The sequence below is a fragment of the Notechis scutatus genome, chromosome 1 (assembly GCF_049901735.1).
Source record: "Notechis scutatus isolate UNSWTSFEM ecotype Mainland chromosome 1, rNotScu1.2, whole genome shotgun sequence".
In the NCBI taxonomy this organism is placed as follows: domain Eukaryota; kingdom Metazoa; phylum Chordata; class Lepidosauria; order Squamata; family Elapidae; genus Notechis; species Notechis scutatus.
This window is the reverse complement of record NC_142009.1, coordinates 49,208,774-49,311,755: the sequence shown is the minus strand read 5'-3', so window position 1 is coordinate 49,311,755 and position 102,982 is coordinate 49,208,774. Positions and strand designations below refer to the sequence as shown.

The 102,982-nt window shown below is 37.9% G+C and overlaps 2 protein-coding genes across 2 annotated transcripts; one reads left to right on the top strand and one right to left on the bottom strand.

Moving 5' to 3' along the window:
• Positions 1-27,170: 27,170 nt before the first annotated feature.
• DTL (denticleless E3 ubiquitin protein ligase adapter) lies at positions 27,171-59,155 on the bottom strand. The gene is made up of 15 exons (XM_087963561.1): positions 58,851-59,155; positions 57,432-57,557; positions 55,679-55,777; positions 55,407-55,468; positions 53,818-53,938; positions 52,530-52,595; positions 52,145-52,257; positions 48,050-48,123; positions 46,262-46,365; positions 44,309-44,413; positions 38,499-38,611; positions 36,099-36,188; positions 35,333-35,468; positions 30,300-31,123; positions 27,171-28,120 (listed from the first exon to the last, which is right to left on the bottom strand). Exons 1-15 carry the CDS (start codon positions 58,894-58,896, stop codon positions 28,055-28,057), a joined length of 2,145 nt encoding a protein of 714 aa, XP_087819687.1. The 5' UTR covers positions 58,897-59,155; the 3' UTR covers positions 27,171-28,054.
• An 83-nt stretch (positions 59,156-59,238) lies between these two features.
• INTS7 (integrator complex subunit 7) lies at positions 59,239-102,509 on the top strand. Its single transcript, XM_026683005.2, has 20 exons — positions 59,239-59,488; positions 61,532-61,661; positions 61,973-62,119; positions 62,389-62,526; positions 63,300-63,346; positions 66,042-66,241; positions 67,297-67,419; positions 72,710-72,827; positions 74,297-74,431; positions 75,252-75,349; positions 77,824-78,063; positions 80,014-80,151; positions 82,165-82,371; positions 85,473-85,667; positions 89,407-89,510; positions 91,566-91,634; positions 93,158-93,290; positions 94,476-94,574; positions 99,844-100,023; positions 100,656-102,509. The coding sequence occupies exons 1-20, from the start codon at positions 59,398-59,400 to the stop codon at positions 100,956-100,958; spliced, it is 2,895 nt and encodes a 964-aa protein (XP_026538790.1). The 5' UTR covers positions 59,239-59,397; the 3' UTR covers positions 100,959-102,509.
• The last annotated feature ends 473 nt before the right edge of the window (positions 102,510-102,982 follow it).

Here is a 102,982-nt window from a genome sequence, read left to right as displayed (position 1 = left end):
GGCAGTTATGGCGTCTAGCATAACTTGTGCTGACCCTATAGTATCTCCATAGATACTTTTGTATCTCAAAATGTTTGACAATTATATCAAGTCATGGATGGCAGCTTTTTTTTTTATCAGTGGGGCTGTATTTCTTCCTATGAGACCACACTTTTTTTTCTGGGTCCAGGACTTTATGGAGAGTTCTCAGGACATGCAATGAGGAAAACCAGTGTGATTCTTAAAGGATCTCAGAGTTTGTAATGAATGTTCTATTTAACTTACTTAATTTAATTTTTACCCATCCTGTTAATCCAGACTTGCCCCACCGTACATTAGGGATAATAATTGGGGGTTACTTTTTTTTCTTGACAGGTGATGTTTGGAAGAAGGCAAACAAAGCTGTGGGATCCCTCAATCTGTTTCCTTAACTTGTGAATTTAAAAAAACAAAATTCAAAATGGGAAAGGAAGTACTGCAAAGGTCCATGTTGTCCTCTTTAATTTCTATAGGGAATATATTAGAAGAATGGCAGATAGGAAGAAATAATTGGAATCAAAACACTAACTGAGATATGCAGATGTTATTACTTTGTTAAAGTAGGGAAAATAAGAGCTCACTGTGGAAGTAAAAATAGGAAGTGAGAAATCTGGGTTATTATTAAATATTGTGAAGACTAAGGTGATATAAACTTGCATGCTTGGTAAACTCATAGCTGATGTGGATGTAACTGGTAGGTAGCTTAGTTTTCTAAGACTGAAGAATAGAGAGAGTCAGAAATAAAGAAAATATTAATTCCAGCAAGAAAGACAGATCATGAAGAATAAGAACATTTCACAGCCTACAAAGATTGTAATATTTAAAACGATGGTCTTTCCAGAAGTAATGCACAATGTGAAAATGGGACACTGACAAGGAAATGAAAAAAGATAGTTGTGTACTAATTATGACTGTAGAAGTTGTTAAGACTAACAAGGATTGCAAGAAGAACCCATAAGTACTAGAACAAATAAAAGCAGATTGCTCCTTGAGGCAAAGATCAGCAAACATACCTTGGACATGTGATACGAGCAGGTAATGGCCTAGAAAAAATATTATGCTTGGCAAGACTGAGGAAAGCAGAAGATAGGAATGGATAAGCCAGATAAACAGAATCAAAGAAATTGCTAGTATGTCTTTAGAAAAACACAGTTGTTTTTTTTACAGAGACGAAGTAAGCTTATGTCCACACAATCACCATGCACTAAACTCGGTGGCCTCTAACTATTATATTTCTATAGTTGTTTAATAAGATTAATTAGTGGAAAAAGTTGAGGTTGTCATTATATTTCACTCTAACTTACCTCATAGGACTGTTGTAAAGATAAAGGAGATAGATAAAAGGAAATAATGATGTATGCTGCTTTGGCTCCTGGCGAAAAGTTAATATATGTAAATATAGCATTCCTGACTTCAGTCTTAATAAGAGTAACAACTAATACTTAATAATTTAAAAGTAATGTATATATATGTCCTTCTCTTGGGTTCTAGTTTGAAAAGTTGTAAGCTAGGGCTATGGTTTTAAAAAGATTTTAAAAATAGTAGCTTATCAATTACTTAACTCCACTTTTTGTTCTGGATGTGGTGTTTTTTTATTTGCATGCTTTGTGGTACTATAGATAATTACAATCTCCAATGACAACTCTGTATGTTTAATATATTACAGATATTGGAATATTGTTTTTTCACAGTGTTTTACCATTCTTTAGAAAGGCTTTTAAAATTCTGTCTATGATATTTTAATTCTTCATTGGTTAATATGCAGTTACAATAAGGGTTTGCACATAGCCAAGGAACAACTATCATAACAATTTCCTTTCTTCAGTCTTCCAAATCTTATTTCCTAGCCAAAAGGGCCATGTGCAGCTACAATCTAATGCTATTTAAATAAGTGTTCTCTCTCACTGATTTATTTATAAAATTCCATTTGCAATACTGAACAAGATATTCAAGTACTTGCTGAATGTATTTTCTTGCAGATTAAATAACTTGAAGGCTTAATGGATATTTAACTGTTCATAACAGATTGACATGGTCTCAGCTCACATTTAAAAAGTAAAATGTATGAAGAACAGTTGCAGGAATGGGATATGTCTAGTTTAATGAAAAGAAACACTAGAGGTAGTGTGATAGCAGTGTTCCAATATCTAAGGGGCTGCCACAGAGAAGAGTGGGTCAACCTATTCTTCAAAACAATTTTCCTGACAGAACAATTAATCAGTGGAATGGCTTGCCTCCAGAAGTTATGGATGCTCCAACACTGGAAGTTTTTAAGAAGAGATTGGACAACCATTTCTCTAAAATGGTATAGGGTTTTCTGCTTGACCAGGGGGTTGGACTAGAAGAGCTTCAAGGTTCCTTCTAACTCTAATATTCTGTTAGAAACGTCCTAGGTTGGATTTTAAAAAAATATTGTGGCCAAGATTTCTGAAGGAAACCAACAAGAATGGTAATTGCTTTAAAAATGTTTTCTCCTTTGGCTTCAGCTTTCTAGCTGTTTGTTTGTTGAATTTAGCATAACTCAAATTTTAAAAGAACTGCATCTCTGTTTTCAGTCAAATTTGACAGACTATTAAAATTGCTTTTGTCTGAACTGATTAATTAACATATATTTCAGATCAAAAAAGTTACACTGAAATAGAATAAGCTCTGCTGCAACATGAACAGGATTCACTGACTGAAAAATAAACACACACACACACACACACACATACATAAAGCATTCCTACCTCACTTTTTCACTGAAAATGGCTGCTAGAAAGGCTTATAAGATTTGTTATTGTAGATTCTGTCAAAAGCCTACAAAGATTAGTAATCTTTGACAGATTAGTCAAAGACAGGCTAGATCCTGCCATGATATAAAAATAGAAGATAGAAAAAAATGAATAACTGGTTAGTTCTTAGGTTAAGCATTCTTATGAGTTAAATGCACAATTTGATTGATTAATTGATCGATTCTTTACCTTTCCTTTAGATCTATATAGCATTTCATTCTCCAGTTTTCCCCAGTGAGGTAGCCTGGATGAGAGGCATTGAATAGTCAAAGGTCAACCAGTGAACTTGAATGAATGAGACTAGAAAGAAAAGTCTGATCTTGGTCCAATGCCTGAAGCACTATATCACTTGGTTTCTTCCTTCTCTGAAAGAGCCAAATATATCTAAACATTGTAGATCTCCTTAATTGAATTTTGCTGTAATTAACAACTTGATAATCATTTTTGGTGGAAGGGAAGAGTAAAAATCCAATTAATAAATCATCATCATTTCTGTTAATGCCACCCAGTTCTCCACAAAACTAAACCTTTTGTTTCAAAAACAGAGTTTAAGAAATCTAATTCCAATCTTGTCAGGCTTCATCCAGACCCTTAATCAAACTCAAAAGACAGAGGTTCAAGAGACCACTCTTTTATAAAATAGTTTTATTACAGATATTGAGGAAAAAAAGCATAATTAAATAACATAACAATTATCAGCAGTAAGCTAGATAGATATCCTCAAGGTCATCTCTTAAGACTCTTTTGTCCTCTGCCAAAACAGATTGAGAGTTGGTTGATTATGGGAGAAATGACGGACATCCGTACATTATTTTTCTAACAGATTTGTCTCATCTCAGAATCTTTAGCTTTGCATTTTTCTCCTAGCTCTATGTCCTTCAAAAATGTGACAAGTCTGTAATCAAAGGGCATTAATGTCTGCAGTTTTTATAAAATCTCATGTTTACAGTACAAATTTTAAAAACCAACGTTGCTTCATTGATGCTAATCCAAACGCTGCTGCTTCCTTGTTTTTAATTAATAAAGCATTCACTTAACTGGAGAGAAATCTCACCTGTTACAACCAGTCAGTGTTTATAGAAACGAGGCTGGTTTGTTTTGAGATGTATTAGGACATTTTGTTCCAGGTCCAGCGTGTTGAAGCTCTGTTGAAGACTGATTGCCTTTCATTGTGTCTCCCAGCTTCACTTCTCATTTTAAACAAGAGACCACAGTGTTATCACTGGGACTCTGTTCAAAACAGAGAAGCAAAGTGTATTTTTAAAAAAATCTACAAACGGACAATGCTATTTTTATTTGATGTTCCAACCCATAGAGTCTCAATTTTTTAAAAAATTCTGACATAGATCTTGTTCAATGTGTGTAAAAACGTAATCAGGTTTACTTTTATCTATCATGCTTTTTTCAATATTTGCTTTCTTATTCCTTATTTGCATTAATTTGCACTCATGTAACCTTTTTGAGCAACTGAAATATGCTGTACATTTTGAATTCCAGATACCTAGGCTTAAAGTAGTTTAACCTAATGTCATACCAGAATTTAATACCATAATTAATGAACAAAACAGTTAAATAAATGATACATACATTCCATTCATTCATTATGGCTGTTTGGTTTTTGTTTTGTTTTTTGCAAAGAGCTAATTTGCATAGCTCTTGGACACAGATATTATAATAGACTTATATAAATATGTGAAAATCCTGGAGTGTCTCTAAGAAGTCATGGAGCTGAGGACAGGATCATGTGTGGAGAAAGTTTTGACCTCAGTTATCAAGAATTTCTAATCTCTACATGCTCTTGGGCAGGAAGATAAAAAAAAACTGTCTTGATTTTTTTTTAATGATTAATGAAGCATACAGGTCAATGTGATACACAAATAAAAATAGATTTTTTTTTTAATATTTAGAACTTACTTGGTACAAAATGAACAACAGATTCTGAAAGTGAACAACTGGCTTCAAAGATAATGTTGTCAAAAAAGAGTTTGTGTTCTGACAGTGTTATCTTAGAGAAGAATTCTTGGGGGAAAACACAGGATATATGTTAATAAACACTGGGAAGGAAATGGTTCATAGGTGCTTTGATAGTTTCATTAGGAGGGTATTAAATTACTAAAAAGGAGTCAGTGGTAAAAGCCCAACACCAATTATTTTATTTATTTATTCAATTTCTACACCGCCCATGTCACTTAAATGACTCTGAGCGGTTTACAATTAAAACACACACACACACACACACACACACACACACACAAATAAAATGGAGTTAAGAACAAAGTCAAAATTAAAATATTACAGATTTAAAAATGTGGACGGAGTGCCCTCCAATCATCAACTATCCCATGATCACATATCATGTTTTACCCTCAAGCCAATTGGCAGAGATAGGTTTTAACTCTTCATATCTTGGAGTAAGATGTTCTAAAAAGCAGGGGCAACGGGAAAGAAGGCTCTCTTCTTGGATCCTGCCAGTTTAAATTCTTTAATCAATGGGATCTGTAACATACCCTCCATAAGTGGGTCGGGTAGATGTAATTGGGAAGAGATGGTTCCTCAGGTAACTTGGTCCCCTGCCCTAAAGAGTTTTAAAGCTAATATCCAACAACTTGAATTGGACTTAGTACCAAATACAGCTTGCATAGTAGAGGTGTTACATGCAAACTCTTAAGAAGTACCCAGAATGCTCATGCCATTACATTCTGTACCACTTATGGCTTCTGGATACTTTTTAAGGGTAGCCCTATGTAGAGCCCATTGCAGTAGTCCATACAGAAGATGAACAGTGCAAAGAGTGAGTGACTGAAAGAAGGGCTTCTTGATCCAGGAAAGGGCATAACTGGCACACAACATGAAGTTGAGCAAAGGATCTCTTAGCCATACCTGCCACTTCCTCCTTGAGCAAGAGTTGTGAATCTGAGAAAATACTCAGATTGTGCACTAGGTCTGTTTGGGGCAGTGCAACCTCATCCAGGACCAATAGTCAAGGACTGGGTCCTAAGAAGCAAAACACAAAGGGGGAAGTAAGATATCACTGTGGAGATTCAGAGTTTTGTAAATCTCTATAAAAGAGATATCCACAGGTGGTTCTACTCAAAACCTCTGATATTTCTACCTGAACGTTGTGTTCTTCCCACAGAGAGTATGGGAAGCAAAGAGGGAAAACTAGAAATTCAAACTGGAGAAGACAAATCCAATATAACAGGCATCACTGAAGCTTAATGGATAATACTCTGATTGGAACATAGGATTGGGATCCTACAATTTGTTCAAAAGGAAAGATCAAATAGAAAGGATGGAAGTGTTACACTATACATAAAGAAAAAAACACTTGTACAAACATAAAGGAATCAGACCATAGAAATCTTTCTGAAAAAAATTTCAATATGAACAAAAGGAGAAAAAAATAAATTACTGTTAAACATTGTTATGGGAGCTTAGAATAGGCATCAATGAAGGCAGAAGATAGAGATGAAGTATTACTATATTGGAATATTAGTCTTTCAAATAACAAATCACCTAGGTCATATTTGGAAGATGGACAGCTACAATATACTGTACAAATCAAATCAATCAATAAATAAATATTGGCTATCAAACAGCAAAAATGCTAATAAAATCTTACAGTTGCTTTGTATAGATGATCTGAAGTCTTATGGAAAACCAGACATCAAAATTCAGTCACTGAAAAATACTGTAAAGATTTTAGAACAGATATAGCAAAGGAATTTGTCCTAGAGAAGGGTGCTACAGTAGCAATAAAGCAGGATAAAATCATCAAACTGTAATGGGATTGAAATGCCAAATGACCAAACCATCAGGAACCAACAGGATACAGTTGGATAACATCAAGCATGGACAAGTTAAAAAAATAGTAAACAATACGTCCAAAGAATGAGAAAAGTGCTGAAGACAAAACTGAACAGCAGAAACATCATCAATGCCACCAACAACTGGGCCATACCTGCTGCAATGATTAACTGAACACGAGATGAACTGGACAGTTTGGGCCAAAAAACAAGAAAACTGATGACTATTCAGTATGTATTACATCCCTGTACCAATATTGATAGATTATACCAACCTCACAGAAATGAAGGCAGAAATTCACTGTAGGTCCAACTGTCAAAGGAGAAAAGTGTGCATTGCCTGATTACATAAAATATAGCAAAGAACAAGCACTGATGCAATTAAAAATTTGATTACTTAATGTACCTGTAATGTTCATTGTACATGTAAATGTACAGGAAACAAAAAATAAACATCAAAATGATTTAATAAAAACATGAATGCTGGCAAAGAAAATTATGACATGGTCAATTTCTACAAACAACTGGGAGATAAAGATTAAAGCTTACAATAGTTTACAACTGAAATATAGATAGATTAACTTAACAGAGTTGGAAGGGACCTTGTAGGTCATCTAGTCCAATCCCCCACCCAAGCAGGAGACCCTACACCATTTCTGACAAATGGCAGTCCAATCTCTTCTTGAAGGTCTCCAGTGATGAAGCTCCCACAGTTTCTGAGGGCAAAGTGTTCCACTGGTTGATTGTTCTCACTGTCAGAAAATTTCTCCTTATTTCCAGGTTAAATCTCTCCTTCTTCAGTTTCCATCCATTATTCCTTGTCTGTCCTTTGGATGCCTTGGAAAATAGCTTGACCCCTTCCTCTCTGTGGCAGCCCCTCAAATATAGGAACACTGCTGTCATGTCTCCCCTGGTCCTTCTCTTCACTAGACTAGCCAAGCCCAGTTCCTGTAACCATTCGTCATATGTTTTAGTTTCCAGTCCCTTAATCATTCTGGCTGTTCTTCTCTGCGCTCTTTAGAGTCTCAACATCTTTTTTATAGTGTGATGACCAAAACTGGATGCAGTTCTCTAGGTATGGTCTTACTAAGGCTTTATAGAGTGGTATTAGTACCTCCCTTGATCTTGATTGTATCCCTCTGTTAATGCAATTTAGGATTGCATTAGCTTTTTTGGCTGCTGCTGCACATTGCTGGCTCATATTTAGCTGGTTGTCCAGTAAGACTCCAAGATCCCTCTCATAGTTACTGTTATTAAGCCTGGTTTCACCCAATCTGTATGTGTTAATTATATGTTTAATATATGTGTTAATTTTTAATTAAACATTAAAAAGAGAAATTTGAAGATTTTATTTTGGCTGCAAAAGAGCAAAGTATCTGAACTAATGTAATCAAGGCCAGAATTCAAAAATTATCAAATGATTCAAAAGTTTAAATTTTCCTGAACCTGCATCTGCATACTTGAAGTATAACATTAAACATTATTGAATTTTAACTTATAGATGACACTAAGCAGAATGAAGTAATACTCTATAACTTTATAAGGTGTATATGTAGACTGCCTTTTTTACATTTTTATGGCATTCAGAGGCCTCTATTTAGTCTATAGTTCCAATAATTAAGGTTTTTATAGAGATGTTTTAGTGTTCTATTGTTATAGTATTGTGTTAATCTTTGAATTATTTTATTCCATAAAATTAATATAATTTTCTTGTTTGCATTTTATGTTTTATCTTGAAGTAAAAATTAGATTAATCATAGATTATCTCTGTTTAGAAAAGTATTTGTTGAATAAAGTATGCAAGATTCAATATATAAAACTATTAAATGAGCCCACTTCTTTTTTCCTTTAAATGGCACTTTCAAAGTTCATGAACATCAGTGTGCCTAATTAGCTGTTTTGTGTTTTTTGTGAAACAGGTTTTAAACTTCAGATATATTCAGCGTAAACACACCTTCTGCTAAAGATGAGTAATCCTTTGCTACCTCCTAATATAATTTGGTGAATTGGTGTGTAAAAACAACAAGGAACTAAATAAAGTGGGAGAGAGGCAAGCATATGTAGAGATTTGCTTCAAGTATTGTCTACTTGCCATCCCCTAAGAGATTTTTCACCTGAGATTGAAACGTGGATAATCTACAAGGAAGTCAATATTCTTTCAGAGCAATGGTGCCTCTCCAGAGTACAATGAGTTGAGCTGACAACTGTGCCTGCAATACTGCAGGTGTGTCCACAGGGAGGAAGGGAGTTAAAAAGCTAAGATGGAGACCACAACAATATGATTGAAATCCTGTTCGTTTTTGTATTGTGACCTTGCCTGTTGGAAGAAAAACTCAAATCCCCCCCCCTGCTCCAAGCCTTTTACTGGCTGCTTCATACAGTATATTAAGTTTGGATAGTGTTTACATGTTTTAATAAAATAATATAGTGGTTTTAGTGAACCATATATTAATTATATTGATATGATTTCCATAGTAGACTGAATTGAGAAAAAAAGCTAACCACAGATTAAAATCAACCAATTTTGCTGGGTTATATGAGTATAAGCACATAGTCATCTCTTGATCTTTGCCTTAATAAAAGGATTTTTGAAGGAATACTTATACTTCAGAGAATTTCTGTCATTCTTACACACTTTTCAGATAAAAGCCTTGATTACACATCACATATTTACTAACGCAATTAAAGATTATGGCATAGGATAGAAATTTAAAGAGAGAAGTTTATAGCACAATTTGATACAGCCATCTACAAATATCCACAGACTTTATTGAACACACCAAAGTCATAATAGTTAATGTGTAATCAGTTGTCTATAAGCTGAGAAGATGCCAAATAAATTACTTGATCTGTTTTCCTCCATGCAGAAATATCCATTAGTTTGCTCAGTCTAGTCCAGAGGATTTGCGATGCCTGATTGTCTATAAACCTCTTATGGTTCAAATTATTATGTATATAATAATGGATCGCTACATATTCAGCCAAATGTTCTGACCGGATTTGGTATTTTTGTCCACCTATTGAGTCCTTCCCAGGACCTGGGATAGGTGGATGTGGATGTTTGATGGTGTTTCAGATATTGTCTCAGGATATAAACTGTTCAAAGTAAAGCTGCCTTTTGCAATTGACTGGGGGTGAATTTGTCAATGCCGATGGTGTTCAAGTGGTGCTCCAATTGCTTCAGTAGCGAACCAGGTGGCCCACTATTCCTTCAGCTTCTTTGCAGAGGAGGTACTTGTTATCTGTCACTGTCTTCTCAATTCTGGCTTATTGCATTATTATTAATTTTTGTTCTAAGCCATCTAGAGTAGCTCCACAGCAAGATAAGAAGCAAATAAATTTAATAAATAAATGCTGGGAATCTTGGTTAATTTGATTGAAAGGTACAAATATAATATATGCCACAATTTGTTTTTATGCATACTGGGCTCTTTTCCGTTGAAAATATAAACATTTATTTTCTCATAAGATTTTATTTTTCAGTTTTGCAATCTCTTTAAGAAATAATATTGTTTCACCTTTCTTAATTCAGGGTTCTCCAATATGACTATTGACTTCCAAGAATTGATGGGACCATCCAAAGAATTGATGTTATTATTTGTAATACTATTATGGTAGTATTTATTTATCTTGTTTTTATATAATAAATGTTTGGGGTTGATGAACAATTTGAAATCCCATGAAGGAGTTAATGAGCTGAAGAGTTTGGGGACTGTTGCCTTAATTATTTAAGTAGCTTATAAACTTAAACAGGCTTGGGAGACTTTCGGTCTTGGGCTTTATTAGGTCTTTAAGGACTTTCCATTCAGCCATAAAGAAGTTGATGGAGACTATTCCGTGAATTTGCTCACCCGAAGTCACCAGCTAGAGATACTGGAAAGACTTTAGAGCAGTGGTCACCACTGTGGCGGGCCGGGGACCACTTGTGGTTCGCAAGAAAATGTTGGTGGTCCTCAGAGAAATGTCCCCCCCAAAACACTCCCCTCAAAGCAATTAATCCAGGCTGCATGAGAACACAAGGCTGCACCACCCACATTGCCTGTCTACCTGCTGGCCCCCACCCTTCAGCCAAGCACAAACCTTACCTTGAGTAGAGCCACACGAGGTGGAACTGGAAGGTAAGACCAATGGCGGGGGAGGGAAATCTGCCCCAGGGTGGCTTGCTGACATTGGTGAGAAAGTCGGTCCCATATTCCAGAGCTGTAGTAGTCACAAGACTGACCCTTTGGTCATCCTGGAGCAGCCCTTCCAGTCCATGGCAGGCTGGTGCATCCGGATGAAGGAGCAACTGCTCCGGGATGACTAAAGGGCCAGTCCTGTGACTACTGCAGCTCTGGAATATGGGACCAACTTTCCCACCAACGTCAGCAAGCCACTATCAGTCAAAATCCATATTAGTGGTCCATGGGATTTAAAATTATGAGTTTGATGGTCCCTGAGGTCCAAAAGGTTGGTGACCCCTGCTTTAGAGGAGACTCTCTTTTCTACACATCTTAACTCAGCACTTTACTTCACCCATATCTTTCCCATTTGGGCAAGGTTTCAATAACAAGGTTTCAATAACTACATTACAGAAAGCTATGGTCTGCTTAACTATACTTTGTGGAATAAATTGCAATTGTCTTATTTGCCAATATGCAAAAATGTAACAATTTCTTTATCATACGAGCTGGATTTATATAGTACCGTATTCTAAGGTAGCCAAACAAAACACACCATGGCATTGCTTTTATCTATAAACCTAGACCAAGCATGGACAGGAGGATATCTATTGTTTAATTATGTTATACTGAATAAACTAAATTAAGTTGGTTAGCATAATACAATAAGGTATAAAATAGGATTTACAAATGAAAATGGACAGGTGACACAATATGCTAAGCCAATAGGAAACAATTCACATTATGGCTAAACATGAATCCAATGGGTATTATACAGGTGAAACTCGAAAAATAAGAATATCATGCAAAAGTTCATTTATTTCAGTAATGCAACTTAAAAGGTGAAACTAATATATGAGATAGACTCATTACATGCAAAGCAAGATAGTTCAAGCCGTGGTTTGTCATAATTGTGATGATTATGGCTTACAGCTCATGAAAAAACCCAATCCACAATCTCAGAAAATTAGAATATTACATGCAATCAATAAAACAAGGATTGTACATAGAACAATATCGGACCTCTGAAAAGTATAAGCATGCATATGTACTTAGTACTTGGTTTGGGGCCCTTTTGCAACAATTACTGCCTCAATGCGGTGTGGCATGGAAGCTATCAGCCTGTGGCACTGCTGAGGTGTTATGGAAGACCAGGATGCTTCAATAGCGGCCTTCAGCTCTTCTGCATTGTTCAGTCTCATGTCTCTCATCTTTCTCTTGGCAATGCCCCATGGATTCTCTATGGGGTTCAGGTCAGGCGAGTTTGCTGGCCAATCAAACACAGTAATCCCATGGCCATTGAACCAGGTTTTGGTGCTTTTGGCAGTGTGGGCAGGTGCCAAGTCCTGCTGGAAAATGAAGTCAGCATCCCCATAAAGCTTGTCTGTGGAAGGAAGCATGAAGTGCTCCAAAATCTCCTGGTAGACGGCTGTGTTGAACCTGGACTTAATGAAGCACAGTGGACCAACACCAGCAGATGACATGGCTCCCCAAATCAATACAGACTCTGGAAACTTCACACTGGACTTCAAGCATCTTGCAGTGTGTGCCTCTCCATTTTTCCTCCAGACTCTGGGTCCTTGGTTTCCAAATGAGATGCAAAAGTTGCTCTCATCAGAAAAGAGGACTTTGGACTACTGAGCAACAGACCTGTTTTTCTTTAGCCCAGGTAAGACGCTTCTGAAGTTGTTTGTTGTTCAGGAGTGGCTTGACAAGAGGAATACAACGTTTGAAGCCCATGTCCAGGATCCGTCTGTGTGTGGTGGCTCTTGATGCACTGACTCCAGCCTCAGTCCACTCCTTGTGAAAGTCCCCAACACTTTTGAATGGCCTTTTCCTGACAATCCTCTCCAGGCTGTAGTCATCCTGCTGCTGCACCTTTTTCTTCCACCTTTTTCCCTTCCACATAACTTTCTATTAATGTGCTTTGATACAGCACTTTGGGAACATCCAAATATTAATACAAATACAAATACTAATACAAATATGTAATATTACACTAATAACTAGAGCATATAAAACATTTGCTAGACCAATACTCAAATACAGCTCATCAGTCTGGAACCCACATCACGTATCTGATATTAACACAGTTGAGAAAGTCCAGAAATATTTCACAAGAAGAGTTCTCCATTCCTCTACTCGTTGCAGAATACCTTATGCCACAAGACTCGAAATTCTAGACCTAGAAAACCTAGAACTACACTGCCTTCGGTCCGATCTAAGTATAGTATACATTGCAATGTCCTACCTGTCAATGAATACTTCAGCTTCAACCATAACTGTTAAGCTTGGATTCCCCAACGGGTGTCAAGGAAAACTAACTAAACAGAACGTGCAGCGAAGTCAGATAGGAAGACAGGTAAATGTGTGAGATAAGTTTTCTAGTTAACACGCAGTAAAAATACAGATACGCTTGTGCTATCAAAAATATAGTTTATTCCATTTAAGAATTATAGCATAGTCAAATAAACGGTCCATTAGTCATATATCAATTTCAGTCAAGTCTTGTCGGGGATACTCTATTTGCGAAGTACGTGTTGAATAGCCAATGTCAGTACACTTACAATAAATCAGTCCAATCTTTATCTTCTCTCCGTTGAGAAAATCAACACTCCTTTTTCTCTCCCCGTTCCAGTAAGAACGCAGTCATCAATCCATCCAGTAATTAAGGATCTTCAAGCCAGAGAGCGAGCTGCAATTGCCTCTCTTCTTATATAGTGCTTTTACAACCACACCCTTAATTACATTCTTGCTGTTAAAGTTACACACACTTTAACTAACAAACCATGATACCATATTTATTATTTTTACCCAAAACAGTTAGGGTAAACAATGTTATCCCTAACAATAACAATACAAGAACAAACAATAGATACAAACTCAAGGTTAATCGCACCAAACTTGATTGCAGGAAATACAACTTCAGCAACAGAGTAGTCAATGTCTGGAATACCCTACCTGACTCTGGTTTCTTCCCCAAACCCCAAAAACTTTAACCTTAGACTGTCCACTATTGACCTCACCCCTTTCCTAAGAGGTCTGTAGGGGCGTGCATAAGCGCACCAACGCGCCTACTGTCCCTGTCCTATTGTTTCTTTTATTTTTTATTTTTCTTATATATATTCATAACTATGTTTTTACTTATACCTATTATCTTGTAAGCAATTGACAAAAATAAAATAAATAAATAAATAAATAAACTTCTTTTGCAATTACCTTTTGAGGCTTTCCTTCCTTATGGAGGGTGTCAATGATGGTTTTCTGCACAACTGTCAGGTCAGCAGTCTTTCCTATGATTGTGATTCCTACTGAACCAGACTGAAGAGACCATTTAAAGGCTCAGGAACCCTTTGCAGGTATTATGGCTTAATTAGCTGATTAGAGTGGGAGACTTTGAGCCTAGAATATTGAACCTTTTCACAATATTCTAATTTTCTGAGATTGTGGATTTGGGGTTTTCATGAGCTGTAAGCCATAATCATCTCAATTATGACAAATCACGGTTTGAACTATCTTGCTTTGCATGTAATGAGTCTATCTCATATATATTAGGTTCACTTTTAAGTTGCATTACTGAAATAAATGAACTTTTGCACGATATTCTAATTTTTCGAGTTTCACCTGTATGAGTGAAGAAATGAGATTACAATCATACCTCATGCTAAAACAGTTTGATTAGTAAGATCTTCCTTAGTAAGATCTATGAATGCAGCCATTGTGAGGAAACAGTTCTAGAAACAATATTTCTAATATTTGTATAATTCTCATGAATATATATTCTCTCAGTGCAAATACCTAATTTTTGTTTGTCTTGACACCTGGGGAAGAATTCTGGAGAACTCAAAAATCTACATATGTATTTTCTCTATATATATATGTTATAAACTGATCGTCTATTTACAGCAATTCCTTCTTAAACTGCTGGGCTGCAGAGCAGCTTTGTAAATAAGCAAGCAAATTGTCTTTGCTAGTCTTTGCTATGATATGCTTTGGATATCATAACATCCCACTGCTCAGAGATCCTGATCAAACCTCAGTTTGGCCCTTGGGATGATTCAGGATGTTCAAGTATTTTGTCCCCTTTTTTTACTGTCCTTGTTCTTTCTACACCATTTGGGCCACATCTAGAGTTCGTTGTGATATTTGAGATGAGTCATCAAAACTGCAATTGACAGTTCACACAACATTCTACAGGGCTGCAACATTCTAGAGTGGTTAAGGCCAGGATTTTTTTTCCTTCTGAGTATTTTTGCAGGGAGCTTACATTATGTTTTTTTTTAAAGATGTTAATTGCATTCTTTTTCTGTGTATTTCCCTCACAGAATCATGTCATTAAATTATGACATTTGAACTTTGAGGCAGCTCTAGAAGAAATAAAACAGATATAGCTGGGTGGTCTTTATGACTGCACCCAGCCATAAACTTAAAACTATATCATATATTCATATATTGTGGTAGAATGGCTGGGATTTATAGAATCCAGGGTCCCCATATATCTGAAGGGCACAGGGTTAGAAAAAGCTTGATTATAACAATGTATGAACCTAGCCATAATTTAGAGTTAGAAACAGTTTGCAAGTAGATTAAAAGGCAGACAAATGGATTTAAGTTGGCTGGTAGACAGAATTTGGAATTCCCATGTGCAGTATAGATCAGGTATGTTATTTGATTGATGACGTCCAGCTGCAGGAAATCCAGTACTATTTCATTACCATAGGGAACTTGATCTAAGGTACACTGTTTCAAGAAATATTTACAAACTTCAGGAAGCATTCATCAATGAAAAATATCTGTTAAGGGTTTTTAAGAAGCTCCTGAGAGAAGTTTTAGTTTTTGAGATAGAGCTTTTATATTTAAATTTTTTTCAGTAAGTTACCCAGATGACCATGGTTGGCATCTAACAAGCACAGTAAAATGGCAAAAATTAGAAATCAATTGGCTTGAAATAAATGTCTAAACCTAGGCTTTATTTGTAAATAAATGTTTGTGATTCATGCAGCACAAAATAAAATATTAAAACAATGCCAGTTAAAGAAGCATTCAGAGGAAAAAGAGAGTGGAGGGAGATTCAAAGAAGGAAAATCCCATCCCAAAATGACCAAATGGAATTGGTTAGTGAGCTAATAAAAATATGAACTACCAAGCTGTCTAATAGGCCACTCGATCCGCACATAACAAATATGCTACCTCCCCGCATTTGTAATTTAATAGCCAGGAACAATGTGGGATCTAATCAGTTGTCAGTCATCTAATGGACTAGTTTTGTCACATATAAAGAAATGTAATTCAAACTGGAAACAAAAATAATCCATCATTGCCCACAAGAGCTTTTAAAATCCTGAATTGGATAGACAGTATAGAATTATTTATTGTATACCACATTCCACTGTTCACAGTTATTATTTTCAGTATTGATTACTAACCATTAAAGAGAAAAATCCTTTCCATTGGTAACTGGCATCTATTCAAAATTTTAATTTGCTCTAAACTGATTAAAGAGACAACCCTGAAAATGAGATACCACCAGTTTCATACAGAAAATAAGATAATCTAGATGCTGAAAAAGAGTTTTATTCTAAGTCCAATGTGTTTGAAAAAAAATCTTTTTACAGGGACACACTTATTCCCAAGGGATACAATACGTCTGAAACAATATTATAGGGAATGTGCTGTTGAAATTTTTTTAAATAAAATCTACTGGGTTTGGAATTAACTCTGTGCTCATATTGAGTATTCTATGGTCATTGTTCCAGGAAGGAGAAGGCAAATGGAAAGAATTATTTTAAAAACTGCAAAAATGCCAGCTGTTTTTCTCTTGTGCCTGGCATCAACCTGTTTATCAAAAGAAGTTATGCTGAAGATGTCTCCACAACATCCAGAGGAAGTCAACCACAACAGCTGAACTGGAGATGTGGTTATCATGTCCCTCTCCCCAGCATACACAAGAAGCAACATCACTGTAATATCCTTTTGTACAAAATAGTCTTTCAACATAGTTCCTTTTTCAGAGCATAGTAAATTTTAAGTGAGCATAATATAAGGACAATAATAAATAGCTGCATGCCTAGCATCTTGTCATTTCACTTAAGATCTCCATAGAAAAAAAGAACTGCTAGCTTGGCAATGGTGCACTATATTTCAGCGTCATACTTAATTGCCCTCTTAGACACAATGGATATATTTGCTACTGTTGTGTCAATATGCAGCACACAACCACTACATAATCCCAATTAATTGACACCACACACTATCTGCAGCTTTTGCACATTATAGGCTTCACTGTAAGATCATAAAATCCACTACAGATCTACTAGGCTGATTTGTGTCAGTCCCATTAGATAGAATACAGTAGGAAATCAACACTATAGATTAAAATTACTTTTACACTGAGATTGGCTATAATAGCATAATGTTGGAATCTCAGATTATGGTATACTTCCTCCCCTTACACCTTTGGGGAGATAGCTCAGCTGCTTTTGAATATTATATTATCTGATTGTTTTGGGCTTTAAAAGGCTTCAGCACCTTTTGCCTAATCAACAACTTCTGCATATCTTTGTCAAGGTAGTCTCCCTTCTTTTCAATTCTTAATGATTAAGGCTGCAACAACTGGGTTTTTCATTTTCCCAATGTATCTTTGCTATCATATATCAGTTTATCATCCTAGAATGCAGTTTTAGTAATGTTGCATTAAAAACTTGAGTAGTGGGTATGTGATTAAAGCTATCTTGTTGTCTAAGCCAAATGACTACCATCCTGGGTTCCTGGAAATTGAGACGTACTCTGTATTTATGTTACATGGCCCTCCACTTCTGGAAACTCCAAATGGTAGCAATTTTTAATTACATTCATATGATATGGTAAATCAAAACATTGGTTAAAATCTATGTACAATGTGAGCTACAAAGATGGAGCGTGCTTGTTTTTGTGAGTTTAATCCAGCATGTTCTTACAAACACAATCTTAAATAGAAATAATTTCTTCTCCATCACAGAACTTCCACATATTCTTTAAAAAAATTCACTTGCTCCTTCATGACAATCATCTAATACTAATGGGAAGATATCCTCTACAAGCACAAAATTAACAGAGCTGAAGCACACTGATATGATGTTTAAACATTCTAATTTCACAAATTGTACAAATTCTAGGAAAAACACATGTCCTTTTGGACTGACAGAAATTCAAAGACAGAAAGGGCATGAAACATGGCCACTAAGCAACTGAGAAATCTTCTGACAGTCACCAATTTCTATTGAGCAGTTGTTTAAAATGTTTAGGGTCTATTTAAAAAAAAAAGTATTTCTGGGTTTGTTATATTCCAGTACGTTTGCTACAGAAAGAGGAGTAGAAATCATTTTTGGCCAAGGTGCATATTCTTCTAATAAAAGCAGAACTGGAGAGGTTACACAACTTTCGCTCACCACATAGAATATGGTTGCCTGGCAACAAAAAGGAAGTGTATTGGAAAGCAAGACAGGCCTTAGATAAAGGAAAGCCTCCTTATGTGGGGAGGGCTGAGTTTCCCTGACTAAAGTATGTATTTCCTGCAATTGCAGATGAAATGTTTTACAGTCTGCCTACAATGCCCTACGGGCTATTTCTGGCAACACTTCATGAAAAGTTCATTTGAGACAAGACAAATATATGGGCCATCCTTCCAACACGATCAAAATGTCATGCAAGGATGGTCTCATCCCTATCTTCATTTTGTTCTAATTCTGGGAAGCTTGAATAGAGTGAAAAATTGTGACTCATTTAGACTCACCTCATGTAGAAAGGTTTGTGATCAAGGACAAAAGCAATTAACAGGATTTAGAAGAAAGAAAGCCGGTTCTGCCAATGTGCTGAGCCTTTTCCGGGAAAGCCAAGTCCTTGCTATCTGTAGCTGCAAAGCCCAGACTACTCATCTCCCAAATGATATTTCACAGCCATAAATGCAATTTATTGCCAGTGAGATAGGGTTTTGTTGATCTTGCAGAGGCTATTGATCATAAGATGCTAGCTTTATAGTATATAGGGCTTGGTAGGTATTTATGGGCTGATTATTTCTAATACTGTCATCAGAATCTTTTGGGAATAGCTTTCCCATGCTTATAGGTTGAGTCCATACGGTGACTATGGGAATGGAGCAAGAATCTGCTGTATTTGCATGCCAATGTGATATATATATTGTTTAATAATATAATAAATAAAAATGAAAACAGTATTTGTCACAAACTTTTTGAAACTATTATATACAAAAATTAATAGTTAAAAATATGGCTGTCAATACTGTTATTTGGATTTTTATCCGGGTGAAAAATGTTAATATATTTGGCAATATTTCTTCCTGGTCCTAATTTTAAAATAGGTCACATAATTAACCTACAAAAATTCATAATGCAATATGACCAAAATTTAAGGTCAGTACCATTACATAGACATTTTTGAGAGATGTGAATATTTTGAAATTTATTGTACAATTTATTTGATGGCAACAGATTTAATCTAGCTTTAGAAAAAGCTGAAGAGTAAAGTAATTGTACTTTATTTTAAATATCAGAGTGAACAGCAGCCATCAAACTATAATTTAAAAATTGCTAACTAATGAGAAAGATATTGGTTTGATCCAGTATTGCTCTTCTGAAATTCTTCTGGATAGCAATTATAAATTTAAGATTGTTTGTCAGTGTTTTAAATGCAAGTCAAGCCTTAAAATTTGAGATCATGTATTTATTTTTATCCTGCATTTATTATATTAATAACAAAGGTGGTCAACATATTCCTTTCTCCTATTTTCCCTACAACAACCCTGTGAGGTAGATTGGGCAGAGTGTGAGTAATTGGCCCAAAGTCATCTCAGCCAGGCTTTCATGTCTAAAGAGAGATTAGAACTCAGTCTCTGGTTTCTAAGCCAGCACCTTATTTACACCAAATGTTTGTTTCCAAAGCAAATAAAAAAAATACTGCTTTGAAAATAATATGGAAAAGTACTTTGGAACCTGAAGGAGTATTAACATAGAAGCAGTTAACAACTCTTTAAAGCAGCTTGTCTTTTCCCAGAATCGTACATGTAACAACCATGTGATCCTGGTAAAAGAATTTTAAAGAATGGCAGATATGTGCATGCCCTCGTGCACTACTATTGTTCTGTTCTGTTTTTTTTTTAAACAAGAGACATGACTTTGGCATAGATAAGGAAACAATGCTTTATTTATGGATGGACAAAAAGGACCCCCGAGTTGGTATCACTTGTAGCTATTTCTACATTGATAAAAATTAGGAATACATGGCACAAAAAAAGTTCATTTATTTCTCCTTCATACTCACCCAACATTAATTTTTAGAGAAGCTTGGCTAGAAATAATTTAAACGGAAATATCATGCATTTTACCATAGTGGGTAAGATTGTCATAAGAAATTAATAGGCCTCCTCGGACTGTTGGCCAGGGGAGCTATTGCTGACATATCCTGTGCTTCTTTACATCATTCAATAACCTTGAAATAAGGAAGGTATACCTTGAAGAAAGGACAATCTACTGTCTTAGCTTTGAATTGAAAATAAACAAAATATTAGGCAATTGATGGATCAGAGGAGAACATATAAGCATGACTGTAACTGTGAAGCTGTTATTTCAAATTAATCTGTATTGAAAAGAATAAGATGCATCAGACCACATTGCCAGCTCAGTTCCTTTCTGCAAGGATCTAAAATAGAGCCTGTAAATAACACTCACACTTGCATAGCTTGCCTTGTAAGAAGGTCTTGCCTGGCTGGTGGGACAACATTCCTGACATGAAAGAACTTACACACAATGTTATATCCGTGGAGGAACTTGGTGTCAGGGTTTAGTTTCTTTTAGCATTTATCACATGCAATATTTGTCTTGATGCGAGCACAAACTTCATCTCATCTTCTATTCAGAATTCTGTCTTGTTTTGGGATGAAAAGGAAGCTACTATCAGAATCCTAATCCTGATTTTCAAGATATTTTTTACATCAAGAGTGTTAAGGAAAGCTATATTAGAGTCTGAATTTCCATAGCTTGTGGGAAACATTCCAAGTATTTTGCACATGCTCAGAGGTATTTATTATGAATGTTTAATTTCATAGGATTGAGGCCTGATAAAAATCTAAGCTCTGGGAAAGAGATTAATAAATAATAAACATTTTCTGTTTTGTCTGTCACAATCTTGTCCTCTACAAATTGTACCTCCCTCCTACCCACCCCCAAAAATATAGTCAAAAAAGAGATTCAACAGCTTATCTCTCTCTTCTACTTTATTTCCCAAATGCAGAAAACCCATTGTTCATTCTTGGAAACTTTTTTGAAGCCTCCCTTGGAAAATTCCTCTTCTGGAAACACCACCCAAGTTCAGCATAGACTAGCCAGAAGAGTTACACTTCCATTGAAATCAGTGATATCAAAAGTTCAGAATACAGATTGCTAAAATAAACCCTGATGCTATAATATACAAGGTCTTTAGATAACCAGAGCGATTAAACTGACTGGGGAGAGACAATAATCCCAGAGTGAAGATATGCTTCAAGGACCATTGTTTTATCTCCATAAGCTTCCATGAAAGAAATCAAGCAGCAGGTAAAGGGAAGTGCTCCATTGAGACCTAGATAAGTTTCTGGCAGTTGAGATATGCCAGCTGTTCTAACCAAGGCTTCCTAGACTGTAACCATGCAGACGCTTAGTTTAAAAACAAGACTTATTTTATTGCAACGCCGGGAATTTTTTTCATTCCCAGCCAGAATTAATCTCAAACAGTCCCTTGAGATAAGCACCCACCTTTCTTTTCTGTGAAGTGCTACCAATAACAGAAGTATCAAATGAACTAGAAAAAAAAAGAAACAAACCGTAAAGTACAAAGACCTTCAAGAATGAATCTGAACTGAACGTACTTTGCTTCCTGCAAAGGTTTCATCATCTTTGCCGGTCCTTTATACCTGATGGGAGGGGCAATCACCTCCCAGCTTTACTCCCGAGTTGCCCCTTTTTGTTTCAGCTGCTCTCACCTTCTAGCAGTTCTGCACACGTGCACTGGGAACAGGCTCCCCTTGTCCCTCTGTGTCGTTGCTGCCAGACTCCGGAGGCTCCACAGGCAGCACCCCACTCCCAGATGGTCCTGGTCCCATCTCTGCATCAAACGCAGGACTCTCATCTGAGTCCTCTCCAGGCTCCCTGACTGGTCCGTTCTTCTCCACTGTCTGATTCCGCTGCCATCTGCCAGCGAACCACATCAGCTTTCCTCAGTCTATTGACTTATACATGTACTGGATTGTATCCTAATTCTAGCCTGGCAGAAAATTATGGGAACTGATATGTATTATATTTGAAAGGCTAGGGAGTGCTGGAACAGACAATACTGAAAGGCATTGATAAAATTGATGTAAGGGAGGTGCCTATGTGTTTAGTTCCTGTAAACTCTAAAGAAGAGACTGGGCAACTATGGGCACGTTTCTACATTACATTCTGCATTTGCTCTGGCAAATTAATGTTGACTGGAATTGATCTAGAAAAATAGAAAACTGACGGCAGAACAAGACTCACTGCTCCAAGTCTGCCCTTCAAGGTTTTATTTTTTATTACATTTTAATTATGATTATTTTATATTTTATTTTTTGTTGATTATAGACGTGTATTTATTCCAAACATGTTTACATCCAGTTACTGATGATTGACCCATTACCTCCCCTGGAAGTTGGTTTTAAGCTAACAAAGTATGAGGGCAAATATTTTCCATCCCTATGTTGCAGCGTTTTATTTATTACTAGTTATTTATCAGGTTGGTAAGAGAATTCTAGATAATATATGCAAATAAATGAAGCCAACTTGATGGCACAATCAGTTTAGATATTTCATGAAATTTTGATGCAATGTTGCCATTCTCTTTGCTCTTCTTGGGACATAATTTTTGTTTTAAGGACAGTATCATTTTGTAAAAAATGTCTTTATCTCTCATGTCTCTAACTTCAACATACCTATTATTCTGTTCCCTTTCAAAATAACCAACATTATTATGTGAAGCACAGAAAATGAGTTTAAGGAATAAAGATATATGACAAGGAAGAAATATAGCTATAACCAACACCTGTCATACATTTCCATGCTTACAAATCATTTTTGTTTTCTCTAGATCCATAAACTTAATTCACTTTATCAATTGCTTCTTTCAACTTACCTTTTTTGATGAGCTTATCAATTTCATTCAGTAAGTGTCCTATTTTATTGATGTTTCTTCATGCATTTGTTTTGTGATTCACTCCCAACGTATCTCTTACAAATCACTTATACATAGCCATTTGCACTGTTAACAGTTATTCCTTACAAAAGACTCTATACTATCAACCATATTTATCAAATATGAGACACTTTTGATACATTAATTTTCTGTTTCTAATTCTCAATGTCATATTCACTGAAAATCATTCAGATTCTCAGCCATGGTATTATCTGCTTAAAGATATATATTTTATACATCATCTGGACAAAAAGCATATATATATATATATATGTCTCACCTGTGCCAACGAGGTGAGAAGTCCAAATTTCCAAATGAATATAAACAAGCAAACAAGTCCAGTAATGACAGGGTTAAATTCCTTGAGCCAGGAAAGTTCTTGGCAGTCTCACACAAGCTGTCTACCAAGTCCGATAATAAAGCAAGAACATAAATCACAAGCTATCGCCACACATAGAATCTTTCGAAGCTTCTCTCACAAATTAACACGTTGTCCCGAACAAGTTCTCAGAGCGAACACACCCACTTTTATTCTCTGTGGGGTGTGTCAGTCTCAGTCTCTGATTCATCCTTTCCTTCTACGTTGCAACTTACACTTTTGCCTGTGCCGTTGCCTCGCATCAAGCCAGCATTCCTCAGCTTGATCCTCAGTCAGAGGCTCTGATATGCTCTCCTGATTATCTGCCGACACCTGAGGCACAATCAGGGAGGAAGGTCCTGCCGAGGAGGAAAGTCCTGGGGAGGAAGGCAATTCCAAATCCTCTAACAAAGCAGGCTCAAACCTCAGAGCCAAATCCTCCCCTTCCTCACTGTCTAAGTCTTCGTTCTCTAGCAAAGCAGGCTCAAACCTCAGAGCCAAATCCTCCTCTTCCTCTTCGACCTCTGACAAAGCAGGCTCAAACCTCCGAGTCACAACATATATATATATATTCATGTCCCAAATTAACATTACTGCAAGCATTCCTGGTACATTTATAAATAAACTAAACCAAGAGGCCATCACAATCCATATGCTGTATTATTCTCTGTTCAGTACTGAGCTATTCATTAAGCATTATATTTACCTTCCTGCATACTTTACTTGTATCATATTCCATTCTTTTTATATTCAGCAACCAACCAACTCCATGTTCATGCAAAACATTCCCAAATTAAGTTCTATTAAAGTTATAGTGAATTTTCTGACAGACACACAATTAAAATACTTATATACTTTTTTTCATATGGTCAGCACATCCCTTATCTGACCCAAAATTTTACTTCCCTCCTTTCACTCGCCTCTCATACCCTTCCTATCAGAATTCTGAGAAACAACTTTTAGCAAACTAATTCCCCTGCTCTTATATCATTTGTACTATTTTCCCTTTATATAAAATAATAACGGTATTTATCCAATAGCACACATAAAGATGTCACACCCAGCCACTTCCTATAGGTAGACAAATGAATATGTCTAGGAGAATGCCAGGCAAATATAAGGTTGAATCAAATGCTTACAGGGTTTTTAATGACAGTAGAAATATATCCTACTTTCTTCTTAAACTTAATGACATAAGCCTTATAGCAGGGCCCTTAAAAATTGCCAGAAACAATATCACACAGAAAATGTGAGAAAAAACTCAGTTGAGTTTTTACCTGATTACCTTGTAGGTGCAGTAGAGTACCAATGTCAATCAATGTTTAATCTAAAGTACTTAAGCAATTTAATTGAATAATTACTCCTGGAGTAATATTAGAGAAATAAAAAACAAATATAACAAAACCCGTGCACAAATGCAGTTGAATAAGGGATTGTATAGTCTAGCACACTCCTGTCAAGCCAAACATTCAACAAAGGTAGATGAACTTCTGTCTCATTTTCCTAATGTTTATTAGGTGTATGAGAAACTTTGTTTCATGTGCAAAAGAAATATCAGCATTTGGGACAGATTGTATCTTCTTTCTATGAACATAGATACTTAGCTAAACTTTTATAGTGACACACAGAAATCAAATGAATAGAATGGCATAGAATAGAATAGCAGAGCATAGAACAGAATAACAGAATTGGAAGGGATCTTGGAGGTCTTCTAGTCCAACCCCCTGCTCAGGCAAGAAACCCTATACCATGGGTGTCAAACTCAATTACATCATGTGACATATTGCAAGTTTTTGCCTTTGCAGAGCTGGGGTGGGCGTGGCCTGCGTGTGATGCATTGAGCCTGTGGGCCATCAGTTTGACACCCCTGCCCTATACCATCTCAGACAAATGGTTGCCCAATGTCTTCTTAAAAACTTCCAGTGTTGGAGCGTTTACAACTTCTGGAGGTAAGTTCCACTGATTAATTGTTCTAACTATCAGGAAATTTCTCCTTAGTTCTAGGTTGGTTCTCTCCTTGATTAGTTTCCATCCATTGCTTCTTGTCCTGCGTTCAGGTGCTTTGGAGAATAGCTTGACTCCCTCTTCTTTGTGGCAACCCCTGGGATATTGGAACACTGTTATCATGTCACCCTTAATCCTTCTTTTCATTAAACTAGACATACCCAATTCCAGCAACTGTTCTTCATATAGTTTAACATCCAGTCCCCTAATCATCTTTGTTGCTCTTCTCTGCACAATAGGAACAGCCTGCAGAGCTCTAAGTTGCAAAATGCATCTTGCAGCAACACAGAAATGAATTTCAGAAGGATGACTGGTGTTAAGATCACTTGTAACAAATATCAGTTCGCTGCTGCCCAAGTGAATCTGAAGAAAGCAGAAGTAGTATATTCATTAGAATAGAATATCTGTATTGTCATTGCATTCTACAAATACAATGAAATTTGAAAGCTACTCCAGCAGTGTCCCAAACACCACATCACAATCACACTAGAGTATTTAAAATTTAAAATAATTAAATAATAATCAAAAACCTAGTCTAAAACCTATCTAAAACATATAGTAAGTTAGATAGTTTAAAAATGCCACTATATACATAGGGCTAAATCACATATGCATTGTTTGATTCAAGACAATTATTGCCTTGGAAAAGAAACTGTTTCTCAGTCTATTAGTCCTCATTTTAAGACACCTATAACGCCTCCCTGATGGTAACAGTTCAAAATATGAATATCCAGGATGAGAACGGTCTGTGGAGATTTTTAGTGCTCTAGAGAGGAGTCTGATCTTCGCAATCTCTTCCAAAGAAGAGAGCAACCGATGATTTTTTGTGCTGTTTATAACTCTCTGGAGCATCTTCTTATCCACTACAGAGCATCCAGCATACCACACCGTTACACAGTATGCCAAAATGCTCTCGATGGTAGAACGGTAAAAAGTAACCAGCAACTTCTCACCCAGACCATTCTTTTTCAGCAGCCTCAGAAAGTGCAGGCGCTGTTGGGCCTTCTTTGCAGTGGCCATAGTGTGGACCGACCAAGTAAGGTTGTCGGAAATATGAGTTCCTAGAAATTTAAAACTATGAACTCTTTCCACACAGACTCCATTGATATATAGTGGGAGAGGCTCTGCTTTGCATCGTCTGAAGTCTATAATCAATTCTTTGGTCTTTTTGATGTTCAGGGTGAGGTTATGACTCTTGCACCACAAGACCAGCCTGAGAACCTCTGACCTATAAGCCATCTCGTCTTCTCCTGATATGAGTCCCACCAACGTGGTGTCGTCTGCAAAATTTATTATAGAGTTAGTGGGACAAGAGGGAGTGCAGTCCTAGGTGTAGAGTGAATACAAAAGGGGGCTCAGCACACAGCCCTGTGGAGAGCCAGTGCTGAGAGCAAGAGTGGAGGAAAAATAGCTGCCAATCCTAACAGTTTGGGGTCTGTTAGTAGGAAAGTCCTTTATCCAACAGCAGATGTGAGAGGAGAGGCCCATTTCTAGCAACTTAATTAGCTTAAATAGGTAAAATTAGCTTAAATAGGTAAATACATACCAAATACTGAGAAGGAACGATTATTGAAAACATCAAAATATGCTAATCAGAAATAATTGTGGCAATTATGCAAGAGCAAAGAACGAATGAATACAGAATCTCAGCACATCCATGCAGATGATTAATATGGACATGATCTGAATTAGCAGTCACTAGTCAGTCCATATAGGAAGATATTTAAAACAAATGAGTTAAAAGATACAATTACTTTCTATAGTGAGCCAATGACTGAGTGACCTTGGGAGTTGTTGATTTATTTATTTATTTGACTTGTTTGCCACCCATCTCACCTTTGTAAGAGATTCTAGGAGGCTTACAAAGAAAAAAAAAGTTCCCCTTTTTTCACCAGGATTATACATTTATTTAGCTATAATACAGCTGATTACTTCATATGTCAAGGAAATACTGAAGAGAAATGCTACATTATCACTTGATATGAAATTACACTTTTTTCTAGACAGTTTTAATAACTTATATATTCCTACTGTGATCTACATGGCAACATATGTCAATTTTAGCAACTTCAGTATGCTATGAAAAGGAAAATGCTCAATACAAAACAATCATGGAGCCAAAAATTTAGCTTTCACCACTTCAAGTGTCAGATTTCCTGCAGGAGTGAGCAGTATGTTTTTGTCCCTCCTGTTTATTATCTGCTCGATTGCAAAAGAAGAAAAAGAGCTGCAATGTTAAGAAAAGTGTACTTTATAAGAAAATATTTTACACCAATACACCAATGGGAAACTGTGAAGCATAAAATAAAGGCATTTCCTTTAGTATCAGGCAGATCAAGTAAAGCATTCTTGAATGGATGATTTGTTTTGCATTATGTGTTAATTTAACAATTGAAAGTACATTCAAATAGGTAAAAGTATACTCAAAAAACATTTTGAAAAAATATTTTCTGCAATTTACCATAAAAAAATAATCTTAAATCAAAGGGATTGGCTGTTTCATTCATTGAACCTGTTTCTCCATTTAATTAGTGTCCTAACGAATTAAATGCAAGACAGTAAATAGAAAAAAAATAAACACAGGAAACATTAGTTTTAATTAAAATGCATGGGAATCTTTTTTGTGAATAAAACTACATCCATCTGGGTTAATAAAAAGCATGTTTCATCATTAAGGTACACTCAAAGCATAGTTCTTTAGTTTTTTTGCGACTTTCGCTCGAAGTACGAACAAATCTTCCTCATTGTTATTGTAGTTATAATCTGTAAGATTAAAACAAACAAAAAATCTAGTCAAATATAATTATCAGCATAAAAGGTTTCATCTTTACAGTTTTGTCCTTTCCAAAGTCATTCTAATCAATTTCTCTACATTAGCAGCTAACTAATTATCATACATGATTTCTTATGTAGCCAGAAGTTAATCAGCAGTCGTGTCTAATAGGGTACTCTAAATCAATCTAAGAAGGCTTACACCAGGGGTGTCAAACTCAATTTTATTGAGGGCCAGATCAGCTCGCAGACCCACCCAGCCAGAAGGAGGCAAAGCAGCCAACTAGAAAGGCCGAGTAGAAGTGGTAAAAGCATGCCCATTCTCAGCAGGCAAAAGGCGGCCACTGCGAGCGGGGAAAGCACGATCCACATCGGCGCTATGGCCACCCAAGCCCAGCCGGGATCACATGCCTTCCCCCCACATCTCTGCTTGGCCTGGGTAACCAGGGCTCTGATGGGAATCTTGCTTTCCCCACTCTCGGTGGCCTTTTTTTGCCTCCTGGGCCTGGGCCTGAGCTGCTGGTAGCCTCGGTGCACAGGGTTTGTAAGTGGAACGCGTCTTTCTAGCTAGTCGCTTTGCCTCTTTTGGGCTGGGTGGGTCTGCCGAGTAGTGGCAGAGTCGCCACCCAGGAGCTGCCAGGAGTAGAGACCCCCAGTGATGCACCTCCTTCAGCGGGACTGCTCAGCAAGGAAAGCTGAGCCCCGCCCTGCCCTGCAAGCAGCAGCTCCAGAGTGCTTTTGGGGTGCTGCCTGACAGACGCAGTTCCTTCAGACGGAGCCCCCCAGGCTGTGGTCCCTTCCCTGGACTGAAGGCAACCTTCTGTCTTGCAGGCTCCCCCCCTTCCCCCCACTGCATCTCCATTGCAAGCTGAGGATTTCAGCCAAATTCCCTGCTTGGCCAGCATTCCTGGAAGGCGCAGCTCATAGCACCAGGCCTGCCCAGCACGAAGGAGGCAAAGTAGCCAGCTAGAAAGGCTGAGTAGAAGTGGTAAAGCACACCCAGGTCCAGCAGGCAAAAAATGGCCACCGTGAGGGGGAAAGCCAGATCCCAATCGGAGCCCTGGTTACCCAGGCTCAGCAGAGATGGAGGGAGGCATGCGATCCCGGCTGGGCTTGGGCGGCCACAGAGCCAATGCGGATCGAGCTTTCCCCACTCGCAGTGGCCGCCTTTTGCCTGGTGAGAATGGGCATGCTTTTACCATTTTGACTCAGCCTTTCTAGCTGGCTGCTTTGCCTCCTTCGGGCTGGGCAGACCTGGTGCTCCAGGTGGTGATGGCAGTGACCTAATGGACCTGCCTGGCTTATGCAACAGATTTCACTATAGAAGCCAACTTCCTATTTAGTGCAGGAATTAAAGCAACACAGTTTATGTGTTGTTTGTTTGTACACATCTAGTAACAAGATGTGAAAGTGGTAAACAGTATCACTATCAGATCTATCCATTATCAAAAAGAGACAGACAGAAACCAATCCTCTTGGACAAAAGAAATAATCATCTAGCAAAACATTCAATCACATAGCATACTTTTCTGCTTGGAGTGGGGGCAGGATTTAAAAACCCAACAATAGTACATTTATGAAATCTTTACTAGCCTTACACCTTGAAAAATAAAAAACATCATCTCTATACCATTAAAGATTTATGCTATACAGCCTTGCCATTAGTTTTAGAACGTAGAACAAAAGACAGCAAGTATAAAATTCATCCAAACTCTGTAGATAAAGATTAGAAACTCCATATTTCTACATGCACAAACATGTGCTGTATAAAAAAACTGACCTGCAGAGCTAATTGAGCTATGTAGGAGGCAGAAGTTCTGTTTATACTTTAATTCTGTCTTGGAAACTGAGAAACTTAATTTCTGACAATTGAATATCCCTACTTCATAAGTCAGCATTAAAGATTCTTCAAACTATTTATGTGCTCCCAAGCATGGGCTACTTCCCCATCTTTGCTTCTTATGCACCAGAGTGATGCTCTTTGGCTATATAATACTGACTTAATTTGGTAACTAGTCCTCTCTCCCTATCTCTTCCTACTTTTTATAGCAGAGATTATTTTTCTACTTGTTAGCATGGATGGTGTTTTTACTACAATATATAATACTTGTAAGAAGAATTTTGACCAAATTAAAATAGGTGTTTTAGCAACCATGTGTAATTTACTTACAGGCCCTGGTGATGTAGCTCCTGTCCTAGCTTCCATTCGTTTTGTGCTTGGATTCCGTAATGGTGAGGATGACCTACTGGAGTTATTCGTTTTGTTAGTTCGTAGTTTATTTCCCAAATCAGACAGCCAGGTTCTTTTGTCAGTAGAACCATTCTCCTTGTCAACCATCTTCTCACAAGGTGTCTCCATAAGATGTGGATAATTTAGACAAGTGGCAGAAGAACAAGGACTACTAGGAGAAAAGGGCTCTTTCAAGCTTTGACTATTCTGTACTTCTCCATTAAGAGTAAGGTAGTTTCCTCTACAAGGCTTTGAACTTGCTGCCAAAGTGAACTGTTCTTGTCTGGATTTCTTAGACTCTGGATGATGTTCAGTCATACAGTTACAGATTTTGAGACACATCATATTTTCTTCCCTACTGGATTCTAACCTTCTCTTGGCACGTGTTTCTGACCTCAGATGTGGTGAGGTGGAAGCAAAGGCAGTGTCAGGAATATCTGCTGCAGCTATTTGTGGAGAAACTATCTTTGTTTCCTTTATAGGTGGAGATGAATTTGGAGTCTTTGTAGCCCACTGTTGAATGGACGTAGTTGAGGAAAGTGCTAGTTTTGATAAGGTGCTTGAAGTGACTTTCTGCTTTGCAGGAGTGAAGGTGCAAATTGAGATGGTTGGTGTCTTGGCAGAAGATGATGTTGGTGTGTTGGTAGGAAGCGGAAGATCTCCCGTGTAAGTTGGAGCACAAGCAGCTGGCTGTGGTGAAGAAATAAGAGGGCTGCCTGTTGGAAGAACTTTAGGTGGAGTACCATGCCTGCTGCTAAGAACTTCTAAAAGGAAAATAAAGCAGCTTTAGTGAAGATAAAATAACATGAGGGAAAATATAGCAATGTTGCACACTAAACTTATTTAAATATTTAGTATCTGAATGACTCGGATTTGAAGGGTTTTTTTTCCTGTGTTTTCTTAGTAGACAACCTGAGAATTGCTACTTAGGAAAATGTGTATAAAGTTATTTAGAAATACTTTACTTCTAGGAAAATTCAATGCATCTTGGCAAGGGTTTTGTGGTAAAAGACAAAATGATAAATCTGAAGAAATCAGGCACTTCCACAAAAGAACAAAGGCCTTGTTCAAGGAATTGCTTGGAGAATTTGCCTTTACACTCTCAAATATAAAAATAAATGGTAAACATATCTGTATCCCTTTTCCAAATATTAAAATTTCAGAAAGCCTGCCAGCAAAATCTGAGCATATATAATTCCTAGGTAGCCACAGTAGCACTGGCTGTGTCAGTGAATGGGAGGAGAGAGGAAGTACAAACCGCTTGCATGCTTTTATCTAGATAGCCCTGAAATAGAACTGAGGTTAAGACAATATGAATCAGTGCAAATAACTATTTTGTGTATTTAGCATATGCTTTGTATTCAACAAACCAAGGTTTCAAAAGGAAGCCTGCTTATGTTTGCTGAGTTCATGGACTCCCTTTCCCATTTCTAAGCTGTTTCAGGAGAAAATGAAGGAGAATAAGGATTGAGACATTTTATATAATACTACTGCCAACTTTATAAAGATGCAGAATGCATATCACAGTTTTCAAGCCAGAGGATTAAATAGCACTCTTCTTTGTCTATGGGAATAGGAAGTGATTCTTTTAAAGTTTCCTAAGAGAACAATGATGTATATGTGCATGTGAGATACTCACAGCATGCAAGAGAACTGGCACATACCCTCCTATTGTTCTGCAAGTTTCCTGCATAGGAATTTTATATTTACAGAACAATTTACTGCCATTCCTACAACTAGAAATATGCCATTTGCAAAGCTCACTCATACATCACCATAATTCATTTTTTGGGAACTTCCTTGTAAAAGAGAGATAAAAAGGATTTATCACATATGATTGTGCGGTGAGTTGCAGTCAATAGATAGAAGTGAAGACACTCTTGTAACACTAAGTTTAAAGACTCATGTCTAACAATACATTCTTTACCCTGGAAGTTTACCCCTCTTTGCAAGTAAGTTAAGAATGACATTCTTCTCATGCAATGCACATAAGGTCAAAAGAAATATCCTTGCCACAACTGTTAAATGCTATTCATGCACCAATGGCAATATATAAAGTAGCAAAAATATACATAACAGGAATAGCTTTTCTATTTCTGTCCTTTGTGGGACTGAGGGTGAGGGAAATGGTAAAGAAGTCTAGTTTAAGACCATCAATGCAATGCCATATAACTATAATCCAACATTTGGACAAACTCCAAAGAATTACTGTAGATTAAAAACAATTTTATTATTATAGGAGTGTGGTCTGAATAAGGAAACCATATTTGACAATTAAATACTTAGATTGCTTTTGATATGCAATACATAAATAAATCTTTCTCACCAAATATCACATGATTAGTTAAGAATTCATTAACACTAACCACGTACAGAATACAGCTTTTGCTATTATTATATCATAGGTATCTGGCATTCTATGATATAAAATACATGAAACTCTGGGAGTTCTTCAAACACTTATGAATTCCACACACTTAAAGAGGGACTGAATTTTCTACAGGTCATCTCATTTTATCACTATATTTCTCCTTTATCATTTAAATATAACAGAATACTTCATTCTTGGAGAAATAGTACCTTCCTTCAACACAGAGAAGAGTGTTGATATCCCCAAAATCTTTGGAGGTGGTGGTGCATTTTTTTAAATAAAAAGTAGTCTGATTATTTAGTAAAAAAAATACTAGAGAAATATCATCTCATTTGTTGCATGACAGATATTGTTTGAAGAAATTAATGCATTTGTTTAGATAGAACCATGTGTTAATTTTTATATTTGGGATGCTGGAAACAATCTATAACATGTTCAGCATCAGATAGATTTAGAATTTGAAATATTGCATTGATTATTAAACTAACCAATTTCTAGCGAAACTACCGTGTTTCTCCAACAATATGGCCTCCACCAATAGGAAGGCCCAGCATGTTTTTTGGGCATAAAATCAAATTAAGCCCCTCCCCCCAAATTTAGGCCTATTTTAAAATATGCAAAATAAGGGGAAGGGCGGGAGACTTGCCGTTAGGAGCGCCCGGTGGGCCGGAATTCTCGCCACCAGCCGCTCCTAATGGGCGATCATGGCCAACCACAGAGAGCTCCCTACTCCCACCTTTGCTGCAGACACCTTTGGCACCCGCCGCTGTTGCTTTCCTTCTGCCCATTACGCCGCCACGTTTGGAGCTGCCGCTTCCGTGTTTGGAGTGCCGTCGCCATTTGGAGCTCCAAACGCGGAAGTGGCAGCTCCAAACATGATGGCAGGCGATCTTTTTATTTTGGTCCGCGCGAAGTTCAAAGCGAGCAAGAGAGGGAGACTGCGATGCCTCCATCCAAGATGGCAACCTCACTAGTGGATCACAACGTGGCTGGAAGCCCGAATCGGCGGGATACGATGGCGATCTTTTTGGAGCGAGAGGAAAGGGAGAGAAGAGTTGCGAGGCGTAATTTGCAGGAGGAAGTGGGTGTACCCCACGGCAGGGAGCCCAAGGAAGAAGGGCTGGTAGGCAACGGAGAGCGTCCCGTAGCTCCGGAAGCAGCCTAGAGACGCGCCCGGGAAGAGGCGCAGATGCTGCCTTGTAGTCCCCAAGCCAACTGCGTGCGCCGCCTTTAGTTATGTGCGCTCCGCGCTTTGGGCATCTCCGTGTGATCGCGACCCTGTCCTTTCCACCTGGCGCCCTTGCTGCTTTCTGGCTCTTTAGCAACCGGCTTCGTGTTTGGAGCACTGCCGCTGTTTGGAGCTCCAAACGGCGGCGGAAGCTCCAAATGCGGAAGCTCCAAACATGACGGTGGGCGATCTTTTTATTTTGGTCCGCGCGAAGTTCAGAGCGAGCATGAGAGGGAGACCGCGATGCCTTGCTAAAGAGCCAGAAAGCAGCAAGGGCGCCAGGTGGAAAGGACAGGGTCGCGATCACACAGAGATGCCCAAAGCGCGGAGCGCACATAACTAAAGGCGGCGCACGCAGTTGGCTTGGGGACTACAAGGCAGCATCTGCGCCTCTTCCCGGGCGCGTCTCTAGGCTGCTTCCGGAGCTACGGGACGCTCTCCGTTGCCTACCAGCCCTTCTTCCTTGGGCTCCCTGCCGTGGGGTACACCCACTTCCTCCTGCAAATTACGCCCGCAACTCTTCTCTACCTTTCCTCTCGCTCCAAAAAGATCGCCATCGTATCCCGCCGATTCGGGCTTCCAGCCACGTTGTGATCCACTAGTGAGGTTGCCATCTCGGATGGAGGCATCTCTTGCTCGCTTTGAACTTCGCGCGGACCAAAATAAAAGATCATCGCCGTCATGTTTGGAGCTGCCACTTCCGCTTGGAGCTCCAAATGGCGACGGCACTCCAAACACAGAAGCGGCAGCTCCAAACGTGGCGGCGTAATGGGCAGAAGGGAAAGCAACAGCGGCGGGTGCCAAAGGTGTCTGCAGCAAAGGTGGGAGTAGGGAGCTCTCTGTGGTTGGCCATGATCGCCCGTTAGGAGCGGCTGTTGGCGAGGATGCAAGGGGGGGAATTAAGTCACCCCCCGAAAAGACGGCCTAGCCGTTTTTTCGGGGCTCAAAAAAAAATAAGGCCCGGCCTTATTATGTGAGAAACATGGTACTTCAGAAATCTTTATATTGATTAAAACATAGGTTTATTTGCTGGAATATTTTACAATAAAACCCAATTTTATATATTCTTTTGATTTCTACTGCCATTTTTTGGTTTTATATATTTTTAATTTTGACAAATATATACAACAAATTTGTTGTGAATGAGAATTATAGTAGGGCCTATGCAGTTTTTAAGCTCTTCTCATTATTAGTATACATTGCACCATAAAAGTGATGTTCTTTATGATATATACAGATTATTGTATGATTCATATAGGCTGAATTTAGAGAAAATTAGGAATAAATTATATTTTGTAATTTATTTTGTAAATAAGTTTTCTAAGATCTAAATCCACATTAGAGAAAAGTGATCAATAATTCACAAGGCCTTACCTGTTTTGTTTTGTTCTACTAATGTCTTTTGATCAGTCCAACCCACCAATCTGGTTTTGTCTATCCAGGTCTTTTCTTTGGTGTTTTGCCTCAAGCGCCAAATTTTGATAGTGTTGTCATCTGAACAAGTGGAAATCTGCAAAATGGCATGACAAATATTGCACTGTTTAAAATATGGAATATAAAAGAGTGGGCAAATTACTGGCTGTATATGGATTTTACTATCCAATTTACAGTACCCACACTGGATGAAACTGATATCTCTTTTAAGGAACACTCCCTAAAAGTCATCAGTATCACCCATTAATGGAATTAAATATTGCTAAATAATTTTTTTTCTTAGGATTGCCCATGTATCTTATATACAGAGGCGATGCAGGCCTCGGCCTACAAAAAAAGTAATCAGCCATGCTGCATTCACTTAGGAAGCCCTATCAAACTCAGTGTTCTTACTTCTGATCAGACAACCATTTCATTACATTACACTTTACAATAAAGCAAGAACTGATTTCTATATACATGTTTAATCTGCATGATAAAAAGGAGTAGGATAAGCCACTTGAGGACCAAAGATTTCTGGGGAAAGCATGAAGTGTATAAGGAAATAGGAAGAAAAAAAATGCTTGGAATAAAGAACCTTTAAAAATAGCTATCCATGTTTTAAAAACAAGAGAAAATACGTCACATGTTTCCTTTTGCAAAAAGAGAAAATGGAATATAACAATAACAAAAAAAAAAAAAAAAAGACAAAACACCAGAAAGAAACCTTAGTGAAATCAGATGGACACCAGGCGACAGAAGTGACTTCTTGCAGGTGGCCATGAAGTACCATTGGAGGAAGTTGTGGTTCAGATATCTATATATAGACACAAGGGGAAAAAAAGTATCAGGAAAGATTCTTGCTTATTAGCACAAGGGACACAATTCAAAGTAGGACACTTGATCTTCTAGACATCTAACCTTTGATTTCACTCAATGGAGAATTCTCATTACTCCCTGCTTTTACTACAGAAACCATCCCTAATGGATACCCAAATTGGCTGGATCTCTGCAGTCATTCTTAGCTGTAAACTGTAGTGTAATAAATATAGACAATTCAAGTTAGAGAAAACTGATGCAAATTGTCAAAGAGCTTCTATCATGTATTGTTGGTTAAAGGACAAAAGGAAGTAGAGAAACCAAACACATCCTGAAGAAATGTATAAACATTGTAGCTACATCTGTAAGATAAATTGTATATTCAAAATATGCAAAAGCTAAATCCAGATTATGGGTAAAACTAAGATCAATACTGTAAAGTCCAAATTTTGAAAATTTTTTACCCAGTGTTACGTTTTTCCTATTTTTCATTATAAGCTGATGAATTATGCAGCTGAACCTCTACTTCCAGCCACTAGTAATATGGTCCAAGTATCATTATTCCAGATTTTGACCTTGATTTTTAAAGCCATTTCCCTTGGTCTTTTACACATATATCCTAACATGTAAAGCTGATGAACTTTAAGACTGTTATATTTTCTCAATTTAAAATCTTTAAAATACATACACAGATCTCTTGTGATGTCAATCAATCAACATAAATTTGTGATTATTTTTTCAAGTTCTCAGCATAAGGTATCACACATGAATTTTATACCTGGCTCAATAGTAGTGCTTATGAGAGGGATCTAGGTGTCATACTGGACCACTGCTTAAGTATGGCTCAGCAGTGTGCTGCAGCTACAAAAAGGTCAATGCAGTCCTAGGTAGCATCAACACAGGGACAGCATCAAGATCACGGGAACTGATGGTATTACTCTTTACTGCAGTAGCGAGGCCGCACTTTGAATACTGCTTTCTTCCCCCAAGATCGGACAGCCTCTGCCGTTCTATCCTTCCACTTAAAACCTAGCTTCCCCCCACCCCAAGTTTTGTGATAGGGTGAAGTCAGGACTGGACAAGAGTGTGAATGCATCAGAGAAGTGTGGCCATGACACCAGGTTTTCCTGTTTTCAGTTTTATTGCTGTTAGTTTTACAATATATATATTTATTGGTTGTAAGCTACCAGAGTTGTTTTTAAAATAGGCAACTATATAAATGTTTTAAGTAAACAAATTGTATAACTCAAAAATTATGCAGATGTTAGCATGAAACAGTTTATGCTTCATATTTTGCCTTGAATGTTTATATTTTGAGAATTCCATCCTTTTTGGGAAAATGTTTTGAAGAGGAAACTTTGTGATAAGAAGAAATATGCAGACATTGGTAACTAGGTGGTGATGAAACAATCCTAGAGCCATTAAAATGTTAATATTTGATGTTAATAATGATCTTAATATTCAAGACACCTAGGGAATCAAAAATATTGAGAAAGCAATTTCTCAAGGTTCTTAGAAAGTGTTTAAGGAGCACTCAGTTAGGCTTCCTGAATACTAGGTCAAGAGAATCAAATGCAAAACAAAAGGAGGTTGTTCTAAAATTAAATAACATACCTACTGATTTAAATGAGTTTTTAAAAATCGTATTGGATTATTTTAGAAATCTAATTTAATATAAATCACTTAATTTTGCTTATTTTATATTAGATAGGTTAACCTGAAATACCCTAATGTGTCACTGGATGCATCTCTCCACAGAAAGCTTGGCATGTAAACTAAGTTTCTGAGCTGCCAGCTGATACTGGCAAATGTTACTAAAAACTCTAACTGAACTATCATAATAAATTCTTAACTGCTGGAAATTGAGGATCATGGAGATAGGAGAAGTGAAAGAAACCTAATTGCGATGGAGTTTATAAACCTTGGGAAATGATTAGCTTAAAAAATAAAACCAATTATGACTATTAAACTTTGGTTAATGTATAGACTCTTGTTAAATATAAAGCAAGAACTTCCAGCTTTTTGTAGTTGCTGAAAAACAACTGAAAAGAGATTTTTAAAGGCCTATTAAAACCAGATTAAGATCAGCAACTAGAAATACAGAGATGGTAGAGGTAGGAACTTAGCTCTGTTTTATGTCTGGACTTGTATTCAGGTTTGACAGCTGTGTACTTTAGACACAGTATGCTGGAAACATGGTTCAGTGAATCTTATTATCTTCCCTCTGTGCCTACATATCAATCTTTGCTGTGCAAAATGAACATAAAAATAACATAGCAATGTTGTGGTCAAAGCCAACACTGCTTACCTTCCAGATATAGGCACACTGGTCACTTGACCCACTGATTAAGAACTGGTTATCTGGGCTAATGCTGGATTTGACATAGAAGCTGGAATTTTGATGTCCACTGAAAACTGACACTGCAATTCAACAAAAAACAAAGAAAAACAACCATATTCAACTTAGAGCTGAATGTGAAGATAAATCCTTTACATCACATAGTATTTTACATAGAGAAGGCTCTAAACCATTTAGTACCATCTCAGAAGCAGATTAATCAAAGTTTTATTGCCAAGGCCTTTATTTGTATACATTACATAATTACCAAAAGGATATAAATTGAGATTTTAGGACATTCAAATACAAATTACTCCTCCCTTTGAATGGTCAAGAATTAAAAATAAATAGGACGTATATAGATGATGGAAAGAAGTCAGATCACAAAGGAAAAGTATATAGACAATAGCCCTGAACTGGAAAGGAAAAGCAAAAAAAAGAGCTTAACAAAGAATATTACAATTAACAATTAACAATTTAATTATTAAATTTCAAAATAAAGGTAAAGAATTGATATACCTGTCATTAAGTGAAGAAGGCAATAAGCATAACAAGAAAGAAAAAACACACTCAGCTATTTTGGGTCAGTTTTCTCCAACAAATATGTATTCTATTAGGAAGCTGCAAGGAGTAAAGAAAAGGGCAAGACTGAATTTTGAGCTTGATGGAAACATGGTGAGATTTCAAAATTTTGAATTTTCTCAATTTTGAATAAATATTAATCTCCAGAGGTAGATTAATTTCATCCCAGTGAACTGAAGTAATTGATTGTCTGGCTGCACCTTCATGTATTATATTTTATCCTGGAAAACTGATGAAGTGCCAGAGTAGAAGAGAGCAAATGTGCCTAACTTCAGAAGAAGGGAAAAGAAGAGGCTGGAAAGTACTGATGAGTTTGGATAACAATGATAAGTGGGAAGGTTCTGAGAAAGATACCTGGGTTCTATGCTCTTCAATATTTCTATTCATGTTCCATGTTTTGGAAGAGACATAGAGAACAATTATCAATGTTTTAATGAGACAAAATCATATTGAAGATCTAATACCATAGTGTAGAAATAAATTCCAAAACTAAATTACATATAAAAATGAAAAATTTCAATTAGGAAACAAATAAAATAAAAAAGTACAATTTGATGAACATCTGATGTGTTAATATTACTTAAGGGAAAAAATAGAAAAGTAGCTAGCTGCGAATCTGAATATGGGTCAGTACTGTGATATGGTCACAAAAATACATATTTGATTCAGGTTGCATCAATGGAAGTAGAGGTAATCCTTGACTTACAACCACAATTGTAACTCCAAAGAGCCCAAAATTTCTGTTGCCAAGTGAGACAGTTGTTACGTGAGTTTTGCCCACTTTATGACCTTTCTTGCCATACTTGTTAAATGAATCACTGCAGTTGTTAAGTTAGTAACATGGTTGTTAGGTGAATCTGGCTTCCCCATGGGCTTTTTTTGGTCAGTTCGCAAAAGATGATTACATGACTCTGGGACACTGCAACCATCATAAACATGGGTCAATTGCCATGCACCCAAATTTTGATCGTGTGATTATGGAGATGCTGCAATGGCTGTGTGAAAAATGGTCACTTTTTTCAGTTCCATTGTAACATTCACTAAATGAACTGTTGTAAGTCGAGGAGTATCTGTATACCTTTTATATCCTAGAGTAATCCTTCTGTTTTATTCTGTGTTATCAGATTCCACTTGAGAAACACTGTCTAATCCTGGGAACCATATTTAAGAATTGAGAAAAACTAGAAAACATTCAGGACTAACGATAAGCTCAGGGGACTAGAAAACTAAAGCCTATAATAAGAGAAGTTTGAAGGAACTGAGATGTTTACACACCAATATGTGCAAATACAGAAGAGGGGAAAGATCTCTTTTAACCCAGAGCACAGGGCACAGAATAATGTTTTTAAGCTACAGGACAAATTCCAACTGAATGTTAGGAAAATCTTTCAATAGTAAGAGCAATTTGTAAGTGAATTGAATTACCCAAAGAGCTGACAGCTCCTCTTCACTGGATTTAAGTCAGTGAAGCCAGAGAGCTATCTGAAAGTTATTTGAATTCTTGCATTATGCAGGCTTAGATTTAATAGCCTGTGGTTTCTATTTGTATGGTTATAATAACTTCACAATGGACAAACATTGCTTTAAAGTAAAAGAGGAACAATAAGATAACAGGCTAAAAATATAACCACAATTAAGTAATATGAGAAATAATTAAGATACTTTTTCAACTCAGGCAATTTTCTTAAAGAGCTAGTACCAGCAGCTAAGATATTTGGACAAACATGGAATACTCACAATCAAAGGAAAAGGAACATGGGATGCATAAAATTTACTCAATGCAGCAAAATAAAATGTGCCACCAAAGGTGTGTAAAATGTTTCGTTTCAATTGTATAAAACTATTGCTTTTTTCATTTCCTGAAACTGGTATCTTATTTTGTTAAGAAGGATGTGCAGTGACATAGAGATATGGGTTACTTGGCTATTTTTAAACTTTAAAACTAAAGCCACAAAGAACTCTGAGTTGTCACCAGCAAAGGGAGTTGTGTGCAATGGACATTCTGCAATGGAGAGTGGGATGTCAGATTCCTATACTCAGCACAGGTAGTTAGAGACCTTCTGATCAGTATTGAAAAGAAAACTTGTTAGATGTAGATGGATAGATGCTTATGGATATAAATATTATAATCCAACTTTCTCCAACATAGTGCTGTCTAAACATGGCTTCAAACCATGTTATTTCAAGCCTGCATCAGAATTGCTACCAGTAATGGAAACTCCTTTAGTTCTGGAGATTGGCCACTAATTTTACTATTTTCTCAGCATACAAATTCAGCAGAATATTTTCCCATTGTTTTATAACACCAAGAGTTGCCCATTCGTCTTTTCTAAGGGAACCATAAGAGATGCTTGATCTGCCTTCTTGTTGTCATCTGTCAGAGCAATTAGCATGTTGCTTTGTCCTGTTTCAGGTTGAACACACACAGAGTAGGATAAGCAAGCATTTTCAGGCTTTAGTAGGCAGAGTGCAATTGCTCACACATCTTAGCAGTGCTAAACAGGAAATCAAAGTCTTGCCTGTAAAAGTCCAAAGTCAAATCAGAACATAGGTAAATCATAAGTCCAGAAGCAGTTGAAAGGTCTAGGCATCAGGATAGCCAGCCAATTCTGGAACCAAAAAAATTGAGATTCGGATGGTACAAGACAAATTCCTTGTGTGTCCAACCATACTTGGCCAATAAAGAATTCTATTCTATTCTATTCTATTTTATTCTATTCTATAGGGGATTCAAAGTCATGAAAATATAGAACATTTAAGCAGTAGCCCCCTACGGAAAAACCAGTTGCTGATAGTTGTTGTAATGTAGGTTCAATTAAGGCTATTGCTAGTTTGTATCTCAATGAGTTAAGCAGAATTCCTCTGAGAACATGCCATTCTTAGTTCTCTGGAGTTTGTAACATGTTATCAGGGATAGCACTGCTTGGAATTGGCACCTCTGTCATCTGATTCATACTGATTCTCCCAAATGATTGACAAGGTTGACCACAGGTAGTTAATTGCTCTCCAATTCCTCTGGCTGACATTTGTCCAGTGCAGGCTCTTCTGTGTTTGAATGCTCTTGACTTGAAAGAGATCATGACAGTTAGGATAGGTAGATCCAAGTTAATTTTTAATCTCTCTTGTATCTGGGCCTTGAAATCCAAAACAATCATCTTCTTCTAGTAGGAGTAGAGTGACAGAATCAAGAAATGAATTTGACCATTTAGAGCAGCTTTCTTTATTCTGGTACCTGCTAGGTGTATCGAGGCTGAAAATTCTGGGGACTGCATTTGAAATATATACGGAAAGCATCAGATTGAGGAAAAATTACAATTACAAATATATCAATTCACCTCCAGAAATTCATAATTAACTCCATGCTGCTATTAAGGCAGCTTTATAAAACTGCATATTTTTGGAGCTATGAGTAAGCAAGTAGATATATGTGCAATGTTCTGATAAAACAAGATGCTAGTGCAATTCCCAAGATGCATACAGCATTTTACAATATTGTTTGAACAAAAATAGAGAAATAGTTAGAGAGAAAAACTAAGATCCACCAATTTATACTAGATCAATCAATTTAGGCTAAATTACTATTCAAGCACTAGAAATCTTTATAGATGCTAGCAAAAATTGAACCAGTTTTCCAATGTAGTCTGGATTTTTTTCTTTCTGCTTGGTAGCCTTCCATTAGAAACACTCAAATAAAAATGGATGTAAATACCTTCCTTATCTGACCTTTCCCCTTTTCTCAAAATCCAAGTCCTTATCAGTAATACTTCCATAGCAAAAAAAAGAAAAAAGCATTTTCCTACATTTTCAAAATATTCTAATTGTGGAGTTGCCACATCTATCCTTCAGAAAACCCAATTTACCAAAATCAACTGAACCTTCTGACTCTTGCAGAATTACAGAATATAGCATACAGGTAGATTGTTGGAATGTAGCCAGATTTCCATGGACAGTTCATTTTACTTCCTTCCAAAGAGGAAGAAAAGAACAATTAAAACTTAATAATACCCACTATTCCAAACATATTTAGGTCAATCTTTCAGTACTTGCTGTTTTCTTGTGGTCTGAGAGGTACCGTATATGCCGGCGTATAAGACGACCCCCCAACATTTCCACTCAAAATATAGTTTGTTATATACTCGCCCCCTCTTCCGCACGCCTTCCACTTTTGCACTTTTTTTTTTTGTCTACCGTGGAAGCGAATCCCGTGAAGCTGAAAGGAGCAGCCAGCCTTCTCCAGCTCCCAAGGAACGCAGGCTCGCACCGCCCGGGCTCCGCTGAGGTATCCGGCTGGGGCTGTCAGGAGTTGTTACCGCTGGCGCGGCTCCAGTCCCGTGTTGCCTCGGGAAGGGAAAGGCAAAAGGAAGAGCCGCGGCGGCGCTTTGCAATGGCAGCAGCGGCTCCTGGTTTTGCCTTTCCTTCCCGAGGCAACGCGGGACTGGAGCCGCGCGAGCCGCGCCAGCGGTAACAACTCCTGACAGCCCCAGCCGGATACCTCAGCGGAGCCCGGGCGGTGCGAGCCTCGCTTCCTTGGGAGCTGGGAGAAGGCTGGCTGCTCCTTCGGCTTCACGGGATTCGCTTCCACGGTGCAAAAGTGCCTCAGCCACGGGCAGCCGCAGTGCTTCCCAATTACTATTTGCCGGCGTATAAGACGACCCGGCATATAAGACGACCCCCCCAATTGGAGGCATCTTTTTCAGGGCAAAAAAGTCGTCTTATACGTCGGCAAATACGGTAATTTTGCAGACTCTGAAGATGATAAATCAACAAGGCTTGCTTGAGATAAACCCAATTAACAAAGGAATTCACTGACATATGATGTAATAGTTCCACTCGAGATTAATATAAAAGGCCGCTAATGACTATAACACAGAGAAAAGATAAACAAGTAGTCCTCAGACAACTGAGCTTGTTTGTCTAAAGGAAAACAGAGTATGAAGACATTTGTAGGGGTTATAAACTTTCATACTGCAATTCATAGAAGCTGTCCTGATAGATTTGTATATAAAGTATAATCTACTACACACTGCAATTCTATGGACATTCAGCTTGGCAAAAGATATATCAAATATATGGGACTTACTTTTCCTGGAAATGCGTATGGTACTATTGCCAGAGATACAGTAAGTGCATCAGCCATAGCTTTCTAAACCTTTTAAGTACTGTACAGATAACCTGTATCCCAAAACATTAGTACTTACCTGGAGTATTCTTCAGACTTGGCATACAGAACATGTATATATTATCATCAGTGCAGTTAGCAAATAGGTTGGTACCAGTGGAATCCAAAATAAGATTGGAATATCCTAGAATACAGAAGATTCTGTTGTCAGACTTCCCTTCTTAAAGGCTGGATAAGAAACAGCTAATCCCAGGAATAGGAATCTGATTATTAGTATTTATTGGAAGATTAAAGGGTAATTAAACACAAAAATTCCAGCAAGTGCTTTCAAATAAAACACTAAGGCACAAACAGTGTATGGAGGAGAAATTCATCTACGTTTTATGTTATTTCAATACAAAGAGAAGGCTTGCCTTTTTGCGAAGGTGGAATAGCATGCTTTTTTTCATTTTTGGTATATGTGAGTCTTTTTATAGGGAAACTGACTTCTTATGCTTTTCAGTCAGTCTGTGGGTTTTGATAAAAGGAAAAAAATATTTTAAAAAATATTTTAGCACATGCCATATTGCAGTGTAAAAACATTTCTTTGGAAATCAGATTTTATTTTTCTTACATTCATTCAAGGGTGGGATTCTACCAGTTCTGTCCGGCTCTACAGAACCGGTAGCTCTGAAGAGCAGCAGACAGAACCGGTTCTGTGTCTGCTGATGTTTTGCGGCACAGCTGTGATTGAAAAAGCAGGATAAAAGGGCTTTTCCAACCGCTGTGCACCTGCACGCAGCGCTGCTCAGCTGTCTGGGCAGCACAGCAGGTTGTAAATTGCACTCGCGCGACTCGCACATGCATGCGCGATGCACAGCAACAGAATCGGTAGTTATACCGATCGGATCCCATTCCTGCATTCAATTGAGACTGTTTTTCAGAGACTGCCTGAGCAAATCCCTGCAACTTTCTTGGCAAAGATTTTTAAGTAGTAGTTTGCCATTGCCTCCTTCCTAGGGCTGAGAGTGACTAGCTTAGTCATCCAACTGGCTTTGTTTCTAAGGTAGAGTAGAACTCTCACTCTCCCAGTTTCTACTTAAACCACCATACCAAACTGGCTCCATGTAAATCAGACAGAAAATATAAAAAATAGGTAGAAATCAGAAGTATCTAAAAGTGTTTTAAATCATTGCTTAAAAATTAAAAGCCCAGGGAACTGGAAAATTTTGCTCGGCACCAGGAAAAAAAACTGTCCAAAAAACATTCCCTAAGGGGAAACGGCAAAATCCTGTCCTCACCTCCTACTGTCTACATCACGTCAGAGGAAGGAGCAGAGCACTGAGAAGACATACACATATAGGCAGGCTCTTATTATTCAGTCCTGATTAACATCATAGCAAGTCATATTTGCAATATTTTACAGAGTGATTTTGACTGTGACAACATTAGGTCACTCACCAACAGAAATTCTGCTTTTTTTTTTTTGTTTGAAATTCAGTCCACTTGTATTCATTTAGTTCCTTAGTAATGCTATCACTAATCTAGCATGTCAACTGCTATCATTAAATCAGATGTAAAAGAGCTGGATACTGTCAGTGTGTTGTTTAACTCCCAATGACCTGCCTGAGAGACATCATGGAACATTGAAACTCACAAGCGTGAGAAAATAAATTTTACAGCCTCTTATAGCATAAGTAACCAACACAGTATCCTCTCCAAAAACACTACCTTTTTAAAAATCATTTTCCACGATCCTGGAAACACTCCAGTTTACACAGAGGGTAATGTGACAACACTGAACACTATTGACACCTAGATAATTAGCTCATCCTGCCCATTCTCTCAAAGCAGGTAACCAAACAGGGTCACTAATTCCATTAGTTTGTTAAAGCTAGTTCTGAAATCAGGCTAAGACAGATCTTGGTAACTAACCTCAGCGCAAAGTATAATTCTAATGTATGAATACAAAACAGCAAAAGCAAAGAAAGATCTGCTTTGTTTTGAAATGACCCTGATTGTCTTTCTTCTTAAATATTCAGTTATGCCATACCAAGTTTACGGGTACTGTTCCCAGGATAGCTGAAAACTCTGGAGGGCACTGGTTCCTGCCGGTATACATTGTAGTTCTTGCGCAGATCCCATATTTTGATCACACTAAAATTAAGAAAACAGAATTCTTCAGAATTCCATACATACAGTTTGATGTTCTCTAAATATATATGATATGAATTCAGTGAATCATAGTCCCAAAACATGTGAAGGAAGATAAGCATACTCAGACCAAGAATAAAACACTAATTGACGGATAGAATATAGCTTTAATCTACATATTTGTTCAGCTAGCAGGGGAACAATATACATTGAGAAATAGGAAGCATACTATGAATGTCTACTTATCTAATTTATTTAAGTTATAGTTAGCCCAAATCAAAAGATTATGGATGGGTTACAAGATATTTAAAAAAGTCACCTCTCTCCAAAGACAAATATCACTAACACTTTGCTAGGTTCAACAACTCAGTGAAATAAACAATTTTCAATAATAAAATATTGAACTATGTTCAGTAATTTTCTAAATGCCACGAGAGAGAGGACTCAGTGAACCATGGGAAACAGGTCAAGTGTGTGGGTTGCCCATAGAGGCCTGTTGACTTTTTCATGTCCTAACTTCAACAGTTACTTCCCAAGATGTTCTTCCCAAATGCGCAACTCAATTCTGATTAAGCAATGTCTGATGCAGCCCTGTGCTACATTACACATTGCTTTTATAGGAGATTACCAGCAGTCTGCACTGAGCCCAGAGGTTTAGTGATGGTCAGTGCAGCAACAGGAGTTACCTTGCAAGAAACTGATCGGTTTCTATCAATAACTGTGGCTCTATCTCAACAGTTGATGTAACAATTGTGTATAAAGAATGCTTACACATTGTAGACAAATTGTAGCTTCCAGGTCATTTACAAAACTCCTCACCCCCCCAACTGAGTGCATTATAGCAGAGGTCTCCAACCTTGGCAACTTTAAGACTTGTGGACTTCAACTCCCAGAATTCTCCAGCCAGCTCTGCTGGCTGGAGAATTCTGGGAGTTGAAGTCCACAAGTCTTAAAGTTGCCAAGGTTGGAGACCTCTGCATTACAGTACTCCTGGCAGGTAATCATCAAAGTATCAATTATCAAAGTCAGTGTAACCTGATTGAAGGAGGGCTACAACTCATGCATCAGTTAAAGCTGGGCAAAGGTGCCACAATAATGGCCTTCACTTGCTATTTAAAAGCAGCTGTGAATCGAGGAAGAACAACCTCAAGGCACATATCACATTTTATGGGGCAATGCGACCCTGCCTAATGGCCTATGTTAGTACAATGACATCTGCTGATATACAGCAACTCAGCCTTGAAGGGATTTAAATGTACAATACAAATATATTAAAGATTATTTGTTACTACTATCAGGATATCACCGTTCAAGAATTGACAGTACCCAAAGATTGCGACATTATTTTCTTAATTTATTTAATTGTTAAGAGAGACAGCAGCTACATCATACCTTTCAAGCCTATACAATGTGGGAGGGTGTGTTTCACCATGTTCTACTATGATTCAGCTGTAGGATGGATACTCATTTGACAAATGGCTTGGCTTATAATGACATAACTAAATAAGAAAATATGCTGGTTTTTTTTTCTCCCCAGAAAGTCCTTGTTCCCCAGGTAAGAGGCATTTTATGCAGTTTCAATGAAGTTTCATTACAGGAATGTTCACATGAGCAAACAGTCCAAAATGAGAAATGCTTCTCAAAAGAATTTTAAAAAATTGTTGGAAATAGAAGTATTGACTATTACCCATCAACAGCCCCTGCTGAGATTAAGGTATGTTCATCTTGAAGTAGTACCACTGTTACACTCTGCTGAAAATCCTAAGAAGAGAAATGGGAAAAGAAGTCATTTCTCAACAGGCTAATATTATAACAAACTTAATTTCAGTACTGATTTGTACATCTCCTATAAACAGTTTCCCATTTGACACAGTTGGTAATTATTTATTGATGTTTCAAAAACTGTGGCTCTACCTCAACAGTTGATACAATTGTTCCTAAAGAAAAGCACACAAAGGGAAACCTAATTACCACAGTCTTCACATTTATCCACTGAGTCCCACTGAATACAGATATATTGATGTCTAAGTCAGCACAATTGAGATTAGATTTTATGCTTTACAAATTATTAAAACTAACTTCTCAAGATTTAATGTCATCCATGCTTATCTGGATGCAGAATGCAACTTAACCAGAATAATTCAATTTTTCTAAAGTTCCCTAAGTCATTCCTTGGGAGATAGGTTGTAAAGTATGATGTAGCTAGTGCATTTATTTCTAAGCCTACCTTCCAAAGGTAAGCCATAACATAACTAAGAAACTGCCTAATATTTATAGCAGTGAAGAAAAATGCATTTAATCAATTTATTTACCCACCACTTGCACATTGGGATTCTGGGCTATGATTAAGAGAGAGAAAAAAACCCCAACAAACAAATAAAAACAAAGAGCATAGAACATGAGGCTAACACAATCATATTCCCATTGTAAACAGGCTCATCCTACACCCTAGTTCAGGGCCCTGGAGAGAAAACTACATTTTCAATATCTTAAGGAAGGCCAATAGGATTAGGACTATCTGAATCTCATGGGATATGCTATTTAACAGAGAAGCTGAGTCCTGTAAATGGCACTATTTCATACAGGAAACTCAAAGCATGATGGATGTTGTAGAGATCTCTCCACCTAACCTACCTGTCAACTGTCCAGTTGGCAAATCCAGAAAAATTAACTCCTCAAACATTATTTTTCCAAGAATATAAACTTTATTGAATAAATCCACATTGGCACAGAAGAAGTGAAACCAGCTCTGGGCTTTCTGCACAAATGCATGCATAGTTCATTCTCCCTTTCCCCAAAGGCCACCCACATTACATCCAGCAATCACTTCTGTTCATTTTGTTATGAGAACCAGCTGACCACAATGTGCCATCCGCTCTGGGTGTCCTTAAGGGGGCAGAGCCCCGGCAAGATTTCAATAGGGACGTTGTGGGAGGGAGCATGTCTGATTCCTTTTCGCTGAACGCCTTTGCTAGGTCACAGAACTCAAAGGGAACGAGTGGCCCTAACTCCTCACTGACTCCACTTTCACTTTCCTAACTGCCAGCTTGTGCCTGGCGTTCAAGGCTTTTCATTGGCTCCTGCTGGCTAGCCACTTTCTTCCTCATTCGTCACTTGTTGCTGTTCCAATCTACTGATGGATTCCGTTTCTTCAACCAGGCTAGTCCTAGGACCATGGTCTTGGTCATTCCAGGAGCCACAATAAAATAGCCTCTACTGAATCCCAGCCCTGGGGCTCACTGGCTCCTTTAGGCAAGTTGCTGGTGCCCCTCCCATGAGCCAGCTAATTGGGAGAACCCCACGGGCCACCTTAACTTATTCAGCCTCTATCCTAGTTACTTCACTGTCTGAAGGCTAATTAGGCACCGAGTGCACTCCAAGTCCAACAAGGCCAGAGGGCACCAAAATCTCCACCCAGGCCATCATAAGGATGATAGTGCCACTTACCATCAGGTCACCTTCCCATTTGCTGAAGCTTTCATAGAAGACCAAGCCAGATTTTCCATGGATCAGAGTTCCCTCCCTTTTGCTGAATTGGGGAGAGACTTTGCAACCTGTTGAGCCATCCATGTTTTCTCCTTCGGCTTCAAGGTGGTTTATTCAGGTTTGGTTGGACCGGGGCTCATAGTGCAGATGCTGGCATGGCACATAGGAAACACATTCCTGGGGCTCCTGCGGGGCTTCTCCCCCATGGTAGGGGCTGCACCCCCTCTACCTCCATATGGCACTGGGCGTCTCTTGGGCATTCGGTGGGATCAGTTCTCATGCACAATGTGCATCAGGCCAAATTCCACATTCATCACTAACTGGTACATGCTTAAAAATTGTGGAGCATCACCCCAGGGTAGTTGTGATACAGATGCTTCTTCAGCCCCTCCCAGAATTGGTAGACCAGCATATGCTCAGACCAATCTTTCTGGTGAACTTCCAGGCTACAAAATCTTGGATGCCACCAGCCAACTTGCTCTGCCGCAGGGAGCGGATACAATTTTCTGCACCCTAGGCTGCTGTGGGGTCTTCAAATCTGTCTCACAACATCTACATGAAAGCATCCAAACTCTTGCAGAGCCCCCTTGTTGTGGACAGACACCAGCCATCCCGCTGCATCCCAATCCAGGTTTGATGCAATGGCATTGACCAAGGCAGGCTTGTTCGGGTACATTGCTCCATAGCACTTCATGTAGTTCCAGACATGGATCAGGGAGTAAGCCAAATTGTCAGGTTCCCCCATCGAACTAGACTGCTAGGGGAGATGGCAGTCAGTCTTGCACTAAGATGTATCCAGGTGGCAACCTGACTGCTGCTAGGGGGTGCCTGAATGGGGTTACTAGCTGCCGCTGGGGCTGCTTGTGCCAGCGCCTGCCTCCCCAGTGGGGTGGTGGCTGGGGCGGGAGTCAGTCTTACACTACCTCACAAATGGCTATTATGGGGAAAATAAAACGTGGAGGCATTACAGATGCCACCGGGAATTGTTCAATTATAAACAGGGAGTTCCACAAATGACTTGCCCTATGTCATGAATGGCTTTACAGGTGATAACCAGTGAATTGCACCTGGAAGCTGACTAGTGTATAGCACAGCTCACAGAATAACAACATGGATCTATCATACCATTGCATTCTAGACCAGTGGTAGCTTTCAGATGCAGCATACATTCAAAATTGGGTGCTCAGAATCCACAATTTCAAATAAGTACACAATGGATATAGCACACGTCTGATTTCAGTTACAAGTATGTGATAATACCAACCCTGAAGGATGGTGGAAAGGGGAGAGAAGGATGACTACTTTAGTGGTACAATAACTATAAACAAAGTCTTGCTATAGCAGAGAAAATTCTTTGCATGGACAAGGTCACTAGAAAATTATCTTCTCCTGAAATAGCTACACAAACTTCCTAAAATCCTGACTCAATGGAACCATTATAGGAATATCATGGGATTGGCAGTTTTACATATGGAATAGCTAGGTGTGGGTGGCCCATGCTCATGTTTCTTTCAAAAGGCAACTGGACTTTGTTCTGAAGACATTTTGCTCCCCATCCAAAAGCTTCTTCAATTCTGACTGAATAGTGGAGAATGAAGAATAAATGTCTTCAAGCAAAACAAGAAAGTCCAGTTGCCTTTTGAAAGAAAAGCACTTTGGGGACAACCATAACCTTGATGACTCCATCTCCATAGAGACTATTGAATCTGAAACATAAATAAATGACAGGTGCTTTCTGATATCTATATTTTTGTAGCCCAGATATGGTAGAATTAACCAAAGCTCTAACTCAGTTTAAGGCAGCTTATTATTTTCCTGTAAGTTTCATCTGCAGTAGAGATCTGCTTCAAACCTTAAGAGTTAAAATACTTCTGCTTAAGAATCCAGAATCCAGTGCCAGTCAGAACAGGAAGTTTCCCAATGTAGGAATTTTTTTTCCAGAAGAATGCATAGGAAATATTATATTTGTTTTTAAAAATAGGCCAGGTTCATGCTAATTAATGACTCCCTAGATATTAGTAGAGGTTCACATAAATCAGGGGTATCAAACTTATGTCATCAGGGTGGCATCACATGACCTATCTGGACTTTTCCCCCTTCGCTAAACCAGGCATGGGCGTGGCCAGTACATGATGCATCTAGCCTATGGGCCATGAGTTTGACATCCCTGACATAAATCAATGTAATTAATTCAGTTGTTTTCCTTAATTGCAACCATCTTCCTAATAATTTCAAGCTAGTACAGCTGCCAAGACAGAACATGACAAAATATGGCCTTAAAATTCCAGATTCTTACCACTGAGGGTGCAAGTCCTTTCACATTCTGTTTTTTCTTCCTCAGTTTGGATGGTGTTTTATCTATGATGTTGTGGGCACCACTTATTTGTTTAACTTGTCTGTAAAATCCATCTGTAAAACAGGTTCAGGAAACATTTAAAAGGCCTTCCTTTCTGGCTTTTTTGTATATGGTAAATGACCCACAATCTTACTGTAAATTCATCCAACTTTATAAAAACTGAATATCTTATTTTATTAATATGTATTATGTAACAGAAAGCACTGGATTGAAGACAAGGAACTCCAAGTTCATATCCACAAAACTCAGGAGATAATCTAATGGTCACTGCCATCTTATAATACCATTGCAATGATTCAAGAGAATAAACAGACACATCACATACCTTTCTTACTGCATCGAGTGTCCCAGATCATGATATTTCCATCCCTTCCTCCAGTACAGAACACAGCTATAAAATACAAAATAGAGTACTTTACTAAGAAAACAGATCATGTTGATTAAACCTAATTTAGTAATTCCTCAAATGCATTCCTTGGACCAGAGCTGTCAAACTCCCAGCCAATGGGCCGGATGCATCACATGCTGGCCATGCCCACGCCCAGTTTAGCAAAGGGAAAAAAAGTCCTGATGTCACCATGACAACCTGAGTTTGATACCCCTAATTGGACTAATAGAAGTCCATAGAAATTTACTTTAGCCTTCGTATGCTCACAGGCCAGAGCCCATTTGCCACCTTAGCCTTACTTCGTGGAAGGCACTCACACTCCACTAACAGCCTATCTATTGAGACCTTGCTTTCTTGCATCCACTGACAACTGTGTTCTTATTTTACCGACCTCAGAAGGATGGAAGGCTGAGTCAACCCTGAACCAGTGAGGATCGAGCCTCTGGCAGTGAGCAGTCAGCCTGCTGTCAACTTGCAAAGCTTTCCTGATGTGCTCCCGAGTTGCCATAGGCAGGGGAATGGGAATTGCAAGTTGCAGCTACACCAAGGAATTCACACCTCAGTCAAAACAAGATACAGCCTAGCTGGGCAAAGCCAAGGCCATCTCCAAAGAAACCCGCAAGGCTGGGGGGTGTAATTTCTACAATCTGCAAAACTGCTTCATTGGGGAATGTGACTGATCACAAACTCTGGAAGGAGGGGGAAACAAGGTCAGAGGCAAGGCGCTTCACCTTGGTAGTGCCAACATGGTGCTCCTAATAAACAACTGGATTTTTCTTGCTAAATGGCTTGAAACTCTTAATTACTCTAAATACTATTTCAAGCACTAAACATATTTTATATTTATAAACGCAGATGTATACTTCAAAATAGTATGATTATATTCCTTTGCAATTTTTGAGGGATTTTTCAATTCTATCTTAAGTTTTTCAAAAAAATATCTTTGAGAAATGATTGCTTTTGTAAACATATGATGGAGTATTAGACTGAGATTTCTATCTTAATTATCCTTGCTAGTTCCTCTAAGAACATATGATAGCAGCATACTTTTTTACAATTTATGAACTATGAACATTGCCGTAACCATGGCACTGTAATAGTATTGTTTTCCATATAAGTCCCAAATTCCTATGCTCCATAGTTTTTACAGTAATTTGCCCCCCCCCAAAAAATCTATTAAAGAACAGAATATTCATCTTTTTCAAATTTATTTTGCAATATTTACCTTTTTCAAATTTAGAAAAAGCAACTGATTTGAGACTGCACTGATGTCCTTTGCACACTCCCAAGAGTTCACCAGTCTTTATATCCCACACTTTTGCAGTTTGATCCCCTGAAGCAGTAACCTTAAGATATATGAAATGAAGTGTTAATTCAATATTATGTATATTTGCTCAAAAATAAACTCCTGCAAGTTTAGGGGAAAGTATCAGGTACATAGATGGTTAAATACATGTAAGACATGTACATATACTAGGTATACAAAGTATAGATATACAAAGTATGAGATGTACAGGTGGTCCTGAATTTATGACCACAATTGTGCCCAAAATTTATATTGCTGAGACAGATGTTAAATAAGTTGTGCCTCACCTTTCCTGCCAGTTAAGTGAATCACTGCAGTTCTTAAGTTAACATCACAGTTAAGTGAATGTGTCTTCCCCATTGACTTTGTTTTGTCAGAACTTTGCAAAGGGTAACCACATGACCATGGGACACAGCAACCATCATAAATATGAGTCAGTTGGCAAGTATTTGAATTTTGATCACATTACCATGGGGATGTTATAACAGTTGTGTGAAAAACAGTCGTAAATCACTTTTTTCAGTGCTGTGTAGGTTTGAACAATCACTAAATGAACTGTTCGGGACTACATGTAGATTAAAATATAAATAATGCTTCCCAATAACAGATGTGCCAGACACAAATACATTAAAAAATCAAATTCAGAAGGATTATATTGTTGAATCCCATTTTTAAAACAGGTCTAGAATGCAAGATCCAACTGCAACATTGCAGATTATAAGGCAGTTCATAGCCCGTTTCTCTCATTAAAGTGAAAGAAAACTGATAAACTCTCAATGAAGTCTAATTCACTGCTATACTGAATGAACTGCTAGTTTTAGTTCTGCCTTTTGCATCAAAAACAAGATCTAGTTTAAATTCACATAATGTAATATTGTATCAAGCCAGAGGCAACGGTGAATGGATAGCTTGGCAGCAATTCCAAATATCAAAGTTTTTTTTAAATTATCTTAACTTTTTGCAGCATGTAACATCCATTTACCTGCTTTTATGAACGTCCATAAAAAGTAAGCAAACCAGCAGCTAGTTTTAAGTTCCCCATAGTTTCCGATCATGTTTTGTTGTGTTGAATTAAGAAAACACAAGGTATTTAGTGTTTTGTTCCAATGGAACCCAGAGAACATAGATATTTCAATATGTCCTGAGCTAAAACCAAACCTACCTATATTTCATGATGCATGGCCTAGACAAAGGGTCTTCAAACTTAAGACTTGTGGACTTCAACTCCCAGAATTCCTGAGCTAACATAACTGGAGGAAGAATTTTGGAGTTGTCCACAAGTCTTAAAGCTGTGAAGCTTGAAGACCATTGGCCTAGATTCTGTCATATCTTTTATCTTCCAAGCTATACTATATTACTAAGTCCACTAATGATCTTGCTAGAATATGAAGCCAGAAAAAGCATAATAATGTATTGCAAGTAACAGAAACAATTAGAGGGAATAGCATAACCCAAGATTGAGTGGTATCCATGTAATAAAACAAATAGTTGTGATTTACAGTACTCACAATTTTGTGTTCATAGGGCGTCCATGCAAGATCAAACACAGCATTTAAATGAGCTTGCCATTCTGAAGTGAAAGTAAAGTATTAGATCTAAATAAACCAAATCCCTTGTAATAAAAAAAAACCACATATGAAAAATGAAGACTATTACTGTCATCAAATTTACAAAGAACAGTACTACAATCTAAATACAGTATTAAAAAACACCCTCTACAGGCTACTACTTTTATCAAATTATCCAATTTATATGGTCCAAATACAAGCCTTTTTTTTACCTTTAACAATTTTTCTGTTGCTCAACTGTGTACGGGTATCATACAGCCTAACAAATCCCTCTTCATTGGCAACACCAAGTACATATTGCACATCTGGAGCTGAAAAATAATGTAGTAATATTTTTATTTTAAAACCTTTTGTATGCTTTTTAATAGTATACAATTTTTCTGCATCAGAAAATTACTGTCATATATTCTAAGTGTTAATCATACAAAGCACAAAATAAGTATTCTTGTAAATACCAACTTTTTCCTTATTCTTATGGTCAGAATCAGGGGTGGGATGCTACCGGTTCTGCTCGGCTCTATAGAACCAGTAGCTCTGAAGAGCAGCAGACACTGAACCAGTTCTGTGTTTGCTGCTGTTTGGCCCACCTGCCCACCCAGGCTCTTACCTGTCCTTTCCTGCTTTTTCAACCTCACCTGCTTTGCGCGACACAGCTGAGGTTGAAAAAGCAGGGAAAAAAAGGCTTTCCAAATGCTGCGCACCTGCGCACAGTGCCTTTCAGCTGTCCGGGTAGCACAGCTAAAGGTTTTTTACACGCGCACGCGCAAAACGTAGTCACTGAACCGGTAGTAACACCAGTTGAATTCCACCACTGCTCAGAATAGACAAACCAGCTACTTTGAAAGTTTAACGTAACAATTAAACTATTTTGAAAGGCTGGCTGTAATTAGACAAGGGGAATTCACCTAACGAACATAAACAAGTTCTCTTTTCTCTACATCCTTCTGATAGCTGCTTTCAAAACAGAAATGGATTGGATAGTCTATTTCTTTATGCATTAATTGCTTTACTTTTCCAAGATTACTTACTTTCCTACCTTTGTTGAATTTGGAAAATGGCTGAGCAAAAGCAAATTTGATGGTGGATAGTGTATATTTTTTTCATTTTGTCATGGAAATACATATTTATGGATAGCTGAAAAATAAAAAGCATCCTAGGAAAATATAACGGCAAACCACTTCCGTATTGCAAGGAAAAGTATAGGATGTTTTCCACTCAAAAAGTAATTGACTCTACATAATTTACCGAATGTTACCAAAAGTTGTCCAGCATGTTGTTTCATCCTTATGGCTAGGGAATCTTTCACAGTCTAGCACAGTGATGGCTAACCTATGACACGCGTGTCACTCGTGACATGCCGAGGCACTTTGACTGACATGCCTGTTGGTGTGGGGAAAACCTGCACATTTAGAGGCTGCCTGTGCTCTGCTCCAATCCCTGCTCCCTGCTTGTTGCGTGGAGGCGTGGTGTTACCGCTGCCGCAAGATCTTTCCAGCAGAGAACCAGTTTTAACCGCCATAAACTGAGGTTTGTCAGTTTCATTACCTCAGGAACGCTACAGGAGGAAAGGAGATCCATGAGGTTCACAGCCCTGTAAGGTGGCCTTCCGATCCCCACATCCTGCATCTGCAGCCCTGAGACAAGGGAGACAAGTTTCACAGCCCTGTGTGATCACCCCAGCCCAGTCCGTCATAAACCAAATTATTGATATTTCTTGAAGTGACACACGACCCGAGGAAGGCTACACTTTTTCCCGATTTTCGACACACCAAGCTGAAAAGGTTAGCCATCACTGGTCTAGCATATGCCAGTTTGTTTGGAGTACAAATCAGATTTTTACTTTTCCATTGACCATGATGGGTTTGTATTATAGTACACAAGAAAAATAAAATTAGATATCACATTAGAAAAGTCTACCTTTAAACCAACATAATGACAAACCTTACAGATGAGGCATCACTTTACCTGTTGAAAAGCTACAGCCAAAAGGAGGAACGGGAATTCCCATTTCTCCATAGGAATGATGGTCATCTTCCTTAATACACTGATACTTCCCTAATAGATGGTGTAAGGAAAATCTTGGTGCCAAACCTATCAAAAAAGAAAGTTTATAAGACAGATAAGTTTATTTTTTTTTTTTTTTTTACTGGCAGTAATAAAACAATGAATTAGTAATAAGCAGAAACACCAGCAAAGAACTTCCCCAAACACCACATATCCACATGTAGAAATAAATGTAGAGCAGGGGTGTCAAACTTGTGTCATCACACAACGTATTGGGACTCCCCCCCCCCTTGCTAAACCGGGCGTGCGCAGCAAGTGAAGCATCTGGCCCACGAGTTTGACAGCCCTGATGTAGAGCTTTCCTGAACTTCAACTTCGTACAACCCCAAGACTTGCAGGAATAGCCAGGTATTTACATCTTTTGGGAAGGTGGGGAAGTAGGGCCTGCCAGATGCCTTGAAGTGTATTCCAAAGGGCATTTTTTAAAGCGATATGTGAAAAGCTTGACAAGAATTCTGCAAGCAGGTTTATAAGTTTTCTTCATGTATCACCATTAAACACTGCTTGACATTATTCTCCCTCAATGTGTCTCCTAAACTACCTGTGCCTTCAAAGTATACTGACTACCTAGTTCTCTCGTCCTCAGTCTCCATTGATCATGTCCTATGGAAATGCTGGTTTATGTAGCACCCAGTAGGCCAAGTTATCTCTCCCACTGTTCAGTCAAACATGGGTTTGCTGAACAGCATGTTTCTCTGATCCACCTCACCCGCCCCTCTAAGTATTGTATTTTTTAAAGTGCTTTATATTATAAGGTCTACAATATACAGTAACTGGATTGAGACATTAACATAATTCTACCTACTATTTATCTTCATTTCAATGGGGCAGGTTGGGGCTTGTGAGTTGAGCCATTTAGCTGTGTTGTCCTGACTGCCCAGTCATTTTTGGTGAAATGGGCAGCTATACAAACTTAATTGACAAATGTATGATTAACGGATAAAGGATTTTCTATTTATGCCAGAATGACCATAAGGGGAAAAGAGAACAGGGAAGAGCAGGCATGCCTCCCTCATTCCCTCGAGGAAGTATAAGAGTTAAAAAGAAAGCTGAGCTTAAAAGACCAGTGGAACAGCAATAAGGGTTGTTATTCTATTTTGACCCCGTCTTCTAACTCAAGGCAGAGAGCATACCCTGATATTCCTTCCTATTTTCGCCACAACAATCCTATGAGGTGAGTTGGGCTGAAAGAGTGGCCGAGCCAAATTTATCCAGCTGGTTTTCAGCCTAAGGGCGGCTTGGAATTCGGAGTCTCCTGGTTTATAAACCGCTTATACCAAACTGGCTCTTATCAGGAACGAGGGGCTTCCCAACACTTACCCTGCGGTCCATCCTGGCAGCGACGGACTAACGAACGACACAGCATCACAACAACGCCGGCAGCCTGACGCTCTATTCTCCCAGCGCGCTGAGCCCGCGGAAAAAAGAACAGCTTCTCCACAAGATCTCCCGCCAACCCGAAGTCCGCGCCAAAGACATTTTTCTACAGCTATTGGCTACCCTGACGGCAAGAAGCCACGCCTCCTCTTTTCCATTGGCTTCTCCTCTCCCACCGCAAGAGCCCACCCCGCCCTTATACCGAGACATTTTTATAAACCAACCGGGGTTTTTTTTGAATTGCGCATGCGTAACAATTTCCCCACCTCCTGCTCGTGCGATAGCCGATCTTCCGGAAAGGGTAATAATCCGCGTGCTAGCAAGGGGCGCGACTGCGCAGGTGCCTAAACCTGGGGGTTCTGCACAAGCGCAGATAATTACTGCTTGAAACGGAAAAGAGAGAGCACTAAGACTTTGTTTTCGTGTCTGTGTAAAGCAAAATAAAGCGCCATTCCACAATTCCTTTCAGAAAGTCCTTATATAACGGGGAATGGCTTCCGTTTCCAAATCCTTCCTCGCCGATGCCGGCTATGGGGAGCAGGAATTGGATGCCAATGCCGCACTCATGGAACTGGATAAAGGTAAGTCAAATGGGTGGGGGGGTGGAGTGTCCCCGTGGCAACATGTGCGCATGCGTGCACTTTATAAAGGAAGTCCCGCCTCCTCGTGTTGCTTTAAGTGCAATCGATGTATTGGGCCAGTTTTGCAGAAGGACGGAGTTGCTTTTGGTTGGAACGGAAGCCTTGGGATTTCTTAAGATAACCAGTTTTATCGTGCATTTTAAGATGCCACGAGCTTCTCTGTCAGCTCCCGCGCCTTAGCGTTCTCCACCGTTGCAATTCCCATCCAAGGCAATTCCCAGTTTTTCTAAACTGATCGTCCCGAGTTATCTAATTATCTCAGCCAACGACTATCCTGTGTGGTGCAAGTGCGATTAAGTCACGTCTGTTTTACCATAGAACAGCATGAGTTTATTTAGTCAAGTCATTCCCTCCCCCGCAGTGAAGGAATTTAGATTAAATCCCAGATTGGGCCTCTGAATACATAACTTGAAATGCATTATCTGTGCTTGGATACAATTAAGCAAGTGTTGTCTTGTCCCAAAGACAAAAAAAAATTTAACCACAGGAGCTGCTTACACTCCATCCCATCTTTTGCAACGGGAGTATAAGACAAAATTTGACTACAATACTAAATTTACAGTTTCTGTTTGAGTAGCAGGTGGCAAAAGGAAGGGCAAATGTTTTACATAAATTCGGATGCAATGGTTAATTTATCACACCATTTCTTGCCAGCTCTACTTTGGTTACATGGATAGCAAAGATTTAATACATTTTTTTACCTTTGAGCTAAAGACTAAACACTTGAATTTATCATTATAGAAAGAGTTAAGTGTTTTTTTGAGCATGGAGAGTAGCAGAAAAAATCACTGCTCAGTTTAAGAGATTATTTGAATCACTTCAAATTTATGTTAATTGAATTATGGATTCATATTCTTTTTTTCTGTTTATGAGCTGCTTCTTTAAAGGTATAACATCATTCTTAAAATTCTTAAGCCCCAAGCTTTAAAATAAAGCAGGATATAAACTGGATAGTTTTCTTTTTAAAATAATTTATTAAACATTACAGTAAAAAGCTAATACAAACTAGGAAAAAGAAAAATAGGAAGTGCAGAAAAAAGATGAAAGAAAAAAATAATATTGTAAAGAAAAGAAAAAAATGTATAAATAAATGATTTTCCTTCATTACAAGTATAAACAAAAGATCTGTTTTCAGATATCTAGCCCAAGGTTTCCATATGAGGTCAATGCTTATCCAACTACTATCAGAAATCATTTCATTAGGAGCATTTAATTCTAATTTCTTTCTTTCTCTTTTTCTCTCCATCTCCCTCTTATTCTCATACCCAGGATGAACTGGAGTAGCAACATAAACTGAGGGAAGGGTGTGTATGTCAAAATATGCAAGGTGCCAGGCATGCCATTGATTGCGCCATCATTTGATAGGCAGTGATTTGTAGTTATGTAGATTTTGACCTTTAGGTTTTCACTCTCCCTGTAGATGTTCCTGTGCTGGACTAAAATCCAGAACCAATATTAACACTAGCACTATTAGTAAATATGAATACACTAGCAGAGTAAAAAGTAAACCAAATAACAATATACAAGCACACCAACTAGAATAAAGTGATCACAACGGTACAACTACACAGTGGCGTAAGAGGCAACTTTGTTATCTGAATTCTTTCTGCATCATGACAGAAATCCAGTTTGGGAGCAGTTGGAGAAACACCGGATTTTTATTTCTAGCCCTCTCTAGGAGCAGGGGAAGAGTCTTTCTGATGTATTACTTTCTCCCATAGGACTTTTTCAGTGGAGATGGGGCTGAAAATTGTGTCCTATGCCCTATGCAGGCTTCTTCAAGTGAATGAACTGCATTGTGTGGAATTTTAAAAATAAATGAATTGAATGTATTGCTTTATAAATTTAGTCCATGCTCAAGTCATATATGTTGTCCCTTAGACAAATATTTTTCAACACTCTGTATCATTGTATGATTCTTTTGCGGTTTTTGTTGTTGATGCTGTAGACTGTAGCATTGTGCTGTGTTATTATTTGTCATAGGTCTTCGATCTGGAAAGTTGGGAGAACAGTGTGAGGCTGCTGTCCGTTTTCCAAGACTCTTTCAGAAATATCCATTCCCAATTTTAATTAATTCAGCATTTTTAAAGCTAGCTGAATTTTTCAGAGTTGGGTGAGTGAATGTTTTTTCTTTCTTAATTTTAGTACCCTAGTAACTGCATTGTTTTCTATATAACCCATGGTGATCTTTTCTTAGCTGCTTTGGAATTGGGATTGCTGGAAGATTCTTCATTTTAAGTCTTGAATTTTTATAAAATTATGAGTGGTGTAATTGCCAAGATTTGCATTTTTGACTATTTTTAAATATATTTAGTTCTGAAACTTTTATTTGATGTACACTCTTTCATTATGTTTGCTAATAGTTTGGAACTGATCAGTACAATTATAATCAATTAAACACGTTAAATATATTTTTTGAAACAGTAACAACTTCCTGAGGCTGTGTATTCTGAAAATGACCCAGCAAAGTGAGAAGCACTTGGAAAAGATCCTGAACGTGGATGAATTTGTAAAAAAAATTTTCTCAGTTATTCACAGCAATGATCCAGTTGCTCGAGCAATCACATTAAGGTATGCCTGTTTATCAAGGAAAGCTCCCAGATGCTGCCTATTCATTCATTCATTCATTCATTCATTCATTCATTCATTCATTCATTCATTCTAAACTACCCATCTCCCTCAAAGAAGTGCTCTGGCCAGTGTGCAATATATAATTGATAAATAAAGCAAGATATAAAAATGAACATTAAAATTAAGATAGGATTAAGAAAAATACTTTTCCCCAGCATTGCTTATTATTATGAAGGTTTTATACTGAATTCTTCTGTTTTATTCTCCAGGATGCTAGGCAGTATGGCTTCCATTATCCCCGAGAGGAAGAACGCACATCACAGTATTCGCCAAAGCCTCGACTCGCATGACAATGTTGAAGTTGAAGCTGCCATTTTTGCTGCAGCCAATTTTTCTGCCCAGTCCAAGTAAGGACAACACCTGGGATGTGTTACTTGTTCCTAGTTAGCAAGCAATTAATCCTTGATATCTCAATAGACTTTACATTATTTTCTTATTCATTTCTTTTCATTATTTTCTCTGAGGGAGATGGGTGGTTTAGAGATATGAGATATAAACAATAAAATAAAATAAAATTTGGCAATTTTTACAAAAATGTCAGTACAGGTAGCTCTAGGGTTACAACAGTTCATTTAATGACAGTTCAAAGTTATAATGGCACTGAAAAAAGTGACATGACCGCTTTTCACACCTATGACCATTGCAGCATCCCCAGTCACATGATCAAAATTCAGGTGCTTGGTAACTGATTCATATTTATGACAGTTGCAGTGTTCTGGGGTCATGTGATTCCATTTTATAACCTTCTGACAAGCAAAATCCCACCATTGTAGCATTCTTGGGAGCTTGGTAATTTCTGACTTTTACCCCAGATAAAGCATAAAGGGAGAGAGAGAGGGAGATTGAACAAATAATGTTACTAAATAGTCAACTACTATTAAATAAAATATGTAGGAAAACTACATGCAAAGTCCTGTTCATGCAACAGTTTGGTATGGTTGAGTTACCATTTTCTTTGGTTTCTTGATGTATTCATTATTTTATGTACACTGATTTTGTTTGTAAAGAAACATACAAACTTTAATCTGATAATATCAGTTCTAATGGTATACTCCAAAAGAAAATAAGATGCTGCCAGTTTATTATTATTTTGATTCATGATATTTTTCCTTCTTCACAGAGATTTTGCAGGAGGAATATGTAACAAAATAAGTGAAATGATTCAAGGTATGTGCCCTTTGGATTTTCTCCTTGTATATTTATATCTGCCTTTGAGAGAGTTTTTAAAAAGTGGTAATTCTGTTATTTAAAATATTTCAATTTTGAACTAAAATTTTGGAAATTCCAGCTTAATCAAAGGGGCGAGAGTTTGCTGGGTAAAGATTTTGTCCACTTTAATCATGTCTGGATTTTCTTTGGATGCAATACAAAGTATTTCTAAGGTTGGTATTTCAAGGAAACATCTTATTGTAGGTATTGTGAAAGGACAGCTATGTTAATCTATGGTAACAAAATCAAAAATTTGATAGCACCTTTTCAAATTAAAATATAGTAAACATTGAATAAATTAACATTATTAATGAATAAAATATTAATAAAATGTGCTAGTTTGTAAAGATTCCTTATGATTAAAGGAAATCTATATTTTATTTCTAATGTTGTATAAAAAGACAAAACCTGAGCCAAATTCTTGATGGCTTTATGGACGCATAACAGAAGTATTGCCTTTTGGAAAGTCTTTGTAATTTTTCAGTAACCTACAACTGAACCTTGCCAGTCTTGCTACTCTTTTAAAATCAGCCAAAGTTGACAATAATAATGAAGAATAGTTTGTGAACTCCTTAAACTATAAATATAAAATGCAGTGCTGCGTGTGATCATAGCTTCACCTAAATCCTGTCAACTGGTAAATTCTGGTTAAACAAAGAACATACGAAACAGTATCCTGTACCATATCTTAGTTAACATCTGTAATAATCACAAGCTAGCATTTATTGTTTACTAGAAAACACTTTTTCAGATTTAGTAACTGTGGCACCTCCTTTAGCTGAGTGTTTCAACAAAATATTTTGTGTACCTGTTGCTGAACCCTACACATTGGAGTTTTTTATGTCAGTAAGGATATTGTTGGTTATAATGTTGTTACTTATTGAAGGGTTCACAAATCTTCTCATTACCTAGTTGGGTATATAGTATAGTAATCCTTTTTAGAGCTGTATTTATTAATTTTTCAAAATTTGGTTTCATGACCTAGAGCGGATGTTAGCAACCTGCGGCTCGTGAGCCAGGAGTCACTCTTTAACCCCTCTCCTGCAGCTCCCTGCCAACCTGGTCATGCGACCTGCTCCCTGGGTTTAAATTTCCCTATGAGATTTAAAACTTCCCTGGAGGACTCTTTTCAATCATCGCTCCACTCCACTCTGCTCGCTTGAGGAGGGTATCCCTGCTTGTGCACGCTGTCCCGGCCTTGAAACAGCCAGCCAGGGTGCTGCCTGAGGTTGTCTTCGGGGAAGCTGCGGTGGCGGCTTGTGCTCCTCCAGGCCCGGCTTGCTGAGGAGGGGGGAAGCAGCCCTGATGCCTCCACTGCCCCCCCCCCCAACAGACCCAGCACTGCCTGGCTTCCTCAAAGGCGCAGCACATTTTAAAGGCGGCAGCTCGTGGCAGTGTCGTCTTCAGGGAAGAAAGGAGTAGCGAAGAGCCAAAAGGACACAGAGAAAGAGAAGAAGGAGAGAGAGAAATGAGAAAATGATGGAGGGAGAGGGTGAGAGAGAGGAAAAAGAGTGAGAAACAAATGAGAGAGAAGGGGGAGAGAGAAAGAGAAATGAGAAAATGATGGAGGAAGAGAATGAGAGAGGTAAAAGAGAAACAAATGGGAGACAATGGGGAGGAAAAGAAAGAGAGGGAGGGAGAGGAAAAAGAGAGAAAAACCAGAAATGAGAGGGAGGGAGGGAGGGAGGGAGGGAAAGAGAGAAAAAACTGGGAGCCACAAAACCTGGGTAGGTGTGGTGGTGGGGTGTCATGTGACTGGGTGGGAGTGACATTGAGTTGGCCACACCCACCCAGGTTTTGTGACTCCCAGTGTTTTCTGTGGGAAATAGCTCCAAATGGCTCTTTTGAGTGTTTAAAGTTGCAGAACCCTAGAGAAAGAAGATTTCAGTATGACTCAGATGCCACAAGTCATTTACAATGGAAATTAACTTCCACATGCTCATTTTTCCTCCAGTATGGCTACGATCCATTTTTGATTAAGCAAGCTTCTTGTTTCATCTGAGCGAACAGGAATTCATTTTAAGCTTCGAAGTATGACTTACGGCGCTGGCTTCTTTCAACAAATTACAGATAAAATTATCTAACACCACATGAGGGAATAGTAAATTGTGTGGGTACTGTGTTTAGTTGAAGGGTTGTGTCTTAACTTGCTTATCAGTAAAATAATTATTGGATTACAGTGGGAATGTGGTAACTTCAGCTTGTATCTAAATACAGACACAGCCTGAGGGCATCCAAGGAGGAATGCTTTTTCATTTGAATTTCTTGGGAGCATAAAAAATAGAATGTTTTGTTTTAACGCTAACATATTGCTTTCTGAGTGGCTGACTCTGCCAACTCATTTTAGAATAAGTGTTTATATTACCCATTATTATTGCTTTATATATCAAAACGTGTAGACATGGTGCATTGTTGATACAAGCAGCAGTGTAGGCCATGTCCTTGAAACCTATTGTTTCACCCCTACGGTCCTAATTTCAGTGGAAGCAGTGGGCTGAAAAATTGAACTGCATAGTCTGCCCTGTAGCTGCAATCCTGTAATAGCAGTGCTACCCACATTTTTAATGTTTTTGGCATGTCCTATAATACTTCTACAGGTACCCTCCTCCAATTTGATTACGGTTTATTCAAAAAGCTATTTTATTTTAAACAGGTTTAGCCACTCCGGTAGATTTGAAACTGAAGCTGATCCCCATTCTGCAGCATATGCACCATGATGCCAACCTGGCTTCCAGTGCACGACAGCTGCTCCAACAACTGGTGACATCTTATCCATCTACTAAGATGGTCATTGTGACTTTGCATACATTTACCTTACTTGCTGCCTCTTCTCTGGTTGATATTCCCAAGCAGGTAATCCCATTATTTTTTTACTGGGTTGTTGTTTTTTTTGAAAGCACACAGTGTTTAGATGCACAAAATAAGTGAACTTATCATAGGTAAGTTGAAGAAATTTTAAGGTTTTGGATGGCATACAGTTTAATCAATACAATGGCACATCAGTACTCAACCATTGTAAAAACTCATTCATTTTGGTACTCAATGCATTTTGATGGAAACATTTTGAATTGAATTGAATTGAATTCTTTATTGTCATTGTATGTATATACATAGTAGACATACAATGAAATTCACATAACACCCAGAGACTAGACCCAACACACACACACATGACAATCCCCAAACACCCCCCAACCTGCCAAAATTCCCTGCCCCCTAAAAACACACAAGCATCCACACAACAGACCAAGTAATACTGTCCACCAGCTCACTGATGGTGGTCCTTAAGTTCATTGTTAAGTGCAATTATAGCTCTGGGATAAAAACTGCTCAGAAAATGTGTGATCCAAGTTTTCATTGTTCTGTATCTTCTGCCAGAAGGCAACAATTCACAAAGATTGTAAGCAGGATGGGAAGAATCTCTGAGAATGTTGTGCAACTTCCTCAAAGAGCGAGATGCAAAGATGTCATACAGGGCTGGTACTTGGAGCCCGATGATATTCTGGGCAGTTTTAATGATTCTCTGTAGAATCATTTTGTCCTGGTACTTGCCATTTTTTTGGTATTTGACATGCAAACTAGAATGTGGCGCTGTTGGTTGCCTTGTGACTTGCTACTCTTTCCAGCTGAAACAAAGGGTCATGTGTTAAGTCATGTGCTTTGTTTGGTATTCATCGTTTTTAGTACTTACCACGCCTCCCGGAACCAATTAACAAGTACCACTGTAAAATAAAACATTAAAAACCAAATAATTTTACATTTAAAAAATAAAAATGTAAAACAACATTATAAAATTAAAATAATAATAATAATGGAGAGTTTCAAGAAAGGGAAACGTCCTTGTACTTGCAACTTTATTTAAAAAACCCAATGAAATGAAATTTCATTTTAAACTCTTTTTTTTACAGATAGAACTCTTACTGCAGTACATGAAGAATGACCCAAGAGAGGCTGTAAAGAGGCTTGCTATCCAAGATTTAAAACTGCTTGCAAAAAAAACTCCACATACTTGGAGCAATGAGAATATTGAGGTATATAAACAGCATCATGTTTTGTAATGGTATGTGGGAATGACCTTGGGAGACAGGGCCAAGGGAATGGTCAAATAAAAGGCAGCTGAACCCATTGCAAGAATGTGGGACAGCAGAAGACTCAGAAGAGACCCTCCCTAGTTTTGTGGCTGTAAAGGGGTTGGGAGCAGGAGAATTACCTGCAGACTTGCAAGTTTCTATAATGTAGTTTTACAACGAAGTAGAATTGGCTCATCTGATTGTGTTTTTTATCTGGTCCATCTAGTAAGGCTGAGGTGCTTGCTTTGGGATTGATCATTAAAAGCTGCATTGCTAAGTCCTTGCATTGGGCAGGAAATGATTTGATTTACATATAAATAAATATGGATAGAATTGTGTATGAAGATTTGTTTAATATATCAAATCAATATAAATCTTGAAATAACAGTGTGTTCTTTCAGCACATAGTGTTTTGGCTTACCCTGCTATTCAAATATATTCTACATGTGTTATTTCTTTGCTCATGTTTGATGTAGGTCTTTTCTTAAAAAAGAGTTTTCTTTTCTTTTTCTTTTCTTTATGCTGATCCGTAGCTATTGTTTTATAAGATTCTGAGGTCCTGCATGGTACAACTTCAGCACTGTGATGGCATATAGTGACAGTGAGTTTATTTGATCAAAAGTGGCACAGGTGTTTTTTTGAGGGGAGGGTAAATAAATAGAGTTTAAAATATTGCTGACATCATCCAAAATGGTAGCTTTAATACATGAGCTCTCCCAGTAGCCTCATGTAGGTGTTAAAAAGGAGTGGAGAGAGCACTGAATCCTGCAGCAATCCACATAGTTGGGGCTGAGAAAAGGATCTTTCCCCCGCTTTCCCCATCAACTGGTATTGGCTTCAGAGAAAAGAGGCAAGCCAGCACAACACAGTGCCACCCACCCCCCAATCCTCTGAGCCAATCCGGAAGGTTATCATGGCTTTCGGTGATATTGAAAGCCCCAGAGCTCAAGTAGGGCAAGATGAATGCACAAACCCCCATCTTGCTCTCATCAGAGATCATCCAAAAGTGTGACCAGTGCCATTTCTCTCTCACACCCAAGTCTGAATCCTGACTGAAAGGGATCCAGACTATTTTTTCTTAATCATTTTTCTCTGTGTAATGTAATAGGTTAAACATAGAAGGGATACTATATTTTATGCCACATTCACAGAACCATTTTTTTTATAAACAGTACAACCTCATTTAGTAGTATCAGTGTGGATATAGGTTGTCTCTGTTAAAAGTTTCAGAATCCATGCTTATTTAAGGAATGATAGTTTACTGTTCTCACAGTGAATATCAATGCTTTTTTTCTTTTATATGTATGGTATTTTTCGATGTATAAGACGCACCCCCCCCAAAAAAAAAAAGTGGGTGGAAATGTCTGTGCATCTTATAGAGCTAATGTTGCCGAAGCCTGGCTCCCACCCTTCAGCCTCGGCCTCCCAGCAATTTTCCTGCAAACCAGTGGTGGGATTCAAATTTTTTTACTACCGGTTCTGTGGGCGTGGTTTGGGGGGCATGGCAGGGAAAGGATACTGTAAAATCTCCAGTCAGAGGTGGCATTTGCTGATTCTCGAAACTACTCAAAATTTCTGCTACCGGTTCTCCAGAACTGATCAGAACCCGTTGAATACCACCTCTGCTGCAAACAGTTACTAAATGAAGCAGTAACTAAATGAAGATTGCTTGTAAGCAAAACAAGACTGAAAGCTAAGAGACCCTTGAAAGGGATAGGTGAAATAGAAGCTCCAAACTATAAGACGCACCTAAATTTTGGGGAGGAAAACAAGAAAAAAAAATCTGCCTCTGCCTCCCAGCAATTTGCTTCCTTGCAGCAAACAGCAAACAGCCTGGTCAGCTTCAGCACAGCCTGATTTAGCACAAGCAGCTGATTGGCGGTTGGATCCGCCTCCCGGAATACTGATGATCATCAGGTTGCAGGGATCACCATCACCCATTGCTGCCTCTGCGTACCCCATTTTTGGCCTCTTATAGTCCAAAAAATACAGTGGTATCAATCATCTCCTGTTCCTTTCCTTTCCCCCCTTTTTTCTCTTTACTGTCTCTCTCTTATTTTATTTCACCTATCCCTTTCAAGGGTCTCTTAGCTTTCAGTCTTGTTTTTCTTACAAGTAATCTTCATTTAGTTACTGCTTCATTTAGTGACTGTTTGCAGGTGCTGCAGGAATGTGTCCAATCCTTTTATTTACAACTTTTATGGGTCTGCAAAGCAAAGGAAAGCTGAAATAAGCTCATAAACAGTTCCCATTTTACTTTGCAACCACTTTGCTTAATGATGCAATTGTTGGTCCAGTTGTGGTTGTTAAGCATGGACTACCTATAGAAGGAAGTAGCTATTTAGTTGTTAAACTTTTATTCCACTTTTGTTTCATATGATTCAAATTGATGTACATAATGCTTCATTCTCCTATTTTTTCCTACAACAGCTCTTTATTCTGTGAACTATTATGTAGAAATATTTGATGGCTCCTTTCCTCTCAGTTGAAATCTTACATGCTCTGAAGTTATTTGATTTTCATCTGTTATACACTGTTAAGTCTGGAACGTGCTTATAATATTTTCTGAACTCAAGCTGTAAGAACCACAAGAAAAAAAAGGTGTCGGTGCACTAGACTAGATAATCATAATCAGAAGGTGGAATCCCCAGGTTTGCAGAACTATAAAAAGCTATAGAGAAAACTGGTGAAATGGTGCATTTAAGTTAAACAGTCTAAAGAGTGAGCTCAGGAGTACAGAAAATGGATTCCTGCTGGGCTGTAACAGGAGGGGGAATAGACCGTAATAGAGAATGCATCATGGAGGAGGTAAATTGTGTTCAGTTAAAACAGTGAAAAGGAACACTTTGTCATGCAGATCCTAATATGTGATTCTTAAATTTGTATACGTGAGAATTATTTCCAGTAGTAAGAGTTATTATGAAGAGATAACATGCCATTGTTAAAATACATGGATTGAATTTTGTAACCAAGAGAATTATGATTGGACTGAATTATTTTATGGTTATTTTTAATCTTCCTTATAATATACTCCTCCGGTGACCTTGTGTCTTTGATGTGGCACCTGAAAGTTTTAAGTGTCTGGATAGACTAGGGATTCTGAGAAGGATATTTGCCACTAACTTCTGCTTAAACTTCCTATGCAGGCTGAATAGTTTCTGTAGTATATTTAAGTCACTGCATTTGAAATTAAAACATAGGACTCATTTATTTAATCATATTTTGCTCCTAACTAATGAAAAATATATAATGTAACCATTCTCAATACGGCACATTTAGGTGTTACAAATTTTGGATGACTAAAAATGTTATGACTGGCCTACTAAGAAGACATATATGGCCTGCTTTTTTTTAAAGTGTTGCCTAACATTGCATTTCAACTAGGTGTTTCATTGTCTTGTTCTTCCATAGTTAAGCAACTATAGTTGAAGATCTTGGAAGTAAAGTGCAAGGTTTCCTAACGTGCTTTACTGCCTTCCCTTTTTCTCCTTTATAAGTCAATTATTTAAAATAGTATTTCCCATTATTCGTACATAGGAGATCAAAGAAGATTTCATTATTTCTGGAATCTGTTCCTTAACCAGTATCATTTAATTGTGGTTGTTTTTAAAAGAACTTTTTGCCAGTCCATTGTGTTAAGTTTCCAAATAGGAAAACCAGTATCATACAAATTAGATTACAATTTTTAAAGCAAGCATGCTTGGAACAAAGCTGACAGCTGATTTCTCATGACAATAAATAATGAAGAGGAACATTAGTTATCACTATGTAGATCATAATCAGTTTTATAAAAAACACATCCATCTGATACCATCTTCATTTTGTTAATTTCAGTAACTCAGCTCAGTAATTCTGTCTTTTGGTCACTATATTGAAGACTTATTAAATATTTATAGTCCTCTAGTAAAGTATCTGCAATGTGGTTTGCTTATATAAAAGCAAAAGGAAGTGAAGGGAAGATATAAAATAAGTGAAAACCTTGAAACTTCCCATGAGATTTATTTTGGCTGCAGAGGTGAATGCTGCTGCAAAAATGAAAAATATCCAGCTGATCGTTAAAACATATTGTAAGGTTGAAGTTCCTGGGAAAATCTATAAGGCACTCTAGGTTATATTGGCTTACTTCCACTCCAAGATTGCAGAAGGCTCTGGTCTTGAAAGTAGGAATCCATTGTTGGAACTCTTCTCTTGAACTTCTGAGACCATTGTTGGAAAAATACATACCTGAATGGACCAGTTGTGTGTGGTGAAAAAGGAAATCTTTAACTTATTTGGAGAACGGAGAATAAGATATAGAGTCCTTCTTTTGGTAAACTGTAGAAGTTGGGTCATAATTAATAATGTCCAATAAAATGTAGTATTTAAGATGAGGATGTTAGAGTTAATGCTATGGCATTTGGATCAGCAGAATATGAAAAAGCATCAGAGTTTTACAAAATTGTAGGGTTTTTTACACCTAAAAAAAAATCCTAATTGGGGTTATTTTAAATACTTCTAAACAAATGTTTGCACTAAAAAAAATTCAGATGTTTACCTAAAATACTCCAAAATGCAACTGTCAAGAGGTATTTATTTGTGGATTGCTTTCATCCTTCATATTTATTTATTTATTTATTTATTTGATTTGCCAATTGTTTACAAGATAATAAGTATAAGCGTATACATAGTTGTGAATACATGAAATGGGTACATATAAGAAAAATAAAAGAATAAGAGAAACAATAGGACAGGGACGGTAGGCACGTTGGTGCGCTTATGCACGCCCCCTATGTCTTGGCACAGTTTCATCTATAGGCTTTGTGCCTCTGCAGAGTTCAGATTTGAAAATGGAGGGGTTTTTTTGCTGAAAACTCTGTGCCCTGCAGACCAGTTTTTTATAATATAGCTTGGAATAGGAATTGTAATCCAATTCCATTGAGGAGACCAAGATGGAGAAGAACACTTTGTACCTAACAGAGAAACCCATATTGTCTTGCTCTGTTCACTTTTGCCTGCCATTGCAATATTGCCTTGTGTACAGGGTAATTGTTACAAAACCCAATTATAATGTGCTGGAAGGGCTTTGATCACATAGTTGTTGTATGACCTCAAAGTATTATTTAAGGTGGCCAATAAAATGCTTGTCAATAGAGGTACTTCACTGACTGAACTATGAATTGTCAGGTGGTAAATAGGTGTATGTAAATTGTCTGGGATTTGATGTAAGACCTGTTTTCTTTAAAACCATTTTTTTTCCTTGTCTGTCTGTTAGGCCCTGTGTGAATGTGCTCTCCAAACTCCTTATGACAGCTTGAAACTAGGCATGCTATCTGTACTTTCTACTCTGTCAGATACAATAGCCATCAAACAGTACTTCAGCATTGCTCCAGGTATGAGTAGATTACATCAGCCTAATCCTGGGGTACTGTTCTTATTTATGTGTTTATTTATGGCATTAACATAAAAAATACTGTTAGTGAGTAGTCGTTTTTCTTGAAAAGTATCCAGTTTATTTTAATCTTGCTGGAGTGTTTTCAGCCATGTTCGTGACTGAAATTTTCAATTGCATTTCTGGTTCACTGTTTGTTATTAGAAATTGTCACAGTCAACAAAGTTTAGCAAAAGCTATGGATATATTGAAATATCTCCTTTGGACAGATTAATTTCCCTGCATTTCTTGTATCTAATCACACAGAATTTCACCAAACCCGCATTCTTTACAAGCTGTTCCCCATAGATGGTTTATGAGAACAAAAAAAATAAAATAAAATAAAATTAACATCCTCTCCATTGCCAGCCTTAGAATAAGACTTCTTCCACATATTCCCATCACTTATACAGCCAATCCATAAGCAAGCCAAATCCATATTTTAATATTTCTCCAGCTGTACCATCCATACTTGCTCTCCTAGCATTTTCATAAATTCTCAAAGCATTATTTTATTTGTATCTCTTTTTTTTCTTGAACATTAATAATTATAGCATTATTTTCATTATTCAAGGTTCAGTGTGTCCCCAAACAAATCTTTAAAATACTTTTTCCAGCTCCCTTTCCCCAATTCAGCCACATGTCAGTAATCAACAGTAGGTTACCAGCCTTAGTTGTATTCATTTAACATGTATTTGCTGCTAACATTGATAAGTATACTTGCCAATTTTGTCAGATTTTGAATGGTATGCTCAAATACAAGCAATGTCCACTTTTTCTCCAAGTAACTTCATGCTATCCCAATTAAGCTAGGACTTTTAATCTAGAGATTATCCTGCCAGCCACTATATTATTGTCTACCTTCCACCACTTAGGTGTAGATTCAACATACTAACACACAAAGGATTGAGTGTGTATCTATCTGTCTCTTATATATGCATAGCTATTGGCATGCCAGTAATGTTCAGGCATATCAGCGTGCAGAGCTCAAAGCTTAGATAGTTGAGATTAGGATATGTCCAGAAAACATGATAAGTGACCGAGAGATTGAAATAACTGTATTTCAATAATACAGTTGTTGTCAATTTATCTTAAAGAAAAAAGTTTGTACCATTACACAGGGATACTAATCAGCATTATTTTTACTCATTCTGTGTCTTCCCAGAATATCCTCTCTGCCAACTGCCTGTAGACTTTTGAAAATCCACTTGCAGTATTTTTTCTCATTCATTCCTGAAAAATTGTGATTCATGTTATTTCTCAGTTGACAAGAGACTGTTATAGTTTGGATGCTTTCATCTACTCATCCCTAGAGATTTGCCATTACTATTAATACGACCAACATCTTAATTTCCCCTTTCCTCTGAAAACTGTAGAAAAAGTGTAATAAATGGTACCATGCTGATTAAAAAATGACCCTTTCCCACCTAGGAACAAAGGCTACTACAGCGAGGTCATCTGATCTAGTCAAGCTTGCCCAGGAAAGCTGTTATCATAATAATCAGAATATTGCAGCACATGGAGTACGTGTTCTGACAAATATAGCTGCTTCTTGTCAAGAAAAAGGTAATCCCAAAAGGTGTGGAAGGAGCAGGGTTTGCAGAACAGTTCGTGACACTCAGCATAGTATGTCATGTTCTCATTTGAGAATGCAGTGTAAATGTTGCACTAAGTTCCACTGTTTTCTATTGCTTCTTCCTCTTTGCTAATTTGATGAAAAAGAAATTATAAACAATAATGTTGCTTTCCAGTTCCTAACCAAATCTTATAGCCTTTTTCATTACACCACTTTGGCTGCATGCCAGGCAATAAAACACCTACAGACTAAATTGTTTGTGTTTCACTGGAAACACATGCCAATAAGTCTAGAAAGATTAGAATATATTTGTTTTTGGAGTAATTTTGGCTATGCTCTGTTGCTGTGATAAGAGTTCTATACTCCAGGGCAGAGCCTTAAATATACATTATTGTAAATGTAATTTTCCGTAGTCCTGTGTATCATAGTGACTTGAATGATTAGTATCTAAAGAATAAAGAATAATAATCTAGTCTAAAGAAAACATGGACTGGGGGTGACATGATAGTATTTGAGGGGCTGTCACAAAGAAAAGGCGGTCAACTTATTTTCCAAAGCACCAGAAGGCAAGGCAAGAAACAATGGCTACAAATTAATCAAGAAGAGAAGCAACCTGGAATTAAGGTGAAACTTCCTAACAGTGAAGACAATCAACCAGTGGAACAGCTTGCCTTCAGAAGTTGTAGATGCTTCATCACTGGAGGTTTTTAAGAAAAGATTGGACAGCCATATATCAGAAATGGAATAGAAGACCTCCAGGTCCCTTCCAGTTCTATTCAGATTGATTGAAGATAATCTATCTCTCCCTAGAACTTTTGCCATTGGAGCAAGATGCAGTCTTTGGCCTTGAATCTCTTCTTGTTCTTTGTAGCCAAGAACCAAGTTCATCTCCCAAAGCAACCTTAAAGGTAAATTGTAAGGATTTTTTATATTGTTTCTCATACTAATTGATGTAAGAGGGTTTTTCTGTATTTGTTTTATTATGATTATCTGTTACTTTGATAGTTATTTGTTATTTTAGATGTCTTTGTGATTTTTTACTACAATATTTAGTATTAGGGGCTGTCCTGGATTCACAAAAGGTGCAGTTTAGTGAACAAGCAATGATACTATTATTTGGAAGAAAATATAGTCATTGCATTTATTCCCAGTATGCTTTCAAATTAAAAAAAAACAGTTAATGCTTTTTTAGTCCTTTATATTAGGATGTGGTCTTTCCATTATACAGGCTGAACCTGATCGCCAAAGGAAATTCTTTTTCAGGTCTTGTTAATGGGAGTAGCATATTTTGCAGAGCACAAGAGAGAACCTTATTAGTGATGTTGCTCTGGCTAATGCCAATATTGATTTTATTTTGATGCCAAGATGTGTTCTAGCTCTTCACCCAAATTTTGGGATCGTGTAGTTTGACATCAGTGTAATTCTGTTGATACTGAATTGTAGAATCTGCCATTTTGAAATTGTTGTGTTTTTATTGTGTTATTACTCTTTCTGGTTTATTTTTCTTATTGTACTCTCCTCAATTGTTTTATATGGTATTCAGCTTTGTTCAGGTATTTTCCCACGTCATTGTAGTTGTGCTTTTAAAGTTGTAGCAACGTTTCGGCAGAATCTCATCTGCCATCATCAGGCTTCATCATCAGGCTTCATCATCAGGCTTCGGCAGATGAGATTCTGCCAAACGTTGCTACAACTTTAAAAGCAGAACTATAATGACGTGGGAAAATACCCGAACAAAGCTGAATAACATACATGTAAGTACCGCGAAAACTTAAGAAAACAAATTATATATATATATATATATATATGTGTGTGTATATATGTATATATGTATATATGTATATATATGTATGTATGTATGTATGTATGTATGTATGTTAGTTTTATATACATATGTATGTTTGTGTCTGTGTGTGTGTTAATGCATGTAAAACCAATGTAAAAAGTTAAGTTTTGGATATAGAGCTTTAAAAGGGCTCAGAGAAAATTTGACTGATGAATTGTCTATGTGTTCTATATAAAGGAGAAAGCCAAAGAAACCATATCAGATATGGATCTTTAATAAGTCAGGGCATATCATTTGATAAGCTCTGTCCTTGAAGTAGCCTTCAGATCAGGCCCGCTCCTAGCCCAAATAAAAAAATGAAAACTTTTCTACCTTTTGGAACTTAGATAGGCGAAGACATGTTGAGTTCCTTTTGCCACAACATTTGCCTTGCACTGCCTCTGTAATCAAGGGCTGATGTCAGGTAGACATAAGAGGTAGAAATGAGAGGACCATGTCAAAGAATCTTTAAAAAAAAAAGATGGGAAATATGTTTGTGCACATCCAAGGAAGTGTCTGCAGAGGCATTCCTACCTATTATTAATACCTACAGAGACATTGCTATTATACCAACTATTAAATATGGAGTCTTCTGCCTTTTGACTAGCCAGAGGTGAAAAAAGGTAAAATAGCAATTTATAACTATCAACATAACACTAAACTGTGTTTTAAAATTAGATCCAAATTGATACATTGATTCCCAAATACTAAGAATTACTAAGCAGTTTGCTTCAGATTATTTTGTGTTATAAAAACTGTGGATGGTAGTCCTCAAGTTAAAACCATTCATTTAACGACTGTTCAAGTTATAGCAGCACTGAAAAAAGTGATTTATGACCATTTTTTACACTTACAACCATTGCAGCATCCCCATGGTCACCTGATCAAAATTCGGATGCTTGGCAACTGGGTCATATTTATGATGGTTGCAATGTCTCAGAGTCATGTGATCGCATTTTATGAACTTCTGACAAGGAAAGTCAATGGGGAATCTAGATTCACTTTAACAACTATGTTACTAACTTGTCAGCTTTAGTGATTCACTGAACAACTGTGACAAGAAAGCTCATAAAACGTTAACATAGGTTTCGCATAGCAGCATAAATGTTAGGCTCAATACTGGTCATAAGTTGAGGACTACCTGCAGTGGATAGTATCTTTAAAACAAACACTTAGGGCAGGGTGTCCAACTCAAGGCCCATGGGCCAAGTCTGGACCATGGGGTGCTTAGATCTGCCCACAGGGCCGACCTGCAAGCAGCAAAGGACCGACCCACGTGGCCCTTCCGAACTCCGTTTTCACTGGCAGAGGTTGCAGGAGGCTGTTGCAGCTGAAAACGGAGCTCGGGAGCCCATTTTTGTTGATAGAGCACTCAGGCCACCATAGGCACCCCCGACACAAGTGACGTTGAGCTGGCCACACCCTGGCCACACCCATTGTGGCCCCCCAAGGTGAAACACAACCTGATGCGGCCCTCAGTGAAATTGAGTTTGACACCCCTGAGCTAGGGTATCATGAAAGCTGAAAAGGTGCCATTTTGTGTTTGTTTTCATACAGATAGTACTCACTTGTATTGTGAAGCTGGCCAAGAGTCGCCCCCATCTGAGCCAATCCATTGTGGAGTCCTTGTTGACACAGCTGCCTCGTGCTCAGGATGCTGCGAAAATTCTCATATGCCATTGTTTGGCAGCCATTGCCATGCAATTACCAGTCTTAGGAGATGGAATGCTGGGAGACCTAATGAATCTCTATAAAGTGATTGGTTGTTCTGCTGCCAATAAACAGCAAGAGCTTTTGGTAAGAAATTGTGATTCAGAATATTTCTTCTGGGTAACAAATGAATCTGTTTGGATTCAGACTGAGTCATCTTTTGGGTATGCTTCCTTTGACAGTAATTAGTGAAAACTACTTCATTTTAGAGGGGGGAAGCAGATGAAATGTATAATGCAATCCCCATAAGTAAATCATCATTGAAAAACAACTGAGACGTACACACCCCATCCTTGCCAATATATGTCCATTGGATTTGGATAGCTAATAAATTCAAATGAATAAATATGTGAAATAGCCCCATCCATTTTGAAGTACTCTATCCTCCTCACATACTGAGTAGCCTCCGTCATTGGAAGATTGCCTATGTCTGCAGTAGAGAGCAAAATGAAGAGCCCAAGAAGAAATCAGCAGTGTAAAAAAAAATAAGTCTGAGAAAGTGTAAGAAAAAAATAATAATCTTGAGGATGTGATTGCAAATGAGAAGTGAAAAAATGTGTTCGGAAAAAGAGTTTAAAATAATACCCTGCAAAGCATTTAAAATGAAGGTATAAAGCAATACCCATGTAGAAAATAAGAGTTGCGTGAACTTTTTCACTGAGCCAACAATGGAAATATAAAAGCCCATTTTGGTATAACTTTTTACTAAAACAAGCAATAGTATCACTGTTTCCAATCCTTGTTCTGCCCAGTAGATGGCACCTATTTTACATGGTTGGCCTGGCAGGCCTTAGCAAATGTAGTGGAAAATGTGAGAACTTCAAAACACTGTTGCTGACTCTTCTATTCTCTTTTTAACATGTTGTGGTACCTGACTTTAAAATATACAGATATTTGTTAACAAGTTTAACTGATTTTCTTCCCTGTGTCCTTTGGAAACTGTAGAGTTGTAATTGCAGGAAGGTCATTATCTTGATGGCAAACCTCAGATAAGGACAAAAGCAAATACAACTCAGGCAAACAAAATCACTAATGCAAAGAAGGATTAGAGAGAGGAAGTAAATGTGTTAGACTTTAACTAGAGATAATTAATTGTATTAATTACTATGCTAAACAGTAACGAAAGTTGAGCAACAACCAAAGTTAACCAATGTTAGAGGATTACTCAAAATGTGTATAAATGTAAGAGTAGACTCCAATAAAGTTCATCATGATTCATTTGATCATGATCAAACACCTCGACTGCCTCGTCATTACAACAGAAAATTTTTACCTTAGTGCTTAAAAATGAACCATCATAAATTTGATGTTTAGTATGTGGCAAATGAACATAGGTTGCAAAGAACATTACTGGATGAATGGATAGCAAATGCTAAATGTGTTATATCAGTGCAGCTTAGCGGTGCAGCTGGGGAGGGGAGAAGGAAACTGAGTTGCGCGAGTGATAGCCCAGCACCCATGTGCATGCACATGCAGCTCAACTGCAAGTTGACCTGCGCGAGCACGCATGTGCATGCCAGCCTGCTGCTCACACGACGGCCTGGTAGTGGTCTGTGGCCCATGGGTAGGGGACCCCTGTGTTACATTAGTTGTAGTCTTTGACTTATAAATATTTGTTTAATAGTAGTTCAAAGTTACAATGGCCTTGGAAAAAGTGACTTAAAATCTGAACTCGCACTTATGACCATTACACAACCCTTGCAGTCATGTGATTGCACTTTGAGCACTTGGCAGTTGGCTTGGATTTACAACCAATTGCATGTCCTGTTGTCACATGATTGTGACAAATTCACTTAACAACCATGTGATTCATTTAACAACTACTGTGATTCACTTAACACAGAAGGTTGTAAAATTGAGTGCAACTCACTTAATGATTGCTTCGTTTAACAATTGAAGTTCCGGTCCCAATTGTTGTAAGTCAAGGTCTACCTGTAGTCAAATTGCAGGTGCTCATCCAATTCAGCATTCTATCAAGCCGTTGTGTGGATTACTTTTTATTCAGCCTTCTGCTTTTGATTATTTTTTCCTCATCAGGTTTCTCTTGCTACTGTGATATTTGTTGCCAGTCAGAAGACATTATCTTCTGAAGTGAAAGCTGTTATCAAACAACAGCTTGAAAATGATTCAAATGGATGGACAGCTTATAGGATAGCAAGGCAAGCTTCAAGAATGGTATGTGATCCATAGTTATAAATTAGGGTTTTTTTTAATACCTGAAACTTTTTGTGTTTTTTTTCTATGCTTTATAGAAATACTGCTTTCAGAGGAAATCATACAGAGCCGTGATGGCGAATCGATGGCACACATGCCAGAGGTGACATGCAGAGCCCTCTCTGTGGGCATGCAAGCCGTCGCCCCAGCTCAGCTCTGCCACGCATGCATGTGCACGCCTCCCGCCGGCCAGCTGGTCTTCGGTTCTCTGCTATGCATGCACAGGGGGCAGGTGCATGCATGAGGGATGGGTGCGCATGCATGTGGGGGCAATATGTGCAGGGGGTGGGGTGCATGCACGGGATAGGGATGCACATGCATGTGTGGGGACGCGCATGCATGCGTAAGGCTTGCGCATGCACGTTGGGCTGGGCACATGCGTGGGGGCCTGCGTGTTTTGCATTTTGGGGGTGTGCTTGCGCGCCTTGGGCACTCGGTGCCAAAAAGATTAGCCATCACTGATACAGTGCATGCATATAGCAGAGGCAGGTGTCCGTCCCACTCTTCTCATGTAAAATTGTTGGGTTTTTGATGAACTTTAGTAATAGCAGTTAGCACTTAGACTTATATACCACTTCATAGTGCTTTACAGCCATCTCTAAGTGGTTTACAGAGTCAGCATATTGCCCCTAATATACGGATTGTAAGACTAATATACTAATGTAAGACTCGAACTGCTGGCAGTCAGCAGAATTAGCCTGCAATACTGCATTCTAACCACTGCGCCACCATGGCTCTGTATTCTTTATTTGAAAAAGGATTTAAAACAAACCTGAAAATGTAAAATAATTTATGTAATATAATTTATATCAAGTAAATCCTTTTTTCTCCCAATAGATGACACCCAGTAGGCTAACAAGTATATAAATCAATGTCATCGAAAGTACAATAAACACACTTTCAAATATTTCTGTGCATGTTCTCAACTTTATCAGTTAAACCCACCTAAGTGTTAGAGACCTAAATAGAAATTGCCTTTGTCTGTTGGTGGAATGCAGCAAAGGGAGAACTGGCCTGAAAGAGACTTCAGAGCCTGGGAGTAGCTACAGCATGAAGAACAATTTTATCTCACATTTCCATCAGCCATACCTCTAATGATGGCAAGCCTAAAGCAAGCCTCTACCGTTGAATGGGTTTTTTTTAGACAGCCACATCCCATCTTTGGTCATGTTTTACAAATCATAACAATGGCTGGAAACAAATTGGTAATTATGGAATTGATTTTGTCAGGAAAGTCATATTCTCACTGTAATTAGTGTGAGACCATGATGTGAACAGATTATTAGAGCTTTCCCCCTGCCTTTATTAGGTTTATAAGTAATGTCATTTTTTATATATTTTTACGTATATATGTATTGTGCATACGTTATAAATTTATAAGATATATCCTGGAAAAGATACATTTTGCACTCTAAATCTTCCCTGAGGAGATTCCCTCTTGACCTCTACTGAAATCTTAGCATTCAGTTTCAGTAGTGGGTTCAGGAGCAGATCCAAAGTGAAGTGAGTCTTCAAGGAAGAAAGTAAGCCTCATTCAACATTATGTATCTTTTTTCTTTTTAAGCAACTTGAATCTCTTCTGGCTTAAATGTGCCAGATTAAATTCTGGTAACAAATTCCAGTTAGTCAAAATTGATTTTCTTGGCAAATCAAATTATTTTCATGCAACGTTCGTGGTGTTACTGAGAGCACAGTGCAGTATCATGTGCTGTATATACACTATTTGGGCAGCTGTTGATAGGAATGTAGGTGTGTATACATACACATATACACCTACACACACACACACACACTCACAAACTGAGCACAGGCACTATTACAGGACAGAAGGGAAGATTGCCAGCAAGTTTGAGTATACTTGACTTATCTATTGCAAGGCTGCTTCAGATAACATGTTTATTGCTATCTCCTATGTTTAAGTATAGAGAATTTTCTGCTGCCTTCCTGCAAATCGTATCTGTTTATCCTTTGCAGGGCAATCATGGCATGGCCAAAGAGCTTTATCAAAGCCTGCTGACTCAGGTAGCTTCAGAACACTTCTACTTCTGGCTGAACAGTCTGAAGGAGTTCTCCCATGCAGAACAGTGCTTAACCGGGCTTCAAGAAGACGATTACAGCTCTGCCCTTTCTTGCATTGCTGAGTCACTAAAATCTTATCATAAAGGAATAGCTTCTTTAACGGTCAGTATTTTTCCCCTCTTGCAGAGCTTGGCTTAGAACAATCCATTTAGTGACTGTTCAAAGTTACAACGGCACTGAAAAAAGTGACTTACGACCGTTTTTCACACTCTTTGCAAGCATCCTCATGAACACGTGATCAAAATTCATTTGCTTGGCAACTGGTTCACATGTCCGTCGGTTGCAGCGTCCCAAGGGCATGCGATCACTTTTTGAGAACTTTCTGACAAAGGAAGCCAATGGGGAAACCAGGTTCGCTTTAACAGCTGTGTTACTAACTTATGAACTGCAGTGATTCACTTAACAACTGAGACAAGAAAGGTCATACAATGGGGCAACACTCACTTATATGTCTCACTTAGCAACAGAAATTTTGGGCTCAGTTGCAGTCATAAGTCGAGGACTACCTGTAACAATCTTCTATTTCTTCTCTTTTGAGCTATAGCCTTCGGTGTCCTTGGAAAACCAACAGAAGGTTTATATCTCATGGTTCAGAAAAAGTTTTGGCTGGAACTGAGATTTCAGCAGTGACTCAGTGCGTTCTTATTTAGGAGCTGGACCTCTGGTAGGCTCAGGCCTGGACAGGTGCTCCCATAAGCTTCCTCCCTTTCTGAAGAAGAACCAAATACAGTTAGTGGAGTGTTCCAATGGTGCATGTGAAAATCCTGTCTCATATATCCTTTTCTTTGTTTCTGTGGTCTTCTTTTGTATCCGTAGCCCAGGGGCTGGCCAAATAGGAAGTCTGATAGCCTCTTTGTAGACTGTAATCCATGTCTGGATTATTTGAAGGCCCGATACATCTACTGTTTAAAAAAGAACAGGAAAAAAATTCTTTGCACCTTTAGCAATAAAATTCTTTATTGTTGCAGAAGCAAACTCAAGGGTGTCTCTCTCATTGAACTAGCAGTGTGGGCAATGTGGAAGGGAGGAGTGTTTAGTCTCTCAATAACTTCATTTATTGTACAGCTAGTTTACTCCCACAGTAATTTCAGCACAAAATACTGCTCGGTAAGAGTGTAGGTGTGAGCACTCCATGAATTGCTTTGATACATGCATTGACTTTTCATCTAAGAGTGAGTATGGAGGAGGCAGAGGCAGAACACTAAGATTTTTGATTGCAATTTGAGCAATCTTTGATTCTTGGTATAATCAGTCAAGTGCCAAAGTTCCTTTCTGCAAAGAGAGACCCTTCTTCCCACAAGCTTATTTTTTTAATTAATAAAAATGTGTCTTTTGCAGGAATACAACTATGTTCCACATTCCTGAAGCATTTAAACAGAGAGGTTAATTTGCCTGCTATATATATTATAATGAGGCAGAAGATTTGCAACCGAATTATACTTTGGCATGAATAATTATTCATCTCAGAAATATATTTGCCATATAATCAATCAGTCAATCAATCAATCAATCTGAATAGAGCTGGAAGGGACCTGGAGTTAATCTTGAGATGCGTTAGTAAAGCTGAGATAAGGAAGAGAAATGAAGATGAGGTTTAAAATATCTTTAAAGCTTTATTCACAAAGTGACTCATCAACCAATTTGGTGTAAATTAGAATACCAAATTTTGAAGTAGAGAACCCTGTGGTCAAATTCTCACTTACCTCTGAGGTTGGGCCTATTATTTGATTCCCAAGTTTACTCTGATCTTCCTATTTTACTGGGCTCTAAGTTTCCTGAAAGAAAAATGAGGTACAGATACGATGATTAAGTATTGAAATCCATATTATAGATATAAGCGTTAGAGGTAGTCCTCAACTTACAATCACAATTGGGACCAGAATTTTGATATCTAAGCGATATAGTTGTTAAGTGTCATCACATGGCCAGGCTCAATTTTGCGACTATTTTTACAGCAGTCATTAAACAAATCATCACAGTCTTTAAGTGAATCACACAGTATTTAAATAAATCATATGGTCATTACGTGAATCTGGTTTTCCTCATTGACTTTGCTTGGTGAAGGCTGGCTGAGAAGGTCGCATATTGCAATCATGTGACTACAGGCCATTGGAGCCATTTTTAAATACAAGCCAGTTGCCAAGTACCCAAATTGCAATCACATGACCATAGGGGGTGGTAAGACTGTCAAAACTTAAAGGATGAGTCATAAATCACTTTTTTAAATGTTATCATAACTCCAAACTACCATTAAATGAATATTTGTAAGTAAAGGACTACATGTAGAATTTCCTTTTGAGCTTACAAACATAGGCTGTCTATATTCTGCAGATTTTCTGGATGTAGAAATTATGTCTTTGAAGCAAGTCACTTGGTGTAATGGAAAGGAAAGAATGGCTTACTTATTAGGTTAGCTAAATTCCTTCATTCTTGTGTTGTACTATTGTCATTTCTGACTTCAGAACAAGGCAATTTGTCAACCTGAGCTAAGCAGAAATGAAACAGTTTATATAGAGCAGAAAATGTATTTAATTGCGTAATGCTATGGAAATGTACTAATTTGAATAGAAAGAATATATGAAAATCGAGGCTTTTACAAGTGTCAGGTTGAGTCTTTATTAACCCTGTAATAGCATTTTATTTGATGAAACTATAAAAATGTGATCATATTCAGGGGTCCCCAACCGGCGGGCGGATATTTAAGAGGATATTTAAAAACTGGGCAAATAAAGTGTTGCAGTCAACATCAACAAAGTTATGAAAAGATGTTCATCATTGCAAAAAGTCCAGTATCATAAACAGTTCAGTAAACAGACTCACAGCAATCTAAGAAGAACGACGATCAGCAACAGTCCATAGGGAAAATGCAGGAACCAAGAACATCGACCATCAGAACATCTAGCAACTAACAACAGAACAACCCAGGTTTCTGGCTCCATCTTTTGAGGAACCACACCCAATTACAATTTTAGCATTCCCTTCAAGATACAGTATTAAATGTCTATCCTGGTTTATATATTTCCAACCCAACTGTTAGGTGACTATCATTCCTAACACTCACTATCTAGACAAGCCTTCCTTTCTTCTTTGGAAAATCATTTCCAACTATTTACTAGATAATTAGTTATGAACTTGCTTACTTTGGACTCAAATTATGAATCTCCAAGTTATGCCTTTACCTGATTGTGTTTTTTCTCTCCCAGGCTGCTAGCACACCACTTAACCCTTTGAGCTTTCAGTGTGGGTTTGTTAAACTACGCATTGACCTTCTCCAGGCTTTTTCTCAGCTCATTTGCACTTGTAATAGCCTGAAGACTAGTCCCCCACCTGCCATTGCCACAACAATTGCCATGACTTCAGGCAGTGATCTCCAGCGATGTGGTCGTATTTCCAACCAGGCAAGTGACCTGATCTACCTGTGTTATTATTGTGGGAACATACTTCTTTATCATGATTCTCTGTGATTACTCATATGATCTATGCAAAGCCCCTTTGAACCTTTTAATCTAGAGAATTGCAGGTAGTCCCCGTTTAATGACTGTTCTTAGTTATAACGGTGATGAAAAAGTAACTTTATGACCAATCTTCACATTTACAATCTTTAAAATTATGTAGGACAAAGGAAAGCTGAAGTAAGCATAGTTTTACATAGCAGCTGCTTAACAAGTTGCCAGACCCATCTGTAGTTACTAAATGAGGATTACCTGTGTTTGGTAGGAATTTTACCCCCATAAGTATCACATCACTAGCCATAGTTCCCACTAAACCAGGGATGGGATCCAACTGGCATAACTACCGGTTCTGTTGCTCTGCGTCGCGCGCATGACTCACGCAAGTTGCGCAAGTGCAATTTACGACCTGCTGAACTGCCCGGACAGCTGAACTGCCCGGACAGCTGCATGCAAGTGGGCAGTGGTTGGAAAAGTCCTTTTTTCCTGCCTTTTCAACCGCAGCTGTATCGCGCAAAGCAGCTGTGGTTGAAAACACAGGCAATAAAGGTCAGGTAAGAGCCCAGGCGGGCGGGTGGGCCAAAACAGCAGTAAACATAGAACCGGTTCTATGTATGCGCTCTGTTTGCTGCTCTTCAGGGCAACTGGTTCTACAGAAGTGGACAGAACCGGTAGAATCCCACCCCTGCACTAAACCTCTTAAACTTTATTTTAGACCACAAAAGTGTTACCATGCTTCTTACAATAAATTGTTCTTGTGTTATTTTTTGGGTTTTTTTCTCAAATCTTTTTTAGGTTTCTTGAGTGATTTATAAGGAAAAGTTGTCTTCCCACTGTAGTTGCTTGATCTTTGGCCCAATGGCTCCAAGAGTCTCCTTCACAAGTGGTAGCATTGTAGGAACAAATTTTCTTCCTGTAGTGTGTACTAACAGTGTTCTTCTTTGCTGAAAGTACTTTACTAGTTACCTAACCATTGCTACTTGTTTACTAAAGAGGCTTGTCATAATTGTCTTTTTAATTTGTGAGCAACCGGGTTGGACCAAGCCTTAATGAAAGCTATTGTAACTTCCTTAACCTTCCTACCATGTCCCAGAAATTGTATAGTGGCTTCCATATCTTTTAAAGAGATCAATCAAGAGTTACATTTACAAGATAGGTACCGTATTTGCCGGCGTATAAGACGACTTTTTTGCCCTGAAAAAGATGCCTCCAATTGGGGGTCGTCTTATATGCCGGGTCGCCTATACGCCGGCAAATAGTAATTGGGAAGCACTGCGGCTGCCGCGCTGAGGCACTTTTGCGCACCGTGGAAGCAGATCCGTGAAGCCGAAAGGAGCAGCCAGCCTTCTCCCAGCTCCCAAGGAAACGAGGCTCGCACCGCCCGAGCTCCGCTGAGGTATCCGGCTGGGGCTGTCAGGAGTTGTTACCGCTGGCGCGGCTCCGCGCGGCTCCAGTCCCGCGTTGCCTCGGGAAGGGAAAGGCAAAACCAGGAGCCGCTGCTGCCATTGCAAAGCGCCGCCGCGGCTCTTCCTTTTGCCTTTCCCTTCCCGAGGCAACGGGACTGGAGCCCGCGGAGCCGCGCCAGCGGTAACAATTCCTGACAGCCCCAGCCGGATACCTCAGCGGAGCCCGGGCGGTGCGAGCCTCGCTTCCTTGGGAGCTGGGAGAAGGCTGGCTGCTCCTTTCAGCTTCACGGGATTCGCTTCCACGGTAGACAAAAGTGCCAAAAAAAAAAAAAAGTGCAAAAGTGGAAGGCGTGCGGAAGAGGGGGCGAGTATATAACAAACTATATTTTGAGTGGAAATGTTGGGGGTCGTCTTATACGCCGGGTCGTCTTATACGCCGGCATATACGGTAGATATATGCATCACTCTAATAATAAATGTTCCACTGCCCACAGAGAGTTTTTAAGTATCTGTGCTGTCATTATTGATACTAAGGAAGTGACACATTGAGGATTCAAGATGTTCTGTGAGGCCTGCTTTGCCTCATTCTGACCAAGGCAAAATGAAAAATAGGGATAAAAGTCTTATCACTTTTCCAATCCATCTCTACCACCATAAAGATCTGGCATTCTCCAAATCTGTAACTGCCAGTTTCACAACCCATTGAGTCTGAGTCTTCATCACCTTCTCTCCAGTCATAGAAATCGATCCTCAAAAAGGGAATCTAAGACAGATGCCCCCAAAGAGTTATAGTAATTCTGTAATAAAATTCCAGTTGTTTGCAAGTTTTTCTTATTGTCAACTGAGATCTGCCTTCTTGTAACTTATGGTCAATATTCTATATCCAATGCTTTTGACAGCAGAAAACTGATGGTTGCTTTCTGTGGCACACTTCTTGAGGTACGTGAAAAGGGCTGTCATATCTTTATTTAGGCATTATTAGACTAGATTTTACTTCCTCCACCACTTAAAGATCTCTTCAATGAAATCCTGCTGGATATTCCCCCTTAAATGGAAATTGGAATGACCTCCATAAAAAGCATGACCTTGTCAGGTACAGGTCCAACATTTGGAGCACTCCTACAAAATATTTATTCCCCCTTTGTGCATTTTTCTGTAGAAGGCAAGTTAATGCTAGCCATCTCAGGATCTCTTTGGCAGTTACTTTTTAAAACACTCCAAAACATTATAGTTTTGTGATCCAATTGTAATCTAATTGTTTGTCAGTTGTGTAATCTAATTTTGTTTAATTTTTCAAGTTGCATGGAATCCAAAGTAGGTGTTATATACATAGACAATTATTAAACTGGAATTTACTGAAAAGTGATATACTGATATTTTAAATCAACAACTATTTTATGTTCAGAAACATTAGATTCCTGAAATATCCCTAATAATAGTTTTACATATGCATATTAACATATCACTGAAACATTAGGGCATTAAAACATGCAAATAATCAGAAAATTGTCATTTCTTGGATACCAGGAATCAGTAGATTGCATTGGTTTCCATCTAACTTATTCTAAAGGCCATAATGCATGTAGCTTAGCAGGTCTCTACAAAAAAACTGTTCCATAATATGAAAAGTCCTGTTCCTTCTATTTATTCATCTGAAATGAGGGGAGGAGACGTGTGAAATAGGAAAGCAACATGTGCGGGTCTGTAACAAAGAGAAAATCTTATATGCAAACTAACAGCAGGACAAGGGGACAAGGCAAATGCTACTTTCAGCAAAGTAAGGTACTTTCAGCCACAGGAAGAAGTATGAATTGAGATTTGAGTCTGATCCTGCTGCCAATAATGTCATCTTGCTTCATTTTATATGGATCTATAAGAGAACTAGAGCCAAGTACAGAAAGAATTTTAGGATAGCATTTAGGAGTCTCGGCAGCAGAGACTGGCATTTGATCTAAGAATAGGTGGACTTGGTGTAGGGATGCTATGGTAATGGAAGTGAAAATAAGCAATAGATAAGCATAGTAAAAAGGACAGGCCAATATACTATAAACCAGGGTCTGTCCTTGGGTCTTGAGCCTGGCGGACTTCGACTCCCAGAATTCCCCAGCCAGCTTGCTGGCTGGGGAATTGTGGGAGTCAAAGTCCGCCAGGCTTCAAGGGCCCAAGGTTGGAGATCCCTGCTATAAACCTCTTAGTTGAATTTTCTGTGTATTGTGTTCAGTCATGGCCAGTGTCTTGCTTTTGTTTTTCTTCTGTTCTGCCCCCACTCTGTGCTACTGCAGATGAAACTCTCCATGGAAGAATTCAGAAACCTTGCAGCAAGATATGGTGATCTCTATCAGTCTTCTTTTGATGCAGACTCTGAAACTCTGAGAAATGTGGAACTGTATCCTGCTTCTTATAATATGAAAAAAGTTTAAATCTTGGAATGTAATACTAGACCCTCTGTGGTATTGTTATTTATGAATACTAAAAGAAAAGAACAAAGAGGAATGCTTGAAAAATGTAGACAGGTATTTGGTATCTTAACTCCCCCCTTCACTATACGCTGATCAACTTGCAATGTTTATAAACATTTAACCCCTTAAAACCATACTGTAAGTGCTTGGATTTGCCTTGCCTTATAATGTATTGTATGTATGGAAGCCATTCTTGTTTGAATTTTATATCTTGTTTCTTAAACAACTAGAGCTTGGAGGTTTTTCCCCCAAAGACTCTTCCTTGAGTCTATTATGGGGGCTTAGGTAGAGCTAAATTTGTGCAGGCAATTCTTAGATAATTACAGCTTGCACATACAAGTTCATTTTTAAAGTTAAAAACAAAGCATAATTACGGTTGGCCTGCCAGAATGACTGAAAGTACACCTTTTAATTTAATTTAAAGGTGTCCCATTTAATTTAAGTTCTGTCCCATTTAATGTAGCCCATCCCGTATTGTCTTACTATTAGTGATTGTATTTGATTATCACAGGATTGTGAAATCAAGTGTCTTCTTTGCCCAAGAACAAAATACTTTGCACTTCAAAGCTGTGTTTTGAGCTGGGAGCAAAACAAGACATTCCATTCCATATTGTTGTTCTCATTTCTCCAAAGGTTAGAGTGTACAAAAGCCATTAAAACTTGAGACACAAATTCAATTACTGATATTAGAAAGTTAATAGTTTACAGATAGTAATGCCTTGCTTCTTTTGCTATATCTTCTCTGTGAATCATGCTTTCTTTTTGAGATAAGTTGCTGAATGTAAAAATGTATTTTGTACATGTACATCAAACAGTGTACATATGCTTTCTTCCAGTTGTCAAATAGAAAAACTGTCCTGCTTTCTTCATTTATATATTGGGGGTTTTGTTGACGAGTTACCAAGTGAAAAATTAGGCTTTGGGATTGCCCATTAACAGAGCTGCTATTGCTACGTTGTGGAACACAGGTTACGGGCAAATTGCAGTTGTGTTAAGGTGAATCCATTATTGTTGCTTGCTTTAATTTCTGGCTCAGTTGCATGGGAATCTGAAAAAGTTATTGCTTGATTGGATATTTTTTTAAATGTTGAATTATTGTAGAAAGTCACCTTAGATAGTTTTTCTGCACATAAGTTGATAGACAACATAGCATAGCTACCAGTACTGTTGTAGCCCCAGGACAAAAAGTAAGAGAGCATGAAAGAGCTTCCTGTTGTACTTTATGCAACAATACTCGAAATTGTTTTGAATGTGATTCAGTCAAAACATGAAAGATTCAGAATGTTCCATTGTAATGTCTGAAGTGGAACTATTCTGAAGGGTTCCCCCCCGCCCCATGTTGTCTTTACCCTATATCACAAGCCCATATTTCTTTCCTAGTTCTGAGATTTGTTTCTTTTTCCTTTAGTTACATATGCAAATAATTAAGAAGGAAATTTTGTATATGCAAAATATGCTTTCTGTTAACCCAATGGGAAATAGTGTAACATTACATTTTTTTTAAAAAAAAAATGGCAATATTATATGTTTAATTTTCCTTTGGGAAAGCAGGACTCTCCCCATTTCTTCCACTTTGTTATTTAAGACTCTTAGTTGGTTCATTTATTCTTTTGGCAATGGGAAACTGCTGCTACAAATGAACTTCCAACTGTGCATAGATCTCTCTTGCTTGCACATATGTCTGCCCTGGGCTGCTAGCCATATCCTGTGAACTGTTCATTCAGGCCTTTTGTGTCTTGTATCACCAACTGCCAACTTCTTCTGAGGTTTTGTTGAACTGTTACAAGAGAAAAATGTCCCCAGGTTATAAGAATATTTGTGTCTCATTCAAATAAATAGACTGACTTTTCAGTGCTATAGGATATGTTATGCATGTGTAACAAATGCCAGTTTCCCATCATATTCAAATCCTTTTATGCGTAAGATAATATAAAATGTATGTTGCAACTTTTCTTTGTTAATATTCTTTAACGTTACTTCAGGCAGCAGCAGAGTTGCTTATTAATATCACATGCAATTGAAGCTCTGATCTTAGATCCTGAATCTGCAAGGTATACCTAATTCAGATTGCCTTTTGTCTTTCTTTTATTTGCTAATCTTTTCACTAATATTCATGTTCCCTCCATATGTTGGCTGGGCATTATGGGATTTAAAGTCTGGAAAGAGCAGATTGGGGAAGGGTCATCTGAGCAGTTCTGTTATAAAATAAAAGCTATACAAAGTTTCTGTAAAAGAGCACTCAACAGCTGCTTCTTGAACTCTTTATGAAAGCAATGTAGCAATAACAATAGCACTTAGACTTATATACTGCTCCACAGTGCTTTACAGCACTTTGAGTGGTTAATAAATGCCAGCATATTGCCCCCTACAATCCGGGACCTCAAGTACATTTATGGAAAACAGCTGTCTTACATGAATATTTCTTCTGGGGATGTGCTGTACTTTGATTTAAAGCTGCACAGGTGCTTTAGAGTGGACATGGGCCTTATTTTTTCCAAAGTTTATACATATACAAACAATTTTTCAGCTTGAATCTAAAGAGCAACCTAACTCTAGTGTAGTGTAGTGTTTCTCAACCTTAGCAACCGGGGAATTCTGGGAACTGAACCCCACATATGTTAAATTTGTCAGGGTTGAAAAACACAGCTCTAATGTCCTCCTTCAGGAACTGCTTTTTCCATTATTTTCTAGCGAACATTTGCATATTTCCTGTGCAATATTAGAAAAGATTCTGGAGCACATTTGAGGCTTTGCATTCAGCGCTGATTTAGTCCTGTAAGGCTTCTTCATCAATCCATATGAATCTAGTGCTCAGCCTAAAAACTGGGTGAGTTAAGAACAGTCACCACTTATTCAATTCATAATGTAAAAGGCTGAACTTGGAGAAATACCCCAGATGGTTTGGAAATATTTAAATGTTCAGTAAAACAGAGGTGTTAACTGTGAAATAGAAAACTATTATGAAGATTTAAGCAACATAATGCCTCCAATATTGAAGAAAATACAAGAAACTATCCAAGAATATTACTCTTGGTATATTGTGTTTTCTGTGTTTAATTTTACATAAGAAATGTAATTGATATTATTCATTCTGTTAATCCTTTCAACTAGGATGCTTCAAATATGTGTAAATACAGGTAGTCCTCAACTTACCACAATTGTGCCACAATTTCAGTTGCTAAGTGAGACAGTTCTTAAGTGAATTTTGCCCCATTGTATGACTTTTCTTGCCACAGTTGTTAAATGGATCACTGTGTTTGTTCAGTGAACCTGGCTTCCTCATTGACTTTGCTTGTCAGAAGGCTGCAAAAAAAAATGATCACATGACCTTGGGGCACTGCAACCATCATAAATACTTGCCAGTTGCCAAGCATCTTAATTTTGATGACGTGACCATGGGGATGCTGCAGCAGTCGTAAGTGAGAAAAATAGTCGTAAGTCACTCAGTGCTGTTGTAACTTTGAACAATTACTAAATTAACTGTTGTAAGTCGAAGACTGCCTGTACACAAAGTGCTCTTCAGGAAAGATAAAATAACTACACATTGAATATCTACTTTTTTTAAAAAAAACAGCTTTCAGGAATATGGTTCTTCTGGAGTGGTCCATGCTGCAAGTGAATATGAAAGGAGAATGATGTCTGTGTTTGGTTGTGTGTTGGAAGAAGTGGAAGCCTTGAACCGAAAATATCCACCAGTATCCTACATGGCAAGTAATATACAATCCAGCTTTTGGCCCGAGATAAGGAACAGAATCCTCAAACTGAAAATCTAAATGTGGTTTTCTATGTGTATTTACATATATTTAATCAAAATATTCTTCAACAGAAAAATAGGAATAAGACTGCTTCTCTTTTCTGCCTAATTTTATTTCGTTTTCCAGAAGTTGAATTTTTAACTGAATTTTATACTTTTATAAAATACTTTTTATACTTCAAGCTCTCATGCTGTGATGGGCATTGTGTAAAAGGTTTAGTTGTAGTTCATGCGAGAGACCTTATATAATTATTCTGTCTTTGCTTTATTCAGTAATACTGATGGGGTTTCAGCATGGCTTTTAACCAGTCTAGCATTTATTTTACTGCTCAATCGTCTATGAATACCAGTGCCATTTCCATTTGTTCCAAAAACAAAGTGGCAAACTATCAATGTTGCATTGAGTTTACTCTATTTTCCATACTTGGAACAAAACCAAGAGTTTGGATGTTTTTCAAGCCATTTTTATTTGATCCCTTGGAAAAGACAGCATAGATATTGAGGATTTTTTTTAAGCCTGTTGTGCAGGTAGATTTGAATTTTTATATTCATGGAAAAGGGCATAGACTTCTGAAGAAAAACTGATATTACAGTAACACCTGGACAGCAGAAAGGAGGACATTATCTCAAGGCTTGTTTGCATACTTCCTAAAGACATCAGATTGACCAAACAGGATGCTAGATTAGTTAGACTTTTGATCTGACCCAGCAAGGGTAGTAGTCACAGTTCATCTTGCTGGCTACCTTTTGTTGACTATAGTGCAGCCTTTGCTGGCGTGCTTTAGACCTCAGTTCCTATAATTTTCCAGCCAAGCAAGGAAATAATTTTTGCTAATTGGAGGATTATTAGAATAAATCAAGATAAGCACCAAATTGATGCTGACTGTTAACATCAGATATTCTCTTGTGTGCCCAGGGACAAGGGTGTTCTTAGGATTTGCAAATCTGAGGAAATTTGTCAGATTTCTTTCATTTCCAGTTTCCTATCTCTGGAGCTTTTGGGATCGATAGTATGTTGTGTCTTGGCTTCCTAAGCACCAGAAACTAAAGTACGAACACCCAGAGTTTGTTCATGATATTTTATATTCATTTTGTAAAACAAATAATTCTAATCAGACTTGTCATTCTTTTGTTCTAGCATACCGCTTGTTTATGCAGTGCAGTCATTGCCTTGCTGAAAGTCCCCTTGTCATTTCAGAGATATTTTTTCCAGAAGCTACAATCAACTAGCATTAAGGTAAAGCTATATTTGCATTTAGTTACAATTGCAGTTTAGGGGAAGAAATGTTATTTATAACTGCTAGACAAACAGGCAGAAGTAGCCGGAGTGAGGTAGGGACAGCCAATTGCTGCCTAAGTTCTGATATACTAATGATCTTAGATTAGACTTTTACTGAAATACTTGAACTACAATTCATACCTGAAATAAGATTTTGATTTAAAAAATAATTCTAAATCAGTGTGTCTGATTTCTGTTTTGTGTTATGAGACAGTTTTATGAAGAGGCTCAGTTACAATTCATTGTTGCCTTGTGGCTTAATAGGAATAGACATTTTCTAGCAAATAAAGATATTTCTTTTGAAACAAGTAGTGCTTTTTTAATGTATTGATGTTGGGGATGTTTTTGTTTTGTTGCTTCCGTTAGCTTGCTAATGCATTTTATCGTATTTTTTTATTTGAAAAACTGTATATGATGAAATAAAACAAGATAAAACTATCTTACATAAACAGAGCAATGTAGCACTTTGCAATTTAGTTTCTTTAGCTTGAATGAGTATCTCAGGTCTAGGTCACCTTTCTGATTTGTTCTTTTTTTAAGTAGAGGGGTTGCCCTACTTTTTTAAAAAAAAACTCTGGCAGTAATCAGCAGAGAAAGACTGTGAATGAAGCCTGTGCAAAATACAATATTCACAATTTAGCCCACAGGATAAGTAGCAGTTTTTAAGAGAAGACAAATTCAGAAGGCTAATCCATCTCAATCACTGCCCAACAGAGGGAAAGCAAGACATCAGTAGGGGTTGTGTTTTTGCTTCCTCCAAACTGTAAAATTACCTTGGTTCTCTCTGTCTCTGGGTTTTTGTCACCCCAAGCTGATGATGGCAGGAAAGCTATTGTGAAGGAAAGAGATGGGGTAGAAAGTAGATGCACAGAAAGAATGATGGAATACAGTAATGACTAAATATCTGTGGAGATTCTCAGTCATCCAGGTAATGATTGTCCCCAAAGTGCTTTTTTTTCAAGAGGCAACTGGACTTTCTGATTTTTCTTTGAAGACATTTTGCTTCTTGAATGAGAAGTGAAAGGTCTTCAAAGAAAAATCAGAAAGTTCAGTTGCCTCTTGAAAAAAAGCACCTTTGGGACATTAGTGACTGCTGTATAATTAAGAATGACAGGATCCTGATCTTCCTTCCTTCCTTCCTTCTCCTTTAGTACCCCATTTTCTGGCAACATTTCTCAGATGATTTTGATTTCTGCCTGCTAGACAATGTTTTGGAAGCTTGACAGATTCCAATAGTTTGTGTTGATCTTTTAAATTTTTGTGGTCTCTTTTACTGTTTTATTTTGCTGCTTCATATTAACGGTTGCTTTATTGATTATCCATTTGGTATAAGATGGCGTCAGATGCCTCTAATCTATTAACCATATATCCTGCTTATAAAATAATCATGCTACTAGACAAATATGTTCTCTATAAATGGATCATACATTAAAGGTAATCATTCATTGATGGAGAGTACCTGGACACAATATAACCAAAAATGTTTTCCAATTATTGCCTAATGTAAGTGCACGCTTGTTTTCCACATTTGGTAGAGACCTTAGTCACCTTGTAATTTTATCACAGAGAGAGCATATCTTTCTCTATGAAAAATGTTTGAGGTAGACATGCAAAAGATGTATTTAGGTATTTATTTTTCCCCCCAATCCAACATGAGATTGCATAGAAAGTACCTGGGGTTAGAACTCTATGTCTGTCAACAAAATACCTCTTTGAATATTGAACCAAAGAGGGCCAAATGGGTGTGGGAAGAAGCTGGCAAAAGAATGATTGATACTGAAAATGGGGCCAGATCAGGCCAGGAGCTACAGGGAAAAAATGATTGAAAAATTCCAACAGTGCATTCTTGTGGAAGGAACAGTTGGCCAGCAATGTGGAATCTTGGCAGCTGCTCCGTTCTAAGCAGCATCTCCTCTGTTTGGGTCATATGACCCAGAGCACAGCATATGCAGTATGCAGCCCTTGCCTCCCAGGACACACATAAAACACAAACATATGGCCACAGTGTCAAAGGTTTGGAAAGAATTCCTGAAGTCATGCTCTGCTTACTTTCCATGCTATATTTTATCAAGATTATACAATGAAATATTACTCTGTGTGATTTGACTTTTGTGTGTTATTTCTATTGAGAAATAGTGCAACCTTTCTCCTAAATGAAAGGTATACTAATAAATAAGTAAAGGTTAACATCCAGTTTAAATGCTCCATTTCCGTTCTCTTTCTAAATGTTGTGGTACCTCTGATGCTTGCATATGTAGAGAGAGAAATGTGTCAGTGTACAGGTCTCATTAGGATGGTTAAGGAAAATGAGCAGCCAGTAGACCCAAGAGAAAGATTATTTGCTTTCCCAAGGAAATATTTCATGTTGTGCTCTGCTACAATTTCAATAAATAGGTCACTGGCCTATGGATTGGTGTGCATAGAGGATGAGACTTTAGGAATGTTTTAGTGATGTATTTAAAAGCAACCGCCCATGAATTCAAAATGTTTCACTACAAGCAGATCTAACAGATATCTTCCATACCCACAAGAGTATGTGTAAACAATCTATGTAGTGCTTGGTTTTGGAATACTTGCAATACATTTTACATACTGCTTTAATTTATGAAATAGATAAACTCAGAAGTAAATGGCAAAATGTAGAAGGTTCTAGGCTAACTTCGTGGCTCATAGCAGATGGTGTATAAAACATCTGCATACACCTCATTGTTAATCAAAGTGAATAATAAGGTTGGTTGGTCAATTAGTTTGGGAGGCAAAAGGTATATTCTCTTATGTTTGTATTTAGTTTAAGGTTGCAAAAAAGGTTGTATGCACTAGAATGAGTTACTTGGAAGTATATGTGGTAAAATAGAGATTAGGTCAAGAATGAATAGATGAGGAATGAATATAAATGGAATATAAAAGCAATAGGAAAATAGCAAATTGCGTTGGTATGGTCATATAGAAATAATGAACAAGATCAATTTACAAAGGAAATACACGAAGGAAAATTATATAGTTTGAGAGAAAAAGGAGGATTGAGAAAGTTGGATAGAATTGATAAGATTTATGAAACAGTATATGGATTTGGTAGAAATAATGAGAGTTTGCAATAATAGAAAATAATAGAGAGGTATAATAAATAGTATTTATGTGCTCTAATGTTAGTCATGTTTCCTTTTCTTTTTCTTTATCTCTTTATTTATTTATTGGTTTTGACTTCCTATTCATTTTATGTATTTGCATTATGTTGCTTCCCCTGAAAGGCAATAGCATGATAGTTAGGCATAAATATTTCAGTACTGTAAAAAGAACCAAAATTAAAATAAATCAATGCATAAGCGGAAAAGATTATGCAAAACAAATTAATCCAGTAGTGTGCTGAAAAATTCAGAATTTTCCTCAAATTGATTCCTTTAAACGGGTAGTTCTTCCCTGCTGCATCTTGCTCAAAAATTTAACTGATAAATCTCTCAAGAAAATAATTCAGAATGCAGTTGCAAGCAGAAAAGTTACTCTTTGCAGAAAGTAAGGAAATCTTGAGGTCTCTTTCAGGTAATCAGTTGATCATGTCAATAACAGTTGAGTTCATGTAAGTTTAGATTTGCTTGGAGTGTCTTTACTTAAGATTATCAGAATCAAAACCTAAGGGCTTTTGACAACTGTGGAAGCTTACTTAAAACCGTGTACAATGCTATAAGCACAGGTATTTCCTGCAGCTGAGATCCTTGAAGTACTTTTTATACAAAGCAGGAACAGCAGACTAGCTGCTTTATTCCATGATGCTGCACTTAATATTTAAAGTTTCAAATATGCACAGACCAGATTTCACACACATGAAGGCTTGTTTGATGGAGATTAGGGGACAAGAGATCCATCAGTTGACCATCTTTGTAGTGCTGGGCTTTTAAATGATTCGACACTAATATACTATGGAAAGAATCTATTCACATGCAATTTCCATGTCGATGTCATAAAACTTTGCTAAGTTCTTGAGAGGGTGTGAAGAAGACAATTGATTTACTTAATTTTATTTTGCTCACTGCATAGAAATTGACAAGTTTGTGTTGCTTATCTGTCTTAAGATTATATGTTTTCTGTCCCAAAAAAGGGGAGGGGGGTAATCAAGATGGAGTAATGGTGAAGGTGCTAGACTAGGAAGTTATGAGTTCTAGTTGTTCCTCAGGCATGAAAGCTGATTGGTCACTCTTGTCTAGAGTCCAACCCATTGTTTTTGTGGCAAAAAGAGAAGGCCAGAGCATTATGTATGCTGTCTTGAGCTGTAAAAAATCAAGGGAAGATATAATTATATACTTTACTTATGGAAATAGAAATTTGAATCTATTTTATATACTTTTTATATACCTCATATACTGTTCCTAAAGTTCTTACTTTCTAAAAAAATATTTTTTAAATTGGCAAAATTGGGGTGGGGAAAATGTTAAATTTAATAGAAGGATCCTTCTCTTCCCTATCTCAGCCAAGCTGAATGTCCTAGATACTTTTCTGTCTCATATTAGAGTATACTTTCTGTATGAACAATGGCTTCCAAGGGGACGTACAACAAAATATTCATGAAATAGATTATAAAATTTTGGAAGCTGTAATGTGAAATATTGCAGATCTCTCCAACTCAGCACTCCTCAGCCATGCTAGATTACAGATCTCATTATTTCCCATATTGGTGTGGGCTGAGATAATATTCAGTGAAATAGAGAGATTTATTGAAATTCTGGTTAAATGTCAGACCTGTCCCAGATAGGGCATTTAGGAAAGAACTCCATTTGTAGTGAAAGGTATACTTTTGCTAATGCCAAGTGGTTACAGCCAAAACAAAGTCAGATCTGAGAATTCCCAATATTTTCCCTTTCTCGTAGGGCCTCCCACCTGGTCATCATGTTGGTGTCCAGTGAGGTTCAAATTAGTTTTTTTTTCGGTAACAGTTCTAAATTTTGGTGCCTCTTTGATGGGGGTTAGCATTCCTTTCTCATGCCTGTGTCCTTGAATAGTTCAACCATTACCTCCAGTTGGCACTTCTGGTTCCTATCAACCCCCCCATCCCTCTATCCCCACTCCCCATAGTTTATGGCAGGCTGTCATCAAGTGAAGCAGGGCTGAAGCGATGTAATGGCATATCTGACACTAATGAAAATTTGGGTGAGGTTTTGACACATTGGTATCTCCTGTTTCTTTTAAATAGGGCATTACTCAGTAAATGCACCAATATAAATATTGTCTATTTCAGCTTGCCCTATCTCCACGTAACCCTGCTGAGCCCATTGTGGTTCAAAATAACCAGCAACTGGCATTAAAAATAGAGGGAGTAGTCCAACATGGCTCCAAACCAGGCCTTTTCCGAAAGATTCAATCCATCTGTCTAAATGTGTCATCAACCTTGCAGAGCAAACCTGGACAAGAGTACAAGGTAAAAACAAAAAAAACCCACGACAACATGAACTGTTAACATGTCTGCTTCCTGTAACCCATGCACAATTAGAACAGAATTTCACTCCGCTAGGCAGCAAGAAGTTTTTACACTTCAAGTATGTTCTTGTCCTTTAACATGAGTGCAAGCTTCTGTGATGATTCCTGTCCTTTGAAAATGAGACACTTGAATCAGATGCTAATCCTGGTTCCTAAATTCATATTCCCATGATGTGCATCACATCCCTGGGAAGATAATCCTTGTCTTCACTTGCTCCATTGACAGGAACACCGATGGATAATAGTTGCTAGTGTTCCAGCAAGCTTAAAAATGTGCAGCTGTCTGACAACAAGAAACAAATCCAGCCAAGTGAAAGAGGACTGTTTCCCAGGGATGGGCAGGAAGACGTAGGAAAAGCTCAGCAATTTGAAATACTGTAACTTAGAAAAATAGCAGAATAAATTGATATATTTTGTTTAGACACGCTAAATATATAGGGAGTATTTGTTGCTTATTTGATTCCCTTCTGGTTAACAGTGTCTTCAGGAAACCTAGTCTGTATTTGTAAGTAAAATGAAACTCTCAACTATTCTTTAAGCATTTGGTTGCCTGGTGCTTGTTATCTTCCACAGATACCCATCGACAACCTAACTAATGAGATGGAACAGATGGTGGAGCCTCACAATGATTACTTCAGCACACAATTCCTCTTGAACTTCATTGTTGTTGGCACCCATAGCATCACAGTGGAATCCTCAGTTCGAGATCTCAATGGCATTATATGGAAGACAGGACCAAAAACCACACTATTGATTAAGTCTCTTGAAGATCCATACTCCCAGCAGATTCGGCTTCAGCAACAGCAGGGGCAACAGCTGTCTCAACAACCACAGCAGCTGCAACCACAGCCACGGACAGCATACTCCCGTTATTAGCTCTCATATATCAGTTAAGGCCTGTGTCAAAGGCATTACAGTTTGTTTGGAAATTTTTCCTTTCCCCAGGGTTCACATTCCTTCCTCTATAACAGCAGCAGTCTTGCTTCTTCTTTGTTTCCTAAAGCACAATTTGTATCTTTGAAATGATGTGGGATCACCAATAGATTAAGTAGATTAAGGTAATTCATCTAGCAAAACCAGTTATGTAAAGTGGTTCTGCTTGAAGTTTCAGTTATCATCTTCATCTCACTTCATTACAATTTTGCCCTTGTGATGTGATACAAGTCTTAGTTGAACTTCAAAAAAACCCCGTTTCATGTGATGTCTTTCATATACAGGGTTGACAGTCACTAAAAGAATGGGATGGACTGAAGTTATCTAAAAGCTTCTTACCATAGCTTTCTGCTAGAGCAGCTCATCTAACCAAGATTCAGTGCATGTGATGAATTGGAGTGTCTGTCGTTGCATTACATAACCCAGCCAATCACTTTAGTTTCCTCCCTTCTTTCTTCAGTTGTGTTCTACTTAAAGAACATTTTATCTGAATTATTTCTTTATGAAGATCACTATGGAGCCTGAGATAAGACTAGTTTTGACTGGTATCGCAATTCATCCATCTGCAGTGCCTGTGAGAAATCCTTCTTGGTGAGTGAGCAAGTAGATCTATAAGGATTTTTTTATTGCAATCATAATAGCTCTTTGAATCATCCAGTTCTCACTTCCTGCTGTATATTTTGCTTATTACGCTATGATTTTGAACATTATACTTAGGAAGTACTCCCACTCACCCTCAAAATAATACTATCTGGATTTAAAATAAATAAATAAAATAATGCATCTAAACATGGGAGAATTGTGATACAAACATCCACATTGAGAAGGTGGCACTGCTCCTTAAAAAGAGAATATATTCTAAAGTAGAACAGTAATAGAAGGACAATGCATGACCGCTAACCTGTAATCTGAAGGGGATGCACTTTGCCTGCTATTATTAGTTTCTTCCTTATACAGGCTTAATAAGTATCCCGTTGAGAAGATTCTTGTGTTACCTACTTCATGAATAAAAACTAGCTGATATAAAAAGAAGTCAGTGGATCTGAACACTGATGGGCACATACCTTAAATGGTAGTAACAAAAGAGGAATTGCCCTTTGCAATGGGCCTAAGCCTCTTTTCAACTGATTATTTGTTCAGTTGTGGAGAGTTACAATCATGTTGGCAGAGATCTTCACTGTCTTATTCAGTTAGTGAGCTAGGGAAAGTGTGTGTGTGTGCTTGTGCATGTGTGTGGGGTAATTGCTTTTTTAGTGAGAGGGGTTTTTAATACTGACAGTAGGGAAATTACTCAAATCGGTTTTCATTAATTGTTGTGTGGCCTTTTTCTTATGTACATGCCAGTTTAATAATTTGTTTTCAGTTTTCATTTGGGTGTTAAAAATGGTATTCTTTGTGAAGAAAAAAAGGCATTATACACACGTGTACTCATTATACAGTCAACAGTCCTGTACATATACCTTAATAATGAAATAAATACCACATCTCAATGCATATTGCAGCTCTAAGAATTCTTGAATCTGGACAGAGCCAATGCAGTCCTAATTTTCATAACTTCAGAAAAACTGCTTTGGTATAATTATTTTGAAATCCAGTATTTATTTATTCAATTTATATCCTGCCTTTCATTCAGGAGCTCAGAGCATATAGATAGATACTTTTCCCACAATAACACCTCTATGACGTATATTGAACTGAAGGGGACTGACTGGCCAAAAGTCAAGAAGGTTCTGTGGAGGAGGGTGGCTAGAAATTGAGTCACCCAATTAGGTCCAACTCCTTAACCATTATACTATGTTGATTCACTCTATTAGATCCAGTGGTTACTTTTCTTCTTGTCTCTAATGCATTTCTCTCCCCGCTCCCAAGGTGTGGATATTAGTTTATGACAAACATTGCCATAATTATTCATGGTTCATAAAATAAGAGATATTAGACCGATTTCCATTCTATGTTTTGAGAAGACA

Excerpts from the sequence above, each read along its gene's own strand:
- DTL (XM_087963561.1), bottom strand. The coding sequence starts at position 58,896 with ATGCTGTGTCGTTCGTTAGTCCGTCGCTGCCAGGATGGACCGCAGG. Across the intron at positions 38,612-44,308 it reads AAGTCTGAAGAATACTCCAG|TGTCAGTTTTCAGTGGACAT; the intron begins GTAAGTACTAAT and ends GTTGAATTGCAG. Across the intron at positions 28,121-30,299 it reads GAGCTACATCACCAGGGCCT|ATTATAACTACAATAACAAT; the intron begins GTAAGTAAATTA and ends TTAATCTTACAG.
- INTS7 (XM_026683005.2), top strand. The coding sequence starts at position 59,398 with ATGGCTTCCGTTTCCAAATCCTTCCTCGCCGATGCCGGCTATGGGGAG. Across the intron at positions 72,828-74,296 it reads GTACTTCAGCATTGCTCCAG|GAACAAAGGCTACTACAGCG; the intron begins GTATGAGTAGAT and ends TTTCCCACCTAG. Across the intron at positions 85,668-89,406 it reads GTGGTCGTATTTCCAACCAG|ATGAAACTCTCCATGGAAGA; the intron begins GCAAGTGACCTG and ends GTGCTACTGCAG.